General features: G+C 51.0%; 1 protein-coding gene across 5 annotated transcripts; it reads left to right on the top strand.

The window, feature by feature from the left end:
- Positions 1–58,624: 58,624 nt before the first annotated feature.
- PRDM11 (PR/SET domain 11) lies at positions 58,625–141,941 on the top strand. 5 transcript variants are annotated; one of them, XM_004264036.3, is made up of 8 exons: positions 58,625–59,298; positions 94,173–94,297; positions 94,652–94,755; positions 95,342–95,604; positions 118,912–118,979; positions 133,827–134,014; positions 137,976–138,602; positions 139,644–141,941. In XM_004264036.3, exons 2-8 carry the CDS (start codon positions 94,179–94,181, stop codon positions 141,806–141,808), a joined length of 3,534 nt encoding a protein of 1,177 aa, XP_004264084.2. In that variant the 5' UTR covers positions 58,625–59,298; positions 94,173–94,178; the 3' UTR covers positions 141,809–141,941. The 5 variants fall into 5 exon arrangements, with proteins under 5 accessions (XP_004264084.2, XP_049569146.1, XP_049569147.1 ...); XM_049713187.1 differs by lacking the exon at positions 58,625–59,298 and adding an exon at positions 93,040–93,576; XM_049713189.1 differs by lacking the exon at positions 137,976–138,602 and having other exon boundaries at positions 58,629–59,298.
- The last annotated feature ends 870 nt before the right edge of the window (positions 141,942–142,811 follow it).

The following is a 142,811-nucleotide window of genomic DNA, read 5'->3' as shown; positions in this document are numbered from 1 at the left end:
GACCCGGTTCTCCTCTTCCCTGGGGCACCTCTTGCTTCGGGGACCCCTTCTTGGGCACCAGCCCTTTTGTAGACAGCTCAGCAGGATGGCTCAAGCCAAGGGCCCACCCCACACACCTACATCCACGCTACACCAAGTGATGGGCACGCATGCAGCCCCCGCCCCCAGGCCTAACACTTCTCTCCCTCTGCTTTCTCTCTAGCTCTTGGCTTCTCGCCTTGCCCAGAACAGACTAGGCACCACACATGCCCAGAGGGGGCCAAGATGCTAAGGGCCTCTTCCAGGCACCCCTGTGTTCTATGATGTCCTCTAGGACCTGCCTCACTAGGTTTGGTGGAAGGACCACCAGTGGGAAGGGACGGGCACAGCCGTATCATGCCCTCCATTGGCTGGTGATTTGCTTCTCAGAATTCCCCCTGAATCCCAAGGCTTGGTGGTGTCTGTATATATGTGTGGGCACATTAGGGGGGCTGTTTAGCCTCCTCTCAATAAGTCCGCAGCTCGCTCTTCTGATTGTGGGGCCACTCAGCACCCATCGTTTTCGTCCCTTGAGTGGCAATTCCGAGGCAACAGAAAAGCCTCAATCAACAGCCTGTTACCCATCACGGTATCCTCAGCTCACAGGCCCCCAAGGAGCAGACCGAGCTCTTCTCTTCTCACAGTGCAGGTGCTAAACACGGCTGATGATTGCATCTTTCCTTGGAAGAGGCTTGGTCTTGCTGTGCAAGGAGCTACTTGCACGCAAGACTGCAGCACCCTGCTGCTGGCCCGAAACCAGCCACTTCCAAAATAAATCCACCTGTGGCCCCTGCTGAGGGCAGAGCTGGGAAGTCGAGTGGAGCGGGGGAGCTGGGCTGGCTGCTTTGATCCACCAGGCTGGTGGGTAGGAGGAGTCTGGTATTGTTCCTGGGCAGCCCCCAGCCCTGCCATGGACCTCTGACCGTGTGTGGTTTTTTTGGTGTTTTTTTTTTTTTTTTTTTTTTTAATTAATTTTTTTTGGCTGTGTTGGGTCTTCGTTTCTGTGCGAGGGCTTTCTCTAGTTGTGGCAAGTGGGGGTCACTCTTCATTGTGGTGCGTGGGCCTCTCACTGTCGCGGCCTCTCTTGCTGCGGAGCACAGGCTCCAGACGCGCAGGCTCAGTAGTTGTGGCTCATGGGCCTAGTTGCTCCGTGGCATGTGGGATCCTCCCAGACCAGGGCTCGAACACGTGTCCCCTGTATCGGCAGGTGGACTCTCAACCACTGCGCCACCAGGGAAGCCCCTGACAGTGTGTTTTTTTCAGCCACCATTTATTTCCCTCTTACAAGGCTCTGGGCTGTACCAGCTACTCTGGTATGAACTGTCTTTTTGAGTCTCATTGACAGCTCTGTGAAGCTCACTTCTCCCTTTTATAGAAAAGGAGGCAGAAGTTCAGAGTAACTTTTCCAAAGTCAGACAGAGCAGGTAGTAATGATGAAGCTAGGCTCTGAAACAGGCCGATTCTACAGTCTGCACCCACGAACACTCCGCTACGCGACTCCTTCCAGGGAGAGCACAGCGGTGGAGACCTTGGTCTGGAGTTGAAGGTTTTAATCCCAACTTGGTCACAACCTCACTGTTTTGACACTGGACTTATATTACACAATTTCTCTGAGCTGCCTCTTTTTCCTCATCTGTAAAATAGTCCAATAACACTGCCCTCATAGGGGTATTGTGAGGAACAAAGGAGACAAAGTGGGCAAAGAGCTTATAAGACCGCCATGTACGAGCGTTCAAGCTGGGCACGGCACTACTGCAGGGGACTGAGCAGAGCACAGCTGCAGGTGTGCTTGACAGCCCTGCTCAGCACAGTGCCTGGGAAAAGATCACCGCGCAGTAAAAGTGAGCTCTCAGCTCCTGGGAAGCACCCACAACAGGCAGAGAAGGAGGTGATAGAAAATATCCTCTGGTCCTTCTTTTCCCTGGGCCCCCAGGCAGCCCAGAGGCCGGCTCCCTAGTAGTGTTCACTCCTGCAGCTCCCTGGGGCAGCACTGCCCTGGGAGTCTCCAGGGCAAAGCTGTGCAGAGAGGAAACAGAAGGGGACAATGAGGCCGTGGACGATGCTCAAAGTGTGCACAGGTCGCCCAGGTCGGCAGCAGAGGCGGTGGGTTCAAAGGTCTCCAGGCTCTGTCCTGTAGTCCTCAGCCCTCTCAGAGGGGTTGGGGAGGGGCTGATGGGTGCCCCGAGACCTTGGAAGAGGGAATGGCAGTCAGATGTTTCCTCTGGAGCCAGGAGCTCTCTTTGGCACAGTGGCCAGAAGCTGAGGTGTAGTCACCTGCTTGGGGATCCATGGGGGTAGCCTGAGACCGAGCAGGTGCTGAGCGCTTTGCATCTCTGAAAGGGCGGGAAGGCTTAGATGGTTCTCTGTGTGAGTTAGTGGGGGGCAAAGTTTAACTCACTGTAAGAAATACTTTCTAAGAGACAAGAGTTTTCCAGGTGATACACTGCCCTTAAAGGTGGTGAGTTCCCCATCCCTGCAGGTCTGCTAGCAGAGATGCTGCAGAGGGGATTGAAGCAACAGGTGGGCAGTTGGTCTAGGTGGTTTTCCAGACCTGAGGTACGATTATCATTCTGAACTCTCCAGTCTCCGAAGCTACCAATCAGCGGATACTCTGAGCAATGCCTGGGCAGCACCGGTCTAGGGCAAGTGACAGGTGTCTTGATTTCAGAAGCTGCATGGGGGAGGCCACAGAAGACTGCTTAGCAGGTGGGAGGAAGGGCAGGGAGGCAGGGGTGGCACTGGGCCCGGATGCACCCGGGCACGGGCAGTGCCAGCTCCCTCCCCAGGCACCCGGAACCTTCCTGGGCTCGTGGCTTTACAAGCTTTGGCTCTAGCTGAGAAAGCACCAGCTTTGGCCAGAGGAGCAAGGTTTAAAAGGATCTGTTGCCATCCCCCAACTCCAGCACACAGGCCAGTGCAATCAGCTGCGCTGTCTCGTTCATGCATGCGTGCAGCCCCACAGCGGCTCCCAGCATTAAAAATAACACCAGATCCTTGGTTGGCCTCCCAGACCCCTCATGACTTTATCTCAGACACCTCTCTGACCATCTCGTCTCCACTCTCTCCCCTCTTCCTTCACAGCACGCACATTCCCACCTCAGGATCTTCGCCGTGCTGTTCCCTCTGCCTGGAACATACTTTCCCAAGACAGCCACAGGCTGGTCTCCCTCACTTTATTCAGGTCTCTGCTCAAGTGTCAGCAACTCAGAGAGGCCTTTCCTGACCATCCTGTCCCAAAGAACCCTTCCCCAGCTCTCTTGCCCCTTACCCAGCTCTACTTTTCCTCCTAGCACCTTTCACCACCAGACATGACTTGTTAATTCGCTCATTGTCTGGCCTCTACGAGGATGTACCCTTCAAGATGCCAGGAACCCACATTTCTTCTCTGATGTTTCCCCAGCACCTGAAATAGGGCCTCTACTACACCTAATGGGTCTCATAAGTACTTGTTGAGGAAGGAAGGAAGGGAGGGAGGGAGGGAGGGAGGAAGGAAAGAAATATTTATTGAGTACCTTTCATATGGCCTGGTGGTTAAGAACACAGGTTCTGGAACTAGGCTGCCTGGGTTCAAATTCCTGTTCCGATTATTTCCTCATCTGTAGAGTAATGATTATAGTGTTCTTCTCAAAGAGTTGTTTCTTAGATTAAATGAGTTAATTTATCTACAGTACTTTGAACAGTACTTGGCATATGGTAAGGGCTCAGTAAATGTCAGCTCTAGGGCTTCTTGCGGTGTTTAAAACAGATGCAGGTCCTGCAAGCTTGCAGTCTAGCAGGGGAGGTAGACAGGTAGCAAATAAAAGCCCAGGTATACAAACTGAATTATAGTAGGTGCTGTAAACAGTAGGGGTTTGGGGGTGTTCCTATAAACAATAGAGCTTGGGATGTTCCTGTAAACGACAGGAGTTTGCGGCGTTCTAAGAAGCAGACCTGATCTGCTTCATGGAGTCAGCAGTCTTCCCTAAAGAAGTGACATTTTATCCGATGAACCGGAGAAAACTAGGCAGAGATGAAGGAAGAGTGTCCTCACAGAGAGCATGGCATGAGCAAAGGCACTGAGGTGGTGGGAGCATAGTCCATTCTTATAGGGACTGAATAAGGCCAGTGGGCCTAGAGCCCTGGGAAGGGAGAGGGGACAAGACAAGAAGAGACTGAAGACAGAGGCCAAGACTTACAGAGATTCTGTTGCCCCCTTGGGGGGAGCCATTGATGTGTAGATGGCCCAAGAGATTCATGGGACCATGGATGCTACAATCTGAACCCTCACGTCAGTCTCTGCATTGAGAGATGGATTAGGCAGGGGAGGGATGGGGAAGTCATCCCCCCATCCCAGTACACAGTGAGGATCAAAAAATGATTACGGAAATGAGAGGGAAGGAAGAAAGGGAGGGAGGGAGGGGAGAAGGAAAGAAAGAATTTGCTTCCTCTTTTTGCCAAATGTCTACTCATTCCTCAAAATCTCAGTTAAGTGCCACCTCCTTCAGGAAGTCTTCTTTGACTGCACTGGTAGACTTGCTCCTCTCCTGTGTTTCCCAAAACTCAGTGCAAGAAACCCTATTAAATCACTCACTGTCAACAATGATAAGAGCAGCTGCTATTTATGGAGCAGGTACTACGTGCTGCACTGTCCTCCGTACTTCACCTTTGCCAGCTTGACCTCCTCCACCAGCTTCCACAGGCCCATCTCACCTGGTCTTCCTCTTACCCTCCTTCTGCTCTTTCTCAGCCTTCTCTGCTGCACACGCCTTCTCATCCCCACCTGAAGGTGGGCTGTGGGAAGTTCCAGCGTCCTGTGTCCGGCCCTCTACGCTCACTGCCGTGGTGATCTCAACCTGTCTGCATCTTTACGTGTCACCTATGCAGGCAACTCAGCACGTGCATCCCTGTCCCTGATTTCTCCCTGCTGCCCCTGATCTGAGGCCTCAGCTGCCTATCTGGCATCTCCACTTCGATGTCTAATGGGCATCTCATTCTCGGTTCTCTCAAAATCCTCTACTAGCCCCCAGGCCTCCCCATCTACCTAGAAGGTGGCTCCGTCCACCCAGTTCTCAGGTTAAAACAGAAACTCTCACTTTCCTCCACGTCAGTATTCAGTCACAAGGCTAGTCCTGCTGGCTGAGTAAATCTCGAAGCCTACCTTTCCTTGCTGGCTCCACTGCACATCACGGCTCAAGCTCCCGCCCTCCTGGGCCTGCATTGTTGAAGCAACCTCCCAGCTGGCCTCGTTGTCTCCACCCAGGCCCCCTGGAATTCATCCCCAAAACACCACCAAAGCACTGCTTCTGAAGCTGAAAACTGACCTGACCACGCCTGCTGAAAGGCCTCCAGACGCTCGGCCGCGCTGCGATCAGAATGAAATCCACATGTCCCATCGTGGTCAACAAGGTCCCATTCGACAGCCCCTGCCCCCTCTGCCAGGATGCTGCGAGCCCAGGGGCCCTCCTGACCTCAGACGAGCCAAGCTTGCTCACCTCCCAGGGCTCTGTCTGTGCCGCCGTCCCCCTTCCCCATTGCCTGGCTGGACCCTGCTCGTCCTTTAGGTCCCATCAAAGGCTGCTGCCTCTGAGAACACCTCCCTGCCACGGCTGCTAGGGCAGCACCTCCCTCTCACATCCGCCGCGTCACCTGCTGGACCCTATGGTAGCGATTCGTACCTGAAACTGCATCCTTAACAGGCAAATCTATTCTGTCCGCCCAGGATGTGAGCGTTCAGAGCCTGAGGTCTCCTTGCTGCTCACCTGTGCCTGCAGGTACACACCTGGCACGTCAAAGGTGCTCAGTGAAGATGTTGTGACTAGCTGAACAACTGACCTGTTACCTACATGAGGTAGGTACCCCCACTGGACAGGTGAGAAAAGCCCAGGAGGGCTTCCTAACTTACCCTAACGGCTCAAAAGTGGCAGAGCTGGTGTGGCATCCCGGGCCGGTCTAACTTCAGTCTGTACCCTACACCACCAGGTCATGACGCCCCTGCTGGATCTTATTTTTCATAAGCCCTCATCCCTCACTAGCTGGAGAGGAAGGAACCTGGTGCCCACTGCTCAGAAACGGAGCAATTCAGTAGAGTCTGCTTCCTGGCGTCAGGCTGGCACGAGTACAGCAAAGTGCAGGAAGGAGTTTGCTGTGCAGGCCTCCGAGCAAGGAGCTCTTGTCTGATGGCTTCTGGGAGGGCCCTCCGGAAGCGCTGGGGCAGCGGAGGAGCGGAGAGTGTAGGATCAGCATTCCCAGGCACGAAGAGGCTAATCACAGACGATCATGGTCCCAAAGGTGGTTACAGCCCAATTATGGGCCAGAACAACTAATGACAGCTGGCTTAGAAGGGTGGCAGCCTCGACTGCAATGCTCACCCCACCCCAAGGCTCCCTGGGTTGGGCTGCTCCCCACAGTGGGGTGGAGACTTGGAAACCTCTTTGCACTCTGGGACTAGGGCCTCTCCAGCTGCAGAACACAGCCTGAAGCGTGGCTGGCAGAGTCCAAGCAGCCCATGCCCCAGAGCCAGCCAGCCAGGCAGACTCACCATGCAGCCCTGTGGGCCTCTCTCCCCTCTACACCCAGGCAGGGGAGCGGGAGGAAGAAACCAGCGCTTCCTGAGCACTCAGGATGTGCCAAGAAACTCATCAGGTCCACAAGGATGCTAACCCCCAGGACAGTTCAACAAATCTCCACATTTCAGATGAGGAAACAGAGGCTCAGAGAGGCTACGTGACTTGCCCAAAGTCACACAGCTAGAGAGTTCATGGGATCTGATTCAAACCCAGGTCTTTCTGACACCAAAGCCGTGTTCTTTTCAGGATCCTGGATTCTGCAGCAGCCTGAAGGATTAAGGAATGCTTATAGTACCTGATATGAACAAAGATGTCAAAGTGCAGAGTCTGAGCCCTATCCAGATGGGTTAAAATGGCTCAATTCCTCATCAGACTCCAGAGGGTGTGGATGTTGTGGACAAAGTGACTTCTACTGTTGGGAAGTAACTGTCAGGATGGGCCATCACTACACTGGGTGAACTGCATGCACGAGAGACTGGAGGCAGGGGTCGCCCACCGTCAGTTCCCAGAGGCAGAGCCAGGTTCTGAGACAGAGGAGAGCATAGGTGGGAGAAAAGATGGGAGACAGACAGGGTGAGGGGGGAACCTGCTGTTTCTGCTGGAGGGGCATTGAGCACAAATAAACGGTCTGTTAACCCCCTTCCCTACAGCTCTCAGATAACGAGTTGCTGACAGAGTCATCTGACACCACTTCCCTCTGTGTTTTCCCACAAGGATCCTAACAACGAGCATATTTCATATTACCTTTAAAAATTGTTCCCAAAATATCGCCCACTTCAGGCTCTCCTTCTCCCTCCCCACCCTTCCCAATATCTTGTAAGCTGTTTTCCTCCACGTAACCATGGCTAGTGCCATGACCTTGATTGGCCAGCTGGGAAGAAAAGTAGAGCAGCAGATGGATGTGAAGACAATACCGCCTCCCTGCTCAGCTAGGGGGAAGGATGCCATTAGGACACCTGTGGTGTCAGAGTGGAGGGAATCCTTGGGGGGCAGGTGCGGAGGGCTTCTCCAGGAAAGGCTGGTCCTGCTGCAGAGTCCGGAGTGTTCTGGAAGCTCCTGGGGCCCTGCGTGACCAGAGGTTTTGGTGGAGTGCGGGGAAGAGGGAACTTTACTGTTGGTATGGTCAGGGGGCTGCTGGAGTGACCTTGAGGGTTTAAACCAAAAAGGGACCTCTTCTCCAGGGCCCCAGTTTGAGCTTCTTTGCTGCTGTGAGAAGCTGAAAGTGGAAAAAAAGTCAGTGTCCTTTAAGGCTGAGCATGGGTCCCAGAGAGCTGAGTTATGATATGTATTTGATTGGCTTGTACTCAGTCTGGACCGAGAGAGCGCCACACTCAGGATGATTGAAAGGAAGGCAGGGAGGGAGAAGAAAGGAAGGAAGAAAGGAAGTGGAGTGGGGCAGGGAGGTATCTGCTAAATACCTTCTGTCTCCTTGTCAAAAGAGTCGTTTCCAAACGGACCTCCAAGGAGCACTTCCAAGAGAAGTCACTGACCCTTCAAGGCAACCTGGAGGCTGTCCCTGAAATGCACACCTATAGGTAGCAGGCTGTAGGATGTTGTCAGAGAGGCACTTTGACATCAAGTATCGGAGAGGACAGAAGCATCCCACGGGAGCCCGCGGCTGTATTCTGAGTAGACCCACCTCACGCCCAAACTTCCAGGTCCTGGTGTAGGATTGGCCAGGGGTGAGGTCAAGACTTCCTGGGCAGGTTTTCACAGAGTCTGAGGGAGCTGAGCCCCAAACACCCCAATCCAGAGCTGGAGCAGATGACAGCCAGGGAGTGGGAGGACCAGGAACATCCTCACCCAAAGATATGTCTCCCAACTTGCTCCACGGCCTCCCGCCCCGACCCATCCACCTATGGCTCACTGCGGGGCTTCTCTACTAAACCAGCTGGGTCATTCACAAATATTGGACTCACTGCAGTAAACATCAATAACCTTTGTCAGGTAGAGGGAGGACAGGGCTCACATTCTTCTCCTCCACAACCTGGCTACCAGGAGGTAAGTTACAATGAAAGCAAGTCTCACACCGAATTTGGCCACACACACACACACACACACACACACACACACACACACATTTATTAGCAAGCACACATCATATATCACCAAGTGGGCCACAAAACTTCTGCTCTGGAACTCCATAAAGCCCCAGGTCTCGTCCTGTTAGATGTTTCTTGTATGAACGATTTACCCAAGGCAGATGCAACAGTATTAGTGCAGAGTTCAGCTGAGATTCTAGAGGTAGGTCATGCACAAGAGCAGATGGACATTCTGAACCCTTAGGACCGGCTGGATTCTAAGACCTTGTTCTACAAGAGCGCCAGTGCCTGGATTGTATCCCCAGCCAATCAACACATTGCTGACACACGCATTCACCAATGAAAAGTCACTCTACACCCATTATGCAAATGAACAACACCTCCGGTGCTGATTGGAGATAAAGACAACTGAAATGCTTGTAGTTGATCCTATGAATTGTGGACTTCTGGTTGATCTTTCAAATACTAGCCACTCATGCTGGGAGTATGTACTCCTATTTGCGTTAGCTGACTATCCTTGAGTCTAGATTAAAAGTAACATAAAAGATATGTCACATTGTCTATCTGAAGCATTTTGAAGTAAATCATAGGCTAATGCCATTTAAAGAAGAGTGAGAGCTACAAAGACGTGGCTATGGAGGCAAGCCTCCAGAACTGGGGATGTGCTTTTCCCCTAAGGAAAGTACAGAGGCATGATGTGTAATTTAAAGAAGATTCCTTCAACACTTTGGACTATGACTCTGAACCAGACTTGACACATGTTCATTTACTTTTTGTGGTGATTTCACAAGTGGTGATTGTGCCCAAAAAAGACTACTGAGAAGTTTACTTTGAGTTTAAATAACTACAGTTCCATTTATTAAACTGCCAAGGGACTTCTCTGGTGGTGCAGTGGTTAGGAATCTGCCTGCCAATGCAGGGGACACGGGTTCGAGCCCTGGTCCGGGAAGATCCCACATGCTGTGGAGCAACTAAGCCCGTGCGCCACAGCTACTGAGCCTGCGCTCTAGACCCCGCAAGCCACAACTGCTGAGCCTGAGTGCCACAACTACTGAAGCCCGTGCGCCTAGAGCCTGTGCTCCGCAACAAGAGAAGCCACCGCAATGAGAAGCCCACGCACTGCAACAAAGAGTAGCCCCTGTTTGCCACAACTAGAGAAAGCCCGCATGCAGCAACGAAGACCCAAGGCAGCCAATACATAAATAAATAATTAAAAATGTAAACTGCCAAGTTCTTAACCCTAGCTCTCTCTTAAGCTTTCAAATCTGCTTACAAATCTTTCTCTGTTTATACTGAGATTTCAGCAACCGCTTCTAAGAAGCCTTTGAAGGATACTTGGTCCTGTTTATAACTGTAAGTAATTAATTAGACACGCCTCAAACAATTCATATCGTATTTATAAATGTTTTGAGTGAGTGGTTTCCCTTGGAGGGGGAGTGACTGGAGGAGACGTGGGATTGTGGGGAGAGGGGTGCTTCTGGGGTTCCAGCAATGTTAGATTTCTTGACCTGGTTCAGGCTCACCTTGTGATCTGGGGACTTTTCTGAGTGTATGGTCTATCTCAAAAGAATTCTTAGAGTCATCTGTTAGATTTCTTTTTTAATTCATTTGCCTGTTTTTAACAAAATCTCCCTGGGTACTCAACTAATTCTTTTACATCTAGTCAATTAAATGTGTATGTGTGGTGAACCTAAAATTCTCTTAAATACTCTATTTCTGAGCATAAGCTTCGTAAGATTTTAACTTAAACTCACACATTGAAGTTAACTACTCAATTATATTTTTAAATTACGATGATTAGAATCTTGCTTTAATAGGCCAAATTATCTTAGCATTACAAGTAAGCATATAACACAAAAATAAAATACTATGGTTCTGATTCCCATAAGCCCGTCTAAATGTAACCTCATATCCTTCTGGAGTTCAAAGATGTGCAGCCACGAAAGAAAACCATTATCCCAGTTAACTGGGGCTGCCTTCCCCAAAGGGGGAAGTCATGAGCTGGCTAATTGAGGTTGCTTAGGGTAGGAAATTTCTCCTGGGATACTGGTTAAGTTCTTGCTGTTGCCCTAGAGGCCTCCCTGAACCCTGTTTCCAGGTTCTCCGTCGTGGGCTTAAAAAAAAAACAAAAACCAAGGGCTCGTCTCCCCACTCCCTGGCCCAAGCTCTGGATTCTGGTAATATACACACTCCTTAATTCATCTGTGTACACCTACAGGAGGTTGATTACATGCTTACATTTGATTATGTCTTCATGTGTTTACACTTTTAAATCAAGATTTTTGAAGTGGATGGAATCTTCTTTCTTTTGCACTCTTAGGATGTCACAACTCTTAAAGATATTTACGTAAAATACTATTGGATTGAATTTTCTCTTCTGCTTGATCATGATAAAATCATTTTTCTGAGAGGGGTGGGGAGAGGAGAGGGAAGGGGGAGGAGGGGGAAGAATTTTAACACTCCACAGCTCAGATCAGTTTCCTCCAGCCATCAGACAGCTTCTGCTCTTCCTCTCTCCTGGCTAGAGTCCAACTCGAGCTGCTATTCCTTGCTCAAGCCCTGTTCCTTTGAAGGAAACTTCTCGGTGGAACCCAGCCCCCAACAGGCTCACCAGACATGCCCCTGCAGCCCCAGGTCCTTATACACCGAAAACTGCTCAGCAAGCGTCAGCAGCTCATTCCATGGCAACTTGCAGGCCCACAACAGCTGAAGACATCCAGACAGGCTCTCCCTGGATGCCTCACCTCCTGCCTTTCCAGGGAAACTTCTATTTGACCACGTGCTCACATGGAGTCATCTCCTTACTCACTCCTCCAATTTCCAGCACGACTGGCAGGGAGACAGCTCCGTTAAAGTTAAGGAAACAGAAGGCATCCAATAGCCTGTGAGGCTCCAACCTGAAGAACAGCCAACATGTTGATCGAGCATTTAGTAAGCGCTGTTCTACATGTACTTGCTCATTTCATCTTTACAAGAGCGCTGTGGTGTCATTTCATTAGTCCTTTTGATGGAGGAGGAAGCTGAAGCACAGAGATGCTAGGTAATTTGGCCCAGATCACACAGCCAGTGAATAGCAAACCAGAATTGGAACATGGGTCTCCACTTACAAACACTGCACACATAACTCCTAAGCTACATGCTACTCAATTAGGGGAGGGACCAGGCTTAGACCAGGACCAAATTGCTGAGGCGAGAGGCTCAGCTAGTTACTGGACAGAATGGAGGGCCCCGACTGTCTTCAGGGAGCAGATATGGCCGAGAAGGGGAAAGGTGAGAAAAGAGTCAGTGGAAGATGTTAAGGAGAGGAACTGGGGAAAAGCCACGTCTTCTAAAAGCCACAGGAGCTTCCCACCTTCCGGGCGCTGCACTGGGCCCTTTCATTCTGAGATTCCTTAACCCCATACTTCACGCAGTCTTTCATAGCAGTAAGTCTCTCTCTGCCCTTGTACTCTTTGGAACCCCCCAAAAAGTAAATACTGTGATTAACAATAATGAATAAAAGCAAAGGAGAAAGCCAGTGCTTAGTTTATGAACTACACATCCCCTGCCCCATTCTTGAGTGCCCATCCGGGCAACCCCTCCCCTGGCCAGGATTATCTCATTCAATCCTCCTACCAGTGGTGCCTAAGATCTGCCCATTCTATAGATAGGGACATTGACATGGAAGTGATGCAACTGGCTTTCCATGGAAGTCTATGAACCCAAATCACACGATCCCTAACAATTATCCCATATTACCTGTTGGGATGGTGTCAGACCTCCAGCTGACAGTCTACGCAGGTGACCAAGGAGCCACGTCCCTTGCCCAGGGTCACGCAAATTTGGTTTAAGTCTGCCATTTTCCAGGTAGTATCTATGGGGGAGAGCCCATATGGGGGAGGGGAGGAGGACTGACTTGAGAGGGAAATCGACTTATCCAAGGCCACACAGCAAGTCCATGGTGGCCTCAGGTCTAGAACTCAAGTCCTGGTTGTCGCTGTCTCTCTCCTGCCGCCCTCCACCCCAGCGCACACGCCACACTCCTGAGACAGTTAGCCTGGGGCCGGCTGAGCAACCGTGTGCAGATTGGATTTAGATGAGCACGTCTCACTCTGCCTGGCGTGCTGCTTAGCGATTGTTCTAAACCCGTGTGTGGGCTTCTGCACTCCCCCAGTCTTCTATTTCTTTCTACGCCCCCAAATGATCTCCCTTCCCCCACTCACATCCCTCTAGCACCCAGCACAGCAAGCTACACTCAGCAGGTGTTCGAGGAACGCTTGCCGAGTGGATGAGGCATCAGACCATCTGCAGGGGCCGGAGTGGGTGTCAGGTTCCCCACCCCCATCCAGCGCCAGCTCCAGGGCCCAGCCTGGCCGTCCCTCCACAGGTGAGCCTCATGGGTCCCAGGCTGCCAAGGGGGTGGATGGAAAAGTCTGGGACTTCTAGAAGGAAGGAGCAAGGAGGCCTAGCTGTGTCCAGAAAGTCAGAGGATGCTCTAGGCCAGGAAACGCCCCACACCCATCTCTGACCTCCAGCAGGGCCCTTGGGTGCCATCCTTGTCCCCTGCCTGAAAGCCCCAGAAGAATGGGAGCACAGACCCCTCCCCAGCGGGCAGACTCCTGAGGCACGCTGCCCAGGGGAAGGGAGTTGATACACAGCTAAAACTGCCCCATTTTGAATTTAGAAACTGCGGGGAATGTGTGAGCAGTGTGGGCAGCTGGGGAAAAAAGGAGAGAAGGCTCAGGCTCAGGCTTGCTCATCAGGACAAACGGACTCCCTGGTGTCCCTCAGGTCACATAGCGACCGGGCGCGGATGGTACTAAGGATTCCCAGCACTACGGGTTCCCCACCTCTGCTGTCCCTTGAGCCCGCGGTTCTCCCACCTTGGTGTGCAGGATCACGTGGGGACCTGGCTCGCAGGCAGTTTCCTGGGCTCCAGCCCCCAGAGTCTCATCTAGTAGGTCTTGGGTAAGGCCCAGGGATTTGCATCGTCAATGAGGCTCCTTTACCCCCATCAGGCGGGTCATTCTGGTGCCTGGTCTTTGAACCCCACCCTGGAAGCGCTTCCTTGGGTTTTGTCCCGAAAGGGTGGAAGCCCCGTGCTTATCTAGAAGAAGTTCTGCTTGCAAAGCTTGGAGGCCCCGTCCTCGTGCCTGCGGCCACTCACACTCAGGTCACCTGGTCCCAGAGTGTCTCTGAAGGCTGCTGCTGGCCGCTGGCGTGAGCCCATCCAGGGCCTGAGCAGGGTGCCTGGCCCCTCCCCTCAAGGGCCGGCTAAGGGGACACACACTCTTCCCTGAGAGGCCCCAGACCCCAGGCTGGGGCTGCAGATGGAGATTCCTAGAAGGGACCAAAGAAAAGGGCCAGGAGAGCAAGCAGAGATCTGAGCTGCCCTCAGATGGGCAGGGGCGACCATGCAGGAGAGGAGGGGGAACCGGCCGTCCCTCACCCCCAGGGCTGCTCCTCTGGGCCAGCCCTGCAGGTGATGGTCACAGCCGGCAGAGCTGGGAGGGCCTGGAGATCAGCTAGCTGCTTCCTAGACGGGAGACTAAGGTTCCAGAAGTGTTCATCTTGAGCACTTATGGGATTTTTGTCTGTAAACACATCCCCATAACTCACGGCAATGCAACAAGCTCTGGTCTCGGGTTCGGGAAACCGTGAACTCCAGCTTTAATCACAGAGACCCCGGGCAGGGACTTCTCCTCACCTGGACTCACTTTTCCCATCAACAGTGAAGAGACTGATTGGGTCAAATCAGGTAAAGCCACAACTGATGGACAGTGGCCGCCTTGCGCACAGTCTGCAGGAACACAGGGGTGTGTGCGGGCTGAGAGGAGACAATCACAGCCTTGTGCAGTGTGTGCCTGGCACTGTCCTCAGCATTTGACATCTATTAGCTCGCTCAGTCCCCCACAGCACCAATGTGAAGTAGGTTTCCTTACTATCCCCACTTTACAGATGAGGAAATGGAGGCACAGAAAGGTTAGGGACCTTGCCCCGGGATTCAGTGAGTGTGTGTAGCAGAGCTGGGATTGAATCCTATGTAGTCTGGTCCTGGAGCCCGCGCCCTTACCCACCACACTGTGCTTCCTCAAACTCGACGCACGTAAGCAATCTGCCCTTGGGCACGGCAAGGATGTCAGAGCCCGCACTCATAGTCTTTGCAACCACATTTCCTGTCTGCGGTCTGTCACCCATAAAAGCTCGTACAGACAGGAGGTGAACGGAACAAGGCCACACAGCACGTCATGGAGGACTGGAGCCCGGGACTGGCACTAGGGCCTCACATTTGAGTTCACTGCACCATTCCATGCCTCCCTGGATTCACCAGCATTTGAGTTCAAAGTCAAAGGGTGCTGCTGACTATTTTTTAAAAAATACCTGCCATTCCCACCTCTGGGCCTTTGCACAGGCTGATCTCTTCCTTGAAAACATCTTTCCTTCTTCAGAGCGCATCTCAAATATCACCTCCTCCATGAAGCTCTTCCAGATTCTCCTCCAACCGAACAGAAGCTGCCCTTGCTCTGCAGCCCCAGGCGGGGGCCTGAGTCACATCCTAGTCCCGTAACTTGCCCTGGGCCACAGGCTCTGCGTGTGCGGCATGGATCCTGGTGCATAACAGGGGCTCAGTAAGAGACGGAGGCACTAAACGGAACTGCAGCCTTCAGAATTCTGGCCTGTTTGCCATCTCATTCTCTCAAGCTTTTTTCTTAAATGGAAAAGTAAAAATGAATTCTAGGCCTGCCTATGAATAAGGATTTAAAATCACCTTAGTCACAAGAAGCTGATCTTTTCTCTCCCAGAGTCTGGTCTGCTGACCAGCTTCCTTTGTCAACCAGTTTGGGGATTTTTTCCACACTTGGCTGTAGAATTTGCAGGTCAGTCTAACCACAGAGGCCTGAACTTCCTGTCACCCCGGGCCTGTGCGTGGGGTGAGGAGGAGACTATGAAAAATGTCCCTCTGCCCTCCAGGAAGCGCCAGGCTGACAGATAGTCTGGGCACGTTCAAGTCCATGTCCACTGGTGCTCAGAGGCCGAGGGGCATGTGGCCAGGGCCCCTGTGGAAGGAAGTACCCGGAGCCTTCTCCATTTTCTCATCGCTGGTTTTCTTCTCACTCTTCCCTAGTTAGAATAGTCCTCTTCTCTGCAGGGCCTTGCTGGGAGGGTGGACAGAGGGAGGGCGGCAGGGAGGCAGCAAAGACGGGGATTCCAGCAAACCAGGCTGAGCTGGCATCTGGAGGAGAGGAGGGGTCCTCCAGGCACGCAGCCCCAGGCAGAGGTCCACAGCTGACTTTGGCTGCCCAGGAAAGCCATCCCAGGCAAGACGATTGTCCCGGGGCTCAGTGGGATGGCGCCTCCTTTGGGAAGCCTGCTCTGACCCCCCAACTGCATTAGGGCTCCTCCCTGGCGCTCCCACATCCCCTGTGTCCCTCTGTCGCGGTGCTGACTGCCCACTTCTGTGACTGTTTATTGCATACCTTTCCCCAGGAAACTGGGCGCTCCTAGAGGGAGACTTGTCAGATCCTGAGCAACCAGCAGAGGGCCCAGCAGAGTCAGCATCAGCGAGTGAAGGAATGAACGAACGAACGGTGTAGACCCTGGGGAGGGGCCTTACAGGGCATGTGGGTCTCTGCTGGGAAGAGCCATGTGTTCTTGCTCTTTGTACTTGGCGTGTGACAATCACAAGTTGTGTCTATTCTTCTCCCTCCTACTTCATCTTCCAAACTCTGATGCAACACCACATCTACATACACACATACAAAGCACACACTTCCACACAAACTACAGACACATATACAGTTATACACACACAGACTTACCCATAGCCTCTAGACAAAGAACACTTACACACAGTAATACAATAATACCCATACACCACACAAACAAGAATACACACGCACACACAGCAAACAACACCTACATCCTTACATACTTGCACACATAATCCCACAAATAATCCCCACACACACATAGGCAGACATATACTCATGAACGTGCAGACACGCCACCCCCTCGAGGACACACACTCTGAATGATGTGCTTATATTACTTCTCTTTCATCCAAGGATTTGTTTCTTTGTCTTTCTTTTCCCGTAGATCTTGCTTTTCACCTGCCAACCCTTATTGAGAACCTGCTCTGTGCCAGGTACTACATATGAAGACGAATAGGGCTCAGACCTGCCTCCAGGAGCCTCCCAGTCTAGTGGAAGAAGCAGACACAAAAGGTGACAAACGTAAGCTGGTGTGATCATTCGATTCAGGAACTATTAGTCGAGTACTCACTGTGTGCTAGACTTGTTCTGGGCTTTGGGAGTCCAGAGGTAAGTAAGGTCTTACCTTATCTTTGAGTCTTACTTACCTTTGAGTCTTACCTTACTTACCTTACTTACCTTTGAGTCTTCCTCGCTTCAAAGAAGTTCCAGGCTGGAGGAGAAAGAGATGGACAAAGATATAAGTATAATATCTCACTATAATGTACACAGAACAGTGGGACCTCAGAGAGAGTGAATAACTCTGTTGAAAGAGAATCAGGGAGGGCTTCACAGAGAAGGTGGCACTGGACTTTGTAGGATGAAGAGGAGTTCACTGTGATGACCTGATTCTGGAGCAGGTTGGCATTTGATGCAGAACAAAGGCAGAGACCTCAGAGGAGTCGATCAACAGTTCTGTGGGTCTGGATTGTAATGAGGAGTGTGTGTGTTTGGGGATGGAGTGAGAGCGATTGGGGAGGTCTGAGGTTAAAGCTGAGGCTGAAAAGGTAAACAGAGGCAGAGGCAGAGACCAACATCTCCATCTTACAGTTGAGGAAACCTGAGCCTTGAGGAGGGAAAACTGGCCTCTGTTGGACTCTTTCCTGCTCTTAGGGCCTGCAGCAAAGCCCTCTGCCCATTCTCTCCCAATGAGACGAGGCTGCTTGCTCGTAGCTGAACAAGTTAAAAGCTCAGGGCAGGCAGGGGGCATTATTATTGGTTGTGATGATTATTTTCTAAAGTCCAGCTTGGCAGGGTTTCTGCCTCGAATAATTAGCAGCCCAGCAGGCCCGAGGCTGGGGTGATTTGGGCCTTTGAGGCTGAGCTGCCCCCAGCCCTGGCCCGGGCCCCCTGCCCCGCCGCTGATTGGTGGCTGTAGGCGTCAGTCGGTCAGCTGCGTCTAGCAGCTGGAACCCCTCCCCTTGGGGATCCTCATTCTCTCCCCCCGACCCCACTGTCACTTCCTACGGTTCTTACCATGATGTGTCCACCACTGCCGCCCTCTCGTTAGCTGACCTCCCCCCTTCCACCACCAATTCTTTATCCTCAGGCGATTAGCAGTTAGCTCCCTGCGCCTCTGAGGTTTCTCCTTCCCTCAGTCTGTGCTGGCAGAAGGGGCTGAGTCATTTTCCTGAAATGAACGTTGCCTGAGGATGTGGCCAGCCCCCTCTGCCCTCCCCCTCCCCCAGAGCTGGGTGATCTCAGGTAAGCCACTTCACCTCTCTGAGACTCAGTTTCCTCCCCTGTAAATGGGGGTGTTCATCCAGCTGGACGGTGAGTGCAAGGAGCTCACACTTGGACAAGTCTCTCGCCCACTCTGGGCCTCAGTTTCCCCCTTTGTGAAACGTCGGGGAAGGGTGAAGTCAGAGGTCGAAAATTAGGGGTGCCTGAGCGACAAGTTCAACCAGCCATTTCTTCCGGCCAACATCTTGTTTTCCAAAAATTGCAACTCCAACGCGTACCCCAGTGTGGCCCAGCCGCGCCATCTCCTTCTGTCTCACTCCAGCTACCTTCCACGGCCTCTGAAGTCACCTGAGTTTGAGAGTCATGGATTAGCCGGTCTCAAAGCTGCCACGAAGCCCCGCTCTAGGTTTCTGTGGCCCTGGGGTCATGGGACAGGCCAGGGAGAGACAGCTGTGCTGGCACAAGAAGCCAAATACCGTCAGCCAGCTGCCCAGCGCAGAACTGCTCATCCATGGCCCTCCTTCCCCATCCAGACCCTCCTTCTCTCCCCGGGACCTTTGCCCCAGCCGCCTCACCCCCTTCCAGCCCAAGACCCCCCTGTTCCTATCCCAGCTTGTGTCAGTGGGATTTCTCTGAAAAGACCAGGATTTGACCATGCAGTCCTTTTGCTGGACCTCACCACCCATTTGCCCCCAAGTCCTTGCCTGGCATTCGATGCCCCCACGATCCAGCCCCACCTACCTTCCCAGACTCATCACCCTGACCTGCACCCTCACACTCCATTGCCTGGGTGCCCTCCTCCCCTTACATCCACATCTCTGCGCTTTGCATAGGCTGATCCCTCTATCTGGAACTCCTTCCCTGCCCTCGTCACTTGGGAAAGGCTTCAAAGCCTTCTCCGAGGTTGCCTTTTCTAGGAAGCTGTCCCTGCCTGCACCCAGGGGGAGGAAGGGAGTGCCCCCTCTGGACACCCCTCGGCTACAGCAAGTACCAGGAGGTAGTGAAGCCGTCAGTGTCAGCCCCTCCTTATTACAATGTTTTCAACAAACTTTATAAACATCCACTCATCACCTAACGTAGCCCCACCTCGAGCAGGACAGCAGACCTGCCCCGCCCCAGTCACCTTGTACCTTCGGAGCCCAGAAAGGAGGCTGGAAACTGGCCGTAGATGATCAGCTAATGTTTGCTATAGGAACAAACAACAAATCAGTGTGGCCAGCACTGCCTGCCCGACCCTAACTCACATGAAATGCGAGAGGCACGAAGATGGACACTTGTAAAGCCCCCGCCTCAGAGTAACGATCCCCTCCCTCTCCCCATTTGTAAGGACCTTACCATTTACAAAACACTTTGACTTCCTTGCCAAGCGTCCCCTGCAGATAGCACAAATCTGTCATCCATCATCCCTGTGTCGCAATTAGGCCCAGAGAAGCAGGACGCTGCTGGAGCCCTCCGTGCCCCGCCCCACCTCGCCCAGCTGCCACCCTCCTCCTCAACGTAGCTGGCCATCTCTGTCTTGTTCTTGTTGCTTAGTATGAATATAAATCCGTTTCTGTATGTCTCTTTGTCTTTCTGTGTTTCTCTCTGCCTTGCCTCAATGTTTTACGTCTATCTTTATTTCTCCAGGCTCCCACCCACTCTTCTGTATTGCTGATGCCCCCCACTGCCCCGGTCTCTCTCAGTCTCTGTCTCTGGTTCTGTCCCTTTTCCTGAGCTGTCTGTCTCTGTCTGCCTTTCTCTCCATAATTAGCCTCATTCCTAGCTTTTACTCTCAGGCCCCATGGGGGGATGGGGGCGGGCAGCAGGACCATGGGGGAACCGTCTTTCCAGCACGCAAAAAATGGGCCAATTAAAGCCACAAGGCTGCTCAGGCAGCCGACAAGGAAGCAAAAATAGCCCCAGGCGGGTCTAGCTGGAAAGATAAACAGAGAAAAAGGGAAAAAGGGCAAAATGAAGGCTGAGTCCGAAGGTCCTTCTTGGCCAGACCTCGAGGGAGGCCAGACCCGGGGGATGGGGGGGTGGGGGTGGGGATGGGGGGGTGGGGTGAGGGGTGGGGGGCTTGGATTCACGCTGCTGCTGGGCATCGCTGCCTCATCCTCCAGCCCCGCAGGAGCCTTCCTCCCACCTGGAGGCAGCCTTGGAGCTGCCAGACCTCCCAGGGCCTCCTCCCAAGTGCAACTGTCCCACTTCACACCTTCTGGAGGTGGTGGCAGCTGCCCCTCCAGCCTGTGGGGATGCAGGGAGCTGGGAGCGGGGAGGCGGAGGCCCATCTAAGGCCTTCTCACTCCTGCCCTTCCATCCCCAGGAAACCAGCGCCTGCTCCACCCAAGGCACTTCTGAGCTGGGGTTGGAATGGTGATAGAATGAGCACCACAGGGGCTCCCCTGGCGGTCCAGTGGTTGAGACTCCTTGCTTCCACTGCAGGGGGCTCGGGTTCCATCCCTGGTCAGGGAACTAAGATCCTTCATGCCCCCTGGCGCGGCCAGAAAAAAAGCACCACAAATAGTCTCTCTTCCAAGGAGCTCACAGGTCAGTGGGGGAGCTGGATAAACAAACAGGCAGCAACATGTGTGGTCAGGCAGGGAGGGGCCCTTGACTCAGCCTGGGAAGTGGGGCAAGGGTCCCCAAGGAATTCATATCTGCCCCCAGTGGTCAGTAGGGGCTGGCGACTGTCTCAAACGGAGGAAAACACAGGGACATTCAAGGAAGTATACAAAACCCCATGAGGCCTGGGAGGAGTGAGGAGATGTCTGGGGGGGGGGGTGCTTGTAGTCCAGGACAAGAAGCTTAGAATTTGTGCTCAGGGCACTAGGGAGCCATGATGGGCTATAGGCAGGGGAAGGGCACCATGACATGCTCCTTTACAGAGATTCTGCTGCCTGCAGGGGAGGGGAGGATGGACAAGGCCAGGCCAGGTCCACCAGGGAAGAGGCTCCAGGCCCTAAAGTGGCAATGTAAATGCTAAAATAAACATAAAACAAACAAACTTGTTAGATGAATGAGTTCCTCAATCTGTCATTCCTCAGCTGGCCTCCGAGGCTGGGGCTGTGGTCCTAAGCGCCCTCCCTAACCTTCTCCCTGCTTCTCCTCTTCCCACTGCCTTCCCACCAACCTGCTAGATTCCCTAGACCTGCCCAGATTTATCCCACCTTTGTGTCTCTGCTCATCTGATGGCTTCCTTCTAGAATGCTCTTCCTTCGCTCTCACCTATCCAAATCCTACCCCTCCATCAAGATCCAGTTTAAATGACCCCTCCTCCACGCAGCCTTCCCTCCTCAGGAAACATTATCTGGGCCTCTCTCAGGGCACAGGCCAGTTTGTAATTCTGTATCATTTTTTGCAGCCTGCACTGGGAAGTCAGAGCATCACCAAGGCTGAAATCTGGGTCTGATTCAACAGTCCTCAGGACTGGGCCTGGCCCAGAGAGAGGTCTCCGTGAAAGTTTAATGAAGGAAGGAAGGAGGGAAGGAGGGAGGGAGGGAAGAAGGGAGGGGAGGAGAGAGTCAACATTTATTGGGTCACCATATGTGTGTGAGGCTTGAATTGCTTAGCTTCTTCGGGGTGATCCATTTCTCTGCTGTGTCTTTCACTCCCTGCTTAGTTTCTGACTTGCTGAGTCTGACCTATATTCTGATGTTACCATCAGAGATCCTGATTTTTTTCCCTCCCTAAAATTTACTACAATTTCAACCTCATAGTTTCCGCCTAGCTACAGAAATAGATGGATGGATGGATGGATGGATGGATGGACGGATGGACGGATGGATGGATGGATGGTTGGATATATAGATAATTGAGTGGATGGAGTGAATGATCAAATTAGTGACTAAGAGGAAACCATTTAAGAACAATTAATTTTAAACTATAAGTGACGTGATACCAGCATTTGGTGGACATCCATCAAATTCTGGCCATGTAGTCATTTATTCACCTGACACTAAGCACCTCCTACATGTCAAACGTCAACGGCAGACCCTAGGCATCCAGTAGTGAACAAATAAACGTGGTGCCTGCCGTCACAGAGCTTAGAGTCTAGCGAAGGAGGCAGACAGAGAAATTGCCAAGGTGACACAGCAGGATAAGCATTGTGATGGAGAACACGTGGGAAGCTATCCAAGCAAAGAGAAGGGGCATGCATCCCTCACGCATTCAGGAGTATCAGGGAAGGCTTCCAGGACGAAGTGACATCCAAGCTGTGCAAGGGAAGACTGATGAGTAGAGGGTAGGAAGGGTAAATGAGCCTGGCAGAGGGAACGGCGTGTCTAAGGGGCCAGGAGGAAGAGAGTGCAGGGCAGATTTTGTTTGGGAAACTAGAGAAGGCCAATCAGACTGAAGCATAGAGCACTGGGGTGGCAGATGAGCAAAGAAGAAAGACAAGAGCCAGGTCTCTTCGGGCTGTGGGTTCTGGAGGAGTTTGGTCTCTGTCCTAAGAACAGGGGATCCCCCCCCAAAAGTTCCAAGCAGGGAGACACCTGACCGGGGATTCACAAAGACTATTAACTGAATAACCTCTCTCGAAATTCCTTCTGTTGATGCAAAGAGATTATTTTCTTCTGATGTTTTCCTGTAAATAACGTTGTGCTATAAATCATCTGGGAAATTAAAAAGCAGGAAATCTTGTACTGTTTTTCTTGGCAATGAAAATTCAAGAAAACGAAAACAGAATTCACCTCCTACCCCCAAATTTGAAGTTTCTCATTGACCAAGCTGAAACTGCTCTATTTCCATTTTATCTAAAAATGACTTCATTTCATATTTCTAGCCCCAAAGTTTAAAAGTTCAGTAATTAAAGCTTATGCTTGTTAAAATAATATCAAGCTTCACTGAAGAAAAATAACCGGAATGCCAGCGTGTGTTCTTCTGGTTAAATAATACATTTTCTGGCTTGGATCCCTTTCAGGAACCGTTCATTCTCAAAGTGCTCACAATAGCTCTGATTAACCTACCGAGAGGAGTATAGTTCACATGCTACGTAAACGACTGCTTCAAATAGCTCAGGTAAATATAATCGTAAAAGTACCAATGGATTTTCAGCTGTAGCTGCAAAAGTCAACAGAAAACAGGAAAGAAATCGCTGTGTAAAAACACAGCAGATGCCTGTCAAAAGGAGACCTATGCCCATGTAGCCTGCAGTCAGCACCCTCCACTCACTCAGGGTAGTGTGGTAACCCAGGACCAGGTGTGTGCGATAGGTGGTACCTCCTACAGACGGCCATGGGTAGGGGAAGCTGTGTTCAGAAGGTCATTTTTAGACCTGAAGAAGGAAAAGGTGCTTGCCGTTAGAAGCTCCAAAGAAAGGATGGTCCAGGCAGGAGGAACAACAGGTACCAAGGCCCAGGGGCAGGAAAAGATTTAATGGAGATCAAAGCAGACGCTCTGGAATCCCCGTGATGTCACTGCCTTGCTGGGGGAATGCCGGATCCTCACGCGCGCCCCACGTGCTCCTCCCATCCCTTCTGTGCCTTGTCTCTTCCTTCCTAAGTAGGAGAAGGGGGGATCCCAAGGATGTTCAGGAGCTGCCTCCTCCTGTGCTGGCCCTGCCATCCTCCCCCCACCTCCTCTCCATCTTGCCCTCTGGCTGAAGAAAGGAAGGAAGGAAGGAAAGAAAAGAAAGAGGGGGGGGGAGAGAGAGAGAGAGAGAGAGAGAGAAAGAAAGAAAGAAAGAAAGAAAGAAGAAAGAAAGAAAGAAAGGAGAAAGAAAGAAAGAAAGAAAGAAAGAAGAAAGAAAGAAAGAAAGGAGAAAGAAAGAAAGAAAGAAAGAAAGAAAGAAGGAAGGAAGGAAGGTAGGAAGGAAGGAAGGAAGGAAGGAAGGAAGGAAGACAGGAAAAAACCCCAGCAGTTTAAGGACATCAGGTCTCTAAACAAACACTCAAACATTTCTTCTCCCCAAGGGAGGTAGCACCAGGGGGGGGTCAGGGATGCGAGTGGGTGGGCAGGGTCCTGAATGGGGAGGGGGCAGTTCGCTTGCCCAGACTCCCTCCGTCCAGGGGGGTCTTGCCCCCAGGCCCTAAGAGCCAGCCTTGAGGATGTTCTGCTGGTCTCAAGCCAAGTGGTACCTTGAATAAGTCTATTTATTCCCTGGGCCTTCAGCAGGGATATGACTTCTGTTTTCTTGTTATATTAACTTTTTTATTTGTACTTTTTATTGTGAAACATTATATACATGTAAGATAATTTATATAACACATGCATTTTTTAAAAGAATATTATGTTCCCACCGCCTCTGCGGCACCCATCCCCACTACTCTCCGCTCCACTCGGGTCCTTGTGCTCTGGTGCCCGCGTCACCCTCAGCGCCTGCGGATGGGAGGGGAGCCCAGGGTGCACTCCAGGGCGGTGGGCAGGCGCGTGCTAGGGCTAACATATTGCATGTTTTAAACAATAATATGGGGCTTCCCTGGTGGCGCAGTGGTTGAGAGTCCTCCCGCCGATGCAGGGGACACGGGTTCGTGCCGCGGAGCTGTTGGGCCCGTGAGCCATGGCAGCTGGGCCTGCGTGTCCGGAGCCTGTGCTCAGCAACGGGAGAGGCCACAGCAGCGAGAGGCCCGCGTACCGCAAAAAAAAAAAAAAAAAAAAGAATAATATGTTTACTTATAAAATAATAAACAAACAAATGGAGTCCTAATATTCACCACTAACCTAAGAAACACTGCCAGTGCCTTCTGAGCTCCCCGCGTGCCCTGCCCCTCTGCTCACCGCACCCCCCGACCCCGTTTGCCCCAGTTACCACTGGGCTGAATGCTGTGCTCTTGAAGCCAACCAGCCAGACTCAGGAACACACTTGTGGTAGGAAAATGTTAGGTTTCTTAAGCCCGTAGCTGCAAGGGAACACAGCCCAGGGAGAGCCCTGGGGTTTCTTGGTGAGGGGGGTTTGGAAAAGCCCCTTCGTGGTCTGGCTCGCATTGGATGATCCCAAAGGAGGGCTGCGGAAGCAGGTCCAGTCTGGACTCAGTACTCTCCAAAACTCGGCACCTCATCACCTTGATCTAGGAGGCCGGAGGGTGAAAGCAGGGCTGGGGTTGTCCTGGTGAGGGCGCTGCACTGGCTCCGAAAGGCCATGTAGAGGAGGGTGCCATGTCACTTGTGGGCTTGCAGAGTGGCCCGGTCATGCCTTATGCTCAGCACAGCTTACGGTTCTTTGGAAATGTCATCCATTTGTCAGCACAGTTTCTCATTAATTAGTGTTAATCATATCCTTGCTTTTCTTTGTAGTATGTAGGTATATGTATATTATATATTTATGTATGGCTAAACAAGATGTTTATCACCATCGCGATCACAAGAACCACCATCACCAACACCACCATCATCACCACCATCATCACCACCTCCATCACCACCACCATCACCACCATCATCACCACTATCATAACCACCTCCATCTACACCATCACCACCTCCATCACCACCATCACCACCTCCATCACCACCTCCATCACCATCATCACCACTATCATCACCACCTCCATCACCACCGTCACCACCTCCATCACCACCGTCACCACCTCCATCACCACTATCATCACCACCTCCATCACCACCTCCATCACCATCATCACCACCTCCATCACCATCTCCATCACCACCATCACCTCCATCACCACCATCATCACCACCTCCATCACCACCATCACCACTATCATCACCACCTCCATCACCACCACCATCACCACCTCCATCACCACTATCATCACCACCTCCAACACCACCTCCATCACCACCACCATCACCACCTCCATCACCACTATCATCACCACCTCCAACACCACCATCACCACCTCCATCACCACTATCATCACCACCTCCATCACCACCACCATCACCACTATCATCACCATTTCCGTCACCACCACCATCACCACCTCTGTCACCACCACCATCACCACCACCACCACCATCACCACCTCCATCACTATCACTACCAATATGTAAAAGCCCTCCAACCTACACAGGCAGCCTGAGTGGGAGGTCATATTTGTTCTGGATGTTTCATGTGTGTGGGTGTGGTTCTGTGTATATGCTGGGATGATTGTTGGGGGTGAGATGGGGGAGGCTATTTAAAGAGTTTGAGGCTGAGCAGCCCTGACAGCCAAGAGGCTGGCTACAAAGACCTGGACCCTCCTCACTGAGCACCTACTGTGTTCCTCTCCTTGTCTTTCAACCTCTATGACGGCTGAGGGACTGGGCTGCCAAACAGGTGTGGGGACTGAGAGTTGGACCAGGGCTGGGACTGGCAGGGGACCAACAGCAAGGCTCTGATCCACCATATTCTGGCTCCCAGAAGTTTACTGTCTGGCTTCTAACAACTCTGCCTTGGTGAGCCTCAGTTTTCTCATCTATAAAATGGGAATAACAGTAACCAGTCTGAATGGACTGTAGTGAGGATAAAGTGCTGTGCAAGTGGCTAGCATGTAGTTGGAGCTCAGTGAACTTGAGTCCCTTGTTCCCATCTGTGGAAGGTCACCACTCTCTCTCCTGACCCCTGATGCTGGACAGGAAACTGGAGGCTCCCGGAGAGCCCAGAGCGGATGTGACCTTCCACCCAGGCTGCTCTTCAGTGTCCTCTGATCCTGTCCTGTGCCCAGTGGCAAGGAGAACCCTCGGAGAGCAGGGTGTGGGCAGTGCGAAGGTGGGGGAGGCCAGGAGGCCAGGAGAAGGGAGGAGTCCTGACGAGGAAGAAAGAAAAAAGGCAGGAAGAAAGAAAATGTGGGAGGAAGGGAGGGAGAGAGGAATGAAGGGGAGGAAGAAAAGACGCTGGGGAAGAGGAGTAAATAACAGAGAGAGGAGGGGGGCAGGGAGAGAGCAGGGAAGAAGGGGAGGGAGGAGGGGAGAGGGAGAGAGCAGGGAAGAAGGGGAGGGAGGAGGGGGGAGGGAGAGAGCAGGGAAGAAGGGGAGGGAGGAGGGGAGAGGGAGAGAGCAGGGAAGAAGGGGAGGGAGGAGGGGGGAGGGAGAGAGCAGGGAAGAAGGGGAGGGAGGAGGGGGGAGGGAGAGAGCAGGGAAGAAGGGGAGGGAGGAGGGGAGAGGGAGAGAGCAGGGAAGAAGGGGAGGGAGGAGGGGGAGGGAGAGAGCAGGGAAGAAGGGGGGAGGAGGGAGGAGGGAGAGAGCAGGGAAGAAGGGGGGAGGAGGGAGGAGGGAGAGAGCAGGGAAGAAGGGGGGAGGAGGGGGGAGGGAGGGAGGGGAGGAAACTGAGCAGAAGGCACTCGGTGCTCAGCGTCCCGAGAAGAGTCTCAGGCAAGGCCCCTAGGCCACCCAGTCCAGCCACCAACCCAGGCAAGGGGGAGGGCTGGGGGACCCTGGGTGTGGGGCTGGGCAGGCTGGCCTTACCAGCTGCCTAACGACCCCCTCCCCTCCACCTGCTGCCCCAGTGGGATCCTATCAACTTACCATGTCGTCCACTGGGAACAATGGGGAGCTGTCAGGAGCTGTGTCATCAGCCGCCTCCCCCAAAGGAGGTGATGGCAACGTCTCCCCATCCTGGGCCGCAGGGCCAGCTGCCAGCCCAGTGGGGGAGGGCCCAGCAGCTGGGCCTCCCTCTGTCATGGCTCCTCCCTCTTGGCGCCCCTCCCCTCCCCTCTACATCCTCCAGGTCCCTCTCCCCAGGGGGTCCCCTACATTGGGCTGCTATTTGCTCATAATGGGGGTGGCAGGCAGGGGAGGAGTAGTGCAGAGAGCGTCAGGACATGTGTGTTTCAGTCTTTGTCATTGTGGCAGAGATGACCAGCTGTCCCTCATTATCTGTTCTCCCCTTCGTCCTGATGAATTACCACCCCTAATTTCGGGCTGGGCACATGGCTGTCCTGAGTAAAGACCACAGTTCTCAGGCTGCTTTGCAGTTAGCTTTGGCCACATGACTAAGTTCTGGCCATAATATAAGTGCAACACCTGGGCCACATCCTTTTTGGGAAAGGCATGTTCTTTTTCAACCCTCTGCTTTTCTGCTCTGGAATGCAGACATTATGACTGTAGATGGGGCAGCCATTTTGGGTCATGAGGTGAAAGTTGTATGTTGAAGACGGCAGAGCAAATTAGCAGGTACCTGGGTCCCCGATGATCGTGGAGCTGCTGTACCATGCCAACCCTGTATGCTTACCTCTCTTAGTTTACTGGACAGAGAGATAAACTTATTTAAGCCATTGATTTGGGGGCCTTTCTGTCACTTACAGATATACATAATCCTAATTGATAGAGTCTCTTAACTTGTGATACGACCTTGGGCAAGTCACTTTCTGCCTCTGGGTCTCAGTTGATCTCTTTGAACAATGACAGTTTTGGACTTATAGAGCATCTTCAAGGACCCATCCTGTCCTGACATTTTGAGGTTCACTGCTGGGGTTAAAGGCCCTGCCTAGTGAACTGACTTTACAGAGTAATAGGAGACTCTGGAAAATAGAAAAGTCACCAAGAGCTGAAGGGGTCCATCAAGACTGGAGAAGGTAAAACAAGTAAGTGCTTCCCCAGAGCTCACGAGCCTTACCTAATCAGGCCCTGCCCACCCCTCCCACCTCATCTCCTGTGACCCCCCTCTCTTACTGCCTACACCCCGGCCGCGCTGGCCTCCTTTCTAGGGCACCAAGCTTGCATCCACCTCAGGACCTTTGCACGTGCTGTTCCCTCTGTCTGGAATGCTCTTCCCTCCAGATCTTTATTCAAGCCCCTGCTCATTGTCATCTCCTCAGAAAGGTCCAGCCCAATTCCCCTACCTTATATTGCCACCCTTCACTCCCTAGCACAACAAAGTTTAAAGATTTTATAGCACTTACTGACATCTAAAATTTTCTTGTTCATTATTTGCTTCTTTTTTCTGACTTTCTCCAGCAAAATATAAACTCATGAGAGAAAGTACCTGCCATGTTAACTGCTGTATCACCAGGACTTGGAATAGGACCTGGCATACAGTAAGTGCTCAATAAGTACTCAAAGAATAAATACAGGTAATGCTGGAAGGACAAGAAGGGAATTGGCATTGACTGAGAACCTACGATGTGCTGCACGCTTCATGTGAGTCATCTCATTCACTTGTCTTAACACTCTCAGTAGGACTTGTTATTCCCATTTTTCAAACCTGGAAACTGAGGTCCTCAGATGATGGTGACTCAATCTCAGGTCCCAGATCTCTAAGCACTAGGGCTGGGATTTAAGCCCAGGTTCCCTGGATGGAGCCCAGTGGGTTTTCATGATTCTGGCCAGGCCTGGCCACATGCTCTGGGACCAATTGGCATCCTCAGATGTCCCTAATGCCTCCCACGTGCCCCATCCTCTCACCCCGCTTGCTAAGCAGCTCCCTATCACCTCCCAGGCAGCCACTTCACTGGCTTTGATTTTCAGCATCTTTTCCGTCATTTTCCAAGGAGACTGTGCTCTAAGCCTGCAGCATCACAGAGGCACTGGATTCCAGAGATGCTTCTTCCCACTCTGAAATGTGAGGACTGGTTCCTTCAGGAGGGAAAAAAGCACATCCTCTGCCAGTCCGCTTCAGGAACTCCTGTCTGATCTTCATGGCCAACACTGGCAGGGAAGCAGCTCTGTGGCCTTGCTCTGGTCTCCTCTGCCCTCCAAGCCTCAGTTTTCTCATCTGGAAAGTGGGGATAACGATGATACAAATCTGGCAGTGTGCTTGAGGGGTAAATGGGATGAAGGTGGGGCAAGGGGATTTGGTTTTAAGGTTTAAATCAAGGAGATTTCCTGCATCTAAATAAAAACACCTGACCTCCAGCCTGTGGGCAACCCCCATACCTCTGATTATGGCATCCTGGTGTTATAACACATCAACAGCTCACCAATTTAAAGACCACCCTCTATCCTGAGTCCTCTCCCTTCCCAACTATGTGGTCTTAAACAACTCCCTTCACCTAGCTCAGCCTCAGTTTCCTTATATGTAAACTGAATAGGTTGGACTAGAATCCACTCCAGCTCTGAAATTCTAAAGCTTCTTTATCAAAGGAAAGTCTGAGAGATAATAGCTATTACTTAATGAGCATTTATTATGTGCCAGGGACAACTGTCAGCCCTTTTACCTATATTGTCTCATTTTGTCCTCACAATAACCCTTGAGGAAGGTATTATTATTCCCATTTAACAGCTGAGGAAACTGAGGCTCACGGACGAGAGAAATCACACAAGGTCCCACAAGGGTGGTGGGATTCTCACTCGGGCGTCTGTCCAAAAGTTTGTAATATTTTACTCCACTGTGTGCACGAGATTTGAATTTATTTTCACCCCCATTTTTTGACCAGTGTTTACCTGCTTTGTCTGCTGCTGAGGACAGGACTGTCAGGAGGTTGCCAGGGCTTGGGACCACCTGTAGATGAGACAAGCAGTTTGCAGAAAGTATGGAGCTGGCTGGCTGGCAAGTGGGGCCACAGCTTGTGTTCCAGTCTCTTTATTAGTCCAGGTATCTGGGTGATACATCCAATTTTGGAGGTGCCTGCAGTGGTGGCAGGGGATGGGGAAGGGGTGGATATGACAGTTCTCCAAGGAATCCTGAAAGCAGGGGAAAGAGCTACATAGGCAACATCACGTCATTTGCAAAGGTGCCAGGGAAATGTCAGAGTAAAATGTGCTGGCTGAGATCTGGGAATGAAAAATCCATTCCTGGCTTCCCTGAAGCAAATCCCTGCACTTCTCAACATCCACCTCAGACAGAGGAATTAGTCACTTGGCAGTTCTCTTCAGCACCATGGACAGTACCCCAGATCTGCCTTCCGGGTACCCACCCAGGCCTCAGTGTGCCAGGCACAATGACTGGCACCATGGCCAGTGGAAGGGACACTTTTGCTCCCACATCCCTGGGAGCCTACCATCTGGTTCCAGGGAGAAGACTTACATCGGGGAAAACCCATTCACACAGTGCTGGGCATTCACTTGTGCTGCAAAAGGACCCTCCCAGCCAGTGTTGCACTTGACTTCCATTCATGCATTTGGCTGTTACTGAGCAGCTGCTGTGTGCCTGGTTCTGCACCAGATACCGAGGAGGAAGACTGCAGATGAATAAAGATGGTACTTGCCCTTGAAAAGCTTGGGGCTAGAGGGGGAGACTGGAAACCAGCGATTACAGGACAGATAAACAAAATGCTTGCAAACAGCTGCACTAATGATGTGCCAGGCGTGGCCCTGTGACACATGATGATGTAAATGAGCTGACTACTGTTCTTAGTTCCATTGTACAGGTGGAGAAACCAGGTCAGGGGACTTGCCCAAGGTCACATGGCGATGAAGAGGCAGAGCTGGGATTTGCACCCAGGTGGTCAGGCTTTAGAATCTGCGACTTAAACCACTACCACAGTCTGTAAGGTAGTAGCGGGGAAGCATTTGGATGAGCCTAGAAGGAGGCGGTGGAGAATTCCTGGAGGAGGTGACAGCTGGGCTGAATTTTCCTAGTTGAGGGGAAGTGAGGAAGCAGAAGAGAGAATAGCCCATGTGAAGCCACAGAAACATAGCATCCCATATTGGTTCCTGTGGCTACAGCAAAGAGGGTGGGAGCAGGGAGGTGTTGGAAGAAGAGGTTAGAGGGGTCCCCAAAGGCGGGACCCTGGGGAGCATTGTACTAAACTAGGGAGTTGGGCTTTATTCCGAAACTCTGTGGAGACAGCAAAAGGTTTCAAGTATTGAAGGCAGATGATCAGATTTGTCCTCTGGAAAATGGCTGGCAGTGCACGCGGGGGTGGGCGGGGGGGTGGACCGGACGGGGACCACTGGAAGGTGGGATGTCCAGCCAGGGAGCTGCTGTAGAACACCAGTTGATCTGCAAGGGGGGACTGCGGTGGGGCAATGGAGTGGATGGTATGACCACAAGAGCCCTTGAGGAGGACGATTCATGATTAAGACCACAGGCTCTGGCCCCACATCTCCTGGTTCATAACCAAGACCAGGAGTGAGGAAGCAGCTGCTGAAGACAGCTCACCTTCAAGCTCATGCGCTTTGCTCACAAGTCCTTCTTGCTCAGGGCCCACTTACTCTTACTTTACATACAATTCCAACAGAGTTAAGGCTCTGATTCCCAAATCCACAGCACATTAGAAGGAGAAAGTTCTCCAGGATGGGAGAAGAACTGTTAAGAGGCAGGTACACTGAGAGCAGGGAAGAATGATAGCCAACATTAAGAGACCAAAACTTTTTCTAAAAAGCACAATAAAGTGGCATCATTTGGTAGATTTCAAAAGCAACAATACAACTTACATTAAAGGATACTCTATTTAATAACGTAAGGAAATAGATTATATATGTAAAAACATTTTCATCCAAAGGCGAAAATGAAATTTGAAAGTTTGAGTGATTAAAGGAGCAAACCCTTAGCTGTGCAGATTGGCCACTTGCTCCTAGGATCCAGGGGACTGAGTTTTGTGCCTTGCATGTTCAGGGTACCTTTCAGAACCCTATCCTATCCATGAGCTTACCTGGTCCTCACACCCATTCCATGAGGGAAATAGGCAGAGAGGCCACGCCCATGTCACAGAGGAAGAAACTCGTGCCTGTCTTTTCACAGTCTGTCCAAACAGCTCTTCATCTTTGCGCTCCGGCTTGGAGCGCAGGTCTCCAGACTGGTAGCCCAGAGCTCTCAATCAGTGCCCGCCCCCACCCCTGTCTGCCTCCCCTTTTCTCCCTCCCCTTCCAAGACAGACCACACCCCCAACCCCCAACTCCCCGCCCCCGCCCCCCGCACCGCAGGTGCTCAACACATGCTGCTGCCGATTGGCTGGTGAGATGGCCCTGAGCAGCAGCCCTCTCCTCCATAGGTCTGTGTGTGGTGACGTCATATTCATTTGCATACCCATCAGCCAATCAGCATCCACCCTCCAGCAGGCAGTCCCTCTCTGTACGGACCACGCCCTCTCACTGAGACTGAGTCCCCCCCCCCCCCCCCCCCCCCCCCCCCCCGCAACTTACAACCGTGACAGAACCACCTTTAATCCAATACTCACAGTGCCAGGCCTGCACTGTGAGTTTTGCGCGTGTTCCCTCACTGAATGTGCACACCTGCGTGAGGTAGGAACTGTTCGTATTCCCATTTCTCAGATTAAGATACTTCCGAAGTTTAAGAATTTGGCCAAGGTCATGCACATGATAAATGATAGAGAAGGACTTTGAACCCGAGACGGTCTGACTCCAAATGCTGGGTTCTCAACAGCTCTAGTGTCTTCCAGCAGGGGTACAAGCGGGCATTCGCTAGGGCTTGGGTGGGGGCCCCACATGACTTCAGCCTGGGAAGGCAGCCCTCCAGATCCCTTTCTCCACTGCCCCACAGATTCTTGCTGGGGGAGAGAAGTCCCTACTGAGTCTGCTCCATCCGAGGAAGGAACTGGAGAGGAACTTCCAGGTAGGGGAGGAGCGGGTAGTGAAGCCGGGTTTTTAGATCTGGGAGGATCCTGTAAGGCCTTCTGGGGAGCCCTAGCTGGGGGCTCAAGGCAGGGCAGAGCCAAGGTCTTGTTGCCAAGGTGCTGGGTGACCTGGGCCATTGTGTGAGTAATGAGCCCTGAGGGCTCTTCCTCACCTGCCTTCTGCGAGGTTGACTTTCCAGGGACAGGAGATGGCAGATGCTAGCAGGACACAGATGAGGGAAGACACAAGCTCAGCCTCTCAGCATTCCCCCTTGTCTGGCACAGGCAAAGCACCCCAGCAGGGACCCAGGCACATCACCTGCCCTCCACGATCCAGCCACTCCCAGGAAGAGGGATAGAAGACCACCAAGAGCTTTGCGGTAAGTCTCCCTGTCACTGAGCCATTGCACAGGGGACAGCCAAGATAACCAATTCAGTGACGACGCAGTCAGGGAAGCCTTCCTGGGGGTAGCAGTAATTCAGCTAGACTTCTTAGGCCGGCTGATTGGATGGGCAGAATGTGGAGGGGAGAGCATGCCAGGTGCAGGGAATAACAAATACAAAAAAACAAGAGTTTACCTTGTAGAAGGAAAAGACCACCCCCTGAGGTCAAGGCAGGCAGGTGACTCAGACAGTGTATGACAGGGGTAACACTACAACCTTGGTTTCTTCACTCCCAGCCCAGCATTCATCTCTGTCTGAGCCCCAGCCTGCATTTCTATCCTCTTGTCTGTCTGGGTGTCAATGGACTGGGGCCTGGGTTAGGGTCATCTCCGCTATGTCTGCTGGGCAGGGCCCTGCTCCCCACCCCTGCCCCAAAACCCTGACTGGCCAGGCCCAACGCCTCCAGGCCCTTAGAGGCCAGCCTTGATTCTGCAGTTGGTCCTTTGGCTCCATCTGGTGGTAAAGCTGTGAAATGACAACAGGTGGCCCTTAAGAAGAGGCTGTGGGGGGAAGTGGTGGAAGAGGAGACGTTTGAGTCAGAGGAAGAGAAAACGGAGAGAAGGGGTGAGAAAAGAAAGAAGTAGTAACTGCTTTGTAGCCCATATGGATCCATGCACGTTGGTGACAGGCTGACTGATCTTGGTCCCAACCCATAGCAGCTATACACAGACCCTCCCTGTTTACTCATCTATAAAATGGGTATAAAACCCCCCAACTTTATAGTGTTACCTTTGGTGATGCATTGACTGAGGGGCTTGAAGGGGCCTTCAAGGGTGCTAGAAATGATCTCTATAATGGTGGTTGTTACACAGTTGTAAAAAGTCATAGAGCTGGACACGCAAGGCTGTGCCCTTTATATAAGTTGTATTTAAATAAAAATACGATATAAACAATAATATCAATCTCACAGGATTTTGGTGAGGACTAGGTGAGATCATGTAGGAAAGGGGCTTAGCTTGGAGTCGGGCACACAGTAAGGATGCAGTGAGAGTTACTGCTGTTGTCACCAAGCGCTTTCAAATATAGCTATCCTTCCAGTTTCACAACAATCCTGTAAGTTGACTTACATCCTATAGCTGAAAAATGGAGGCTTGGTGAAAAAGTGCTCCAGATTGTCTAATTCCATTTCCTAGACTTTTTCTACTGGGCCCTCAAGCCAGCTTGGGCTGCACAGGACCCGGGTCATCATAGTTTTCTGGGCAGGCCCAAGGGCCACTATGCCCAGCAAAGCACCAGGTTGAGGTGTTGACTGCAGGTTCCCAGAAGACCTGGATCTTCTGGGTCACAGGGCACCAGAGATGTCCCTCTCAACAGAGCAGAAGAGAAAGGACCAAGCAGCCCACTGAAGGGACGGGGGAGGAGGGCGGCATGGGAGTGTGGGGTAGGGGAGAGGTCCAGGGCAGATCTGGGCCGAAACCCAGGCTCTGCCGAGCGATGGGAGGTGAGTTGCTTCTCATCCATGGGGATCAGTTTCCTCCTCTGTAAAATGGGGATGAGAGTATGGGCCGTTCCTGCAGCTTGGGGTTACCGTGAGAGCTGAGTGACACTGTGCAGGTGAAGACACTCCGGTCCTCCCACTGACCTTGCAGGTGGGCAAGAGCCTCCCCATTTTACAAATGAAGAAACTTTGAGGCTTAGATGCTACAGACCCTACCCAGCTCCCACCTTAGACCTCAGCCCCAAGATAAGCCATGGCATTAAAGCAGCCCAGGAAAGTGGAGTGAAGGCCTGGGAGTGTGGAGTCCTAAGGCCAGTCCAGAAACCTCAGTGCTGCAGATTAAATGGGATGATGTATGCGGCCGAAAGGATGGGTGGCGGCGGCACCCTGGAACACGGGATAGCCCTTTGGTTAATTCACATCAGGGTAACAGCCTTGGCCTCCACAGCTGCAGTTGACCCTGCTGCCCCTCCTCCCAGCCATGGTGACACCAGAGCCCCTGGAGGAAACTGGGCTTCCCAGTCCCGGGTCACCCCTAGGATGGCCAGTCCCAGCAGTCCCTTGTGGCCCTGGCCTGCCATCTGGTGGCCATGGTAAGAACTGCCAGGACAAGACGTCAGTCTCTGGTCCCGCCTCCCTCTCCCTCAGTGCTGTGCCAGCCTCTGCGTGAAGGGAGCCTGGGGGAGCTGGTGGCTCTCCTCAGTAGCCCTCCGCTCCGGCTTCCATGGTGGCGCGGTGGTTAAGAATCCACCTGTCAATGCAGCGGACACGGGTTCAAGCCCTGGTCCGGGAAGATCTCACATGCCACGGAGCCACTAAGCCTGTGCGCCACAACTACTGAGCCTGCGCTCCAGACCCCGCGAGCCACAACTACTGAGTTCACGCGCCACATCTACTGAAGCCCCCGTACTCTAGAGCCTGTGCTCTGCAACAAAAGAAGCCATGGCAATGAGAAGCCCGCGCACCGCAACGAAGAGCAGCCCCCACTCGCTGCAACTAGAGAAAGCCCGCACGAAGCAACGCAACTAGAGAAAAGACTCAATGCAGCCAAAAATAATAAATAAATAAAAATAAATAAATTTTAAAAAGCCCTCCGCTCTGGTGGGCAGCATCTCTGAGTGCCTGTCACTAAGCCCCAAGGCTACAGAGTAAACAGGACAAAGGTCTCTTTTGGGGTCAGGGTCAAGCATCACAGACCATGAGGTCAGGTTGGTTTGGGGCAGAACATTCTAACATAATTTCCTTTGGACAAAACAGAGCCCATGGCCCTGGGCAGGCTTTTACTACGCAAACTCAGGTGTGGAAGAAATCACCCATTTCAAGTTTCCTTCCAAAGTTTCTTCTGAATTCCTCCTCCTCCTGGGCTTACCCATGATTGAATGTTCCCCACCTTGGATCACAAAGAACAGAGGTTTCTGCAGCCCCCCAAATGGGGACAGGGCCTCTGGGGGTTATCACAGGCCCAAGTGCACCTGGTCCATGGAGGGAGGAGGTCCCATGCTCCTGTGCTACCCAGGCTCAGGAGTTCCTACCCAGGTTGGCAGCCCCAGCTTGGGGTCCATCCTCTCTCAGTCTACCATGAAGTCATTCCCCTTGGAGGCCTTGGCATCCCTTGGGGTGCCCCAGGGTGCAGGGATTGGCTTCCAGCTCCTCTGTCCTGCCTCCTCTTACCCCTTCGCAGCCTGGGGCAAATTAATTCTTTTCTTTGTTGCTTCTTTCGCTATCCACCTGATTTAGTTAGTATTGCTATGTTACAGACCAGCCCCAAACTGGGTGCATCAGACAGCCCTCTAAGTATGATCATGAATTCTGCAGGTTAGACATTTGGACGGGGCACAGCGGAGACAGTGGTCTCTGCTCTATGATGCCTGAGGCCGCGGCTGGAAGACTTGAAGGCCGAGGTGGGAATCATCAGAGGCGTCTTCACTCACAGATTTGGTGGCCAACACTGGCTGTTGGCTAGAACTTTGAGGTCTTTCTGCATGTGTTAGATTGGGCTTCCCCACAACACGGTAGCTGGATTCCAAGAATAAGTATCCCGAGAGATGGAGGCAGAAGTGCACGGCATCATTCAGATCTAGCCCTGGAAGTCACACAGCATCTTCTCCCATCTTCTACTAGTTGAAGCAGCCACCAAGGTCTGCCCTTGTCATAGGCCTCACCACTTGATGGCAGTGGTGTCAGGGTCACACTAAGAACACGTGGATGGGAGATATTGCTGTGGCCGTACTTAGGAAGTCCATCTGCCACGCCACCTCAACCAAAGCCAGCGCTTTTAGAGAAGAACCGCCGGCTTGTTCTTTCCAATACGCAACACTGAACTGCCAGAAACAAGGCAGCTCAGCGCTGGGCTGCCTGCTGATCCTGCGGAGGAGAACGTGAGAGGGAACTCTGAGTGGATGACTGCAAACAGGGAAGCCTGTCCAGAACAGAGTGCGTACTCTGGGAATGAGGTTCCAGGAGGAGAAATGGTTCAGGTCAGTTAAAAGCAAAAGCCAGAACAGTCTCTGTCTCAAAGCAGGAAAGCAGAGTCGCTGAGTGTGGCTGAGTGGCAGCTATACCTGGGCTTGTCGTTTAGGTAAGTGCAGCTGGCAGAACGTAGTCTGCCATGGGCACCCACCTGGGGTTAGGGGGCCTGGGAACCTCAGCTGAGCAGTGATACGTACGCACAAGCACCAGGTTAGAGATGCAGTGCTCTAGCGGGTCTGCGCCGGGGCCGCCAGGTTTGTCTGAATATCTCAGCAAATGATGGAACTCAAAGACCAGGCAATACTGAGATGGCTAGGCACAAGGTCATGGGGTCAGACACCCCTGGCTTGACACTGGTCTCCATCATCTGTGTCACCTTGGATGGATGACATCTCCAAGCTTCACTTTCTCATCTGCAAAATGGGGATAATTCTAGTCATAGAGCCATAGGCAATTTTAGGGCAAAGTTCTAAATTGGTAAGGCAAAAGTCGAGTACAGACAAAACCACCCTTGAAAGCCCCTTAATTTCCCCCCCAACATGTATACACATGGTTTTGCAGGTACAACCGTGTGGAGTGATTCTAAAGAAAACTGAATTTGGAGAACTGATGAGCCAGAACAGAGAAGGGCAAAGGAGAAGCCAGGAACAGATGGCTTGGCTGTCACGCCATCTGCCTTTGAGAAAATATCCAGCCCCTTGCTGAGTGGGGGACCTGGAGGGGTGAGGATGGGATTCTACCTGTCAGGTTCCCTGACTGACTTCTCTTCTGTTTTCATATTAATCCTCTATAATCTTAATATGTGTTGTGGATTTGTGTGCTCTCGTCAACATGAAACTAGGTAATACACACGAAGGCTCCCAGCACAGTCTGTGGCACATAACAGATGCTCAGTAAACATGGGCTGGATTTGAGTCTTAATCTTGCTGGACCAGACAAGGCTCGTTTGCAGCCAGGACAGCTGTCCAGGTTGTTAGGACATCAAAACATGTCCCTACCAGTTGATATAGAGCTGCTGTCCCAGTGCCCCCTGAGGGCTCCCCACTGCCCCAGTTGCCCTGGCTTCTTACCTGGGATCCCCAAATCCCCCCATGATCCAGCACCTTGAGGGGTGACCCTGGCCCAGGACCCTGCTCAGGCATAAGGCTGGAGTCTGTTCTGATTGGTTGATCCCTTGAGCTTCTAGGGTTAAATGTTTCAGGGGTCACCCTGCCCATGTTCCCAAGCCCCATGCAAAGCTGTCGGGAGGAGTCGGTACTGTTTCTTGCACTTCTCCACTGGCACGTCCTGCTGGGGCCCCGAGGATCCCTCATTCTGCCTGGGCTTTGGCTCCCGCACATCCAGGGGGCTGAGCAGGTGCGGGGCAGGAGCGTGGGGTAGTGCACAGCCAGGGCCCACCAGGGCGGCTGTCTGTGAAGTCCTTGAGCCCATCTCCTCTCAGGCTAGCCCTGCAGCTGTGTGGCGACCCAGGGCCAGTGCCTCTGAGACTGTGCGTCCTAGGACCTCTCCTCCAGCACTTTCTCAACTCCCCCTAGCATGCCTGATCATGCAAGAATGAACAAGTTGACCTGGTAGCCCAGGCGGCCAGCCCAAAGCAGCTGACACAAGTGTGAAATTTCTTCAAAGTCTTGGGTTTTGTTTCAAAATTACAGATTGTGCATTCTGCTCCACGATGTTTCCGTTTTTGTGTACATCTAAAAATAGTGCTTTAAATTACCTCCACTGAAGAAAATTGACTCTCCAGGAAGATGGCAGGCTCATCCTCTGACCTCATAGATACCCGGGTTCACTGCCATGGACCTCTGGGCGCTCAAGGCTGGAAATCTGGAAAGGTTGGCCTCCACCCCTCAGGTAGACTAGATCTCTAACTTTCCGCCTCTGACCTGTGCACAGACACACTTTTTGAGCCACCTCTAATTTCGGTCTCTCTGAAACCGTAGTTAACCCTGACCACTGCCCTATGGCCCTATCAGGAGAGACTGTCTCTTTCTGCTTCGGGTAGGACAGAGTCTGGGCAGTGCCAGGGACCTGGTTCCCACCCTGCCTGGGAGTAAAAGCAGTATGGCCGGGAAAGGGGAAGCCCAGAGACAGAGCGTTCGCCCTCCTGGACCCAGCGGCATCTTGGCCATCCCAGGTGGTGCCCATAAATTCCTCTTGTTTTACCTAAGCTAGTATGAGCTGAGCCTCATCACTTGCTGCCGAAAGAGTCCTAATTAGTCAACATTCTGAGAGAGGAGACCACTCTGGGAGGACCTTCTCCGTCTCCTCAAATACTTGGAGACCTTCATGGAGAGGAGGGAACATGGGCCAGAACCAAGACCGAGACATGGGAGATGGAGTGAGGCAGATGAAGGATGGGAGAAGGCAGTACTTTCTGAGTCAGATCCTTCCAGAGACAGCAGGGCCTGCTTCAACGGAGAGTGAGCTAAAGACCCCCTGGTAGGGAAGAGTAGGGGGATCCAGGCACTAGATGGGGCCGGGTGGGCTACTGGTCTCATAAAGTTGCTTCCCTTTCTGAGTCTCTGTTTCCACGCTACTCTCTAAGCCCTGTCCAAGGATGGCATGTCCCTGCTCCAGTGACCAGGCCTGCCTGAAGTCACCTCTCAGCTGCAAGCACTGGGGGGTGGGCAGGTGAGCCTGTTCTCAGCCCAGGTGTGGTAATTGGCTGTCCGCGTGTCAGGATTCTAGAATAGGAAAACTCAGTGACCCGAAGTGTCCCTTGTCTGAACCTCTCCATGACTGCTCTGGTTTATGCCCTTTGCCTGCAAACATCCCTGGAGGGCAGGGCATACAATCTTGGCAAGGCTGAGGTTTGCATGAAAACTTTCCTGTCCCCCTTTCTAGGGGCAGCTTCTCCTGCAGGAAAGATGAGCACCTCTGAGACCAGAGCCAAGAAGTGGAGGCTAAGCATTGGAGCTAGAAAAGCACAGGCCTGAGTAAGATGTAGGTACTGGTGTCCCCTGCTCACAGTCCATCCCGGATTGGAATCACCGGGAAAACGTGCAATTGTGTGTGTGGCGGGGGGGGGGGGGGGGGGGGGGGGGGGGGCGGGGGCGAGGGTTACAGGAGGATTCGAACAAGGAAAAGAGGTGCACACTCTGGATTTTGAGGAATTTCTACACATTGTAGATGAGGCCAATTTGGAAAAAGCCCCCAGGCTCGAGGTGCCACCCGACCCCAAACATCTGGCGGGCTGATACTGCCAAGGGGCTCTTCCCTGAACTGTGGGTGACAGCACCCAGACGGAGGACATGCCACGCTGCTCTGGCCGCCCAGGCACAACGATCTCACCGGCTTGTAGACAAAGGCCCGGTCAAAGTGTCCCAGATGGGCGGTGTGCACGATAGCACTTCCTAACCAGCGCACCGCATAACCCAGCGGGCACCTTCACGTCCGAGTCGCTGGCTGGTTTGCAGAGGTATTACTTCAGTTTTCCAGCAGAGGGCAAGGTGCTCCAAGGAAGAGGCGCCGTTTTCTGATTAGCATGGAAACCATTATGCTCTTCGGGCAGCAGGAATCTTGGAAGTGACAACCCTCCAGACTCAAACCTGAGTCCGATCCCTTTCTCTATTTACATAACTCTAATTTTAATCAAAGTAGTACCTCACCTTTTAAAAATGTCAAATGGTTCTCTGACTCAACAAAACCCAGCGGTCTCCTCTCGTCTCATCCACTCCCCAGGTGCAGCCACTTCAAATGCTTTTGGTGTTTCTTCTGCTAATCTACAGATTTCTAAATAACCTGCTTATCGTTCTAGTTCCTGATTTCCTAATTTTAGACATCATCTTTGACTTACTATGATGGAAGATGAAGATTTATCTTTCTTATAATCTACCCCAAGTTCTCCCCTCTCTCAAACACACACACACACACACACACACACGCACGCACGCACGCACACGTACTTTCTGTTGCCCGGCGTAATTATCTGACTGCTTTTGTTAAGTCAATATTCCGGATATTTACTTGCCTACAATATTTCTGCCATCTCTGGACAGACGGAATGCCTATTTGCCGTCATGATTTTCCACCCAACATTGCTTCTAAGATACATGCAAAAGAGCGACAATGGACTTGGGCCCCGGGAAGTCACTAGTCTCACCATATACTCCATCATCCGAAAGCTGGGAGCCTAAGTGGAGAGTGGAAGGGCCTTCAGAAGACTCGGTTAGTGCTACTTGAGAGAGAGTATCCTAAATGCTTGAGGATCTGATGTGCTTTCACTCAGCAGTCAGTATGAGGTATTTCCCCACCCCTGTCCACGGTAACTGGGCCAGGAAACACGGAGGGGAAGTGGCTTTTCTCACTATTATACCTAATAACCACTTGCAGAATTTCTGCTTCTTGTCCCCACGACTTTGAACACTGCTGATTTGGAAATCTTTGTTCGCAAGGGAGAAACAAAGGGGGAAGAAACCCGCTTCCTTAGGGAATAGAGACCTAGCTGTATGAGGTGCCGTCAGCAGCCAGCCAGCACCTTCTCCCCAGAAGTCTCAGTGCCAGCTGTGCAGAGACCCTCCTTGGAGCTCTGGAAATGCCAGCACTGGCCGGGCAGCATCCCCTCCAAAGAGGTCTGAGTCCCAGTCCTGTGAGACACCTCCTCCAAAAAATCTCTTCCCCTCCTCCCCTCCCCCGAGGCAGGTAGATGTTTCCCCAAGTTACCAGCTCTGTATTTTCTCAGAGTTTCTGCTCTGTCTTCCAGGACCTGATTAACCAATTCTCTCTGTATTTCTCATTGTCACAAACTAGCATGGTTTCTGTTTTCATGGCTGGATCCCAACTCATGCAGCCATGAGCAAGTAAATATGGTAAATCCAACTTATAGTGCTTGTAAAAAAAAGAAAACAAAGATTATGTGCCAATTCTTATAAAAACGTTTCTTTTGATTGCCAAATATCGATACTTAAATACTTTGTGATGAATTTTACAAAATGTGGGTAGGATCTAGATGAAGAAAACTACAAAATGTAGTTTTGTAGTGAGCAACAGAAAGTATGACTTGAACCAGTGGAGGCACATATCATTACAGGAAGAAAGTATCAATATTATAGATACCAATAATCACCCGTATAAATCTATAAACATAATGAAATTCCAGTCAACATCCCGTGGGGCTTTTTTTTTTTTTTGAAGTACAACGAAGTAAGTCTAAAGTTTACCTGGAGGAATAAATCATCAGCGCTTAATAAAATATCGAAACAAAGGGAAACCTGCATGACGGTTATTAAAATGCATTACAAAAATTCAGCAGTTAAAATAGTGTGGTTTGGCTCTATATCCAGTAACGGTGAAATGGTTTTCCTTGAATTAAACCTTCCTTCAGGTAATAATTATATATTCTGAACAAAGTATTTTAAAAAAAAAAACTATTTTAAAAATGATTTCACTAAAGAGTGAAAAAATAATGAATCCAGAATTGTATATCCAGAAAAAAGTATCCTTTAAATGCGGGAAATAGATATTTCAAATCACTAAAAACTGGGAGAATTCACTGCCAGCAGAGCTTCTTGCTCTACTAGAAATACGAAAAGAAGTTCTTCAGGCTGAAGGGAAATTACACCTGAAGGAAACTTAGATTTACAGGAAGGAACGAACTCCCCAAATGGTAAACATGTAAGTATTTATTAAAGAAAAGACATATTTTATTCTCTTAATTTATTTAAAAGGCATAAAATTGAGGCAAAAGTCATAACACTGTATTATGGAGTTTGTAATACATAGTTGTAATATATGTGATAAAAGCAACACAACCAGGAAATTGTTACAAAGTTCTTACCTTGATGTGTTACAATACTGCTGATAACCTAAGGCTGCATGTTGAAATCCCTAGAGCACATACTACAAAATAATGCAAAGATGCTTAGCTAAAAGGTCAATAGAGAAATTAAAAGGTTATTATTTTTTAATTTTTATACAATGATTTGGAATACTGTGCATTTTAAATTTACTTATTTATTTTTGGCTGTGTTGGGTCTTCGTTTCTGTGTGAGGGCTTTCTCTAGTTGCGGCTAGCGGGGGCCACTCTTCATCGCGGTGCGCGGGCCTCTCACTATCGCGGCCTCTCTTGTTGCGGAGCACAGGCTCCAGACGCACAGGCTCAGTAGTTGTGGCTCACGGGCCTAGTTGCTCCGCGGCATGTGGGATCCTCCCAGACCAGGACTCAAATCCGTGTCCCCTGCATTAGCAGGCAGATTCTCAACCACTGCGCCACCAGGGAAGTCCCAAAAGATTATTTTTTAAATATTTAACTCAAAAGAAGACAGGAAAGGAGAAACAGGAGCAAAAGATGCGTGGGACAAATGGGAAATAAATAGCAAAATGGATAAACCTCCATTCAACTATATCAATAATTATGTTAAATGCGGATGGATTAAATACTCCAGTTAAAAAGCAGAGCTTATCAGACTGGCTAAAAGAGCGGAAGCAACTATATGCTACATATAAGAGGCAATTTTTCAATATAGAGATACAATTAGGTTGAAAGTAAAAGGGTGGGAAAAGATAAACCATGCAAGCATTGGAAAGCTGGAAGCAGTAATGTTAAATCAGGTCAAATATATTTTAAAACAAGCAATATCAGCTGAGATAAAGAACATATCAGTGCTTTTGTTAAAAGCACTGAATTATAGACATGTATATTCCTAGTTACACAGCTTCAATTAAAAAAAAAAAAAAAGGCTGACAAGACTAAAGGGAGAAATAGCAAAACCTGTGATCAGGTTTGAAGATGCTACACTCCTTTCTCAGAAATCAAACAAACCAAAACTCAGTTAAGATATAAAAAATATGAATAAGATTATAAAGTACTTTGATCTAATTGTCATTTATAGAATACTACACCAAACAACTACAAAAAAAAAAATACATGTTCTTTGCAAGGGCATTTAGAACACACACTAAGAGAGACCATATAGTAGACCGTTAAAAAAAACCTCAAAAAATTTCAAAAGATTGAAATCTTACAAAGTGTGTTCTCTGTCAACAATGGAATTAAATTGGATATTAGCAACAATAAGATATCTTAAAAAATCCCCAAATAATTGGAAATTAAATAACACAATTTTAAATAATTCATTGGTCAAAGAAGAAATTATAGAAAAAAATAGAAAATATCTTAGACTGAATAATAAAAATACATCTCAAAATGTGTGGGATATAGCTAAAGCAGTGCTTAGAAAGAAATTTATGCCATTAACTGTTTATATTAGAAAAGAAGAACAATTCAATTTCAATGGCTTAAATTTCCACCTGATGAAACTAGGAAAAGATGACCAACTAAACTCTGAGTAACTATAGACTTTAGTGAGAAATAAACTGTTAACACTGGCTCACTAACCGTAACAAATTTATCACAGTAACATAAGATGCTAATAAATAATATGGGAAATTGGGTGAGGCATACACAAGAACACTGTGTACTGTCTTCTCAATTTTTCTGTAAGTCTAAACCTCAAAATATAAAATCTATTGAAAAGTAAAAATATAGCAGATGTAATTCAGCAACATATAAAAATGATGATACATCATGAGCAATTGAGGTTCTTCTCAGTAATGTGAGTTTGTTTTAACATTTCAGAAGCAATCAGTGTAACTCACCTGTTAATTGTTTATTCTGTTAACAGAATTTGGTAGAATTCAACACCCATTCATGGTAAAAAAAATTTCATCAAATTAGCAATAGGTGGGCACTTACTCCATCTGGTAAAGGAGATCTAGGTCCAGGTAGATAGAGATAGATGATATTTAGATAGACAAATAGATACATAGATAGATACATAGATAGATGGAAACCTTTAGCTAATTTCATACTAATGAACAACTAGAGGTTTTTCCTCCAAAATCAGCAGTAAAACAAGAACAACTCCTGACACTTCTGTTCTACATTGTACTGATAGTTCTAGCTAGTGCAAGAAGGAAAACATTACTTACCATACAAGAAAAAGAAAAAATATTGTAGTCTGATATTCATGTTTTTAAAATGGAATTTTTAATTAAAAATCTTTCTGGAAAGAAACCTCTGGGACCAGATATCTTCCCTGGTGAATTCTTCCAAATATTTAAGGGAGAAACAATGCCAATATTATATAAATTCTTTCAGAAAATTGAGAAAGAGAAAACACTTCCAAGCTTGTTTTTTAAAGCTGACATAACTGTGATAACGAAGACTAACATTTTATTATATATAGAGTCCCTGACTGACGATGGTTCGCCTTATGATTTGTTTTTTACTTTATGATGGTGCAAAAGCAATACGAATTCATAGAAACTGTATTTTGAATTTTGATCTTTGCCTGGGCTAGTGAAACATGGTACTATGCCCTCTTGTAATGCTGGGCAGTGGCAGCCACAGCTCCCAGTCAGCCACGTGATAACGAGGGTAAACAACTGATGTACATAAAACCACTCTGTACCAGACACCCATTCTGTTTTTCACGTTCAGTACAGTATTCAATAAATTACATGAGATATTCAACACTTTATTCTAAAATAGGCTTTGTATTAGATGATTTTGCCCAACCATAAGCTAATGTAAGTGGTCTGAGTACATTTAAAGCAGGCGAGGCTAAGCTACGCTGTTCAGTAGGTTAAGTGTATTAAATGCATTTTCAACTTACGATATTTTCAACTTATGGTGGCTTTATTGAGCTGTAACCCCATTGTAAGTTGGGGAAGATTTGTATATTACAAGAAAGAAAAAGAAAATCACAGGTCAATATCTCTCTTAAATATAAATGTAAAAACCCTAAGTAAAATATTTGCAAATTAAATCTAGTGACATATAAAAGGGAACTATATCATGACCGAGTGGTGTTTATTCCAAGAATGCAAAGTTACCTTAACATTCTTTCAGTGCAATTTACCACATTATCAGAGTTAAAAAGAAAAATTATGTAATCATCACAATAGATACAGAAATATTATTTGACAAAATTCAATACTTGTTCATAATAAGCTACCAGAAAAATAGAAATAGAAAGGAACTTCCTTACTCTAAAGGAACTTCCTTACTCTAAACTAGAAAAACACTCAGCTAACATCTTTTAATGGTGAAATGGTGAATGCTTTCCCCTGATATTAGGAACAAGACAAGAAAGACTACCATCACTACTTCTATTCAGCATTGTACTGAAGATCCTAGCCAGTGAAATAAGGTAAGAAAAAGAATTAAAAGGTATAAGATTGGAAAAGTAAAACTACCATTTTTCATATATGACATAGGATGGTGTATGTCAAAAATTCAAAAGGATCTGCGAACAACCTATTAGAATTAATAAGCAAATTTGGAAAAGTTGTTTAAACAAGGTGACTTTTCATAAATTAATTATATCTCTACATAATATTTTAAAAAATGGAAATAGAACTTCAAAACCCACCATTAACAAGTGGATTTTAAAAATCAAATGCTTGGGACTTGGCACAGTGGTTAAGAATCTGCCTGCCAGTGCAGGGGACACAGGTTCAAGCCCTGGTCCGGGAGGATCCTACATGCTACGGAGCAGCTGGGCCCGTGCACCACAGCTACTGAGCCTGCGCTCTAGAGCCCATGAGCCACAACTGCGGAGCCCATGTGTCACAACTACTGAAGCCCACATGCCTCCCACAACAAGGAAGCCCACCTCCATGAGAGGCCCATGCACTGCAATGAAGAGTGGCCCCCGTTCACTCCAACTAGAGAAAGCCTGTGCACAGCAATGAAGACCCAGTGCAGCCAAAAATGAATAAGTAAATAAATTTATTTTAGAAAATCAAATGCTTAAGAACAAAAACAATGAAAAATTGCAAGACATCTACACTGAAATCATTGTTGAGAGAAATTAAATAAGACATAAAAATGAATTGACATTCCATATTTATTGATTGGAAGACTCATACTGTTTCTCTCCAAATACCAATATCTCTCCTGATTTATAGATTCAGTGCCATTTCAATAAAAATCCCAGAAGGAAATTGAAAATTTCCTTCTAAAATATACATAGGAATGCAGAGAAACTAGAATAGCCAAAATGGTCTTGAAGAAGAACAAAATTGGAGGATTCACACCACTACATATTAATGCTTAAAATTTAAAGCTACAATGATTAAGAAGGTTATATGGTTTTGTTTGACACCATAAACAAATAGAAGAAGGAAGTAGGATAGAGTCAGCAATAGACCAACATTTATATGGTCAGTTGATATTTGACAATGGGTCACTGCATTTCAGGGGGTAAAGGATTCTTTTAAAATAAGTGTTGTAATGTTCTTACATCATTTGGCTATCCCTATGGGTAAAAATGAACCGTGATCCGTACCTCATACCATGCAAAATTAATTTGAAATGGATAATGGATCTAAATGTGGAAGACAGAACAATAAGGCTCTTAGATGAAAACATAGAGGAATATCTTTATGACCTTGGGGTAGGCAAACAAATTCTTAAACAGAACTCAGAAAACATGAACCATAAAATAGACTTCATTAAAATTAAGAACTTCTGTTCATAAAAAGACATCAGGAGAGTGAAAAAGCAAGTTACCACGTATTGGGAGAAGATATTCACAACACATATATCTGAAAAATAAATAAAACAAAGCCCAAAACCCCAGTTAAACATTGGGCACAAAACTTAAGGACTTCACAAGACAGAATATCCAAATGGCCAGTAAACACATGAAAAGGTGCTCAACATCATTATTCATCAGGAAAAAGCCAATTAAAACCACAATGAGACACTACTATACATCCTCTAAAATGAATAAAAATAAAGCTTGACAATAGTAAGTGTAGGCAGTTATGTGGAACAGCTGGGACTCTCTCATACAGTATATTGTTTGGGGGAAAGTAAATTGATATGATTACTTTGGAGAACTCTTTGAAAATTTTGTATAAAGTTAAACATACACCTACCCCATCATCAAGCAATTTGAATCCTAGGTAACTACCCAAGAGATATTAATATACACATGTCCATCAAAAAATGTACAAAAATGTTTATAGCAACTTTGCTCAAAATAGCCATGAATTGGACAAAAGTTAAATGTCCATCAGCAGTAAAATAGATCACTGGTATATTCCTACAAGGGAACACTACACAGCAATGAAAGTGGCAAACTTCTGTATTCTAACAATATGGGTGAATCTCAGATATGATGATCAAAAGGAGTAGACATCGGGCTTCCCTGGCGGCGCAGTGGTTGAGAGTCCGCCTGCTGATGCAGGGGACACAGAAATTAAAGGAAGCAGATAATACACAGAATAAGGGGGAAGAAGATATTCCTAGAGAAGTGAAAACATTGTATCCATTAAAAATAAAAGAAGCTATAAGAAAAACAGAGAACAAGAAATCTTGTTTGTTGATGGAAATTTAAACTATGAGAGCTGAAATTATTTTTTTTAATTAATTTATTTTTGACTGCATTGGGTCTCCGTTGCTGCGTGCGGGCTCTCTCCAGATGTGGTGAGCAGGGGCCACTCCTCGCTGTGGTGCTCAGGCCTCTCACTGTGTGGCCTCTCCCATTGTGGAGCACAGGCTCTAGGCACTCAGGCTTCAGTAGTTGTGGCACATGGGCTCAGTAGTTGTGTCTTGAGGGCTCTATTGCACAGGCTCAGTAGTTGTGGCGCACAGGCCCAGTTGCCCCGCGGCATGTGGGATCTTCCCAGACCAGGGCTCAAACCCATGTCCCCTGCATTGGCAGGCAGATTCCCAACCACTGAGCCACCAGCAAAGCCCTGAGAGCTGAAATTTTTTTAAGAAAAAAGTCTAAATATTGAAAGATAAGGTCATGGAAATCTCCCAGAAAGTACAATAAAAAATTGTGGTATATCAATGAAAGGAAATGCTACTCAATACTAAAAATGGACTAACTGCTGGTTTAAACAACAGCATGAATGAATCTCAAAACATGCTGAAAAAAGTGTTGTAGAAAAAACAAAACAAAAAAAACAAGAATATGTGACAGAGACTCCAGGGAGTTACAAAGCCTATAGCCTATCTGACTCTTTTCAGAAAGATTTCTGGTCCACTATACAAGAAAAAAAGTCTGTAGGGAAAAAATATTTCTGATAGATCATTTGAAAGTTCTGAGGATGTCAAAAATTGTAGTGAAAGGCATTCTATAGTGTTGGAGTAAAATCTTAGATGTTAAAAAAAACTTAGCAAATGAAAAAAGATGTCTATTATGAACCCTAGGAAAACCAAAAAGCTGTAATCAAGGTAATTTAATTACAGTGTGTCTTTGGCTTAGCAATTCGCAACATTCACACGGTCATTACAATGAACACACTGAGTAGGGACACACGCCAACACTGAGATGTGACCACGTTGAGCCCAAGGTGGTAGTGGTGTGTGGGGCATCAGGGAAGAGGGAGTGTAAGTGAATGGAAGACTCATCTTCCACGTCAGAAAAATCAATGCATAACGTCTAAAACTGATTAATCAGAAGCTAGCAATGTAAACATACAATTTGGAATATGAAGGCAAATACCATCTAAGAGTTAAAATTTCTGCCTCTAGGAATTAGAACAAGTTAATTAAATTAAAAAGATAAGGCAAAGTGGGGGCTGTGCCCTGTCTAACTTTAAAATATACTGTAAAGCTATAGTAACCTGAACAGTTTGGTACTGTGCAAATAGACAAATGATCAATGATACATAATAGAGAGACAAGAAGTAGGCATGTGTATGATATGGAAATTTAACACGGGATACAGATAGCACTGCAAAACAATGAGAAATGGGTGAATTATACAATAATTGGTGTTAGGACAACTAGCTATTCACTAAGGAAAAAAATAAAGTTAGATCCCTATGTTACACTCTGCACCAAAATAAATTCCAGGTGGATCAAATATTTTTTTCAAAATATTAAACAAAAAAAGAATCTAACAGCATGTTTTTATAATTATCTGAAGGAGAAGGTCTTTCTAACTCTGCCCACAAAACCATAAAGGAAAAACAAAACATTTAAATTTCCATATAGCAAAAAAAATCATAAATACATTTATGAAAAATTTATGAATTGAGAAAATAAATTGTGTTATAGATTTCAAAGACTTGTTAACCTTCATATGTAAACTACATTTATGAGTCAATAAAAAGATACAAGATCCCAAATTTAAAGTGGACAAAGGATGTGATAAGCAATTCACAAAAGAAGCACAAAGATTAATAAACACATGAAACTATGCTGATGTTGCTAACAATATCAGTTTAAATATTGGTCTGAAACAGCAATGAGATAGCTCACTTGCACATCAAATTACTGAAGATTAAGCAGATGGATGATGTTCAGCGTAAGGGTTTAGAGAAAAAAACAGGCTCACACAAAGCCAATGAGAACTGATATTGGTACAACCTTTCTGGAGGGCGATTTGGCAAAACATTTCAGGATGTGAAGCTGGGCATACATTTTGACCCTGAAACTTCTGGAACTTATTCCAATGGAATAATGAGAGAAGCACACAAAATATACATCTAAGGGTGTCTACTTCAGTATTTTTATGATAGAAAAATATGAACTACAGATGTCCATTTGTTTACATGTCTTTATGTTGGTCTCCCCAGGGACCCTCTTAGCTCCATGTGGGCAGTGGCTCTTTCTGGTATGTGAGAGGCCTTCAATAAATGTTTTAGGATTGGATGGACAGATGGGTGAGTTGATGAAAGAAGGGAGGGAAAGAGGGGGAAACAATGTTGGAGGTTGTTTGGAATCATCTAGTCTATTGATTCCCATATTTCTTAATTTCATGCACTAATATCCATTCCAAAATAATTGAGGGAACTATTATACATTTGTCAACTCTTTATTTTGCCCAGTAAGGTCACTGGGGGAAAAATCCCCCACAAAATTACCTCTAACTTGGGCTTCCCTGGTGGCGCAGTGGTTGGGAGTCCGCCTGCCGATGCAGGGGATGCAGGTTCGTGCCCTGGTCCGGGAAGATCCCACATGCCGCGGAGCGGCTGGGCCCGTGAGCCATGGCAGCTGAGCCTGCGCATCCGGAGCCTGTGCTCCGCAATGAGAGAGGCCACAACAGTGAGAGGCCCACGTACCGCAAAAAAAAAAAAGTTACCTCCAACTTTCATATATGCTATTAACATCCATTCATAAAAGAACATTTAAACACCAAAATAAGAGAGACCACATCAACACTCTGACTAAAAGATAATCCTTCAAGTTGAATGGATTTAGCTTTATAAAAACAATCTCTATTACTTTATGGTTTTCATCTTCTCGAGGACCAGGGAAAAGTTCTCTGACAGAGGTGGTTCCATGAACCAGCATGTGGAAATTGGTCCCTCATTTTACAGGTTGCGAGACTGAGGCTCTGAGCCGAGGTGGGACCTGACTGGAGTCCCCCAGAGACCAAATAGTAGGGGGAGCACCAGAACCCACATCTCTTGATTCCTGGCCCAGAGCTCCCTCTTCAAGACAGTGCCCACCACCTAACAACATGGCAACACCCTTCCTAGAATCAAGAATACTCCCCTGTGGTAGGGACTTCTGAGCTCACCAAAGCTAACATCTGATCTGGGCATAAATTATCTCGAAAACCCCCCTCCGCCCCACCCCCCTGGCTTACAGACCTCCACTAAAGCTAGCTCACCATTTGCAGCTACAGCCCCTTTTGTTGTCGGCTGGCGGGGGAGGGCTCCATTTCTTAGGCAGTTCTCTTTTTCCCTGGAGCTGAAATGTGTTTTAATGTGGTTCCACCCCACATCCCTGAACCTGCTCCCCTATCTGCATGAGGTCCTGCAGGTTTAGGAATGTGTGGCATTCAGGGGTCTTATCCTAGAGTTTCCTGGAAGTTGAAAACAGCCTCTGTAACGCCTCAATCTTCATCCCTCCCTCCTTTCCAATCACTAACGCACAAGAAGAAAAGAACAACGCGTTGAATGCTGATTGAATCCAACATTCCCAACCCAATTTACAGATAACGAGAATGAGACTTAGAGCAGAGATCTGGGGCTAACTGAGGTCCCCTGAAATGGAGGGAGTTGCCCAGACTCTCATGTTTGGAAGCAGAGCTCCAACAACTAGCACTCAGACCAATGTTTCCAACTTTGATTTTACCAGTCTACCAAGGAAGGCCCTGTCTAGGATGCAGAGAAGTTTGCAAGGCAAGCTCTGCAGCTGGCACTCACCTGAGAGCTGGGGGTGTCTTTGGTCTACTGTCCTGGCTATATATATGGTTAAGAATTGTGGAGAATAGCTTTGTGATTGTCTACAAGTTACATCATTTCTTAGGTCGTAATGTTGCAAAGCAATAGAAATTGCTCTGATGATTCTGGTCATTACCCTCCAAGGTGACCCCCAACAAGCCTTCCTCCCAGTATTCACACCCTTGTGTAGTCCCCCCAACACTGTACCAGGGTTGGTCTGTGTAGCCAATAGAATGTGGCAGAAGGGATAGTATGCCACTCTGAGGTTAGGTTATAAAAGACTATGGTTTTCTTCTCCTCTCTCTGTCTCTCTCTCTCTCTCTCTCTGATCATTCACTCCACGGGAGACCAGCTGCCATACCACAAACAGCCCTACTGACATGCCCACTGCAAGAATCTAAGCCCTCTTTCCAACAACCACAGGAATAGGGTGACCAACCCACCCTGGTTTGCCTGGAGCCAACCTGGCTTCAAAGCTGAAATTCCCATATCCTGGGAATCCCCCCTCAGTCCCAGGCAAATGGATCATTGGTTGTCCGACATGTGAGGGAGTTTGGAAGTGGATTCACCAGCCCCTGGCAAGCCTTCAGATGACTGTAGCCCCAGCTGACAGCTTGACTGTAACCTCATGAGAGATTCTGATCCAGAACCACCCAGGTAAGCTGCTCCCAGGATTCTTGATTCTCAGAAACTGGGAGAGAATAGATGTTTATTGTCTTTAGCTGCTAAGTTTTGGGGTCATTTGTTATGTAGCGATTGATAACTAGTACATTGATTTAAGCAGAAGAGGAACATATTGAAAGGAGTTCAGGTAGCTCATGACCCTCTGGAAGGTTGGAGAAGCAAGTGTGGGGTGCGCAGGAGCAGAGCCACGGCCAAGACCACACCACAGAACCAGTGCAGTGAGGACACTGCCTGCTACTGCCCAACAGGTACTATAGCTTGCACCACAAGCCCCGCAGCTCTGCTGGATCCAGCTACAGGCACTCCTGCCCCTGAGAACTGACTGTACTGCACCCCTACTCTCACCAGAAAGGACTGTCCATGGTTCATGCCTCTACGTGTCCCTAGCTTCCAATTCAAAGGTGGGGGAACTCATCCAATGGGCTGAGTCTCCATCATGTATCTGTGCCTTACCTTTGAGCTACTATATAACAGAGTACCACCGACTGGCAGCTTATAAAAAACAGAAAATTATGTCTCATGGTTCTGGAGGCTGGAAGTCCAAGATCAAGATGCCAGCAGATTGTGTCTGGAGGTAACCAATTTTCTGGTTCATGGACAGCTGTCTTCTCTCTGTGTCCTTCTATGGCAGGAGGGTTGAGTGAGCTCTCTGGAGTCTCTTTGGTAAGGGCACTAATCTCATTCATGAGGGCCCCACTTTCATGACCATTACACCTCCCAAAGTCCTCATCCGAATATTATCATGCTGGGGATTAGGTTTCAACACATGAATTTGGGGGGGGCGGTGCAGGGGCGGACACAAACATTCAGTCTATAGCACTGGGAAAGGGAATTTATGAGGTTTTCAGATTCTCTAGTGGGGATGGGGGAGGGCACACCCTGCTTCTCCCCAAGGCTTGGAAGGTGGGAATTTCTCCAGTCACTGGAAGGGAAGTCAGTTGCTGGGCAGCCAGAAAAAAGACAAGTCCACATCAACCTCATAATGGGGTGGGGGGTGGGGGGTGTGATAGTTAAATAAGATGGTCTGTGAACATACCTACCCACTTACCTGCCACTAGGTCAATGTTAGTAGCCACATGGCAGCCAAGGTGATTGTGTTAAAACATAAGTCAGGCCCTGAGTCTCCCCAGCTATAAATCATCAGTGGCTTCCACTGATGTTCAAATAAAACCAAACCAAGGAAAAACATGGCCAAGATTCAACCCCTTCTCCTTCTCCTTCTCGTCTCCTTCCCTGTCTCCCTTCCATACTATACTCTGCACACTGGCCATGGGCCACCCCATACAACAAGCCTGGCTAGCTCCTGCTTCAGGGCCTTTGCATGGGCTGTGTCCCCTGCTGAGGGGACTCGACTACTCCACTGTAGGAGAGGGTGACTCCTTTCCATTGATCAAGACTCCCATGAAATGCCATCTCCTCAGAGAGGCCTTCCCTGTCCTAGGTTCTGAAGTTGCTCCTTTACTCCCAACCTCCATCCTAATCACCTCACCTTGCTGGGCACGTGGTAAGCAGCCCATAAGTGGCAGTGGCTTCTTTAGAAAAGAGGAGGCTGTTCCCTGCCAAACCTCAACAGGAGGGACAAATGGGGGATATCTTGGGGGGGGGATGGGTAGGGGATAGTGGTCTATGCTTCCTGGGGAGTTGCCAGGAGAGAGGCACGCTATTTGTCAGTAGAACCAAAAAATAGCCATGATGATCTGATGCAGGGCATTTGATCTTAGCCGTCGTCAGCAGCTGAGTGAGGAATCCCTTGGTCTTAAGCCAGTCCCTCCTTCCTTCCAAGAGAGGAATCCCTCAGCTGTTGGGCGAGTGGACAAGACCAGAACAGAACGGTGCCTGGCTTAACACAAGGCCCATGGAATCCAGCTCCCTTCAGCAACTCTTCCAAATGTGGATTTATTTTAAATATTTATTTCTTGCCATTAAAAAGGGGGGGGCATCTTTAATAAATGGCAGAGAAAACAAAGCTGAGTCAGTAGGATTAGAAGTGGGAAAGGAGGAATGAGGAGGAAGCAACTGCCAAAGTTGTTGGGAATGGGGGTAGAATTTGGCTCTGAGCTTCCTGGCAGGCTGTGTAAAAAGGGAAACCTGATCAGTTACGGAGCTCTTCTTATTAGCAAGGGAGATGCTTGCCAGTTCCTTGGGGGAAATGCAGTTGGTTTTTAGTTTGTTTTTTCCAGGCACTAAATCCTGAATGAAATTTCTCCCTCAAGGCCATTGGAAGGGTCATTAATTGATGCAATAAACACTTGTCCTTGTTTTACAGCAAATGTGGAAGTGATCTGGGGGGCATTTAACTTGCAGCTCGTTGTATGTATGTTTTACCTGGGTGTCATTATTATTAGTAGGTGAGAAAGGCCTCAGATTGACTTTTCCTTCCAAAGAGCTGACCTTCATTCACCTAGAGCATCTAAATATCCTCACAGGGACCTGCAAGTGACTGGGATTGTTGACACATGTTGTGTAGGGCAGGTCATGAAGTACCTGACCTCCCATCACAAAGTTCTGGTCAGCTTCTATTGTGTGATATGCCCAAGGGAGAAACCAGGGAGATATATCTTACAAACCTTTAGGCTGAAAAGTTGCATTATGGAGAAGGACGATAAACCAGAAACAACCAAGAGTGGAAGGCATTGAACGATGGAGTCAGGCAGATGTAGATTTGAATCTTATCCTACCTCTAACTAGCTGTGTGGCCTCGGGCAAGTTTCTTAATCTCTCTGAGCATGGTTTCCCTGTCTGTAAAAATAATGATGATGAGGTCCGCCTTGGATTACTGAGAGAGTCAAATGGTAAGGTCCCTGAAAGTGTGTGTCATGTGCTCTATTCACTTCAATCCCCTTTGTACCACCCCTCCCCGCAACCAACTTGCTCTCAGAGAATTTGTGTGGAGCTCCCACTCCCATCCCTACTTCTGTGTTTCAGGCCCAACTCAGTCCACAAAGGGCAGCTGAGGCACAGCCTCACAAGACCTGCTTTGTCCAGACCACTTGTCTATGGTGATTACCTTCAGGCCCTGGGGCCAGTTGCTGCCCACTGACCCAGAGCACCTGTGCCAGCCCTTGGCTGCCTTGGGATCCCAGCAACCCTCCCAGCCTTGTTCCAGATTCCTTCCTGCGCTCTGGTCTTGATTATGTGGTTACAGGGCAGCTTCTTGAGGGCAGAATGTAGGACCCCTGCTCCAAACTCTTTGTGTCACACGGGAAGAGGCTGGAGCCCAGACAGGCAGAGTCACGTGCCCCAGGTTTCACGGCATGGAGTGGCAGGCTGGACCTCAGACCTGGCTCTCTGAACCATGCAGTGTCTCTGTGCTCCCCAAGCGTGACGCCAGAAGATTCCCGGCCTGCAATGCCTGAGGACCAGCCCCACTCCAGAGTTGCTGCCTGAAGGCCGATTGTCCCTGGCAAAGAGAAGCTAGACCAGGCCAAATGGATGGGGAGATTTAAATAGAAAACCAACACCACATGGAAAAATTCCCTCTTTGCCTCACTCACCACCTCCTACTCTTAAAGATCTTTTTGCATTTTGGAGGCTGTGACCATGTTCTCTCTTTATCCACTTGGCTTTCTGGCCTCACCTCTGGTTCCTCTGCCCCACCCACTCTCTATTCCATTCACACCTGGCCACATGTCACACACCCTGGCCACTTTGAGACCTCCATGTCTTTGCCAGTGCCGTTTGCCTTCCTGGAATGCCATCCTAGCACTGGTGGAAATTGCAAACCCCCTCTTAGGGCCCACCTCTGACATCATTTCCTTGGTGAATCCTACTCCTCAAAAGGAACAAATGGCTCCCTCCTCAGTGTCCTTTCCCCTCCCTGCCCAAGCACCTGGCCTCCAGTATAAAGCTTAGCACAGTCGGGTGTGCATTAATTATTGAATCAATTTGAGTTAGCCATGAGTTCCTTCATCTCCTGGCCAGAACAAGACCTCCTGGAAGGACCAGATCTAACTAATCTTGGTACTCCCCAGTACCCAATACTCTGCCTGGCATGGAACAGACAGACACTAGGAAACTTTGATAGTTATATTGAGTCATATAATTATGGTGTTAATTACCATTACTTGAGCATCTACTGTGAGCAATCTGGTGCTACGCTCCTGAAGTACTCTCATGGCTCCTCACACAGAGCCAGCAGCGTGGGTTACTGGTGTGCCCCACTTTGCAGATAAGGAAACTGAGACTCGGTTACTTACTCAAGATCACACAGCAAGTAAGAGATGGGGGATTCCAAGAAGCTGTGTTTGTGATGCCAAAGTCAAGGGAAACAAATGAAGTGGTGCATGAAGTGCTTCCCCCCACAAGCCCCAACATCCAAACTCCAGGAGCACGTCCTGGGGTCTGACCATGGACGCCATCTGGGGTCGAGGCGCCCTGCCAGCCAAGAAATTGACAGGGAACTCCATCCCCGAGAGGAGGTCATCACAGGGAGGTACCCACTGGAGGCCTCCTGTGCCAGGCCTTTCAGGGCTTCCACGGATGTCTGGGGGGCGCCCCACCGCGTTCCTGGGGATAATTTCTACTGGAGGTTACGCCCCGGTTTTAGAGCCAGAGCAGCGCAGCCTCCCCTGACAGGACACATCTCGCACTTCGGCCACTCGCAGACAACAACGCCAGAATAAAACGGTTATTTGGGGAATGGTTGTCTCGGTTACGCCATCCCGCGGTGTCCTCTGCTCCATCCTAACCCGTCGGTTTTCTAAGCGCAGGAGAAAGACTTTCAAGCCTTTAAACACTTTGTCTTTATGAAAATTCTGCCCCATCTTTTCCTTGCTACCTTGTTACTCTGTGATGTTAAATCCCATTTCACAGATGGAGAAACTGAGGAACCGAGCAGGCGAGCGCAGTTTAAACATCTTTTCCAAGGCAGCTGGGGACCAGCCCATCGGGTTCTCAGAATCTCAATTCCGGTGATAAATTTCGATTTGAAGAACACGCGCGGTTCGCGACTTTAAATCCGCAGCCCCATGTAAATAACATTTTAAACGAACTCCCCCCCCCACACACAAAGACCCTTTCCCTCAGCTTTCAGCGGGATGCCCCTGTTTTACAACTTTAGTTTGAATCTCCAAACAGCTGGGCATTCAAAGGGTTAAACTGGATCAGCAGGGGGCCAGCTGCGGGCGGCGAAGCCAAGAAAGGGTTAAAAATATCAACGCATTTATTCCCCAGACTGGTTCAAAAGGGGCAGCAATAGGATTGGGGAGCCAGGGAGCACCCCCCAAGGAATGACTTTTTAAAATTCTAGAACTTTTAATTCCGACCAAAAAAAAAAAAAAAGTGTCCCAGCTCGAAAGTTCTTTTAACCTTTTCTTTTTTCATTTATTATTTTTTTTTCTAGATTTCTCCGCGGGCTGGTTTATAAAAGTCGCCCTCTCCTTTTGGGTTCGAGAAGCCAGGTTCCCCCCTCCGGGCAGGGCGCGGGGCGGGGGCCGAGGGGGCCCCGGGAGTTTTCTCCGGGGCCGGGTTGGGACGCGGCTGGTGAGTCCCGGCTCCGGCCCCTGAATTGGGGGGTCCGCGTCTGCCCCAAACGCCGCTTTCTTCCGTTTTCCATGTCATTTCCTGTACTAATAAGATGGTGGTCAAAGTAGGGGAGGAGAGCAGCAGCGAGTCGCCGCCGCCGCCGCGCCGAGGCTGGCGCTGAAACTTTGCCTCGCCGGGGACCAGCGCGCCCGCAGCGCGGCCGCTCCCGCCGCGGGGGCCGCCAGCCCGGGCCGCGCCGCCTCCGCCGAGCCGCCCGCCGGGCCGCCCGCGCCGCCCGGGCCCCGCGGCTGCCGCAGCATTCCCGGGAAGGTGAGTCAGCCCCGGTAGCCAATGTGGCCATTGAAAATGGCTTCGGAAAGCGCTCGGCAGTTTGCCAACGCGCGCGGGGGCCGCCGGTGCAGGGGCTGCGAGCGGCCTCGGGGGTGGCGGGCGGCCGGGGGAGTCATCGCGAGCAGTGCGGGGGGCCCGGGCGGCGCGGGCGCGGACCGGGGGGGCGCCTCGCCCCGGCCCCGAGGTGGGTTAACCCTCGGCAGGTAGGTGCTGCCGCTGCCGCCGCCGCCGCCGCCGCCGCCGCCGCCGCCGCCGCCGCCGCCGCCGCCGCGGGATTCGGGGGCCGCCCCTCCGCCTCCTTCCTCCCCGCTAGCTCCTAGCTCGCTCGCCTTGTTACAATGTAGCCTTTTCTCTGCGCCGACGTGCCGCCCGCTGACGGACGTGGCCGCCGACCAATGGGAGCGGCCTCCCGGGCCGAGCTTTCGGAATGAGAACGCGGTGACACGGGCGGGGCGGGGCGCCGAAGGCTGGAGGGCTCGCCGCCGCTGCTGGCCTAGTTCTCGGGGGCACTTTGGGCTCGGCGCCCGGGGGCCGATTTGGGGGGCACGGGTCCTGCCGGGGTGCAGTGGGGCCTCTTCCCACGCGCCGCACGATTTCCCGCTAAACGTGGCCGCGCCGGGGGCTGTTTCTTTAATACATTTTCCATCTTAGTTGCGGTGTAGACTCTTAGGGAAATGTCCGGAGTGTAGCCTCCATCCCCCACTCGCAATCCCCAAGGTGCTCTGCTCTGCCGGCACTTAGCGGCCGATGACCTTTCTCCGGTCAAGGCCAGCACGCCCTAGGCAAGTGACTGCAAGGAGAACACAAATGTCTCGAGCGCTGAGCAGTGCTGGCGGAAAAGTTGCTTGTGTCTTGTATGGGGTTGGGCGATAGGGGCTTAAGATCCCAGGGGTGGGCTGGGACTTCGGGGAGAAGAATGTTAAACCTCTCTTCTTAGACGTTTGCTTCATGTGGAGAAAGGCTGTGGTATATAATTTAGAGTGGTTGAAGGAAACACACCCAGTTCTTTGTCCGTGGGGACAGGAGGCAATAATGAGAGATTGCTCTCCATGCCTGGAAACCCTATAAAATGGGGGTTTTATCTGTGCTGGAGCAAAAGAATTTTCCATGGAGCATGATGCCTCTGGCACCCAAGCTGGCTTTGCCCACATTTCCCCTTGAGAGGAAGGAAGGGGTTAGGGTTGTGAGGTCCATGGGGCAAAAGTAACAGGCTGTGTTTCCTTCCAGGGGGAGCGGGGCATGATTTTCACCCACCAACGCTCCGAGAGGTGGGCAAGCAGATTTCTGTGTGGGCACGTGTCTGGGAATAGAGCCCAGGGCTGTTGCTTTAGTTTAATGAAAAGGGGCTTCTCCATTGGAGTCCTTCTTCCCCTTCATACTAATATGCGACTTTGGACTTGGCACGGTTACTTTTGACCTCTCTGGGCCTTGCTTCTCCATCCCTAAAGTGGGGCTAACATAGCCTGCCTGGCCAGTCAGCTGTGAGATTATATGAGATAGCACAGAGAAAATGCCTAGCCCGGGGGCCACACATGATGTAAGAAGTGTTGTTCTCTCTGCCTGGGATTGTTGCAGAGCACTCTCTTGGGAATATCAGGATTGCCCAACAAGCCCCACCTCGGTCCATTCAGTCCCAAACTGACGGGGCCTCCAAGGAGCAGCTGGGGCAGGGTCTACTCTCCCTTCCCTAGTGACATATTCAAAGAGGAGGGGCTCCCCTCACTGGTCCCAGGAGCCCTGATCAGCCATCACAACCATCACTTATATACTACTCTGACCTGAGTTACAGTTCTGTCCTCCGGACCCTTTGGATTGATGTGTTTCATACATTTGTTCTCCTTGGTGTCAAGTTAAGACTACAATCATCTGAATCTTTCCTCTCCTGGACTTAAATTGGGTGGGGGAGGGGAGGCGAGGTTTCCCCGGTTCTAAGTTATTGGCAAGTATGAAGGAAGTAAAGACCACTGAACGAGGAGTCAGGAGTCATTCCTGTTTATTCAGCTGCCTCCTCGGTCTGTTCTCTTGACCATCTCACAGTTATGACCAACACACGGATTCCAAGGCTGTCCCATCATCTTCCTCCTTAAACCTCCTACAGGGCTCTCGTCTTGGCCACGGCTACCACCATTCTGCTAGTCCTTAAGGCAGAAACCTTTGTGTCTCTGTTCCCTCACCACAATCCACTATGTCTCCAGATCTAGGGAACTTTAACCTATAAATTGAATCCGTACACTCCTCTCCGTCTTCTCTTCCCCAGTGTCTTGGTCAAGCCACCACTGTCTATCCCCAGGACAACAGCACTAGCCTCCCAACGGTCCACCTGTGACCTCCCCTCCACGCCAGTCTCAGGATGGCAGTAAGAGTGATCTGTTCCAAAGAAGATCACAGCAAGCTCCCCATTTTTGTGTAAAGCACTGAGAAGTCTTCCCAGTGCTTTTGGGATAAAGAACCAAATTGTTACCATAACCTAGAAGCCTCTGAGTAATCTGGCCCCTACCCTTTCCTTGGCCTCATCTCCCACCTACTCTAGATCTCTCTGCACTCCGTATTCTCGCCTGCACATGCTGGTCCCTCCTTCTGGAATACTGAAACAGTTGTGATCTAATGAATGAGTTAAGGCTGGGGAAGGGCAAGATGGAGTGGGAGAGTGTCTGGTGGTCCTTAATACTACCCCCTAAATATTTCCAGTTCATCCAAGCACATGTAGGATTGGATCTAGGTCCCCTTGTGTTGGGTGGGGCTGTGTGACTGGCCAGTGAGTTGTGAACTATGGTGACACATGCGACTTCTGGGCCAAAGCATCTAGTTGCTGGTGTGAGACCCTCATGAGTGCTCTTTTCCTGTGGTGTGGAAACTGGCAGGAGGTGGGGTGGTGGCTGCTTCTGCTAGCCTGGGTCCCTGTGTTGCTCCCTGAGTGGAGTCCCTTAGTACCCCATGATGGACATGCAGCATGAGTGATAATTAAGCCTTTGTTGTTTTAAACCACTTAGATTTGGGGGTTGTTTGTTACTGCAGCATAACCTAGCCTGTCCTGACTGATACAGAGAGTAGGGGAACATTCCAGGCAGAGACAAGTATACACACGCAGGAAAAGCTCATCCTCAGCAGCCAGGGTGAGCTTTTCTGACAAATAAATCTGAGTCTATCAACCTCTTCCTGAAGAACCTTCAGGGACTCCCACTGTATTTAGGAGAAAGACAGAAATCCTTAAGTTGCCCTCTAGATGCTATGGGGACACCATCTTGCCTCCCCCTATTTACCATGTTTAGCCTAACATGGTGCTATCCTCATGTTGCCCCCTGTGCCCTGACCATGCATTCCACTCCTCTCGTAGGCCTCCTCCTCATCTTTTAGCTTTAGCATCACCTCTTCAGGGAAGCCCTCCCAGATTAGGTTGAACTCCCTATTACGGCCTTTCATGACCCCATGTACCTCGCATTTATAGCACTCGTCTTAGTAGCAGTTTTACATTTATTGTTGTAATGATTGCTTGCAGTCTCACTCTTTCATCAGACCGTAAGCTCTGCGAGGGCAGGGCCTGGGTTGGTGTGTGTGTGTCGCTGCACCTCCAGTGTCTGTGCATGAGAGCTGCTCACGGAATGCCTTCTGATAAATCCCCGAGCATTGACTGGGGGCTCACAATGTGCTGGGGGCTAAGGACAGGATTAATAAACGCTGCTTCCTTGGAGTATGGGCAGGTGGGTCCAGCTGCAAGGAGGTGTCAGGCGTGGGAGGAAGACTGGCCCGTAGAGTTCAGATCCTAAGCTCCCCATACTTACAGGTGTCCATGCCCTAGAAGGACCATGTTTCTAGAGTGTACGAGGGAAAATTCCAGAAAGGCCAAGAGGGTGAGATTTAACAGATCCTTGAGGTCTCAGATCTGTGGAGTATGTGATTCAGTGAAGGGACCACACAGTAGGAGATCCAGGGCTGATGAAGATGAAGAGAATGACGATGAAGGCGGCTAATATTTACTGAGGGCTTTTTTTTTTTTTTTTTTTTTTTGCGGTACGCGGGCCTCTCACTGCCGTGGGCGGAGCACAGGCTCCAGACGCGCAAGCCCGGTGGCCACGGCCCACGGGCCCAGCCGCCCCGCGGCATACGGGATCCCCCCAGACCGGGGCACGAACCCGCGCCCCCCCGCATCGGCAGGCGGACCCCCAACCACTGCGCCACCAGGGAAGCCCTACTGAGGGCTTCTTGTGTGCCAGGTGTGGTCCTAAGCATGTCACATACCCTACACAGAAAACAAGGTAGGTATTATTATTTCCATTTCACAGATGGGGAAACTGAGGCCCCAAGAGCTGATGGAAGGGAGCCATGGTTACACAGCAGTGTGGCCAGGATTGGAACGCTGGCAGTCTGATGCCATCTCCCTCGGGATGCCCTCTTAGAGTGAGGGCAGGGAACCCCAGACCCACCAAGGAGAAGCCCCTTTGGAAATGTCACATGGCATTATAAAGTTTCCAGGAGGTAACATCCACCTAACATTGAGGTTTGGGAAAAGGGGTTCCTGGCTCAGAGGTGCCTGGTGGCAGGTGCCAGGGCATCTGGTGCCTTTCCACCCCTGTTCTGGCCCGGGAGTCCTTAGAGGCCCCAGAGCTCCATGTTCTTAGAGTGGGGCCTGGGAGGGACTTCCCTGCAGCTGGCCCCGGGGCTGCGCCGGAAAAATAAGCCGTGCAGAAAGAAAAAAAAAACAATGAAGAAAAAAGAAAAATGTGCTGTTATTTTTAAAAAGCCTGTTTCCTACTGCAGATTTGTATCTGCGTTGGAAAGGCCAGTGTTCACAGGGGCAGTCACACGCGTGGTGGCGTCGCTGGGGCTAAGGCTCTTTAAGAGGGAAGGCCTGGGGCATCCTTCAGTTCTTCCTTCATTCATCAGGTGGTCAGTGCACACAGCGAGGCACTGTGCTGGGCTTAGGGGTGCAGTGTGGAACCCAGTCCTTGCCCCTCCAGAACTCACAGACCAGTGGGAGGAGGTGGGCAGTTAACCAGGCAGTCACAGTTTATAGCAGAAGGATGCAAGGGAGACAGCCATCGACTCTAAGTCAAGGAAAGCTTCCCTGAGGAAGAGGCCTTTTAGCTGGGTTTTGAAGGATTAGTAGGAGTTGGAAAGAAAGGGGAGAGGCGTTCCAGCGTGGGACGAGGTTTGTACAAAGGCATGAGCACACGGAATGGCTTGGAGAGGCTTGGGTGGTTCATTTGGCTGGAGAGTGTGGGTAAGGGAGGAGGTGGAGGGAGATGAGGCTAGAAAGAGAATAACAGTGATGATAATAGTAATATGACTAACACACCAGTCCTGATCCTGCCTCAGGGCCTTTGCACTGGTTGTTCCTGCTGCTAGAACACTCTTACCCATTATCTCCATGGCAGGCTCCCTCATCTCCATCAGGATTTGCTCAAATGTCGCCTTCTTGTGGGCACTTTCTTATTTAAAATGGCAACCCCTGCCCCCTTATCCTCCTCTGCTTGCCTGCTTTTTCTTCTCCTTAGTGCATAGCACATATAACATGCCCTGTGTTTTACTTATTTATCAATATGTTGTCTTTGGCTGCCTCCTTTAATTATGCTGTGAGTTCCCGGAGAGCGGGGAGTTTTGTCAGTTTTGTTCAGTGCTGCATGAACAGTGCAGAGCACATAGTAAGGCCTCATATTTGTGGAATGAATGAATGAATTGAGCACTTACTATGTGCAAAGTGCTTCAGAACACATTTTCTATTTCATCTTCCCAGCAGTACCCTGATATTGGTACTATTATTTCCCCATTCTTCTGACACTATTATTTCCCTTTGGGAAACCAAAGCTCAGAGGGGTGGAGTAACTTGCCCAGGTCTTCTGGCCCCTGAGCCCTCCCACCTAACCCCGATGCTCTATCCCAGCCAGACTGTGAAAGGTTATGACTGCTATGCTGAGGCGTTTTCACTCTGTCTGTGGGGCCTCTGGGAACCGCAGAGGGTTTTATGACGAGAAAGCTGACATGCAGAGCAGGTTCAGGTCCCAGAAATCAGCAGCAGCAGCAGTTTGGGTGTGAGGCTGGAGGCAGGGAGGCCAATTAGGAGGCTGTTACAGTAGTCAAGGTAGGAGAGGATGAGCATGGGCTTGGTGATGGCCATTCCAAAAGCAAAGGTGGAGGAAAGAGGTGAGGACTTGGTCCTCCACAGTGAGGCTCAGTGCAGATGGTTTGGGGCACAGTTCTGGGGGCTGCAGGCTTCCTAGAGTGCGTCTGGCTTCATTTCTGAGTAGCCATGGCACCCCCAGAGAAGACGCAGCAAAGTGCCTTAGGCTGGCCTCTAGGTGGGGGCCACTGAGAGGGAGCGTGTGGGCGGGAACAGCGCTCTGCCCTTGAGGCGGGTTCATTCCTGCCCCTGCGCCTGGCAGCTGGGAGATGTGGGTAAGAGGCTGCCTGTCTGGGGGTTGCCTGTCTCCGCGTCTGCACAGCAGGAGTGATAATGGTGCTGGCCTCGCAGAGGCTCCTGAGGAAGCAGCACCCGAGCACCAGTGTGGCGTGGGGACGGCTCTGGCGCCACCTCCTCGTGTGTGAGGTCGTGACCACAGGGGAGGCACGCCCTAGGGCACGGAAATAACCTTGTGCCCCTTTCTGGGGACAGCAGTGCCTGAATGTGAGAGAGTGGATGAGTCATGGGGGGTCTCTACTTGAAGGTGACTGGAACGCACCTTCAGACACTTACCCACCCCCACAGGCTTGTGTTCAAGGCCAACCGTGCTTGGGCCTCAGTCTCCCTTTCTGTACATGGAGACGGTAATGTCAGTCCTGCATTACCTTCTGTGGAAGAAAACTTTTTCCTCCCTGTTTTCAGGACCACGTGTTAAGAGGAACACGTATTGAGCGTCAGGGCACTCGACGTTGGCCCCGTGAGGTCTCTTCTACATGCATTTCTGGATGAGGAAACTTGGGTTCAGAGAGGATACGTGACGAGCTTCAGATCCCACAGTCATAATCTAAGCTTTCCAATCACCTGGAGAAGCCCACATCGACGAAGCAGGCTCTAGGGGTTGCCTCCTGGTGTTACGTAACAATTCCCAGCAGGGCCCCTGGGTGCTTTCAAACCAGGATTTGATTTATAAGCTCTTGGTTTACACAGCCGGCTTCAGGACCCTCTCCCCACCCAGGACCCTCTCCCCACCCAGGACCCTCTCCCCACCCAGGGCCCTCTCCCCACCCAGGACCCTCTCCCCACCCAGGGACCTCTCCCCACCCAGGGACCTCCCCACCCAGGGACCTCCCCACCCAGGGCCCTCTCCCCACCCAGGACCCTCTCCCCACCCAGGGACCTCCCCACCCAGGACCCTCTCCCCACCCAGGACCCTCTCCCCACCCAGGGACCTCCCCACCCAGGGACCTCTCCCCACCCAGGACCCTCTCCCCACCCAGGGACCTCTCCCCACCCAGGACCCTCTCCCCACCCAGGGACCTCTCCCCACCCAGGGCCCTCTCCCCACCCAGGGACCTCTCCCCACCCAGGACCCTCTCCCCACCCAGGACCCTCTCCCCACCCAGGACCCTCTCCCCACTCAGAACCCTCTCCCCACCCAGGGACCTCCCCACCCAGGGACCTCTCCCCACCCAGGGACCTCTCCCCACCCAGGACCCTCTCCCCACCCAGGACCCTCTCCCCACCCAGGGACCTCCCCACCCAGGACCCTCTCCCCACCCAGGGACCTCTCCCCACCCAGGGACCTCATGGACCAGGTCTTGCTGGCGCATCCGGACAAACTAAGAGCCTCCTGTGAACTGACTCTGGGCTGTGAGAGCAGAGGTGGGGAAGGACAGAGGGCTGCTGGCCACCCTGCACCCCAGCATCAGCCTCAGATCGGGGGTGGGTGCCGAGGGTGAGGACCCTGTTTGCAAAGTGAGGCGAACCTGGGCTTCTGGAGCCTTCAGTGCCTTCTAGGGCTTTCCCTTCCACCCCTGTTTCTTCCCCACCCCACCTGATCCATAAGGGCAACCCAGGACTCTCTTCTTGACTTCAAACTCCTCCCAAATCCTTTATCATTAGTCTCTGAGGCAGGCAGAACAGCTCTCATGACCCCCATTTTATAGCTGAAAAAACTGAGGTCAGAGATGGGAAGTGACTTGCTGGAGGTCATACAATTTAGGGAGTGACCGAGCTAAAATTCTAACCCCACATCTAGCACTTCTTCCTCCGCACCCCAGGCCTCCACTTCCTGGAATTAGAGCAGAATGGGGACCTCTGAGAGCGTTGGCCTAGTCTTCATGCCCAGCCCTCCAAAAGGACAGGCTGCCCGGCCACTGCGTGAATACCTGTAGCGGCAGGAGCTCACCCCGTCCTGAGGGGACAGAGGCAGCAACCCTGGGTGATGTGCAGGAAGGAGCTCGGGGTAGGAGGGGCTGGTGACCAGTGGGCTCCTTCTCCTGGGCAGGGCTGGGGGCGAGAGAGATCAGCAGGCAGGATATCAACTTGTCTTGGGCTGGGCTGCAGTGGACGTCACTGAGCAAGTAAATATGGAACCACGCCCACGATGTCAGCTTTCCCAGAGTGGCTTCTCCCACTATCTTGTACTTTCCCCAAGGAAAATTGCTGAGGACCAGGAAGGGATCCTGCTGCCCGATGCCCAGGGGTTGGAGATAGCCAGCTTGAGAGGCTCCAGGATGGCTGAGGGGCGTGGAGAGCAGCCCACCGGACCCTCAGCCCCAGCAGGGAGTGAGCCTCTTGTAGGGACAGCCGACCGGGACCCAGCCGGGGTGGACTCAGCCTTGTCGTGGCCCAAGGTACAGGGCAGGTGGGCTCTGGGTGGGTGAGGGTGGAGTTGCAGGCTGGGGCCCGACCCCACCTCACAGCCCGGCTCTTCACTGCTCTAACCCAACCCAACAGGGGGCATTTCCCGGGGTGGTGCAGGGCCCCTCCTCAGACCAGCTGTGTTCCAGAGGGGGCTGGTATTTGGAGAGGAGGTGAAGAGGATCAGAGGCTAAGGTGTCCCAGGGAGGGGGGCAGGGTGAGAAGGGAGAAGCCCCTTAGCCTGGGGTGGGGGGGGGGCAGGGCGGTGAGATCACCAAAGGAGATCAGCAAACTCAGCAGCCAGGAAGAATTTACTCCCAAGAGAAGATGTTGGGTCTTTCGGGGACGTGAGCAGAAAGGGAAGACCCAGGTCAAGAGTTCCAGACTGGGTAATCCCAGGTCTTTCATACACGTCAGTAACAGCCAGACCTGAACAGCGCTTATAGGTGTGTGTGGGCTCTGCCTGAAGCAGGGTGCTGCCTGACTCGTGCTATTAGCCTCAGTTTACAGAGGAAAGATGGAGGCCCAGAGAAGTGAAGTGACGTACCCAAGGCCACACAGCTATGAAAGGCTGAGCCAGGATGTGAACCCAGGTCTGGTCTGATTCCGGAGGCTGAGCTCTTCACCACTGCACGGGGCTACCTCACTGTTACTGCAGTGGGAAGTGCTGTCAGGAGCCTGTGCTGGGGGGGGGATGGTGGACTGGAGGGCGTGCAGGTTCCGAAAGTCTGCCCCTGTGACGCTGGGCAGTACAGAGAGGGTACAGTGTGGGCCAGCTTTATTCTGTTGCATGGCAGTGAATTCCACCATTCTGTCTTCCAGCTCCCTTATTGGTTCTTCGGCCTCAGTCATTCTGCTATTGATTCCTTCTCGTGTAGTTTTCATTTCATTTATTGTGTTGTTCATCTCTGTTTGTTCTTCAGTTCTTCTAGGTCTTTGTTAGACATTTCTTGTATCTTCTAGATCTGTCCCTCCATTTTTTTTCTGAGATCTTGGATCATCTTTACTGTCATTACTCTGAATTCTCTTTTTGGGTAGATCCAGTGTGGGTCAGCTGTGACATCAGGCCGGTCACCCTCTGTGTGTTTCTACATGCTCACCTGAGAAATGGGGATGCCTAGCACAGGTAATGCACCTGTTACAGGGTTGCTGGGACCTTGCCATGCAATATTTGAGACAGTAGATGTTCATGGAGCACCCCTTTGGGCTCTGGAGGTCTGAACATAGACATAATTTGATGGGCCCTGCACTGGGAGCCCAGAGCCCTGCCAGTGCCATGGAGAGGGTGGTCTGCAGACTACCGCCCATCCATGAGCTCTGTGTTACTGGTCTGCAGTGAGACAGGTACAGGCATTAGAGTAAGTGTTGAGAAACTCATATTGCAACTTGACACTGCCACGCCACTTTTTATTGTAATTTACAAAAGCATCAGTGGGCAGCAGATTGGAAAACTTAAAAAAAAAAAAGTTTCTTTACCATAAATAGTTTGAGCAGCTCTGGCCCAGATCCTAACTGTGATTGAAGGTAGGAAGTACCCTGCTGCTCAGAGACAGGGTGGGGAAGGGAGCAAGTATTCCGCCTTGGCAGTGGGGGAGGGAGAGCATGGGTAGGCTTCCCAGAAGTGATGTCAAGCTGGACCTTGAAGGAGGAGTAAGAGTTTGCCAGGTGGAGGAAGAGGGAAGGACACTGTCAGCACTGGGAACAGTATGTGCAAAGGCAGGCAACGTGAGGATCCCAGGGTTCAGGGAACGGCAGGTGAGCAGGGTGTTTGGACAAGAGGTGGCTGAATGGCGCTGGAGAGGCAGGTTAGGGCCAGCCCACGAAGGCCCTGAAGGCCAGGCTGAGGAGTTGAGACCTAAAGACTCAGGTGGGAGGTAAGATCCTGAGGTGGGAGGTAAGGTCACACTGAGTAGGTGCTTTAATGAACTGACGGGGCCATCAGGTGGAGTTTCCTTTTGGTCTTCACCCTTGAGGAAGGCTGCTTCTTGGTACCCAGTGGGGTAGGTTACTAGTAAGCAGACCCCATAGCTCTGCTGGTCCCTGGCTGCCCTGGGAGTCAGCTGTGGCTGGACAGGCAGGCTGTTCTCTGGCGTGAGCAGCGGGCCTTCCCAGGCTGTCCTGGCCAGTGGGGTGGCATCTGGTGGTTGGGTGGCCATGGCTGAACCCTCTTGTCCCCACTGCCCTAAGCTCCCAGCGCTGCGAGCTCACAGGGGCTGTGGCAGCCACCCCCTAGGAGTCAGTGTGGGCCGGAGGAGCGAGGCCTGAGGTCTGCAGCTGAGTTTGGGGGTTGGCCAGGCGCCAGGAGCCTGGTGTGTGATGGCTTGGGTCCGTTTAGGAGGTGAGCAGTGGATGGCAGCCTGAAGTGGCTTCCTGCATGAACACTCTGATGGGCCAGAGCTGAGCTGAGGCCTGCCTTTGAGACCTGAGGGGTGAACACTTGGTTGAGGTGACGAGGGAGAGTTGATGTCCCCACCTGGGCCAGCTGGCGGCGGCAGACGGCACAGTGTCGGGGCAGCGGAGTTGCTGCTATGGTCCTGAGCTCCGGCCCAGCCTCCTGTTCCGAGAGGAGGCCACCTGCCCTGTCCCGGGGCCCCTGGGAACAGACCAACATGCACCTGGGCCTGCGTGTGGCCACAGGTCCACGGAGAGCGTGGTGGCCTGCCTAGGAGGGAGCTGTGCGGAGCGCCCCTCCCACCAGCCCCACCCACGCCCTCCTCCCTGGGGCCCTGTTCAAGGTGGCCCAGCCTCTGGCTCCCTCCCTGCAGCTCCCCCGGGCTGGCTGCCGTTCAGCGGGGAGTCCAGCTGCCTGGGATCCTGCCCAACGGGGCTGGGGAGGCGTTCGCAGGAGTCATTGGGGTGCTTTGGGGTTTTTTTTGTAGATATTAATCCAACTATATATATATATATTTTTAACATGTTTATTAGAGTATAATTGCTTTACAATGCTGTGTCAGTTTCTGCTTTATAACAAAGTGAATCAGTTGTACATACACATATGTCCCCATATCCCCTCCCTCGTGTCTCCCTCCCTCCCACCCTCCCTATCCCGCCCCTCCAGGCGGTCACAGAGCACCGAGCTGATCTCCCTGTGCTATGCGGCTGCTTCCCACTAGCTCTCTCTTTTACGTTTGGTGCTTTGGTTTTGACAGTGGCCTTGGTCATGCTTGGAGGCTTCTGTCCTCAGACCTCCCTGGCCCTCTGTGCCGTGGGCCGGGCCCACACTGGACTCAGTATTGCCACAGCCCTGGGTCTCCCTGAGGCAGGAGGGGACAGCTCTTGGGCAGCTGGACCACCTCAGGCTTCGTCCTGCTGCCCCACCCTCCCCCAGAGCTGGTACTTTTCACTGTGAGTGCCAGGTGGCACCTTCTTGCCTCTCAGCAGCCCCTCTCCTCACAGGACCCCGAGCCAGTTCTGCGTGGCCCGTACTGCTTTGCCTCCCAGGTGGAATCCTCCAAGGCCGGCCCTTTGCTCGCCCCTTCTGGCAGTGACGGAGCTTTGCTCTTCCTGCCCTTGATTCCCATTGTGGGTCTGTCGCCCGCCCCTGCCCCGGCTCCCTGGGCTAGCGGTGAGGCGAGGACTCGCTGGCCTGGCTCCCAGGAGCCCCTTCCCCCAGTTTCAGGTAGAAACCAGACTCCTCCCTGGCACCTGTCGGTGGCTCCCTGCCCTCCCCGCAAGCACCCTGGCCCTCAGCCCAGGACGGTAGCCAAGAAAGGCTCCCCTGCCCTTTTGGACTCACTGCTGTCTTGCAGCAAGTGTGGCTGCCTTTGGCGATGAGGTGCTGCCACCTCCTTTTCTGTCCGCGGCACGGATGAGGCCGTGTGCTTTGTGGGGGTCCGTATGGTTCACAGAGGGGCTGCACGGATGATATTTCATCTGCACAGCAGGCTTGGGAGGTGGATACTGTGAGCCCATTTTGCGGATGAGGGAGTTGAGGCTCCACAGGTTCAGTGACTGTTAAGGTCTTGTAGGAAGTCAGGGGCCGAGCTGGGACTCAGAGCTGTATCGCCTGACTCTTTTCTTGACGCTGTAGCTGTCTTGAAGGTAAGAGCTTCACTGCTCCTGGCTTGTTATCGTGCCTGACTAGGGCTAGGGGTCTGGCTGGCGCTAGGGATCAGCCTGTTGGGGACTAGGGCTCCTCTTGTGACCTGGGCTGTTGCCTGGGCTCAGTGTCACAGTCAGGGGCGCTCAGCCCTGTAAGCATTTCACATCCACTTCCCCCTTCCTTCCTGAACTCTTGTCCCCAAATGTGAGGTCTTCCCAAAGACATGGCCCCCGCCCTGGGAGTCTGAGGCTGACGCCAGACATGCTGGCCAAGGGCTGGGGGCTGCTGGGACAGAGGGGCCAGGGCTGGGTGTTATTGGGAGAAGGGGAGGGGTGGAGCTGGACAGCTGGAGGTGGACTTGGTAGCTGGCCTGTGTGCCTCTGACTGTGTCGCAGTGAGCGTCCACAACTCCTGGCCTCTCCCTCCTCCAAGATCTGGTTCTCTGTGCTTCCTTAAAGCCACTCATGATGCGGGGACAGTAAGGGCTTTGCTCTACTCCCCTGATGAGGCTGTGAGGCCCAGAAGGACTGGACCCACCTATCCTTGTGGTAAATCCCTCCACCCCAATGCACAGGCTTGCTCGCTTCCAGGGACCAGTAGCTCACTGTTTCCAAGACAGCTCGTTGAGTCTTTTTTATGTTGTTTTACTACGTTTTCATTATATTAGGGATATACGGATACATTTTTGCTATAAAAAAATCAAATAATATTTAAAAAGTGAAATATAGTCTCCTTGATAACCGTAGCATTCCAGCCTCCTCTGCAAGGTTAATCATCACTGTTATTACTTTGCTATATATCCATCTAGATCTTTGTCTATGCACTGCACACAGAACCTATAGGAATATGTACCATTATAGCACGTGCATGTGTGTGTGCATGCATGTGTGTGTTTAAACAAATGGTTTCATTCCTCAAATTGCTTTTCTCACTTAACATTGGATCTAGGAAATCTAGTCATAGTTTTACACAGTGAACTTACCATATTGTTTTTCTTCTTTTTTTTTTAAACTAATATACAGTAGTATATCAATGGCGAGGATCGTCATTTATTTATCCATTCTCTTACTGCTGGACATTTAGGTTGATTCTGATTTTATTCTTGTGCCTCTTTGGTCATATCTGTAGCAGCTACTGCTGGGTTATGGGAGCCAGTTGCTTTTTTTTTTTTTTTTTTTGCTGTACGCGGGCCTCTCACCGTTGTGGCCTCTCCCGTTGCGGAGCACAGGCTCCGGACGCGCAGGCTCAGCGGCCATGGCTCACGGGCCCAGCTGCTCCGCGGCATGTGGGATCTTCCCAGACCGGGGCACGAACCCGCGTCCCCTGCATCGGCAGGCAGACTCTCAACCACTGTGCCACCAGGGAAGCCTGCCAGTTGCATTTTTAACAAATTATTGTGCAGTATCTAAAAATCTGTCCCCTGAGGCTTTGCACAGAACCAAATGTCTCCCTGTGGGTCTCCCACTATTCCTGAATCCCTTCTTTAGCCAGAGAGAAAATCTGCTCCCGTGCCCTCTGCCAGTCCCCAGAGAGCTGGAAACAATGGCTGTGGCCCCTGGAGTCTTTTCTCTTTCACACTTGGGTTTTTCTACCGTTACTCAAAAGGTGTGTTTTTGAATGACTCCTCTCTCAGGTGGCTGTTGTGATAAGTGAACTTTGGAATCCAGATGCCTTGGTTCAAATCCTGATGTTTCTGGGAAATTGACTTAACCTCTCGGTACCTAGTTTTGTCCTTTGTAAAATAGAGCTGACAGTAGCATGCATACCATGGTGCTTCTGTGAGGACCAAGTAAACTAACGTGTATAAGGTGCAAAATGCTCACAAAATCCTAATAACATTATTATCCTGGGGTCTCTTGTCTGCGTTAGGTCCAGGCCCACCTCGGTGGGCAGAGGGCCTGTGTTCCCGTGGGCAGCCTGGGATGGCTCCGGTCTTTGCGACAGCTTCATCCCACTGTCCACTGATTTCCCAGAGGAGGCTGCTGCCTGGGAATGCAGTGGGTGATCCGATTTCTGCCTGGCTTGGTCCTGTAGGTTCTGGATCAGGGCCTACTGGGAGGGAAGGAGGTCAGCCTGACCCTTTGCTTAGTGGTGGTGGCCAGGAACCTGGTAACATAACCCCACACCTCGGGCAGATTTACCGACTCTCAATGGGGCCTGTTGTGGCCGGGGATTTGATCTCCCTTGGCCTGCAGGGTGGGCAGGAGAAGAAAGCAGCTTGGGGCCAAGCTCTCCCCTGAGAGCCCCGGGGCCCCTCTGGGCCACACTGGCCGGTCCAGGCCTGGGTTTACCTTTCAGCCCATGGGGCAAATCTCCGCAGGTGACTGTATATTTAGTGCTGGAAAGGATGGCCCCTTTGCTTTTTTCTCACACCTCCATCCCCCCGACCCCCTTTCAGGTTCAAAACCACCTTTATGCCACCAACTAACCAGCTCTGCACAGCCACCCTCTGAACTAGGCAGCCTGGTCAAGGCCATTTCACACATGTGGAATCAGAGGCCCAGAGACGTCAAGTGACTTTCCCAAAGCCACACAGCCGCTGGCAGGGTTGGGAATGTACCCAGGCCGTCTGGCTCCTTGTTCGGTTCTTTTTCACGAGGCCACCCAACGTGAGATCTTGGCGGAAGGTGCCCAGCAGGGCAGCCCTTCTTGACCTCTTGCCCTCTGGCCTGTGGCATGTGTGGTCAATGAGCACAGAGGCTTGGGATTATTTCCCGAGAGGTGAGAAGCACCGTTGGTGGCCCGGGGCCCAGCCCTTCCCCGGCACCAGCCACAAACCCTCTCAGTAGCCAGAGGTGGCAGGGGACAGTGCGGCTGTTTCAGCTGAGGCCACGTGCCCTGCTGGGGAGAAGGCTCGCTCTCTGGGCCTGTCCTGTGGTGCGCAGCAGCAACCCTGGGGACTCTGGGTACTTCCCCAGGGAGGCAGGAGGGCAGCCATCATGGGGTACGTTTTATTCTTGGCCCCAAGCTGCTTTCTTCTCCTGCAGGCCAAGACTGGGGGAAGCAAGGCTCAGAAAGGCCCAGGGGCTGCTCTGAGCTGGTGGCTGGCAGAGGGGAAACTTGAACCCACCTTCTGATTCTTACTGTAGCCCCTCACCAGTCATGCTGCTGGGTCACACCTCGGACATTGAGCCGGCCTAGCCTTGAGTTAAGAGCATGGCTGCTGGTGTCAGAGGGAGGTGGGCTTGCGTCCTGGCTCAACAGTAACTGTTCATGTTTATTGAGTGCTTACTAAGTGCCGGGTGCTATTCTAGGTCTTGACCCATAATATTTCACTTAATCTTCAGAATAACCTCATGAGGTAGACACCATTCTTATCCTCCATTTACTGAGGAAGCTGAGGTGCAGAGAGGTGACTTCTCAAGGACATATGGGGGTGAAGCTGGGACTGGAATCCCAGCAGAGTGGCTCGAGGTTGCCCGTGAACACCACAAGGCCTCTCATGGCCAGGAGGGCTACACATGCCTGTCTCATCCTGGTGCCGTGCGTGGCGCACGGTGGGCTTCGGCGTACACCTGTCGAGTGAATAATTGCATGAACGGATGTGAGGCTTTGGACGAGCGGCTCAGCCTCTCTGAGTGTCAGTAAAGGGAGGACCCAGCCACCTTTTCTCCAGCGTTGATGGGAAGGGTCCAGTGCGGTGATGTTTGAAAGTGTTGTGCTCAGGGCCGGCCCACAGCAGCTGCGGTCACTCTGGGGAGACGGTGCCTCTGAGCTGCTCTGAACCGCCCTGGGAGTGGGGTGTGGCTCTGAGCTGTCTCACTGGCGTGCAGCTGCCCAGCCCCGGGAACAGAGGCAAGTTCCCTCTGCATGGGTGGCTGTGGGGTGTCACCCGTGGCTGGCCTTGGGCTTCCTCTGGGCAAAGCCGGGGGCCGGGGGGCAGAGGGTGAGCGCCGTGACGGTGCTCGTGCGGGACCCCTGCATTCCTGTGGGATGCTCACAGCCTGCTAGGTGGTTCACACACACATTTTTCTTGTCAGTTCCCCGTGCCCGTCTTTCATCCAGGCTCAGGGAGGCGAGGTGACTCACCCAGGTTCCCACAGGCGTGGAGTCTCACCTACCGCCTTCTGAGGGGCCCTCTCCGGTTCCTCACTGTGGATTCCAAAACTGGGGGCAGATGCCTGGGGAAGAACCAGATCAAGGGCCCCTGGAGGTCTCGGGTGACTCCCGCCTCAGCTGCCCCTGCATGCTGGGAACCCCATTCAGATTTGCTCACTTTGTGAACAGCTCTGACAGGAGGCTCTCTGCAGTGGGACACAGGAGATGCAGGTCCATCCCATCCTCTGCCATAGATCTCCTGTGTGGCCTTGAGTAAGTTCCTACCCCTCTCTGGGCCTTGGTGTCTGGCCCCATGAAGTGGGACCATGGGGCTCACCGATACCTGCTGTTCTGTCCTTCTCTTTTAGGGGTAGGGGTATGATTTATGGCTCAGGGCCCAGCCTGGCATTTTCTCAACCCCTTTTGAAGATACTAGGATACTGGGGACTCTCCACCTTGCCAGTTGGGACAACTGGGCTTGGAGTCAAGGACCAGGTCCTCGTCCTAAATAGTCCTGAGACTGAGAAGCACAGGGCAGGATGAGGTGGGGCTTGCCAGGGAACTCCACCAGGTCCATTCCCTCGCCCCACCCTGAGAAACTGGGGCTCGGCAGACAGCACCCCGCGTGGGGGGAAGCACTGATTCCGGGGTCCATGAGATCTGGGTTTGAATGTGAGCTTTGCCACACACCTTTGGCCACTCACCTGGCCTCTCTGAGCCTCAGTGTCCTCACCTGTGAGACAGGAGGTGAAATTTTCCCCCCAAGGCTGAGGTGAGGGTGAAACGCATGCGCGTCTCCGCAGCCGCCCGCTGACACTCAGCAGGTCCCTAATGTCACGAGCAGATCTGTTGAGGGGGTGGAAGGGATCGGAGAAAGCTCCGGAAGCCTCGCCAACAGCCCCGGAGGCTGAGTCCAGAAATAGAAGACCCCAGAGGCAGAGGCTCCTGATGGCCAGGCTGGCGTCCGCCAGCCCCCGGAGGCCACACTGAGCTGGCAGCGGGGCCCTTCCCTCCCTCCTGGGGCTGTTGGCTGCAGAAATTACTCGGCAGCCTCTGGGCTAATTTTACCTTCTTGGTTTTCATGAATCATTTCCCATCCGGGGGCGTGTGAGAGAAATGGAAACGGCTCTGCCAACTGGATGACCGGGCGCCAGCCACAGTGAAACGCCTGTGCCGAGAGCCCTGCTTGCGGGCTCAGAAGCAAGCACAGGACACCCTGGGGTCCCTGAAAGGGCCCCCGAGGGCCGGCTCCTTGCGGCTGTGTCCCTGTGCCTTTGGGTTATGATTTGGAATAAATGAGCCACAGCAGGTCCTGGGGCTGGAACTTGGCTAAGTCTAAATGAATTTGGAATCAAATGGTTATGCCGTGATACCATGATGGACATTCAGGTGTGTTCTGACCTCAGTGGGGGAGCGGTTTAGCAGAGAGACCCCTGGGACCCGCTAGGGTGCTTCTTTGTGGCCCAGCTCTGGGAGTTTGCAGGAATGCTGAATTTTCCTAGTCACGGAATACCAGAGCTGGTAAGTTCAAGCCGAAAATCAAATCTAACCGCCTCGGGTAAACTGAGGCTCAGAGAGGGGAAGGAATTTATCTCAGGTCAGCGAATCATGGGAGAAGTCAGTTACTTACTGACTGCTTACCATTTTGCTCACGACAACCCTCTGATTATTATCATCTCCATTTTATGGAGGGGTAACTGAAGGCCCAGAAGGTGAAGATAACTTCCGCAGATGACAGTTGTATGTGGTGGGATTTGTGCCCACTCCAGAGCCCACATTGTTCCTGACTTCTACACCAAGGTGCCTCTTGGAGTTGGTTTGTAAGGTCGCTGTGAGGTGGTCCTGGAAGCTCCCAGCTCACACTCTCATCTTCTTCCCTCCACCAAGTGTGCATTGAGCCCCTACCAGGGACCGTTCTGGGCCCTGGGGACTTGGGAGCAGCCAGAGCGGACAGAGGCGGGGGGCCCACCATGGTCCCTCCCCAGTGCCCTCCTCTCACCTGAGGCTGCGTTCTCAGAGGACAGCGTCTACACAGCACTCTGGTCTCTGCCATGCAGGCCACACACTCAGCAGCCCAGCCCAGGCAGGGGACGTCCCTGAATGACACGGGCTGGCCGGAGATCTGGAAAGTAAGTGCTTTGCCCATTTGGCCACCGTCACCCAACTCTGGCAAATTATTGCCACGTGAGGCCCCCTACCTAGCGTCGCTAGTACTTCCGGTTCTCCAGAAAAGCTGAACATCCATGTTTTTACACGAAATCTTATGTTTCTTTAAAGTTGGCAACTAAAGCCAAAATAAAAACTGGAAAAAAAACACCAGCCACTAGCTTGTAAGCTGTGGATCCTTTCCTCTGCTGCCTCTCTACAGACCTGTCTCTGATTAGAGCAAGTCTTGTTCTAATCATCCCCCAGGGGCCACCTCTCCTAGGAGGTCCCTTCACTCCCTGACATGGAAGACCCTACCTCACGCTCAACTGCAGCTTATCTCCCTCTACGCTGCCACCTTGGAGTAGTGGAAAGGGCATGGGCTTTGACTTGGAGAGTCTCCAGACAGTTACAGTGCATCCTTATCCAAGCCTCTTAACCTCTCTGAGCCTCCATTTTCTGTCTGAAAAACAAGTAAATAAAAGTGTACTCAGTAGATTGTTGAAAGGACTAAATACAATCAGACAGAATCTCAAGTCTAACAGGATTAGGCAAAAGTGGAATTTACGGGCTCCGCAAAGTGAGAAGTCCAGGAGCATCTACGGCTTCAGGCACAGTTGGATCCAGGGCTCACAGAGTGTCGCCGGGACTCGGCCTGTCTATCCTACTCTGCTTTATTCTGTACTGGCTCCACTCACAGGCAGGCTGCCGTGTGTGGTGGCACCGTGGCTGCCAGCCAGCAGATCCGTACTTACATTCTATTTTTTCAGAGTTCCTCTTCCCAGCAGATTCCTCCAAAACCCCCAAACTGCAGCTCTTGATTAACTGGGCCCTTTACCCTTCCCTACACCATTCACTAGGATGGGCAGATATAAGCCCTGGTGGGTTGGCCTTTGGGCCAACCAATCAGAGTGAAGCATTTTGAAAAGGGGTCTCCCCAAGGACACCAGGGGGCTTGGTGCCAGAATGGGTAATGGATGCTAGTGGGGAAACCTACAGACATTCTCCCCAGGCTGCAAGCCTCACGAGGTCAGGGACCTAGTTCACCCCAGGTTCCCAGCACCTAGGACAGTGCTTGGCACTCCATAGCATGGAAAAGTCAAGAGCGAATAAATGAGTATCCTCCACGGTACGTGTAGAACACCGGGCACAGAGCCTGGCATCAGCCACATCTGTGCCCCTTTTTCCTCCAGGACCAGGATGAAGGTCTTCTGTCCTTGGTCCTTACCAGGTTCAGCCCCCACCCGCCCCAGCACCCACCTACAGAGTGTCACGGTTCCACAGTGTCTCCTCTGGGCGGAGCTTGTCAGCCCAGCCGGAGAAGCCCCAGGACACTGTTCGGTCCAGCTTGACACACAATCATTATAATAATTAGTGATCACAGCGCCTCGCATTCACAGGTATCCTCCGAAATCATCTCATTCTTTGTTTACTTCTTTATTGCCTGTGTCCAGATAATTTATGCTTGTTACTGTTTCAGGATTGAGCCGCTGGTAGAGCTTCAGTTTCCTCAAATATAAAACGGGGATAGACTCCACCCTGCAGGTTTGCGAAGAGGAGTAAGTGAGATAATAAAAAAGTGGAGCACCTGGCCAAGACCTGGCGCAAAGCAGGTGCTCAAGAGGGGCCAGGTTCCCTTTGAATCCCCTCAAATCGAGGTCCTAGTATAAACCCCCCATGTGTGAGCCTTTCCATGGGTACGTGGGAAGATAATTAATTCTTCCTAAATGGCCACTCCTGGTACACACACACAGACAGACACACCTCCACACACACCCATAGTTAGGAAGGAACCCCAATCTCTTGGTGTGGATGCTACATGTGGCCAAGACTCCACGGATCAGCAGGACAGCTTCTTACCCCCAGCACAGGAGGGAGACAGCAGGATCAAGTGCACGGTAGCCCCGGTTACTGTGCCTCCAAGTCCCATCGGGTGACACGATGGACCCAGATGGTGACACGATGGACCCAGAGCTCTTACACTGCACTGGAAGAGCTCAGGGCAGAGGGCTCGGCACCTTTTGTAGCAAGCGGTAAAGAAGCTGGTTCCCCTTCCCCGGGGAGCGAGCAGTTGTATGGTAGTATTCATGCTGTGGTCACCGTGACCTACTTAGTTACCTATGTGACTAGCTACGGAAATGGCTCACAGTCAGAGGTCAGAGAATGGTGAGGGCTTGCAGTCCGATAAACTCAGCAGGGGACGCTCAGGACCCATGGCGGACCACCCCTTCCATCTCTCTCTCTCTCTCACACACACACACACTCACACACAAACCCCCCTTACTTGTCCGAAGATGGGATGGTGGCCTGGCCGCCTGGTTCCCTGTTGGAGGTGTTCAAGCGCGCTCAGTGATGATAGACACCGCGGCTTCCAGCCTCTTGCAGTTTAGACTAGCGCTTCTCAAACTCAACTCTGCATACAAATCACTGGGGGAATCTCCTGTTTTAAGGCACACTCTGATTCAGGGGGTCTGGGGTGGAGCTCGGGACTCTGCATTTCTAACAAGTGCCGTGTGATGGCCCTATTGCTGGTCTGTGGACCACGCCAGGAGAAGCAAAGATTTAGGTGACTTTTGAACTTTCTTTTCATTCTGAGATTCTGGGCAGGACTGGGCGAAAAAACAGCCAGTGAGAACGGCAGGGCCGGATGGAACAAGGAGGGGAGGGAGCTGAAGGAGACTGCAGGAGAGGTGAAGGCTGGCACCAGGCCCACGGGCCCCCCGAGGGCCCTGCAGCCCCTCCCTGCACGGGCCTTTCCCTCTGGGAGTCGTGGTGCGGACAGTAGGACCCCTTTCCTTGTGGCCAAAACACCGCGTGGTGTTTCACCAGGGTCCCACCTGGCTAAATAGAGGCTCCAGCTCCGTGGGTGGGTGGGTCGGAAGGACTGTAGAGGCGAGGACGCTAAGAGCGCTGTGGAGAGGGGCAGGGAGAGCAGGGCGGGAGAGGGGCTGCAAGCATAGGCTGGAGGGCGGTGGGTTTGTATCTCCCAGAGTCTTCCTCTGGGAGGCCTTGTGCAAGTCACTGCCTCTGGGCCTCCCGTTTCCTCGTCTAGAAAGGAGGGGCCTGGGAGCGTCCTTCAGCTCTAACAGCCTGTAGGAGGCAGTAAGATGCGAGAGCACACCTTCCCCAGCCCTGCCCCTTAAGAGGCAGATTGCTTAAAGTCACACACTTGCAGGTGTGACTTGGGGGCAGATTGCTTAAAGACTGCGTGCCCTCTGCCTTAGCATCACAGGGGTAAGGAGCGGGGGACACCAGAGGACAAGTCTGGTCTCCCAACAGACCAGACTGCCTGCAAGCAATCAATGCAGGCCGTCTCTGATTGTCCTTCAATGAATGTACACATCCAGGCCGTTTTCCATCAAGACCTTCCCTTCCTCCCGCTTTGGCGTCTGCTGCAGGCGTGGCCTCCCTGAGCCCCTGGTAGCTCAGCCCAGAGACCCTATGCCACTTGCAGCCTGACCCAGCGCTCCCAGCACAGCCCTTCTCCCCCAGCCTTGTGTGGATGACTTGGTGCTTGGAATCCTGGAGCCGGGTGGGACTCAGGGAATTTGTTTGGACTTCAGGGTCCCTCTCCGTGGGGACAGCAGGTGGCTGGAAGGAGCCCCGACCCCCACCCCTGCCCACCCTCCCTCCATCAGCAGATGCAGTCTTCCCTTCTGTTCCACTCGCTGGCATGCTGAGAGGGGAGGTGGCAGGGTAGCCTGGGACTTCTTTTTTAGACTATTAATACTGATACGTACTCTAAAACTTTTTTACTCTACAAAAAAGATAGAAGAGTATAATAAACTTCCAGGTACCTATCACCCAGCCTCAACAATTGACAACTCCTAGGCATTACTAATCTATTTTTTAAATTAGAAATGCATGGATCTGGTGTAAAATTCAGTGAGAACTTTCCTCCCTCAGCTGGCAATCCCAGGAACAGCAGCTGTCGTAGCCTAGAGCTATTCTGTGCACACATGAGCACATACGAATGTGTATGTCCTTCTAATTTTATTAAAACGGGGTATGTTTATTTTATGTAACACACATTTATATAGCCCACTCAGCTTGTGTCAGACACCATTCTAGGTAGATAACAAATACTAACTCATTTAATCCTCATAACAGCCTTACCACGTAGGTGCTATGAATATCTCCAGGTACAGAGAGGTTAAGGAACTCCCCCGACAGCACACAGTGGTTGACGCAGTTGGGGGTTGAACGTAGTCAGCCTGGTCTCAGACCGCCATTTTCTGCTGCCTCTCAAATTATACAAAGTCTTCTTTACCAAGATTTTGTTTTCACCACGAATTATGTAATCCATTCAACATGTGTGTATTGTGTGCTTCACTTTGCACCAGGCATTCTTCTAGTGGCAGAGGATACAGCAATGAACAAAACAGATAAATATCTCTGCCTTCCTGGACTTTACATTCTTGTCGGGGAGACAGCCAGCCAGGAATATAAATAAGTACTGCATGTATTTGACAGTGACTAGTGCTCTGGAGGAAAATGAAGCAAGGAAGGAGGGGTAGAAAGCGTAAGGGGGCTGCAATTTTATATAGGTGGCCAGAGAATGTGATATTCAGCAAAGGGCTGAAGGGCGTGAAGGAGTGAGCCCTGTGGGTCCCTGGGGGAAGAGCATTCCAGGCAGAGGGAACAGCCAGTGCAAAGGCTCAAGACGAAGCGTGTCTTGTTGCAGGCTGTGCAAGGCAGCCTCTGGGGCTGTGGTGGGCGTGAAAGGGGAGTAGGAGGAGATGAGTTCCAGAGGGCGTGAGGGCAGACTGGGTCCGGCTGGCACGCCGCCGAAGAGCTTTGCTCTTTGCTCTGCGTGAGGTGGGGCTCTGAGGAGAGTTTTGAGCTGGGGGCCATCTGATCTGACCTAGGTTGTAATGGGTTCACCCTGACTGTGGGGTGGAGAATGGACAGTAGGGGCAGAGTGGAAGCAGGGGATGGAGTTTGTTCCGTCAGTTCCTTCTTTGAAACAGCTGCCTGTTGTATGGTTATGCTATCAGTTATTTAACCAACCTCCAGATGGACACGCTGGTTGTTCCTTGCGCTTCCAGACAGTGCTGCAATGAATACCCTTACACATGTGTCTCGGAGAAACTCCTAGAAGTGGAATTGCAGGATCAAAGATTATGTGCATTTTTGAAGGGTTCCCAGTGCCAAACTGCTCTCCCTAGAGGTAGCAGTTTTACACTCCCACCAGCAGTGCATGAGAGAGCGAGCTCAGGTTATAGCTGCAGGTCAGATCTTGGGCTTAGGGGAGAGGGGTGGCTGGGGGTGTAATGCTGCAGCCCCTCCCTTTGCCCCTTTGTAGTCCAAGGCACCATCGGGGAGGATGCTTTACAGAGGCACAGCCCCAGTGGACCTGCGGGTAGGTGGAGCCTGCACCTTTGGCAGGGTAGGGTACCAGTGAGGATGGCTGGGGCTGCATGTAACAGAGACCCTGTCCTAGTCAGGCTTGAGTAAAAAGAAGTAACAGGAAGCGCAGAAGTAGGGCAGATATCAGGACCCGTTGATTTAATGCCTTAACCGTGTCATTTAAAGTCCCCGTCTCTGGTATGTTTTCCAGTACCGAACAAACCATGCTCTGATACTTCGACACCAACTGAAACTAACTATCCAGAATGAGCACAGATCCCGCAGGTTGGCAGCCCACTCCCTCAAGATGGTTCCCACTTCAAACACCACTTGCAAGTCCTGGGCCACCCATACTTCTGACCAACATAAATCAGGGGTTTCCATGTCCCCCTCCCCAGGTTCTATAACTCCCTAGAACAATTCACAGAACTCAGGAAAGTGCTTTACTTACTATTTTTGGTTTATTATAAAGGATACAACTCAGGAACAGCCAGATGGAAGAGATGCCTAGAGCAAGGTATGGGGAGAGGGGCGTGGAGCTTCCGTGCCCTTTCCAGGCGCACTACTCTCCCAGCACCCGGACGTGTTCACCAACCACGAAGCTCTCTGAATCTTAAGAATTTTTATAGAGTTCAGTCTTTACCCCCACCCCCAAGTCAGTGGATGGGACTGAAAGTTCTAACTCTAATCTCTTGGTCTTTCTGGTGATCAGCCCCATCTTAAGTCTATCAAGGGGCCCCATCCTAAGTCACTTCATTAGCATCAACTCAGGTGTGACAGCAAGGGGCTCCTTGTGAATAACAAAAGACACTCCTATTGGGAAATGCCAAGGGTTTTAGGAGCTCTGTTCCAGGAGCTGGGGACAAAGACCAGATATATTTATTACTATACCACACCTTTCCGCTGCTCTGCCGTGCTAGGTCATCCTAAGGGTGATTCCTGCTGGGGTCTTCCACAGGACGTGGCGGCCATTTGCAACAAAGGCTGTGTGCTTCCCCCCCCCCGAGGGTAGGGCAGTAGGTCCAGTGAGGAAGGTGTAGCATCTGAACAGAGTCCAATTCCATTAGTGGGAGGAAAGGCGGAATGGGATCCCGGTAAGCCACTAGCAGCATCCGCTGTAAGAAGCAAACTCATGAAAGAAGGTGGCGTCCTTTGCCAGCTTCTCCATTTGACTCACGAACCTTTACACTGTTTCTCCCAACTCCTTATCCAAGTCTTACCATCATGGAGTAAACATATTACCTCTAAAAGGTTCTGCAGGAGGAACCACCTTGGGAGAATGTGTTCTGCAGGCCTCAGCCAGCTGTACCACCGATGCTCAGTGGAAACTGCCACGCAGGTAAAGGCCTGAAACCAGATCCGCCATGACTGGGGCAGGAGCCTCACCTGGCTGGACCGCAGTTCCCCCAGCTGCAAAATCAAGGGCTGGATGGGGTTGGAGGTCCCGCCACGGGAGTTCCTTGCCCTGAGGGCCCCTGCAGATTTTTTTCTTTGTTATTATTAACATACATATTAAAAATGCACATATTATAAGAGCATGGCTCAATATATTTTCACAAACTTAACACACCCAAGGGGCCAGTACCCACATCCAGAAATAGAGCATGGCCAGCACCCTAGAACCCCCTTTTCTGCCCATTTCTACAATAATTCTTTGCAAGGATAACCAGTAACACCTGTAACCACCACAGTTTTGCCTATTTTTAACTATATAAATTAAACCATACGGCATGTACTCTATGGGGTCTCGTTTCTTTTCTCGGTATTATGACTCATCTATACTATAGCATGCAGTTGTGGTCGTCTCAATTCTGCATAGTATTCTATCCACCGAGCTATGTTTTGAACAGAGAGAAGTGTAATGAAAATCGCACGGCTCCCTGTAACCAGCAGGACACGTGAATGAACGTGCCAGATTTCTTTGCTTTTGCTTAGAATGACAGCAGAGAACCCATGTGTTCACCCTAGTTATCACATAACCTGTGTGTATTAGAAAAACTAGGAAAATGAATGAATTATCATACAATACATGCAGTATGTCTTTCAAATGGGAATCATAAAAGATTAAAACAGAGTTGTTTCATGGCTGAAATATTGGGGCCCTTATTGCTCAGCTGGTCGATTGATGGATTCCTTCATCCATCCAATGTGCATCAAGGGACAATATGCCTGGTGTTCAGTCTTTGGATCCTCCTTCCTCCCAAATAATTGGTTCGATCTCAGTGTCTAATGACAGGTGGGTAAAGATGGAAGAACCTTAGTTATTATCTTCTCTGGCGATTTCTCAACTAAATGAGCATGAAGAGTTCCTTTAGAAATTTTTTAAGTGACTTATTTTTCTCTTTAGCAAAAAGAAAGCAGAAACTCTCTTTAACATAAGCCCCGCAACTGACCACTAGTGATATCCCAATACGTATCCTCCCAGATCTGTGTGTGCAAATCCATATAGCTAAATATACATTTTATATGGAATTATTTTGTATCTATCTTTGCAACTTTCATTTAAAACATAGACTTTATTATTATTTTTTTAAATAAATAAATTTATTTATTTGTTTTTTGGCTGCATTTGGTCTTCGTTGCCGCACGCAGGCTTTCTCTCTATTTGCAGCAAGCGGGGGCTCGCTTCATTGCGGTGTGCGGGCTTATTGCGGTGGCTTCTCTTCTTGCAGAGCACGGGCTCTAGGTGCACAGGCTTCAGTAGTTGTGGCACGCGGCCTCAGTAGTTGTGACTCGCAGGCTCTAGAGCTCAGGCTCAGTAGTTGTGGTGCACAGGCTTAGTTGTTCTGCGGCATGTGGGATCTTCCCGGACCAGGGCTCGAACCCGTGTCCCCTACATTGGCAGGCATTTTCCCAATCACTGCACCACCAGGGAAGTCCCTAGACTTTATTTTTTAGAGCAGTTTTACGTTCACAGGAAAATCGAGCAGAAACTAGAGGGTTTCCCTATGCTCCCTGGCCCCCACCTCCAGAACCTCCCCCACTATGGACAGCAGCATTAGTCTGAGGACTAGCCCAGACTCCAAGAGCTGGAGGTATGCTTGGACCCATCAGTCCTCAGCTATGTGGCCAGTCCGGTGGCCACCCCAGCAGGCATTCAGCTGTTGGTTATACAGTTAAAACCAGAGGCAGGTACATTTGTTCCAAATGCTGAACGTACACTGACATCATTATCATCCCAAGGCCACAGCTTACATTAAGGCTCACTGGTGTTTTACATTCTGAGGGTTTGGACAAATGTATAATGACGTGTATCCACCATTATGGTATCATACAGAGTAGTTTCACTGCCCTAAAAATCCTCTGTGCTCTGCCCATTCACCCTTCCCACCCTCTTACCCCTGGCAACTACTGATCTTCTTACTGTCTCCATAGTTTTGCCTTTTCCGGAATGTCACAGAGTTGGAATCGCACAGGATGTAGCCTTTTCCGATTGGCTTCTTTCACTCCATAACGTTCAGTTTTTCTGTAACAGTATGTTGAGCCTGTTTCCGTGTCAATAAATATTCTTCTAAAGCACTGTTAATTGCTGTGTAATATTTCATTGTGTGTTATGTATTACCTTCTCCCCTGTTTTCGAGGTTTAAGTTGTTTCCTGTTTTTTGCTACTAAAAATAGTGTTGCAGAGGAAAGCCTTGTGGGTAAATCTTTGCACACAACTTAATTATGTCCTTAGGATAAATTCCTAGATTTGGGGCTGCTCCTACAAAGCTTTTGCTCATTTCAAGACTTTTCATATGCATTGCCAAATTGCCCTGCAGAAAGATTACACCGATTTCTATTCTAACTAGTAGGGTATGTAGGGTATTTCCCCCACACACTTGCCAGCTCTGACTAGTATCAAGATTTTTAATCTTTGCCAGTTTAATAGAGGAGAAATGATATTTATTTGTTTTAACTTATATTTATTTGAGTATTAGCGTTTTGTGATTTTCCATAAAGCAGATTGGCCATTTGTCTCTTTTCTTTTGCAGATTGCTTTTTCACGTTCTTTTCCATTTTATTTTTCCATTGGGATAAGCATCTTTATAGTATAGATTTATTAAAAGTGTTTCTCTATTAAGGGTATTGACTACTCGTGAAGGCCCTCTTTTATTATTATTATTTTTCGTAAATTTATTTATTTATTTTGGGCTGTGTTGGGTCTTCGTTGCTGCGCGTGGGCTTTCGCTAGTTGTGGCGAGCGGGGGTTACTCCTCGTTGTGGTGCGCAGGCTTCTCACTGCGGTGGCTTCTCTTGTTGTGGACCACAGGCTCTAGGTGCGCGGGCTTCAGTAGTTGTGGCATGTGGGCTCAGTAGTTGTGGCAGGAGGGCTCTAGAGCGCAGGCTCAGTAGTTGTGGCACACGGGCTTAGTTGCTCCGTGGCATGTGGGATCTTCCCGGACCAGGGCTTGAACCCGTGTCTCCTGCATTGGCAGGTGGATTCTTAACCACTGCGCCACCAGGGAAGCCCAAGGCCCTCTTTTAATGTCAAAAAAATTTCACCAACAGGCTCACCTGATGTGTGCTACACGTTTAAAATAATAAATAAAATGGACGATAAGAAGAACTAATATCTATAGAGTACCTATTATATGCCAGGCACTGTGCTCTGTAAAGCAGCCCTAGGAGGTAGGATCTGATATCTGTCCCATTGGACAGATGAGGAAACCGAGGTGGAGCAGGTAGTGAATTTTCTCAAGGTTACACAGCTTGTTGAGTGGCTGTGCTGGTATCAGTTCGTTAACAAAACACATGGTGCCGTAGGGCTTCTATGAATCAATAACGCTGTTAAATAAATTTACCTTTAGTTCATCGCTGAAGTATCTACACACATTTGCAAATCTGTCTTATGCATAAGTTCAAGGCATATAATCTGTTCTTTCCATAGGCAGAGCTTGCTGGACATATAAATCCAACAACTCCCTGTAATAATTCCATGCTTTCCCCCAATTATCCCCATGGTTTACTGTTAAGAACCACGTTGGAACTTTCATTTTTCAGGAAGGGGAAACTGAGGCTCAGGGCCAGGCAGACACTTGCTCAGGATCACCTAAAAAGTTTATGGCACAGGGCCTTCCCTGGTGGCGCAGTGGTTAAGAATCTGCCTGCCAATGCAGGGGACACAGGTTCCAGCCCTGGTCCGGGAAGATCCCACGTGCGGCCGAACAACCAAGCCCGTGCGCCACAACTACTGAGCCTGCGCTCTAGAGCCCGGGAGCCACAGCTGCTGAAGCCCGTGTGCCTAGAACCCGTGATCCGCAACGGGGGAGAGGCCACCGCCATGAGAAGCCCGCACACTGCAAGGAAGAGTAGCGCCTGCTCGCTGCAACTAGAGAAAATCCTGTAGGCAGCAACGAAGACCCAACGCAGCCATGAATAAGTAAATAAATAAAAGTTTATGGCACAGTCAGGACTGAGAGCCAAGGCTTGGGATACCCAGCCCAGGTCACTGTGTAACTCGGGCCAGCCCCCTCACTGCGTGTCCCTTTGTCATCGGGGAGACAACACAGAATGCTGCGGGGGTACAAGAGCAGGCCTGCCAGGTTCTCCTGGCGCTAGCCTCTAGGGTACCCAAGTGGGTACAGGCCCCTGGTCCTCTGGCCACACTGGCTGCCGGGCATTCCAGGACCCTGGCAACCTGCCAAGAGTGAAAACAGAGCTGCAGGCTCCTGAGCCGCGTTCTGCCCCCTCCTCTTGGGTCTGCATCTCATTGCTGGGTTTGCAACATGCCTAATCTCTGCGGGTGCAGACTCAGAGGAGCCAGCTGAGAGGGAGCATTGCCAGCAGCTTGGAGTCCTCTACGAGGCCTGCTGACCCCCACCCCCACCCCGCCCTCCCCTAAGCCCCTCTCTGGGCAAGCAGGGCCAGAGCAGTCTGCGGAAACAGTTGCTGGAGCTTCACCTGGCTGGGGCCTTACAGTGCCCGCTGAGCTGGACCTAATGAAGGACACAAGCCCGTGTTCTCCCTCTCTTCCCAAATGGAAGTTCATTCAGTCCTGCCACATCCCATCTTCTCCCTCCCTGCCCCCATGGCCTTCACTACAGACACAGAAAGGAGTTGTAATACACACCAGTTATGTAAGTGAGAGTTGATTCTGGTTCTCCAGGCAGCTGGACCCCTCCAAGAATGAAAAGAACTTAATTGTGCAGCCAGTCAATCAATAGGTATCAAATAATGAGTACTTTGTAACCCATCGTGTTTCCCTTTTTGCCTTAGCTGCCAGGAGGCTCAGAACTGAATGGAAAGCTAGATCACTAAACATCTTACCACAGATTCTGTGTATAATTGGCATCACTCCTCTCCATGAGGTCTCTGGTTGTTCAACTGTCCTGCTGAGTATGAGTTTATGTTATAAATCGTCACAATTTTTTTAATGGGATGAAGGTGGGATGTAAATGAAAAATAAGACATGAAAGTACGTGGCCCACAGACATCTCTACTTTGAGATTCAAATGAATGCTTTTTTTTATAAGGGGATGTTTTCCCCAGGACCATTTAAGACTTAGAAAAATGTCTGTGTGCCTCTTCCCTCTGTCTCTCTGAGTCTCCCTCTCCCTTTCCACCTTTTTTCTCCGATTTCTTCTCCTCTCCCTCTTCCCCTCCAGCCTTTATTCCCTTACTATTGCCTACTTCTCCCTCCTTTCCTTCCCCCCGTCTCTCTTCCCTCCATCCCCCCTCTCCTTTATCTTCCTGCTCATCCCCTTGCCTCTGGCAGCCAGTTTAGAGCCAGTGAGGGATTAATACCCCTTACAAACCCTTAGCACTTGGCTCTTTCCAAGACCTTGACCCAGCCTTTGTCTCAGTGATTTCTCTGGGGCAATTTTGGTTATTTCCATTTTACCAAGGAAGACACTAAGGCCTAGAGAGTTGAAGTCATATGCCCATGGTTGCACAGCTTATACTTTACACTTATTATCAAATTCAGGCTCCAGGCCTCAGGAGTCTAATCCCATCACACTCTCACTGTCCCTCACTGCCTCTCGATGCCAGCCTCCCCCACCTTGCCTGGCAGAGGTCACGAGAAAGTACCCCATGAAGAGGGTTCAAAACAATAACCCACCCACCCTATCTCCCCCTCTGAGGTCTCTTACAGAGTTGAGATACTCAAAGGGGCCAGAAGAACATATTGGTGGGAGACAGTGAGTTATGACGGGTCATTGCGTCATGAATTAACTTGGCAAACATTTATTGAGAGTATGCTATGTGATAGGCAAGGCTGAGACCCGGGTAAGGCAAGCAAGGCACCTAGGGGTGCAAAATTGAAGGAGGTGCTCAGTCTCAGGTGCCAGCCCTGCAAGCACATGACCCTGAGAATGGGTGCCTCCTTAAAGTTCATGCCCTAGCATATGGCTTGTCTTTCACTTGTTCTGCCCTGACGTCAGGCACTCCCTGTTACAAGTGCTGGCCATTCAGTGGTGAGCAAAAAGGCCTGCCCTCTGCCCTTGGGGAGCTTCTAATCTATTATGGGAAACAGATCTTCATCAAATAATCATACTGACAGAAGACTGCTCTAAGAGTGACAAGTGTCATGAGGAAAGGGACATGGGGCTAGAGAGGGTATTATGGATGGGGGGACAGTGAGGGCTGAAGAATAGGTAGGAACTTTCCAGGTGTGTTCCAGGTGGACTACACAGCAAGTTCACAGGCCCCCCTGGCAGGGTGGAGCATGGCATACAGGTGAAGCCGGGGGAGGGCAGAGGGGCTAGAACAGGAGAGCTCAATGCAAAATGGTCCTAAGCGGTCAGTTCCTATGATAGTGGCAGAGTCTGCAAATGACTGACTTAAAATAAATCCAATCCAAAGGAGAGAATTCAAAGCCACTCCTTAATGATGTCACACATACCCATCTTCCTGATGAGCTTTACTCAGTGGATGTATAGAGACGGTGCCTAGCTCCCTAGCGCCCTCCAAACACGTCTCTGTCTGTTTAATACAGCAACATCTGTGATAGAATCTAATACTTGACACATTTTCCCGATGAAGAAATGGAAGCACAGAGAAGTTAGACAGCCTGGTGCCCAGGTCAGCTCGGGCTGTCATAACAAAATGCCATAAACTGGGTGGCTTACACACCAGACACTTATTTCTTACAGTTCAGGAGGCTGGGAAGTCCAAGATCAAGGTGCTGGCTAATTTGGTTCCTGGTGAAGGCTCTCTTCCTGGCTTGCAGACTGTTGCCTTCCTACCGTCCTCACCTGGTGGAGAGAGAGGGGGCGCTCTGGTGTCTCTTCCCCTTCTTTAAGGGCACCAGCCTTATTAGATTAGGGCCCCATCCTTGTGACCTCATTTAACCTTTATCACCCCCTAGCAGGCCCTGTCTCCAAATACAGGCACACTGCGGGTTAGGGCATCCAACATAGGGATTATGGATTTTTTTTTTTTTTTTCCTGAGGGGGCACATACAAACATTCAGTCCTTAACACCTGCCCAGGGTCACAGAGCCAATAGCTGGCATTTGAACACAAGCAGTGGGCTCTAGGAGCCCAGGCTCCTAAACTCTAGACCAGCTGCCTCAGGATGTGTTGCGTGGAAATGTTGTCCATGCGGTTGAGAAGTGCTCCTTAGGGCAGGGGTGTTGTGACTGTTTATAAATCCACTGGGTCCTGCCCCCACCTGGCAGCTGCACCTATGGGCTGAGTCCTGAACCCACCCCAGGGTGATTCGGGTGATACTTCTAGAAGAAGACTGGACTGAGGGTGTGGCGTGAAAGTGAACCAGTCCTGAAACAAAACGCTTACATTTCGGGGTCCTGCTGTTTCCCATTTACTCAGAGGAGGCCCTAGGCTCCAGTGCAGACTTCGCCAGGAATGGGCTGCGTGACCTTGGGCGAGTCACTGGACGTCTTCCAGCTCTAGGTTCCTGCCTCGCTGACTCCCAACCCCTGCCCACCTCACGGGTGGCTTGGGGGCCATTTCGTGGGCTATGAGGTCAGCCAAGCACCAACCTTGGGGCCCCTCGCAGACGCCGGTCCCCACCCTAGGCCGCGCAGGTGGGGAAGGGGCGGGCTTGCGGTGCGTGGCCGGCGACTTGGGTGTCGCTGGCGCTCTGGCCGCGCCGCAGGCCGCGCTGCCGCCGTGCCGAGTGGGCTGCGGAGGCTGGGAGGGCGCGCGGTGGGCCGCGGGGCCCAGCCTCCCCGGCGCTATCATCCTCACCAGACGCCCGCGAGGCGCCCCCCGGCCCGCGTGGGGGCCGAGGCCCGCGGGAGGGGCTGGAATTCCTCCCAGGCGGGGCCCCCTCCCGGGCGCCCGCTTCCTCTCGCTCCCCGCGCGCCCCCCTCCCGGCCGCCAGCCAACTGCGTGCCCCCGGGGCCGGCAAGAAGCCACATGCCCCCGCAAGGAATGCCGGGCCTGGCGGGCGGGGGGCGGGCGCTGGGCAGGGCCGGGCTGGGCAGGGAGCGCCCCGCCGGGAAGGTTGGTGAGAGGGAGAGAGCGAGCCCGCGCCCTCCCCGGCCCCCCGCGCCGCCCCTGCTCCCGGCCGGTGCGCAGTGCCGGCCGGATCTCGGGATCTCACACTTTCCCAGCCGGACACGCAGCCGGGATGACCCGCGGGCTTCAGGAGCTGGGGGGTCCCAGGGGGGGCGGTGGGGGGCTGGGGCGGGGCTTCTCGGCCCGGCCCGGGCCTCCCCCGCCCCCCTCCGCGCGCCCCCAGTCCCCGCCGGCTCGGAGAAGGGGGCAGGCCGTCACGTTTCCCCACACCCCTCCCGCTGCCGGCGGCTTTGGGGCCCCGGTGGGGAGCAGGGGGCTGATTAGCCGAGGAGCAGGGGTGTGGCCAGCGGGGCCCCGGGTAGTGAGTCACACACGCTGCTCGCCCAGTCCGGGGGCCGAGCGCGCTCCCAGCCCGAGCTGAGCGCTGTTCTGGCCAGAAGAGTGTCCCCGGGCTTGGCATGAGGACCCTGGGGTGCCAAGGGAGGGGCTGAAGCCCAGCGCGGTGGTGGAGGAGGGCGGTAAGCTGCGGGCTAGGGAGACTCCCCTAGAGAGAGCTGGGTGGGGCTTGGAGTCAGGGCCGGCCCACACGGGGACCCCCAGGCCCCGCCTGTACCTGCTCTGAGCTGGCGAAGCGAGCCTGGCTGCATTCCCTGGAAGCCCCTGGGTGAGGGGCTGTGCAGCCAGGCGCTCGGGGCCCATTTCATCTGCCTGCCCCCTTTGGCCCCAGCTGGACTTGAGTCGATCCCTCCCCTGCTCCCCATTGCAGGGTTTTGTGCAGAGGCTCCTGTGGGTCCCTCGTACCCTTTGCCCTTTGGTCTTGGGGTACAGGCTGTGCTTCTCAGCCCTGCCTCCTGGCCTGAGCTACTCCCGGCCCCTGACCCCATGGGGCTGGTGGCTCCAGTCGTCCCCAGGACCAGCCCGGGATAGAAATGGCATTTCCTCTTGGCTGGGCTACAGCTGTTTTTGTTGTCTGTGTTCTCAAGCGCTTCCTCTGGGGATGGCAGGGAGGGTAACCAGACTCCAGGAGACCCCCGCTTGCCCTCTCTGCCACTCACCCCTCTTCCCCTGTCTCTTTGATCCTCTTCCTGTGGTGGTCCCGCCTTCGCGTCCCCAGGACAGAATGACTGAGAACATGAAGGAGTGCTTGGCGCAGACCAAGGCAGCCGTGGGGGAGATGGTGACGGTGGTGAAGACAGAGGTCTGCTCACCGCTCCGCGACCAGGAGTATGGCCAACCCTGGTGAGGCCCCAATGTGGGGACAGGCGAGGGAGAAGGGGGGGAGCATTGCTGGGCTGGGTTGATGGGAGACCCTGGGAAGACATCCCATGCTTTACTCATCTTCCATACTCTGCTCTGGGCAACTCCTAGGACCAGGGGTGAGCACAGGCTCTAGAAAAACCCAAGTAGTGGCCCAAGAAAGCCTGAACCCAGGTCTCAGGACTCCTACCTTTCCACTACCCACTGCACTGAACAAGCAGGTGGGCTGGGGTTCCTCCACCTGCCTCACATCCGGTCACGTCCTCGGTTTCCCTGCCCAGCAGCCTCTCACTCTGATCGCTTTGTGCTTTCTCTACTGGCCCCTGTCCTGGCCAGCTCTAGGAGACCAGACCCCTCCGCCATGGAAGTGGAGCCCAGGAAACTGAAGGGGAAGCGTGACCTCATCATGCCCAAAAGCTTCCAGCAAGTGGACTTCTGGTGTAAGTGGAGCTTGGGGCTACTCTTGGCCACTCTGCGTGCCCTTCACCGCCCCCCCACCCCCCCTCCATCCCATCTCTGCTTAGGGAATTTGCAGTGAGAATACTGAAGATAGACACTCACCTATTATGTACCAGACACAGGTCCAGGCCTCAGTTAATCCTCACCGTTAGCCACTGAGGTGTCCATTATTTGGTCCCATTTTCCAGGGGAGGACACTGAGACTGGGTGAGGGTTCAGTACCACCTGCGTCAGGTCCCACAGCTCACAGATGCACAGCTGCAATTCAAACCCAGACCTATTTGACTCCAGTCATGATCTTTCTTCTATTTTTTCAAACTGGCTTCCTTGGTGTTGGTGGGTGTGTCCTTTGAGTCCCCAGGGAGGGCAGTGAGTTATCGCTACTGAAGACTCAGGGGCCTGTGACTGGCTGGGGTGGAGCCAGGGCTGGGACTCCCGAGTCCCAGGCTGTGTACTTTCCACTGGCTCACGCTGTCCTCAGGGTGGGCCTCCCATCAGCCCCTCAGCCACCTCCATGGGGGTCCTACCTCCCAACTGAGGCTCTCTTTCCTCTTTCCATCCCTCCAGTCTGCGAGTCCTGCCAGGAGTACTTTGTGGATGAGTGCCCGAACCATGGTCCCCCGGTGTTTGTGTCCGACACGCCGGTGCCTGTGGGCATCCCAGACCGGGCGGCCCTCACCATCCCCCAGGGCATGGAGGTGGTCAAGGAAGCCAGTGGGGAGAATGACGTGCGTTGCATAAATGAGGTCATCCCCAAGGGCCACATCTTCGGCCCCTATGAGGGGCAGATCTCCACCCAGGACAAATCAGCTGGCTTCTTCTCGTGGCTGGTGAGTGTCTCCTGGGCTGTGCCTCGGAAAAGGGTGCCACGAACATGGAAGGAAACCAGCAGGGGGAGCCATACGCTGGCCCAGCCTGGCCCAGAGCTTTTCTGCCATCACTCCTGGACACGTGGATGATGGATCTTGCTGTCCCCTTGCCCCTGTGACCCTTGGTAGCCAAGGGCCATGCGGAGGAGCCCCATCTGGCAGTAGTCAGCGGAATCAGTGGTGGGGCAATTTCTCCATGAATCCTCGTGCGTGTGTCTGGCGGGCCATTCTATGACATTTATGAAGGGTTTACCCCAGCCCTCCTCTGGAGTGGGTGACCTGGAGCATAGCATGACGTTCAGCTAAAAAAGCAGTGATATCCGATGCTAGAGGGAAAGCTTCCAACAAGACAGGCACGGCCCCTGCCCTCTGGGAGTGGACAGTCTGGTGGGGAGCACAGGCAGTGAACAAATACATGCGCATGTGACAAATTGCTACTGAAGGGGGAATACAGGATGCTCTGGGTACACAGGGAGATGGCAGCGTTCACAGAGCTCTGGGATTTGGGGCCTGGAGCCTGAGTTCATCATGTCAGCCAGGTTTGCTAATTACTATCTAATGTGACCTTGGATGAGTCATTGAACCTCTCTGTGCCAGGATAATCATAGCGGATGGTGAAGATGAAATGAGTTAATGCTGCAAAGTTCTTAGAATCGTGCTTGCCTTTAGTAAGCACGCAGTGACTGTCAGCTATTATTGTTGTTCTTGGCCTACTTGAGGGGTTTGGTCAAGACTTCCTCTGGTCTGAGACTTGAAGAATGAGTAGCAGTTAGTAGAAGGGGGATGGAAAAATGCTCCATGTAGGCAGAACAGCTGAGAGAGAGGAACCTAAGAAGTCCGGTGGGGCAGCAGCAGTGAGCCTGAGAGGCAGAGCGGCGAGAATTGGCAGGAGAGGGAGGTGGGAGCCAGATCATGCTGTGTTTCATAGGCCGTGACAAGTGCATCCTTCATCCTGTGGGTCAGGGGAAGCCATCGGAACGTTTCAAGCAGAGGTGTGACGTGGTAGGTTGCAGAATGGAGAATTGGGATTCTAGGTAAAAGGCTGGAGTGGGAGTTCGCATCTGGAAAGATGGTGGCTTAAACTCAAGTGCTAAAGGTGGGCACGTTTGAGAGATTTAGGGGGGAGAATCCCCAAGATTCGTTGATAGACAGGATGTGAAGGTGAGGAAGAGGGATTTTCAGATTCGAAAATTATCAGTGATGACTTTCAGGCACCAAACTTGACCACAGATAGGGGGACATGGGACAGTAGAGAGAGGCAGGCTGGGGGTAGGAAGATGATTCATTTATCTTTAAATAAACACCTCTTGAAGGTCTGCTTTGTGTCAAGCACTGGGCTGGCTCTGGGGACGCAATGGTGGACCAGATCAGACATCAGTCCTGCCCTCATAGAATTTACTGTGGGGAAGATGGAAGAAATTAAAGAATAAGATAAGCATCAATAAATGTAACATTATGGGGCTTCCCTGGTGGCGCAGTGGTTGAGAGTCCGCCTGCCGATGCAGGGGACATGGGTTCGTGCCCCGGTCCAGGAAGATCCCACATGCCGTGGAGCAGCTGGGCCCGTGAGCCATGGCCACTGAGCCTGCGCATCCGGAGCCTGTGCTCCGCAAAGGGAGAGGCCCCAACAGTGAGAGGCCCGCGTACCGCACAAATAAATAAATAAATAAATAAAAATAAATGTAACATTATGGCTCTGAAAGGTAATGGAGCGACAGTGGGGCTAGGAGAAAAGTGCTCAACGAAGGGATTTGATGGGGCCAGGAGTCGGGGAAGGCTTCCTAACAGTTGAGCTGTGATTGAAGGAGGAGAATTCCCACCGGGTGATGATTGGTGAGGGGCATCAAGATGGATGGAGCACCATGAGCAAAGGTCCTGTGGCAGAAGAGAGCACGTTTGAGCAACTGGGCGGTCAGTGTGCCTGGAGTGCAGCAAACATGGGCCTGGAAGAGACAGCGGCTGGGTCACGTAGGGCCCAGTGGGCCATACTGGGACTTCCGTTCTCCATTTTAAGAACAGCGAAAAGCTCTCATTTATGTTTTGAAAGGGTGACTTTGGCTGCAGGCTGGAGAACTGATGGGGTGGAGGCATTGGTCAAGAATGGACGTCTGCACCCCAGTCGGAGGACTGTGTTCGTTCTTGAAGTCGGTGACGGTGGAGGGTTGAGCTAGTGTGGGGCAGAGACATGGAGACAAGTGAACTGGTTCGTGAACTACTTCAGAGATGAAAGAGATTTGACTTGCGAAGAGACCTATTGGCCCAAGTAAGGGAGAGGGAAGTGTCATGAACAACTCCTGCAGCGTTCCTCTCCCTACAGGTCAGGAATGGTGAGTTTCTGTGAGAAATGGGGAACGCCAAAGGGGACTGGGTTGAGGGGAAGATCCTGATTTTGGTTTGGGGCTTGTTGAGTTTGGAGTGATGCCTTGGATATCTTGTTGAGTGATGCCAAGATATCCAAGTAGGGATATCAACTAGGCAGCTTTATATATATGGGTTCAGAGCTTGGAAAGGACGACTGGAGATGTTACTTCATGAGTCACCTGTGCATAGGTGATCCGTGGGGCCAGAGGGTTGGAGGGCAGCCCCCAGGGAGAACGGGCTGAGCGAGAGGTGCAGCAGCCTAAGGACTAAGCTTTGAGGAACTTCAACGGTGAGCGCTCCAGCAGGGGAGCTCGATCCTGCAGGGGAGCCAGAGCAAGAGTGGCCTGAGGTGGGAAGGCCAGAATGTCCAGCAATGTCCAGCTCTGCTGAGAAGCCAAGCAAGAGAAGGGCTCGAAAGCATTTACTGAATTTAGTGCCAGGGAAGTCATTGGTGACTTTAGCAAGAGCTGTTACTGTAAGCCAGTGGTTGTCAACCTGGGGCAATTTATACCCCCTGCTCCCTTTCTGGGGTAGTTGGAAATGTCTGGATGGTTTTTTTTTTTGCCATCACAACTTAAGATGGAGATATGCTACTGGCATCTAGAAGTAAGAGGCCAGGCATGCTGCTAAACCTTTTATAATACCTAGGACAACCTCCTACAACAAAGAATGATCTGGCCTCAGTTGTCAACAGTACCAGGGCTGAGAAATCCTGCAGAAGAGTAATGAGATGGGAACCTCATTAGAATGGAGGTGACCGGTGTAATCACTTCTCAGAAGTTTGATTAGAAATACGTGGAGGAGAGAGACAGGAAGGGTGATGGCTGAGGGAAGACTGGGGTCAAGGGAGTTTGTTAATGAGACATTAACTTCCTTAAAAAACCCAATGGAGGGAGTCCTGCTGAAGAAATGATTGAATATACAGTAGAGATAAGGCGTGATGGGTAAGCTTTTATATTACCTAAGAAGGTTCACATGGAGACACTGGCTGTAGAAAGGAGGTGGGCCAACATTTTGTCTGTCCCTGGAGGGATATCCTGGAGATTTGGAACAGGTGAAGGGAGGTGACTATAGTAGGCCAAACAATGGCTCTCCAAAGATGGCCATGTCCAGATCCCTGGAACTTGTGAATGTGTTATCTTACATGGTAAAAGGAACTTTGCACACGTGATCAAGTTAAGGACCTTGAGATGGAGAAATTATCTCGGCTTATCGGGGTGGGCCCACTGCAGTTACAAGCATCTTTATGAGAGGGAGGCAGGAGAGTTAGAGTCAGAGAGAAAAGATTGGAAGGCCCTATGCTGTTGGCCTTGAAGATGGAGAAGGAGCTAAGGCCTGCAGAGTCTACAAAAGGCCAGGAAACAGAGTCTTCCCTCAAGCCACCTGAAAAAAACTCAGGCCTGCCAACACCTTGATTTTAGGATTCCTTACTTCCAGAAAAGGAAGACAATAAGTTTGTGTTGTTTTCAGCCACCGTGTTTGTGGCCGTCTGTTACAGCAGTAGTAGGGCACTAATCCGGTGGGCTTGTGTTTGGGGGGACGTCTGCTAAAATGTGCAGAGAGGTGGTAGCCTGAGACTGAGGAGAAGGCGAGTTCAGGTTGGGATGGGTAGAGATGGAGATGCCCTCGAGATGCCCAGGTGGCGCTGTCCCGAGGCACGTTGGTGTGTGTGGGTCAGCAGCCGAGGGCAGATGCCTGGGTATGGAGGGAAAACCAAGCATGTAAATATATGCAGCAGAAGCCCTGGGAAGCGTTGAGCAGTGGGGTCAGTGCTGCAGAGGGCGAGAAGCTTGGGGATCGAGAGCCCATTGGCACACGGGTCTTGGTGTCCTTGACAGGGGCAGTTTCACGGGTGGAAGCCACATTGCCGTGGATCGAGATGTGAGTGGGAGGTGAGGAGGGGGAGCCAGCAAGGGTGATTGGCTTGTTTTCAAAGTCTGGCCGCTCATTGAGCAATTATTATATGCCAGGTGTATATCCCATTCTCCCTCAAAACAGTCCCACAGGTGGAGGTGGCTGCCCTTCTCGTTCAGATAAGGGAACCCGGGACTGAAGAGGTCAAGCCAGCAGCCCCAACTCCCGTAGCTGGTACCTGGCAGACCTTGGGTTCCTTCAAAGACAGCATCCCTCCGTGATGCCTGGGGCTTTAAGGAGTTCCATCATGGGGAGACATGCCTAAGGAGGGGGAGCAGTGAATGTGGTTATGTGTCCAAATTCAATCTGTCCTCACAGAGGCAGAGCAACTCCCATGCATTGGGCACTGAGCAGGAAGTTCTGGAGGTAACACAAATACAAGAAGTTTGCTCTCTGTTTTTTGGGGTTTTTTTTTTTTGCGGTACGCGGGCCTCTCACCGCCGTGGCCTCTCCCGTTGCGGAGCACAGGCTCTGGACACGCAGGCTCAGCGGCCATGGCTCACGGGCCCAGCATGTGGGATCCTCCCGGACCAGGGCACGAACCCTCGTCCCCTGCATTGGCAGGCGGACTCTCAACCACTGCGCCACCAGGGAAGCCCTGCTCTCTGTTTTTACAGAGCCTTTGGTTCAGCCACAGGGAGCGGGGACTGAGGTAGACGGGAAGGCAGGAGGCCTATTCCCGACCCAGAGTTTTACTGGTGATTGTGGTGCTGCAGTAGGCTGTAGGGGTAGGCAGAAGGGGAGTTGGTTTTGGCTGGGCAAATTGGGGATGGGTTTTGAAGGATGGCTAGGAGTTCAGCAGAGGAGGCTGATGCCTTCTCAGCCTGCAGGAAAATCTCAGGGGAGAAAAATCTAGCGTCATGCCCAGGGAAGGGCTAGTAGGGTCCCCTTCTTTCCCATCAGAGTCTACCCTTTGGGACAGCCCAGCCAGGAAAGGTTGGAGTCTCTAAAGCAGATAGCTTCCCCAGGTTCGTGGCCTGGCATGGGTCCGGGTCCAGAGAAAAGGGATAATAGGAAGCTCTGGAGTTTGCAGCGTGATCATAGACCAGCTCCATCTGTTCGTGGCCTGTCGTTCAGGGGCAGGGCCAGAGGCAGCAATGTTGCTTCCTTGGAGGTTCCTTCCACGGGCCTCTGAGCTGCGGCATACGCATGGGTGCAGGGACAATATGGCTGGAGGTCGCAGGACCACGTGGAGGCTTTGACCTTTGTGATGCAGAGAAGTGAGAGGCGTTGAAGCCTGTGTGTGTGTCTGTGTGTCTGTCCTCAGTTGCGGCCTCAGCTGGGGAAAAGCAGGAATGAGGAACAGCTCTGCCTGCTCAGACGATGGGTTGGCTGAATGGTGCGAGGGGGGGAAAGGTGGGCTAAACCACGGCCCTGACTTTGGACCAGGATCCGGAAACTCCACATCCTAAATAAACTGCATTCATCTGTCAAATCCTGTCCCAAAGCTATACTTGTCTGTTCTTGACCTTCTGCCTGCCTTCCAAAGCTCTGGCCTCCATCCAACACAACACATTTCCTTCCATAACTCAGTATATAGAGTCCCCTCCAGCAGAAACGATGGTGGTGCTGTAAGGATAAGCATAGCCGTTAATGTTTATTGAGCGCCTACTACGTGTCTGGGTCTGTACTCAGCACTTCACAGGATGGTCTCATTTGGTCCTAGCGATGCCCCTGTGAAGCAGGTATTGTTCTATCCATTGCACAGCTGAGAAAACTGAGGCCTGGAGAGGATGAGTCATTCTGCACAAAGCTAAACGGCTAGTGAGTAGCTGAGCTGGGGTTCAAACCTGGGCAGGGTGCCTCCAGAACCCACCTTCCCATTCGGCCTCCTGGTCCTCTCCACCTGCCTTACTTGTCGGGCCTATGCCTACATCCTGGCCTTGGTCGCCTCTGTTCCACTCATCCTTCCTGCCCAGTACAAGGTCCCTCTCCATCTCCCCTCAACCTGGAGGAAAGCTGGTCCCACTGCGTACAGTGTGCTGCAGGGACAGGGCCCGGGTTTAGATGAACCAAATGGCCATTTCCACTTTGCATCTCTCCTTCATGGCCTGGCCTCCTTGGAAGGAGTTTTGCTCTCACTTCTGACTGTTTAGAAAAGAAATTCCACTTCCTCTGCTTACTCATCTCACTGGAAATCACAGACTCCATAAGTCATTGCCAAGGTTGCCAGGCTGCCCTCAGGCACTGCAGGCCAGAGACGATGCTGCAGGCATGAGATGCTTGGGGAGCGCCAGGCAGCCATATGGTTTGGTAAGAGGCAGAGAAAGAGGAGGCCAGCACAGGGTTTCTGTTTCAGCTTTTCACTGAGACCCAGTCTGGTTCCAGAAGGGATTTAGGGCAGCCTAGCAGCATATATCAAATATAACATGATAGCATATTAAAACTGAGAGAGAGAGAAGAAAGAAAAACAAGGGTGGAGACCCTAAATGGAGCAAGGAATGAGGCTAAAAATGCATACCATAATGACCTGTGCGTGCACTTTCAGCTATAGAAGGTCCCAGTCCGGCAGCCACTGGGAAAAGGCAAGCCTGCTTAGCTACCAGTACTTTCTGGCCATAACTCGAGAAGTCCCAGGTAGCTCCCGAGGAGGTCTCCTTTTCTGGGTAGAGACTGGATGGGAGATTTCCCAGGCCTCCTTATGAAGAGGACACTGTGTGGTGGGATTGTTCCCCCGCAGTCAGCCAGCCTCTCTGCCTGCCAGGCTCCTACTGTTCTGGGGAGAAGCAGACGTGAAATGGGGTTTCAGTGTTTTCCATTTCAGCTTCCATCGTAAAAATGGAGATTTATTTTAAAACTTGAAATTGGATGTGCAAAAGCTCATGACGCCCTCCAGAACAGAGTCTGAGAAACCCCGAGTAGCTGGGATAGATGAAGTGTTGAGCAGACAGTTGCAACAGTGCAAGATGTCAGCGGGAGCGGGGGCTGGGGTGGGGCTCAGAGAAGGGAAGAACAAGGGGCTGGTCCAGGAAGCAAAGAAGGCCCATTTGAAACAGGTTGGGCTTCTGTGTGTGTGTGAGAGTCTGAGCAAGTGAGTTTCATGCTTATTTGTTAATTTCTATTAACTCTTTATTCTGAAAATTTCAAACTCTACAGAAGTATGAGAATAGTATGATCAACAGCCCCACACCCTGCATCTAGATTCGCCCGCTGCTAACATTTTATAACAATTGCTTCAGTCTCTCTCCATACATCTACCTACAGGCACGTGCACGCACGCGCGCGCGCACACACATTCTTTTTCGTTTGGTTTTTCTGAACTGTTTGAGACGTAGTTCCAGACATCAGGCTTCACGGGCTATGCAGTGTCTGTCACCGCTACCCAGCTCTGCCTTTGTACCATGAAAGCAGCCGTACACAGCACATGAATGAATGAGCGTTGCTGGGTTCCAATAAAACTTTATTTGTAAGCACTGACATGTGAATTTCATATAAGTTCAAATGAAATTTGAGTTTCACAAGTTTTGAAAATCAAACAAATGAAATTATACGCAAAAAAATTTTTTCAATTATTAAAAAAACAACAAGCAAAACCACACTTAGCTCACAGGCTGTATAAAAATAGATGAGGAGCTGGATTTGACCTGCCGGCAGTAGTCTGCTGACCCCTGTCCTGTATAATCACAATATAATTATTATATTCAGGAAATTTAACCATGGATACAGTACTGTCTCAACTACAATCCATATTCAGATCTTCCCAATTGCCTTGCGTAACGGCCTTGGTAGTTTTCCCTCCATTCAGGACCCGCTCAAGCATCACATATTGCATTTACTTGTCATGTCTCATTAGTCTCCTTTATTCTAGAACAGTTTCCCTGCATTGTGTTTTCTCTTTCACGATATCGCTGCTTTGGAAGAGTTCAGGACAGTTGTTTGTAGAACGTTCCACAGTTTAGATTTGTCTGATTGTTTCCTCATGATAGGTTCAGATTATAGATTTTTTGGCACAGAGGGTGTTTTGTCTTTCGCACTGCAGATAGCAGGAACACGTGACGTCCGTTTGTCTTCTCTTTAACCCAGTGCTTTTAGCAACTATTGATGATTCTTGCCTGTATCAATTATTTTTCATGGTTCAAAATGATTTGTAACCATTCCTTCTACACTTATGACTTGACATTCTTCTGTTAGGAAAAAAAGTGCTCAACTTTCTCCCCCACCCCATTCCTTAAAGTTATTTTTAGTATCAGTATGGACTCAAGGATTCTTTTTTTTCTTCAGTGTGTTCTAGTCCATTCCCGTCATTATTCATTTTGAGCTTTAAATTGCCCTAGATGTGGCCAACAGGAACCCGTTCAGACTGGCTTCTTGTCCTTCTTTTAGTATTTCCTTACTTCCTGTGCAAAGAAGTTCTTTTTTTTTTTTTTCCATGGCACGTGGCATGCAGGTTCTTTAGTTCCCTGACCAGAGATCAAACCCATGCCTCCTGCAGTGGAAGCTCAGAGTCTTAACCACTGGACTGCCAGGGAAGTCCCAAAGAAGATGTTCTAGCCATCTCTCTTAGGAGCTCTAATTTGCTTTAGTGAGAAATGGTATTTAGAATTCAAATCTCTGGGCACTAGGTGTGTGCATTGCTTCTGGGGTGTCCTTGCTTCTAAGCCTGAACTAGGTTTTGAGGGATGTGTTGAAGTGAGTGGCCAACAGAGTCAGGAAATGAGGGAACACGGAATCACAAGCAGTGGGCATAACATGTGCAAAGGCCCAGGGACACATGTGTAAGTTGAGGTGTGGAATGGTAATGGGGTATAGCAGAGGTACAGGATGTGCTTAGAAGGAAAAGTGGAAGATGATGCTAGAAAAAAGTTGCTTTTCTCATGTTCTAAGATGTTATGGATCTTAAAACACTATTGATTCAATATCAGCTTTTCCAGGAATAAAAATATGTACCTCAACCCTAAGATTCCTCTTAATATCAGAAGCATTAAATGGCTTGGCTTGTATAACTTTTATAAATGCTGGTAGTTTGGTTACTGAATCATGAACCAAACCAAAGATATCCCCCCCCCAACCCCAAATATAATATGCTAGTGAACTAGTTTTGGCTGGAACTGAGTCTTTAATTCTCAAACTCTATTATATGGAACAAAAATAAAGCATGAAAAACTATTCTGAACTCTTCTGAATTTTCACTATAAGCCGGCTTCTAACTTGACCTTCAACATTCCTTGTCTCCGCAGCACTTGCACTGCAGTTGTGTTTCGCACTTTTGTTATATTGAGGCCGCTTTTTAAAATATATGTATATATTTTACTATAGTTACCGTGCTGTACATCACATACCCAGGAGTAATTTATTTTGACCACCCTTCCTGCATTTTGACAACACCCCACCTCCCGCCTCTGGCAATCACCCGTTTTCTGTATCTATGAGTTCAGGGTTTGTTTGCTTGTTGTTTTAGATTCCACATATAAGTGCGATCATACGGCATTTGTCTTGATCTCACTTGTCTTAGCACAATGCCTTCAAGGCCCATCCATGCCATTGCACGTGGCAGGATTTCCTTCCTTTTTATGGCTGAAAAATATTCCCTTGTATATCTATCCACATATTCTTTATCCGTTCATCCGTTGATGGGCACTTAGGTTGTTTCCATTTCTTGGCTGTTATACATAATGCTGCAGTGAACATGGGGGTATAGATACCTTTTTGTGTTAAGTTTCCATCGGTTAAATACCCAGAAGTGGGATTAGTGGATCATATGGCAGTTCTATTTTTCATTTTTTAAGGAACCTCCATACTGGTTTCCATACTGGCTGCACCAATTTACATTCCCAAAACAGTGCTCAAGGGTTCCCTCTTCTCCACATCCTCGTCAACACTTGTTATCTCTTGTCTTTTTGGTGAAAGCCATTCTGAGAGGTGTGAACTGGTGTCTCGTTGTGGTTTTAACTGCATTTCCCTGATGACTGGTGATGTTGAGCATCTTTTCATGGGCACTTTGGTCAGGTGTCTGACTTTTATTCTTTATGGGGTCCCAGTGTTACATTAATTTTATTCTAAAGTTACTTTAAAAGGTTTAAACATAAAAAACTAGATAAACACATTTCTTATAGCTTTTAAACAACTATAAAACCGAGACAGACTTAAAAATATAAAATGAACAGAACTATACAAACCAACATAATTCAAATGAACAAAATCAATGTCCTGTGTTGGATAATGTGTTACTGAAACTAACGTGCTGTTTATAGGGTGAATACTACTTAGACACAGCTTCTTCCGCATTGGGCATGCCTGTGCTTTTGTGTGCCACGTGACACTTTTCTTTGTTTGTCTCTGTTTAAAACACTGGGAAATCTTTCATTAATGCAACTGCCACGATGTGTCTTAGTCTTTGCCAGAATGCATCATTTCCATATTAAACTTGGTATCTGTTCTTTTTTCATCGGCTCATGGCAAGTAGTCATGATTGGTGTTGTACAGTCAGCTGTTACGATGGGACAAGCAGTGGAATAGAATGGAGCTCTGTACACTTTTTGTGTTAAGGGGCCAGATAGTAAGTATTTTAGGCTTTGTGGCCCATACAGTGTCTGTCACACTACTCAATCCTGCCATTGCAGTGTGAGAGCCGCTGGAGGTGTGTGCGTTCTAGTAAGACTTTGTTTATGGAGACTGAAATGTGAATTCCGCGTAATTTTCACATGATGAAATAGTCTTCTTTTGATTTATTTTCAACCATTTAGAAATGTACAAACCATTCTTAGCTGGTGGGCTGTACAAAACAATTGGGGGGTGCTGGATTAAGCCTGCAGGCCCTGGTTTGCTGACCCCTGGCGTATAGAACAACAATCATTCAGCCCTGCTCGGGTATCTGCTGGCTGATTGCAGATCCTCATTGATTCTGGTGTGTCCACTGGTTCCCTGCGGTTGGGCTGATTTAGTTGGGCTTGGCTGCTCACCGAGGCCCAAGGCTGCTCCAAGTGTGTCTGTTCTGGGCCCAGACTGAAGAGGCGGAGGCTCCCTGGGGAAGCTCTTCTCATCCCGGAGGCAAGCCCACCCTCACAAGCACGTTTCAAGCCCGTGTCCGCATCATGCGTGTTCACACCCCATTGGCCAAATAAGTCACGTGGCTGAACCCAAGGTCAAGGAGTGAGGAAGTATGGGCCACCTGTAAGACAGAGTCTAGTGCGGAGTCACACGGCCAGGGTGATAGGGAGGGGCGAGAGCTGCGCCAAGAATTCAGCCTACCCCGGGTGCCAACTCAGTCACAAGCACAATACTCTTTTTTAATTTTTTTTTTTTGGCTGCGCGATAGGGCTTGCGGGATCTTCGTTCCCAGATCAGGGATCTAACCCAGGCCCCCTGCAGTGGAAGCATGGAGTTTTAACCGCTGGACCACCAGGGAATTTCCACAAGCACGATACTCTTGTGGGGCAGAAATCTCATGGGGATTCCCATGTACTGATTTTTCTTTTTTAAGGAAAACATTGAATTAAACATTCTTGGAACTTTTGGATCTTGAGAACATATCCAAAGACCCGACTTTGAGAAACACTCATCTCTAGTGAACTTTCTGGCTTTAACAATAGGGGTTTGGGGGTTTCCTGGTGTTTGAAAATTCCTCCAGGAGAAGTCTTGTCTGATTTATACCCTCAGAGCCAAATTCAGCACCACTTAAACCCCGGTGGGTCCTCAGCAAATGCTAGTTAGGGTTGGTGGGCAAGCATCATAATAATAGCAACAACAATTGCTGTTGTTCGTTGGGCACTGAAGGATTTGTGGGTCTTAATTCTTGTATCCTCACAACCATTCTATGGGATAGGTATTATCATCCCCCTTTTACAGATTGGGAAACTGGGGCTTAAAGGGCCAGGTTACTCATCTGAGGCCATGCAGTGTGGAAGCAGGTCTCCGAACCAAAGCTTGAGCTCCTAATCTCCAACCCCGAATGTGACTGTCTAGATGCCCACGTGACGTCTGTCGGTCTTCCCGCTGCCACCGACACACCCTTTTCTCTGGGGAAGGCTTTTCAAGCCAGTGACGTAAGGTCGTTTCCTTTTCCTTGTCTGATGGCTGATGAAGGTTTGGCAGGTATTTTAAACTGCTTTATTGAGATGGAAGTCATGTACCACACGATTCACCCATTTAAAGTATCGTTCAATGGTCTTCAGTGTATTCCCAGATATGTGCAGCATCACCACAGCCAGTTTCAGTACATTTTCATCACCTCAAGAAGTAACTCCATCCTTTAGTTGTTACCCGCCTCTTCCCTTCTTTGCCTTCCAGCCCTAGGCATCCACTACTCTACTCTTTGTCTCTATCAGTTTCCCTATTCTGGACTTTTCATGTGAACAGAATCAATCATATACTATGTGGTCTTCCGTGACCAGCTTCTTTAACGAGGCTTAACGTTTTCAAGGTGTGTGTCCGCGTTGTAACGGTATCATTCCTTTTTATGGCCGAATAATATTCTACTGTGTGGATATACCACGTTTTGTTTATCTGTGCATTCTTGCATGGACAGTTAGGTTGTCTCCACCTTTTGGCTATTATGAATAATGCTACTGTAAACACTTGTGTACAAGTTTCTGTGTAGACATATGTTTTCCCATCTCTTGTGTCTGTGCTTCAGAATGGAACTGTTGGGTCATATGGTAACTCTATGTTTAATTGTTTGAGGAGCTGCCAGACTGTTTCCGGAGTGACTGGACCGTTTTACATTCCCACCGACAGTATATGAGGGCTCTGATTTCTCTCTTCTGATTTCCAACATTTACTGTTACCTGCCTTTTTGATTCTAACCATCCTAGTAGGTGTGAAGCGATATCTCCTTGTGGGCCTTTGGGTTTTTTCTCTGCTTTTTTCTGTCTCTTGTCCATTTCACTGGTTATTAGGGAGAGTTGCCCATGATGGGTGTGCAGGTTGTGTTCTGAATAACCCCGCGGGGTGAGTTTCACACCTGTCCTGTCACCACCTCCCTCTGCCTCTGTCACCACCTCCCTCTGCCTTGTTAACCAGGAAGACCTTTCAGGTCTGCAGCATGATGTATAAAGTTTGTTGCTCGCTAATTTCTGTCTGACAGCATGCCCATTCTTATTTGCATTTTTGCTGCCTCCCAGATGGGCACATTCTCCTGGCTATCTCCCCCACCCTTGCCCCAAGACCCTCATGTCAGGCATAATGAAGAGACAGGATTCAGGCCAGTTTCCTGACCCCGCTCCTCAAGTCCTGGTCCAAGGGCTCATCTCATCAGTTTCACCAACAGCCAGATTTATTACCAAGGAGAGTGAGGCTGAGTGTGTTCAGGGTAGAGGGTGGTCGTTTCTGTGGGTGCCTTTTCCAGACAGAGCAGAGGGACTTGGGAAAGGAAGAGCTGTCTGCATTGGTGACGGGGCTCTGGACTCGCATTCCTCCCACTTGAAAGAAGCGTGTTTTGGGGCTGGTCACCATTTACTCTGAGCTCTAGTTCTCTTATCCATCAGATGGGGATGCACAATCTAATGGAACGTACCCCATGAGTTGCTATTATTCATGCTTGTCGCGTGCCTGGTGTGTAGTAGGTGATGGGCACGTTGCAGCTGTGTTATCTCCAGTCAGCTTCACGTGGGTTTCAGGACCGGCTGGGGGGGATGACTGAAATTACAGTTGTAAAACCTGGATGTGGAATTTGGGATTGTATGTAAACATGCCTCATTTACCAGGTCTCCAGGGCCTTTTTGAAATTTGATAAATAGAATAATGAAAGGAAGTACGTACAGTTGTTCCTCAGAATCGGCGGGGATTGGTTCCAGGGGCCTCCATGGATACCCAAATCCATGGGTGCGCAAGTCCCTTCTATAAAATGGTGCAGTGTTTGCATATGACCTACACATATCCTCCTGTGTATTTTAAATCATCTCTAGAATACTTATAATACCTAATACAATGTAAATGCTATGTAAATTATTGTAAATGCTATGTAAATAGTTTCTGGTGTGTGGCAAATTTAAATTTTGCTTTTTGGAACTTCTGGAAAAAAGTTTTAAAAATAGTTTTGATCCTTGGTTGGTTGACTCCGTGGGTGTGGAACCCGCAGATACATAGCGCTGACTGTACTAATTCCATCATCGGTTAAATGGTGGTGCGGGAGGTGCGGGGCTGGGTTAGATCATGGTTCTTGAGCCTTCTTGAGTCACCTAGGGGGTTATACTCATATGCTCATATACCCATATACCTAAGGGGTTATACTCATATGCTCATATACTCATATACCTAGGGGGTTATACTCATGTATATTCATAAAATGCTATGCACATTTTAAGGGACTGCCCCCCATTCTCCTGGCCAAAGTCCATCCATAGACACCAAGTGAGGAACCCAGGCCCTGAATAATCTCAGAGGCCCCCTTTCAATTTAAGCGTTCTTCATTCCGTGTTTCTGGGCATAGCAGGAGCCAGCGTTCAAGTTCAAGTTCAGGCCGGCCTCTTTATCTCTCTACATTTCAGCTAGCCAGCCTGGGAAGTGGCCGGGGATTGAGGTGATGCCGCCTGCCTCCTGGGCTTCTGGGAGGAGCATCTGAGACATGTGAAAGAGCTTTGTCAACTGTCAGTGGCTTCACAAATCGTTTTTGTAACCGCTTTGCTCTAAGAGGAGTTGCAGAGCTGAAAATCAGAACGTTTTATGGATTTGTTGGGTTCCTGGAAAGTGGCAGGCAAATCAGGTTTTTAAAAATCCAGTCTTGCCAGCACCTGGTTATTTAGAGGAGTCCAACAGTGAATCCTCGATTGTGGCAGACGTTCTGCCGCAAAGCAGAATGTTCCTCCCTGTTAAAATGCCGACCTTCGCATCAGTATGCGAAAGATAATGATTTGCTCAAACCAGCAGCAAAGCTGGAAGTCCACCGGAGAGGGCCCCAGGACACGATCCTGGTTGATTCTGATGAGGTCATTCGGGGGAGCCTGGGGTGACATCCATCACTCTGCAGAGCGCTTAAGAGCAAGGGCTGTACCTGCAGAGTCTAAACTCTAGCTGCCCCACACATTTCCTTTGTGGCCTCAGGCAAGTTGCCTACTGGGTCTGAACCTCAGTTTCCTAGTCTGTAAAATGGAGATAATAGTTGTAGCTACCTTCATAGAGTTGTGAGAATTCATGAGATCAGAATACTTGGCACAGTAAAATCGCTCCATCAATGGCAGCGGGTGACGTTTTATTATTGATGTCTCTGTTAATTATTACCATGGTCAGAAATAGTGTTCTAGTCCACATGGACCCATGCTTGACCCAGGGAGCCAAACCTTATGTTTTTTTATATTATTTTCTGAGGATCTGTCCACATAGCATCATAAAATTCTTAGACAGAATTTTATACGTCATTTAGGACAGACTTCCACTCAGTGGGGAAATTCTTTCTTCCACTTCCCTGACAACGAGTCATCCTGCTACTGCTTAAATACTTCCAGTAACAAGAAACTCACCACCTCACAAGGCTTCTTGTTCCATTGCAGGACGGTTTTGCATGTTAGAACGTGTATCTTAGGACCGTTCTGCATGCATATTCCTCGCGCCGAGTTCAGGCCTGTGTCCTCTAAGTGGTCCTGGTTTTGCCTGCCCTCCCCCACATTGTGGTCCTTCCCACATTTGATGACGGCTCTGCTTTCTCTAGCCTCTTCTTCTCCAGTCTAAGGGACCCTCTTACCATGCAGGTCGTCCTTCTCTGGTCAGGCCCAGGTTATCAAAGTCCTTCTCACATCACAGTGTTCAGAGTCTGGGCTGGTCCAGGAAGTGCTGGGTTCAGAAGGCCAAGGAATCGACCTTGAAGGATGAGGCAAAGGAGGATGCTGGGAAACCAGTGTTCTTGGGCTTGGTCCTGAGCATCTGGCCCTGACCGGGCCTTCGTGGACCGTCTCAGTCGCAGGACTTGAGGCCCACAGCCCGCTGTCTACTCGGATGGCAGGGCTAATCAGTAACATGTGATGTGCCCTAAATACCCTCCGTGATCCTGCGCGCCCCCGCTTCCTCCACCTAGAACCCCCTCGCCCTCTTCTTCTCCAAGACTGCAGCTTAGATTCCACACCCTCCGAGAAGTCCTCCACTGACCACCAGGTACAGGGCTCCAGCTCTGCGCTCCCGTGTTCCACAGAATTCCCCACCACACTGCTGACCACGGGACAGCACAGTGGCCTCTCTTCTGCATCCCCTGGACTGTGAGTTTTGTGAGAGCAAAGACATTGCCTTCCCAGATCACCATTTTATCCCCAGAGCCTGTCACTGTAGCTGCTCCCTTGGTGATACTTGCTGAATGAACGAATGCGCGATTGGAGAAAATCCTGACTGACAGGGACGATAAACCAAGAAACATCCCTCAGCAAACCTGGAGATCTTAGGGGGTCTGAAGCCAGCAACAGAGACCTCAGGCAGCTCCTGTGCCCCTCACGGCTCCCACTCAGGCCTCTCGGCCCAGCTGAAGCTGCAAAAAGTCTGATTACAACTACTGTTGACCCCTACCACCCAGAATTAACCAGAACGAACATTTGGTCCCTTTAATAATCACCATTACGATCACAGTGCTTATAGCGACCTCTTATGGAGTGCCTCCAAATCAGTCATTATGGCAGTGCCGCAAGGTTGGTTTTTACCCCTTTTTACAGGGGAGGAAACTGAAGCCTGACCAGGGAAGTCACTTGCCCAAGACCACTCAGCTCGTCAGTGGTGACGCTGAGACTCTAGCCGATTCCTCGGGCTCCGCGACTCTCACTACCCACTAGGTGCTCTTGCTACTGGCTGCGGGACCTACAGATGCTTCTCTTTTCCCCGCAGAGAGAAAGGAGCAATCTGAAAATGATAATGAAGGGTGGTTAGTATTATGATAAAGTACAGGGTTCCCTGAGATTCCAGGGGAAGGTCCCTGTAGACTGGGGTGTCATCTGGGGAGATTGCCAGGGGAGGGGAAGCCTGAGCTGCATGTTTTCTCTTTTTTGTCTGAGAGTTTTAAGCCACGGAGACAGTATAGTCTTGTAGCTAGACAAACAGAGCAAAAGCTTCATCCTCCTTCCCTCTGCCCTCCCCTCTAGAGGTAACCAGAGGTGAGAGTTTGAAACGCATCTCCCAGACTGTCTATGCACATACAAACATATGGTGTGATGTGCTAGCAAATATTTAGCAACCTGCTGCCTGCTGATGGTTGTACTGCAGGATACATGTGCCAGTTTTCTTGATGTCAAGGCTCCCAGCATGGCTGGTTTCAAGCTGCCAACATGAAGGCATGAAATGAGTAGCTGGGAAGAGATATATCATGACAGTTATTCTATAGTATCTCTACCATGTGGATACGGTAGATGCCAGTACCCTCGAGAACATTGATATCGTAAAATATAGTAAAATCATTAGGAAGCTTTGGGTATATATTACCTTTGTAAAAATAGAATGTATTGAATTGTAAGTTTATATAATTTAATTTTTAATGCTGGCTGTGTTTCACAACTGGTTCATGAGATTCTGGAAAATTTCGCAGTCAGCTCTCGTTAGCCAGTACGAGCCAGCTCCAGCACGCCACTCATTTCCTTTATACTCAAGTATTAACAGTATATACTTTGGCTTTTCATCCAATCCTTCATTCATTCAACCAGTATTCTACCGTGTGCCATGCCCCGTGTTAGGAACCGGGGCCAGGCCACTGTCATGAGCAGATAGCCATGCACTTGGCCGTCACCAGCTTACGGTCTAAAGAGAAGGCAGTCAGTTACCACATTGGCAAGTAGACAAACCCTGCAATTGGGTCTCTAAAAGGAAGCAACAGGACAGTGTTATAGAGATAATACTGAGAGAGGCATGTGGAGGTCAGGGTGTGGAAGGGGAGAACCTACCTGAGGCTCAGGTCAAGAAAACCTTCTTCTGAGGAAGTGACAGAAGCTGAGACCCAAAAGATAGGAAGGGACCAGCCGTGCGAAACTTAGAAAACGTTGCCAAAGTGATAATACCTTCACTTGGGTGCCATTTCTGTAAACTGTACAAACATGCAAAATGGTTCTGTACGTTGTTTTTAGAAGAAATCCTTGTATAGTAAAATTGAGAAGGTTCCCTTCCAGCTTCAGGACGGAGGGAGGGTGGGAAAGAGAATGAATTGGAGGCAGAGATGGTCTTCAACAGCATCTATGTATCTTCCTGAAGCAAGAGGAGACAGAGGTCCGGGACAGAAATGGCTGGTGGTCATTTTTTTTGGCTCTCATTGATGGGTACAAGGTGGTCAGTTACATTACTCTTTATAATTTCTGAATGCTTGAGATATTTCATGAATATCATTTTTTTTAAGAGTGGGGAAAAGAGGTGGCAGGCAGCGTGAAGTCTCACTCTTACAGCATTGTGGCTGCAGAAAAGTGAAGGGGGAGAGAGAGGCCTGAGAGAAGTTGGGAGGTAGGCAGGGACCAGGTCGTACAAGCCTTCAAGGCAGTGAACCTAAGTATGAATTTTATTATAAGTACTTCTTGAGCTGGTGGGTGACATGATCTAATTTACACTAATAGATTCCTCTGGCTGCTTTGAGGAGAATCAGTGGAGAGTTAAGAATGGCATCAGGGAGGTTAGTAGGGACCTCTTGTAGTTGTCTGGAGGAGAGCTGATGATGGCAGGAAGCAGTGGAGACAGGAGCAGTTTTGAAATTTGGTTTGGAGGACTTGCTGAGGGATTAGATATGTGGGGATCAAGATGGGGGGCACGACCCCTATGTTCATAGCAGCACTATTTGCAATAGCCAAGACATGGAAGCAACCTAAATGTTCATCGACAGATGAATGGAGAGAGAAGATGCGGTACATGTGCACAGTGGAACATTACTCAGCCATAAAAAAGAATGAGATAATGCTATTTGCAGCAAAATGGATGGAGATTATGATACTAAAGTAAGTCAGAAAGAGAAAGACAAATACCACATGGTATCACTTATATGTGGAATCTAAAAAAACGACACAAACAAACATACCTACAAAACAAAAACAGACTCACAGCTGTAGAGAACAGACTTGTGGTTGCCAAGGGGGAGGGGAAGTGGGGGAGGGAAGGATTGGGAGTTTGGGATTAGCAGATGCAGACTATTATATATAGGATGGATAAACAACAAGGTCCTACTGTATATTACAGGGAACTATATTCAGTCTCCTGTGATAAACCATAATGGAAAAGAATATGAAAAAGAATATATGTATGTATAACTGAATCACTTTGCTGTACAGCAGAAACTAACACAACATTGTAAATCAACTATACTTCAATAAAATTTAAAAAAGAGGGAGGCATGAAGGATGACTTTCCTTTTTTTTTTTTTAGCAGCTCTATGGAGCTATAATTCACATACTGTACAGTTCATTCATTTAAAGTGTTACAATTCACTGGGGTTTGGTAGGGATGACTTTCTTTCCGAAACCTGAGTGGATGGTGGTTTCAAATACTGTGATGGGGAAAATGAGAGGAACAGGCTTGGGGGTGGAGCCTGAGGTGAGTTTGAGCAGCCAGTGAGATATCCAAGGGGGCGTGTCACATGGGAAATCAGATATTCACACCTGGGGCTTGAGATGAAAATCTGTGAGTAATGAACAGATTGAGAGTGTGGAAATGGATGTGAATGTCCAGAGAAAGAGTATAGGTAAAGAAGATGTGTGTGGAGGGGGCACGAGGGCTTGCAATTCAGGTGGACTGAGGGTTCACACTTTGAGCCCCAGCCAAAAAAAAAAGGGAAGAAAAAGAAAAAAAATGACAGAGAGAGAGAAGGAGAGAAACATGAAGTGATCACAGAACTGAAGGCAAAGGCCCGTAGGGCTCTAGGCTAGTGCAATCAGTTCTAGCTCCTGTAGGGTACTATGAAATAGAAGTGCCCCAGGTGAGGTGGAGAGGGGAGCCAGGTTGACTGCTTCAAAGGAGAAAAAGCAAGAGGCAGGCAGACACACTCCTACTCAGGATGAGCCTCTGGACCGAACCTCCAGAACTAATGAAGAAAACTAATGTTACAAAGACAGCCTTCAAAAACAATGACAAATGAATTCACTCTAATTAAAATAAAAATAGTAGCATATTCTGAAAATGAATTTAAAATAACTAGGATCTGAATCAGGAGTAGGTTTGACTGTGAGTCACTGAGATTCAAAATAACAGTGGCTCGAGCAAAACAGGAATTAAGTTTTCTTCTATGACTACCTTCTGAGCCTGTATTAAGTCCTCAGGAACCAAGCTTGATCCAGCTAATCACTGTCTCAAGGCTTGGATTATAGCCTCATAGTCCAAGTTGATAGCTAGAGCTCCAGCCATTACATCTGCATTCCAGGCAGCAGGATAGTAGAAGTGCATATATCAGCTGTATTTTTTTTTTAAGGAATTTTGCCTTTTTTAAAAAATTTTATTTATTTATTTATTTATTTATGGCTGTGTTGGCTCTTCATTCCTGTGCGAGGGCTTGCTCTAGTTGCGGCAGGTGGGGGCCACTCTTCATCACGGTGCGCGGGCCTCTCACTATCGCGGCCTCTCTTGTTGCGGAGCACAGGCTCCAGACGCGCAGGCTCGGTAATTGTGGCTCACGGGGCTAGTCGCTCCGCGGCATGCGGGATCTTCCCAGACCAGGGCTCGAACCCGTGTCCCCTGCATTGGCAGGCAGACTCTCAACCACTGCGCCACCAGGGAAGCCCTATCAGCTGTATTTTAAAGAAGTTTTCAGGAAGATGACACATGACACTTCCACCTACATTCTATTGGCCAGAACTTAACCAGAGAAGAAGCCAAGAAATGTATTCTGTTATTACAGGTAGCCAGGTATTCGGTTATAATCCAGGGGTTCTGTTACTGTGGATGAAAGGGATAATAGATAATTAACACTCACAGCCTTAGGATCTTCAAAGAAATAAAGTAAGGATAACATCCATTAAGAAGAAAAAGACAGTGAGTTTTTATTTGTTTGTTTGAATTTAAAGCCTCTGCTCTTAGAAAGACACCACCAAAAGAGTGAATAAACAAGCCATAGACTAGGAGAAAATATTTGTAAGACATATGCCTGATAAAGGACTTGTATCCAAAATATATTTTTTAAAAACTCCCAAAACTCAACAATAAGAAAAAGCCCCACTATTTAAAAAATGGGCCAAAGATTTGAACAGACCCTTCACCAGAGAAGACAATGCAGCTGACAAATGAGTGCACAAAAAGATATTCAGTATCATTAGTCATCAGAGAAATGCACATTAAAACCACAATGAGATACTGCTTCATACCTATCAAAATGGCTAAAATGAAAAAGCCTGTTCATACCAAGTATTGGCAAGGATGTGAGTCAACTGGAAATCCCGCACACAGCTGGTGGGCATGTAAAATGGTGCAACCACTTTGGAAAACAGTTTAGCAGTTTCTTAAAAGTTAGACCTATTCTTACCATGTGTCCCAGCAATTCCACTACTAATTATTTGCCCAAGAGCAATTAAAGCATATGTGTCTATACAAAGATTTATTAGTGATGTCTCTTAGCAGCTTTATTTGTAATGGCCCAAAACTAGACACAACCCAAATGTCCATCAATAAGGAGATTAAAAAAAAAAAAAATAGTGGCACATCCAAACGGTGGAATACTACTCACCAATACAGAGAAATAAACTCTGATACACACATCAGTAGGAACAAATCTCAAAATAATTGTGCTGAGTGAAGGAAGGCAGACATGCCTTCCATTTGATTCTACTTGTGTAAAGTCTTGAAAACTGCAAAGTAATTTATGGTGACAGAAAGTAGCTTACTATTTGCCTGTGGACTGGGAAAGGGAGATGTGGAGAGAAGCAGGAGGGAAGGATTACAGGGGCCCTGAAGAAGTTCTTAGGGGTGATGGATATGTTTGTTATCTTGATTGTGATATATACATTTGTCAAAATTTATCAAATGGTATATTATATGTTAATTATACTTCAATAAAGCTGTTAGAAGAAGAAGGAACACAACATTATGAAACAAAAAAGAGGCAGAATAAGAAAAAATGGGTATGAAAAAGAACCGATTGAAAATCCTGGGAATGAAAAATATTCACTGCATTAAAAGTAGTCATTTAAAATGGAAGGAAAAAATAAAATAAAAAGGAAGGCCAGAAAGAAAGGAAAAACCTCAGCAGACAGATAAACTCTGGACCAGACAAAGTCAAAGAGAGAATGAGTGAATTGGAAGAGAGTTCTGAGAAATTTTCTGAGAGCATCACCCAGAAAGATAAAGAGGGAAAATTATGAAAGGGTAGTTGTAAGACATGGAGAATAGATTGGGCTCCTACCATATCTGTTTAATAGAAATTCTGCTGGAAGAGACTGGAGAAAATGACTGAGAAGCTGTACTCAAAAGCACAATAGCTCAGAATTTCCCAGAATTGAAATAAGTCCTTATCAAGTAATGTGCTTGACCAGTAATGAGGAGAATTTTAAAAAGTAAATCTCCATTTCAAAACCACATAGTGAAACTGCAGAAAATCAAGAATACAGGGGAAGTCTTAAAATTTACTATAGACAGATTATGCGTGAAAGAACAACACTAGACTGACAGTAGGTTGCTTAAGCGCCTATGGCAGCCTTTTTGGCAGTCTTTATTTGTTGGAAGAAAATAAAGTTCATCTGTCTAGAATTCCATATCCAGCTGAACTCTGATTCGAAAGTGATGATGAAATAAAGACAATTTTATAGAAGATGAAGGGGCCCATTGCAAACCCTGAGGCTCTTGAACATTTGGAGACTGGGGAGAGGAGAAGCCCTCCGAAATCACATATGCCCAGTCACTCAGTGCCAGCCTCTGTCTCCCACAGAAACCATAGAGAGAGGGGAAGGACTGAATTTAGCTGGTGGTGCAACGTGATGCTATTGGAAATGCCGCTTGTTGGCCATGTTGCTGGGTATTCCATCAAGATAGAGGAGGGAGATGGGATTCCTGCCCCAGCTCAGGGGTCAGTCCTGCAGCAGTGGGAGAGCTCGGGAAGGTTCTGTGTGGTGTCCTTGGGCCCTGGTCTGGAGAGGAGTCCAGAGACACGAGAGCACCCTCGAGGATGCCCATTCTAGACTCTCTCTCTCTGTCTTCCAGATTGTGGACAAGAACAACCGCTACAAGTCCATTGATGGGTCAGATGAGACTAAAGCCAACTGGATGAGGTGAGTCCTGCTGTCTGCTGATTTCCCGGGAGCCTTGCCCGAACTCTGCCAAGGGAGCATGTTGGGCCTTTAGGGTCTCCAGTGCTAGAGGTCCCTGAAGGCCCCGGGACTGCTCTTTGCAGGGACGTGTCTAGCTCTGGGGGACCAACCCTCCAGCTCCCACAGGCTTCCCTCAGGGGGCTCTGGAGGAGGCCTGTGGCCAGACCAGTCATTTACTGGGACACCCTTGTCAGTGTTTCTGGAAGCCCTAGGCCCCAGGCTCCTGACAGCATTCCCAAGTCGGGGGGGGGGGGGGGGGCGTGTCCTTGCCACAGGACTGTGACACCTCTCACAGGCAGAGTCCGGCTGGAGGGGTGCAGGAATCATCCCAGTGCAGCCCTCAGCCATTGTTTAAAAGCCCCCCAGAGAAAAGGGCACAGTCTCTAGCTCAGTTTTCGATTGCTAGACTGGTTTTGTCCATTGCTTGGGACAGAGGTTTGCGCCAGAAGGATCCTTCACGGCCAGCCAGAGAGAGCAGGGGACGGGTCCAGGGTCACCCAGAGGCGGCCGAGCTGAGCTCGGGACCGAGGGCACTCCTCTGGGTTCTGTGCTGCTGGCCTGTGTGGTGTGCTGGGGGGCCCTGCCTGGTGGGGTCAGCCAGCAGTGTGGGAGGCCGGGCTTGCCTCATCGTCTCCTTGGTGGCCTCTCTCTGGGATTCAGGAGCTGTGACGGGGGTTAGGAGCTGGGTTGGGAGGGAAGGGAGGCCTCAGAGGGCTGGACCCAGGGGCAGAACCGTGCCGTGGATCAGGCCCACTGTCGGTGTTTGTGCAGTTCTGTGCCCCGTGGGGCTGGGGGCTGGGGGCTGGGAGGTTGAGGAGAGATTGTGCTTGGAGGGAGGGCAGTTAGGGCCTCGCTAAGAGGGAGATTGCTGGATTTAAACCCTGAGACGTGCCAAGCAAATGAGGAGAAATGGGTTTGAGGTGGGGAGGCCGTGGTAAGCTCTCCAGCCCCCTTCCCCGGTGCCCCACTGCCCACATGGGCTCCCACCTGAGGCCCGCTGAGGTGTGGCCTGCAGTTTGCACTGTCCGGGGCACTTAAGGATTCACCCTCTTATTTGTCGGGGCCACTGTCCTCATCGTCATTTAACAGGTGCAGAAGCAGAGGCACCGAGGGACAGGCGGGCCCCAGCCTTGTGCTGTGGGGACAGGCACCCACTCCCCAGCCCCCTTTCACAGCATCAGGTCAGCCATGCCCTGAAAGTGGCTCCAAGAAGGTGGATGGGCACCTCTGCTCTCTTCTTCTCCGCGACCGCCGGGTGCAGGTCAGCTTAGCACATGCAACTCACCACCCATTCCTGAGCACCTGTGGCGAGTCAGAGCCTGTACTGGGCGCCCTAGATGGGTGGGCCCAGCCCTGCCCCCCTGGCCCTCCCAGGACTCACACCTTCCGCCGTGGAAATTGCTTTTTCTAATAAGGCTGTTTGATGGAGGCATGGACAATGCGCTGGGAGAGCTCAGATGAAAGCAGGGGTGGGGAGGGCCTTTGAGCTGGGCCTTCAAAGGGGCTGGGCTTTCATTTGAGGACATTGTGAGCAAAGACTCAGAAGTGGGAAGTGGGGGCCAGGTGTCGGGCAGGTCGTCAGATGGGCTGCATGGCCCAGACCCCTGGCCTGTAGCTCTGGTGTGGCTCTAGGCAAGCAAAGGAGAGTGTGTTTGAGTGAAGTCTGGGTCAGACCTTTCTGCACTGACGCTTTGGCCGGGACAAGGCTTTACGGTAACCGCAAAGAAGGGGATTCATCATCTGTACGAACTGAGTGGACATCTAGCACCCAGCGATTCTGACTTAATCAGGCTGGGGCTGAGCCCAGGACATTGGTCATTTTTAAAGCTCTCCAGAGTGATTACGATGCGCCGCTGGTGTTGAGAACCACTGCTCTGTTCTGATCTCCATGCTACAGTGCTAAACTGAGGCCCAGAGCAGGGCAGGGTCTTACTCAAGATCATGCAGTCAGTCAGTGGCAGAACATCTCTGAGCGTCTAGGCCGGTGTTGCTTCTGCTTGTACACAAGGGACCAGGCACAGCATGGCTTCCTGGGCCTTGTGTGGGGTGGCTTCAGCTACTGCTATCTTGCTGGCCTGGGATCTATCCTGTTCCTGCTCTAAGACCCATTCTGATCCAGGGTGGCGCCAGGGTTGTCGCAGATGGTGGGCCCTCGTCTCATTGGAGATTCAAGGAGTAGGTTGGGTTTGGGTGTATGGTTTGTTGCCAGGGAGATGGCCTTCTGGTGGTAGTTGGAGTGAGGGGGAAGCCAGTTCATCCTGGGAACCCTCCTTTCCCCTTCAGGTAAGGCTTCCATTTGTACAGCTCCTCCTAACTTTCAGACACTTTCACTAGCACTGTCACAGCGTAGGCTCTCGCAGATGATCGAATGGAGTTGGTTAACCTCCTCAAACCCGAAGCGGTAGGCCAGGCAGAGAACGGGCGCCCGCGTGATGAGCATGGGTGTTCTGCCTTCATGAAATCAGTGGCCAACAGCCACAGGCTCTCTTGTCCCCGGGAGGCATTGGCAGCGCCTTGAGACATTTTTGGTTGTCACACCTCTGCAGGTAGATGCTTCTGGTTTCTGTCGAGCAGAAGCCAAGGATGCTGATGAAGATCCTGCATTGTCCAGGATGCCCCCTCCCCCACCAACAAAGAATTTCCTGATCCCACATGGTGAGATTAGGAAGCCCTTCCTGGCAGGTCTTGGAGGTGGTACTGGGGGAAATGGGGTTTGCACAGGAGACTCAGCCTCTCATCCAAAGTCTGTCTGAGTGCAAGGCCCAGGCCCCAGCCCCGGGCCCTGCCACTGTCTTGGCCAGGTGACAGAGTCTCGGACTCCTTCTCCTGCCTCCTGGGCTGTGATATTCTGGGGGGGAGGTGAAGGCTGAAGGATCTCTGTGCCCTTGCGTCTTGCTGTGGCTTCGGCACCTGCCAGAGGAGTGAACCAGGCTCCCACCATAGCCTAGGTTCTTCTCTTGGATGGACCTTTGGGACCTTGGGCATGAGTTAAAGAGTGGACAGAACCACACTGTGGAGATACGGAGCTGCAGAGCCAACGTAGGTGCCAGGCCAGAGGGGTCAGGGCTGTGCTGTGCCCATGCCCGGGGCCCCTGGCTGCTCTGTGCAGATGGAAGCCGAGGTCATTCCTGGTCTCCATCAAAGTGGAACCTGTCTCCCGATGGGTGCTCATGGGGTCCTCACATTCTACCCATGAGCTGCCCAAAAGCACAGCAGCCCGCCCCCAGAGGAGCTGCTGCCAGCCAGCGCTCCAGTGGGAGGGGAGCCTGTACACACCCAGAGGTGGGGGCTGGGGAGCCTGGGAAGGGGAAGAGCCGCAGGACAGAACAGGCTTTCTGTGGCCACGCCCTAATCATGGGCATCACCAGCGAGGCCACACCCCATGGAAGCCCACTGTAAATAGTCTCACTGCGTAAAGGTCTTCCTCCAAGCCACCGGGGTCTATGGCCCTAGGTAAAGATCGCTTTGTAGAGGCAATGGCCTCACCCTAACCCCAATAAGGATCCTTTATTCCCGTTCAGGGCTTTAAAGCTCTTTCACATCGCTGTGCTTTTGCCTCCTTAGTAACAAGCCCCTAGGTTGGTGCAGTTGTTACTCGGGTTCCGGATGGAGTGAGTGGGACCAGGAGAGGCTGCTGAGCGGCCATGGCTCTCACAGCTAGTCAGAGGCGAGGCAGGGCCTGAAACTGAAGGCGTCCGGCTCCGTCCAGCACTCCCATCGAGTACGCCGCGTCTCCTCCTGCCCTCCAAGGAGCAGTGGAAGGGGCCTGTCGCTAGGAAGAGGGTGTGGTGGTGGTGAGCGGGCGAGGGCGCCCAGGTGCCTCCTGGCTCCCCGGCTGGGGGCCGGCAATTAGGAAGGAGGAGGCCTGCCGCGTTGACGGTCATTTACCCAATTGTGCTTTGTGGGATATTCAACCCAAGGAACGTGGTGCCCCTGGCTGAGCGTAAGAGGAAGCCCAAGTTCTCCAAGGAGGAGCTGGACATTCTGGTCACGGAGGTGACCCACCACGAAGCGGTTCTCTTTGGGAGGGAGACCATGCGGCTGTCCCATGCCGACAGGGACAAGATTTGGGAAGGCATAGCTCGGAAAATCACCTCCGTCAGCCAGGTCCCCCGCTCCGTCAAGGACATTAAGCACAGATGGGATGACATGAAACGGAGGACCAAGGACAAGCTGGCCTTCATGCAGAAGTCCCTGTCGGGCCCAGGGGCCGGGGGCCGGGCCCCCGCCATCGTGCTCACTGCCCACGAGAGGGCCATCGAGTCAGCGCTGCTCACAGCCCGGTCCGGGCGCGGCTTCCCCAGGGTGGAACTGGATGGTACCGACAGCCCTTCGACCAGCTGTGAGTACCGCCCGCCTCCCCTCCCCGGGCTGCCCCTGCCTGTTCCCCACCCACTCCTGGCGGAGTCCCCTGCACCCGCCTTCTTTCTCCTGTCCCTCTGCCTCGCCCAGTCTTTCCGTCCTTCCCTCCCTCCCCCACTTCTGTCCTCTCTACCTCTTTCCCTTCACTCATTCGAGAATATTTCCTGAACACCATGCCGGGAGTTGCGCTGGGAGCTGGGAAGACAGAGATGGGCATAAAACCTACCCTAGGGCTTCCCTGGTGGCGCAGTGGTTGAGAGTCTGCCTGCCGATGCAGGGGACACGGGTTCGTGCCCCGATCCGGGAAGATCCCACATGCCGCGGAGCGGCTGGGCCCGTGAGCCATGGCCGCTGGGCCTGCGTGTCCGGAGCCTGTGCTCCGCAACGGGAGAGACCACAGCAGTGAGAGGCCCGCGTACGGCAAAAAAAAAAATAAACAAACAAACCTACCCTGCCCCTGCTCTTGGGACGTTCCTTAAACTCGTGAGAATAAACACACTTTAATTAAATAATTGCGCAAGGAAATTTGAAAGAAGGCATGAAGGACAAATACAGGAGGTACTGAGAGCAGGGCTGACTACTTGGGTGTGCGACCCGTCGCTCTCAAGGCCGGAGCTGGGCTGACTGCTCCTCGGCTGCCTTCCTGAAACTCAGACTAGTTTTTGAACGAGGCGCCCGCATTTTCGTGTTGCATTCGACCCTGCAGATTATGTAGCGGCCCGTCTGAGCGCAGGAGCGGTGGACTGGCCATCCACCGAGGCTGGGGAAGGCTCCCGGGAATGACAGTTGAACTGAGACCAAGGGTGAGGAAGAGTTAAGCCTGCCGGTACGCGTGGGCCGTGGGGCGCAGCGCAGGGGAGGGGAGGGCCTCGCAGGCAGAACAGCATGTACGAGGCCCCGAGGCCCTGCATCAGGAAGGCGCTTGGCACGTTCCAGGAACAGAGAGGAGCCAGGGAAGCCCCGTGTAGCAGGCGAGGGGGAGGGGCGCGAGGGGAAGCCAGCCAAGTCCCAGGCCCCGAAAGCTCAGTCCTTTCTGTCTGTGTATTCCGAGTGTCTTTATTTCTGTGTTATTTCCACACTCCCCTCCGCGGTGCCACTCTGCCTTCTCTTCTCTCTGCGCTCTGCCTCTTTCTGCCCACCGCCCCCCCCCCACAAACCCCCGCCCCAGGGCTCTCACTAGGACCCCTCTCTCTGTGCTCTGGGTCCCCTCCGCATGGCCCCCTCCACCCCTGTGCTCCCCAGCACTCGTCTCCCTCTTTCCCCTCTGCTTCCTGTGTCTCAGGATGAACTTGGATGCCAGGGGTTGGGGGTGTGGAATCTCCTGGCCTACACGGGGCGTCCTTTGGGGCTGTAGTGCTTATCGGGGCTCACCAGAAGGGGGAGCACTCGAGGCCCTTCCCTGCTGGGGCTGCACCCCCTTCAGCTGTGCTTCTGCACAGACCTGCCCCCCACTCACAGCCCGCGGTCCCAGCTGGAGGCTGTCTGGCTTGTGAGAGACCAGTCGGGCAGCAGGGCTCCAGGAACACCAGCCCTCGGGAAGATGGTTCACAAAGACCCAGCCTCCCCTCCCCAGGCCCCTTGCCGCAGGGAGCTTGCTAATTTCCTGTCTGGCTGGGGCTCCTGACAGGTGGCCGTTCGGAGTCAGATATTGAGAACTAGGAAAGAAGGAGGAGATCATTCGGTCCCACTTCCATGTTGTCCAGATGAGGTAGTTAAACTCCAGACACAGAGGTGGTCTCGGAGCCTGATTCAGAATGAGGACTTGAACCTGGGTCTGCCAGCTGCCGCTGGATCAGTGTATCCGGGAGTTTCAGGATGATGCGACCTAATTATGAGAAAAGGGAGAAGGCTAGCATCTAGTGAAGTCTGTTCCTTAAATTCTGTCTTGCTCATCCTTCCGTCTCCCCGAGACCAAAGTTAATGAGGTTACCAAATGTGACCTGAACTGGGTAGGGGGCCCAGGACCCCTCCACCGCAGGCTGGTCCAGGCCTCCTTTTCCCAGCTGCTACGGCACTTGGCTAGGGGCTGGGTAGAATGAGGCCCTGAAAGGGAGGGAGCAGCATCACGGCAGCCCGTCCCACTTCTTTCAACCCTGCCCTTCCAGAATGGGTGTCTGCCAAGTGGGGGTCATGAGGCACTAGGCTCTCTTGCTGTGCTGGCCCAAGTGAGATGCCGGGACCCTTCGGAGGCATGCGGCTCAGGGCAACGGGAATCTGTCTGTCTTCCTGTCACCTCCCCTGGGGTGGTTCTGAATTCAGCCCCCCAGGTACAGGCAGGGAGGTGTGCCTGTCAGGAGGGTCAGCCTGTATACTTTTCGCTCTTGCTGTGGGAACCAGCTCAAGAGAGAGCCGCCGACACCCGCGTGTGCAGGGCTGGGCCCCTCCCTGTAGCAGTCTGTCTGATGGTCCCTGTGTGCTGTCAGGTTCTCCAGGTAGAAGGGGTGTGTCTGCTCGGGTAGCCTGCCTTGGGGCGCTGAGTGGACGGCAGGGCTGGTCGCCCAGGTAGATCTGCTCTGCATCATCTGGGCTTGTCTGTCCCAGAGCCATCCCTTCCCTTCCTTCTCCAGCCTGTCAGCTTCCCCCTCTATGACCTAAAGCTGCAGATTCCAGCAGGCCCACAAGGTGGCCCCAAGCAGCTCAGAAATGGCCGCATGGAGGCGGGAACTCAGGGCGGCCAAGAGCATCATAGTACCTTTTGGCAGGTGTCGCTCTTCGAGCTTCGCAGAGTGCCTTTCTGTCTGTCCTCCTGTGTAGTCTTAACAACCCTGCTAGGTGGGCAAGTGGTCGGGGAGGTAGGCAGAGCAGTTGTTACCTTTGCTTTGCAGAAACTGAGCCGCAGAGAGAGGAAGTGAGCCCTTGGGTCGACGTGCCATCCCTGGGGCTGGGGTCCCACTAGAAAGTTGCTGTTCCTGTACAAGGAAGGGGACCTGGGGACCTGGGCACTGTTCATGCTCACCTGTCTCCCCAGGCGTGCCTGGCCCAAGCACCTCAGGGATCTAGGGAGCAGGTGCTTCTCTACGGGTGGGGGCGGGGGCCAGGTGCCGAACGAGGCTGAGGGGTAGCAGGGTGGGGGGAGGCTAGGTAACTTTGGGGGGTGCGTCCGAGCCCAGGGCTGCCTTCTTTCTCGCAGTTGTAATCAATTGCCCTTCTTTGTTTTTTTGTCCCCCAAGATGATGAAGATGAGGAGACGCCCGGGCCCTCGAGGCAGCCCCTCCGGGGGCCCCTGCAGCCGTCGCCAGAGGAAGAGGCCTGCCTGGCCAGGCCCGCCCTGCTCCTCTCTTCTTCCTCCTCTGACCAGTCCGAGACAGTGGGCCGCAAGCCCGAGGCCCTGCCCCGGCCCTCGCCTCAGGCCCAGGCCACCTGCAGGGCCCCTCGGCCGCACCCCGGCCCACCCAGCACAGGCCTAGACTGGCAGCTGTTCCACACCCACACCCAGCAGACTGAGGTGTTTCGGCAGTTCTGCCAGGAGCTGGTGACCGTGCACCGGGACATGGCAAGCGGCATGCAGGCCATCGGCCAGGCCATGGCCGAGCTGACCAGCCGTGTCAGCCAGATGTGCCAGACGCTGACAGAGATCCGGGATGGGGTCCAGGCATCTCAGCGGGGGCCTGACGGGGCAGCGCCCGCAGGCTCCACCCCCCGGGCCGAGGCTCCCCCAGCGGAGCCCCCAGAGGCGCCCCCAGCGCCGGCGCACGCACGGACTACCAGGTCTCGGAAGAGAAAGCACAGTTTCTAAGCCGGCCAGTCTGCGCTGGGAGGAAGAGAGATGGAGGAGGGGTGTCTGGCCCTGAGACAGGGGCCAGCCTCTTGTGTCCAAGATCGAAGACCCTTGTAGGGTGTTGGGGGGACTGCCATCTCCTCACTGCGTACAGGTTGGCTGCCCTGGGCTCAGCCCTGCTCCCTCATCTTTGGCAGGTGCTCAAGATGCAGGAGAAGCTGCCTGCCTGATGCTTGCTTGCCTGGAGGGTCAGCCTCCTCTTGGTCTGCACCCCACAGCAGCAGGCCTTGCAGGGAAAGGGGGAGCGAGAGTGGGGGGCATCCGGATGGAATCCCGCTCTCCGTCCTCAGGGCTGCCGCATCAGCCTCCCCGGCCCTGAGGCTGCTGCTTTCGAGGAGGGTGAGGCCTGAGAATGGGCAAGCAGAGCTCAGCCCTTCCAGGAGGGGTCTGTCCTCCCCTCCCCCAGGGCTCTGAGCCCCGGTGGGTGGCGCCCCAGCCTTGGCCTTCCGCTTACCCTCGCTCGTGTGCTCAGCTGCCATGCTTGCCTTTTGTGGAGCCGGGAGAAGAGGGGGGTGACGTCGGAGGAAGGGGAAGACTACCTGGCATTCTTAGAGCACTTTATGTTTCTCCCTGCGCTCGCAGACGTGTGATCTCAGTGGGTCCTCAGGACAGTGGGAGAGGCAGCCACGTCGGGTACTGTGATCAACTTTATTACCATCGTCATCTGCATTTCATACAAATGAAACAGTAGTCGGTCGCGGGGCCAGGACTGGAAGCCAGGTCTGTGGATTTTTCCAGCTCCCCTGTCAGAGACCAGATGTGGGACTTGGGAGGGGGGTTGTTCCTGCCCCTGCCCAGCTTTTCGGGGTTTCAGTGGGAGGCCACAGCAGCGTTCAGGGCGCGAGTCCACCCCACCCCACCCCGGCACGAAGGCTGGCAGCCAGTGGCTGGGGAGAAGTAGGGCCTAGGTCTCGGGATCCAGAAGGCGACCCCTCCTCTGGCCCCGCCCAAGCCCAGCAGGGCTCCTGTCCCCTTCCAGGTCCCAGCATGCCTTGCCTCTGCTTGCTTGGGCTGCGTATGCATTAGCTACACACATCTCGAAGCTTCGTGTTTGGGTTTGGAGTGTGGGGAGAGAGCCCGGTTCTTAGAGTTAGGGCGGGAGGCGGGGAGTGGCGGATGCAAGCTCAGCTCTGACGTGGGTGCAGCTCAGCTGTGTGTCCTCTTTGCTCCCTGGCCTGAGGCTGACTCATATCCCAACCCTCCATCCTGCCACACCTGCCCCCTAGAGCCAGAGTTGGGTGGGGGCTGGGAGGACTGCTATGCCCAGGGCCTGCTGCCGCCATTCCTGGAGTCCTGCTTCTCACCCCAGCCCAAGCTTAGCCCCGTGGCGGGAGAATGGAGGGCAACTGCAACGTCCCTGTGTCCTGGGCTCCTTCTCCCAGCCTGTGGTTCTCTGGGGGTTCCTGCTCCCCCTGTCCGACAGCCCGATGGCTTGACTATTGCCTGGCATTGCCTTGCCCTCCGATGCTGGAATCAAAGATTGCCTTCCCAAGTATTTTTGTTAAGATGGCAATAAAAAGAAATTGATCTCACACTTGGAACACACCCGGTCTCCAGGATCTTTCTTTGGTGTATATTCTCTTTCTTCGCTTCCTGTGGAAACCTCAAGGCCCCCAAAGCAGGGGTTAGATGACCGAGGAGAAGTGTGTTGCTGAGGGAGACTCAAGTGCCCCTGGTGCTTCCCAGATCTCATCAGCTCTCAGACGCCCTGTGTTCAGCACCCTTAGAGGAAAGGAAAGGAAAGGAACTGATGGGCCCAGGTGGACAAAGCATCCACGTATGAAACCGTTTCACTATATTTAATTTCTCTGCAAATCGAAAGTGAGATGTTGCTCAATGAATTCTACCTTTTTTTCCCTAAAGGTATGTCAGGGGTCCTGGGGAGAAACCCCACCATTTCTGGCAGGAGACTGCAGAAGGGTCAGGGGCTGTCCACTTGCCAGGGTACTTCAGGGACCACCCTGAGGCACTCATTTTTTTTTGGTCACCTCCCCACTGATCTGGGTATCTGACTGTCACAGGTAAGGCCCTGCCCACCTAGAGTTGAGGCTTCTCAAAGTAATTGAAATGGCTTCCTCTGGCTCCCCTTGAGAGTCTCCTCAGCAGGAAAGGGACCCCCTGATCCGTGCATTGCCCTGGATTGCTTCCAGTCACAGGGAGAGGTTCTCCCAGGCAGGAAATACCCATGTCCTGACCAGGGATCCATCCGCTTTCTGGAAGATTCCAGCCTGCTTTAACCAGACCTGGGAATCCAGGTCATCCTCTGCCATTCTTGACCAAAAAGCATGGTCAAGGAAATCAAGATTTTCCGATCTCCAGGAGATACAGAGGTTCTGTGAAGCCGGGCCTAGGGTCTTTCCCACCAAGGTCAGGGTACTAAGCAGTGACTGGCTGGCCTCTCCCTCTGGTCCTGGGGAGGGAAAGGGGCCAAGTTGAAAGCAAAGGGGACAGAGAGATGAAGAGACTTGTCAACTTCAGATGGAAAAGATTTCAGTTTCTTTTTCTTGGCTTCAGTGGGGCTAGCACGTCAAACAGGAAGGTGAAACTGGAGCCGGTGGATGGAAATGCATGGGCAGCCAATTTCAGCTTAAGATGGGGACATCCGCCACTAAGAGTCTGAGGCCTCCAGCCATGCCAAGGACTGGCTGCGTGGTGTTCTGTTAGAGTCCGGGTGACCATCTAGTGGGTGGATGCATGACCCAAAGACCTTCCCAGCCCAGAGACCTCAATGCATGTGAAAATACAGAGCCCAGCCTCTTCTTGGTCAGTCTTTCCTCATCTCTGCCTCAGTGACTGGGGCAGTTTCCTTTCCATCGGAGGCATAGCCACTGAGTGAGGGTGTCTGAGCCCGGCCTTTGTCTATCCCTTCCAACAAAATGGAGGCCCCTTGGGTTATTTTCCTCTCTTGAGTTGGAACTGATAGCCATTTCCTGGCCCAGCTAGAAAATATGGTGCACTGGATAAGACACAGTGGATGAGGTCTGAAAAGTGGTGTCTTCGTGCTTATCTAGCCAATACCCAAAGTCAGCAAAGAGTTTGGAATAAAAATAATCCATTATCATCGTGAAAGTTTCAGTCCAGAACCACCCCTCCACCGCCACTCCCCGTGCACCCCCTCGATTGCTTCAAAGGGTCTGATTTGAAAAGCTATCAAATAAGCACCAGTGTTTACAGACCAGCCTGTGCTATGCATCTTCCATCCCCCTTCTGACATACTCTGTGCCTTCCCTCCAATGAAGTAGTGACCTGGAAACTACTTCAAATAGAAAGATTTTTCACTCCCTGGAAGCCTTCTGTTCCGGGAAGGGCTCTTGTTCACCCGCAGCCGTGTAATGGGACAGGCAGGCCTCCTCATACAGGGACTGTTGTGTGGGAACAGGATTCTTGGAGTGGATCAAGCCATTGGGTGTTACTGCAAAATACTTACAATGGGGAGACCTGACTAGAAGTAATTGGGGTTGGGACTTAGCTGGCTCCATTTAGCTTTACCTCAAAAATGATGTAGCGTAAACATCTTCTCAGGGAGAGTGGATTGTTACGATTCACTGAGAGTTGCCATATATATCTTATTGCAAATGCCAACTTTCAGAACAACCCAGTACAACTGGATGCTGAACCAATTTTGATCTTTGAAGATACTTCGTGATCCATACAAAGATTTGGAGCTCTCTTCCTAAATATTTTTAAAAATTTTATTGAAGTCTAGTTGATTTATAGTGTTGTGTTCATTTCTGCTGTACAGCAAAAGTGATTCAGTTATACATATATACATTCTTTTTCATATTCTTTTCCATTACCGTTTATCACAGGATATTGAATATAGTTCCCTGTGCTATACAGGAGGACCTCTATTCCTAAATATCGATTCTTGTTGGGTAGGAAAACACCAGAAGTTGGAAGGGGAGATTGACTTGAGTCTTTCTAAACCTTCTGACGTCCTCACCAAGTTGCTTTTTGGAATAAATCCCTGATAGTTACGTGTTTCTCATCTACCTTTTTTCTCTTTAAGTTGAGTGCCAGAGAAAACAATTCTAGCTTTAAGAGCCTGACAGCTGTTTAGAGACTGAAAAAAGAAAAGACTGTATTCTTCTTTCCTTGTGCTCTATGATTTAAGTGATTCTTGTTAGAAAAAACATGAGTGATGGTTTGCCTTCTGTGTCTGGGAATAGGAAGGTTTGGATCTAACTCAGTTCCATGCCGTGCTCACCACTAGGTCAATTCCCAGACTCTTGCTGAACTGGGGACTAGAAAATAGTGTGCACATTCAGAAGAAATCTCACGTATGAAGAAAAGGCAGACTTCCGCAGTTGGAGAGTTGAGATTGTATGTGAGGGGCACTATGCCTGGGGTACCACAAATGTAGATTCCCAATGCTGCTGGCCACCGTGACCGTCACCACTGCCACCCTGTACTGGAATTGGCGTTGGTGTATGTCTTTTCCTTTTTTAGGGGGTGGGGGAGAGGGAGTAACAGTAATAATTGCTTATTGAGGAAGACTTGGAAAGTACAGAAAATTACAAAGAAGTAGAACCATGTATAATGGATAATCACTGTTAAAACAGTGGTGTATTTCCTTCAAGCAGTTTACCCAGGCTTGTTTGTAAAGCATGGTTAGAACCGTAATATAAATAGCTTTGAGTCCTGTTGTTCCCACTCTGCCTTATATCAGGACCATTTTTCCATGTCATGAAAGATTCTTTGAAAACATTTTTCTGTAGATGAGTAACATTCCTTTGTACAAATATACCATGGTTTATTCAGTTGTTTCTCTAGTATCAGAAGTTTAGATGTTCTAGCTTTTGCTCCATTACAAACAGCGGAACAGTCAGCGTGGCGGTATGCATTTTGCATTCTTGTTCCACACCTTAACGTTCTGGTGTTCTTTTTTAAATTCTACAAATATTGTGGAAAGACCCAAATGAAATAAAATTTACCATTTTAACCATTTTTAAGTGTAAAGTTCAGTGGTATTAAGTATATTCACACTGTTGGGCAACCATCACCATTATCCCTCCCCATAACTCTTCCCATCTTCCCCAACTGAAGCTCTGTACCCATTCAACGCTAGCTCCCTATTCCCCCCTCCCCCATCCCCTGGCAACCGCCATCCTACTTTCTGTCTGTGAGTTTGACTACTCATATAAGTGGGATCCTGTAGTATTTGTTGTTTTATGACTGGCTTATTTCACTTGGTATGTGTCGTCAAGGATCATTCATGTTGTAGCGTGGGTCAGAGTTTCCTTCCTATTTATGGCTGACTAATATCCCATTGGGTGTATATTACCACATCTTATTTATCCATTCATCCATCAGTTGACACTTGGGTTGCTTCCACCTTTGACTATTGTGAATAATGCTGCTGTGAACGTGAATGAACAAATACTTGTTCGAGTCCCTGTTGCCAAGTCGTTTCCCAAAGTGTCGTGCCAGCTTATGCTCCACCATTAGTATGGGAGACCCTAGTCTTGCCACCTTTACCAATACAGAGCTTACAATGTAAAAAAGTTCTCTGTGCCAGCAAGACAATGTGCTGCTTTGTGCCTCTTTTCTTATTAGTGATGCTGAATCCTTTCATTTGTTCATTATCCATTTGGATTTATTTCTGTGAATTATTGTTTCCCTTGGACTGCTCCAAGTACAGTTCTTTGGGCTGTGCCAGTCGCACAGACTTTGATTTCTTCCCTGGCTTTTGAGACAAATCATAGCATAAGGAAAAGAAGTTTGTTTTTGACTACAAATTTCCTAGGCACTTGGATAACACAGAACCCTAAAACTCCAAATAATTTCCTCTTGCCTGTTTGATCTGTACATCTCCACCTCTCTACAGGTATTGCATCATCTCACCTTTTGGAGGCGAGTGAGGTGGCAGGTTGGATATTGGAAATGTCATTTCAGGGAGAATGGGTGAGGTCCATAGATTCTGAGGGTCTGACAGAACTTTAAAGGTTATCTGGGCATTGCTGAGTTGGTGCTTTACATGCCCACATAGGAGCCGTGAGTACTAGTGAGAAAAGCATGGACCTCAATGCTCAATCTCCCATTTATTAGCTGTGTGACCTTAGGCAAGTCACTTAGCCTCTCTGAGCCTCAGTTTCCTTACCTTCAAATGACTTGGATTGACCTGTGGTTGCTCACATTTCCTTGCCTTTCCCTACCTCCCCTGTCCCCACTGGACCCTCTATTTGTAAAGATTTTGGTCTTCAGCATTTATTAATTGATCTCGTGGGCACCCTTTTCACATAGGCTTTGTGACATTCTGAGAACAGTTCAAGGATCTCGCCCTTACCACCATCAGAGGCCTGCGGGTATCTGGGAATGCCTGCGGTTAAAAGGGAAGAATGGTTTTCCAATCACCTGTATATCTGGTATTGAACCTTGTATTTACCAGAACCTAGGAGGTAGGAAGGGCAGGTGTCATTTCCAGTCCCAGAAAACAGAGATTCTTAGAGGTTCAAAGGCTTGCTTGAAGTCCACAGAACAGTGAGACAAGGGACTGGCTCCAGCTGGAGTGCCTTTCCTCGGCAGGGAAGCCGCTCTGTAGACTTTTGCAGATACCCGCACGCTCATAGGCGGCTAGCCGCTGGCACCTGCCCGGCACCGCGCCTGGTACCGGCAGGCACTCGCCAAAGAGTGGCCCGCGCGTTCTTAACTGTCCCCCTCGCCCCCAGGTACGTGGTCATCTCCCGGGAGGAGAGGGAGCAGAACCTGCTGGCGTTCCAGCACAGCGAGTGCATCTACTTTCGGGCGTGCCGGGACATCCGGCCCGGGGAGCGGCTGCGGGTCTGGTACAGCGAAGACTACATGAAGCGCCTGCACAGCATGTCCCAAGAGACCATCCACCGCAACCTGGCCAGAGGTGAGTGCCCACACCCAAGGGAGGGCCACGCCCCCTGCCAAGCCCCAGGGGAGGCCAGAAATGCTTCTCTAGGAGCTTCCTAGGAAAACCGATGGGAAATACAGTACACCAGCAATGGGGAGACCCAGAGGGACTCAGGGGCACTGATGGGCTAGGTAGGAGCAGCCGCTCTGGCACCGGCCGTGGCCACCCGGTGTGTCCCCTCCCTCAGACATGGTCAGAAGCCCTATTATAGACGTTTCAGAGGATCAGGGAGAGAGACAAGTCTCCAATGCCAAGCATATAAGTTTAATCAAAATTGATTCTGTTTCCCCGACTCAAATTGATGGAAGGATGTTGTGAACTGCCACTGGCTCAATAATAGATGACATTTACTAAGTACTTAATACGTGCTAAGCAGGTTTTCTACGGTGTCCCCTGTAATTGTCCTAGGAGCACCTGCCCGATGAGTGCCCAGGAAGAGTTAGATGGTAATCTACGTAACACATTAGAACAACGTCTGTCGTGACCATCGTAAGCCCTCAGCTGTGAACTTTAATACTAATGATAGCATGTGGGTTATTGTCCCCACCTTACAAATGTAGAAACCGAGCATCAGATAAATACAGTGACTCCCCCAGAATCCCATGGCAAGCAGGGGCAGAGCTAGGTTCCTAACCCACATCTGTCTGGGTCCAGGGTCTAAGCTCTAACCTACAGTGTTATAAGGCCTCCCAGACAAAACTAGTTTCTTCCCTGCTTCCTCCTGGTCTCATTCCTGGCAGTCCTAATGATATGCTGTGAAAGAACAATCTCTGTTAGGAGAAGAAGATTGGAGGGAGGTGGGTGGTGGCCTGGTGGGTGGGTATACATCCAGGCTCCATTTAACTGAGTCATTTGAAAGTGGTTTAAAATACTCCCCAGCTCCTAGGCCTTTCTTACCTCTTTACTCCATCCTCAGCCATGCCAGGGCAAACGGGTGAGCCCAAGGTCCTTTTTCCAGCAGGACCTTCCTTACACTAAAACCACATATCCAAAGACCCAGAGTCCATCTGGTCCCGGGAACCAAGCCTATACCCAAGCCCCACCATATCATGTTTCTGACCAATCTACTTATTGGAAGTAAAGCTTCATTTAGAGCATGAGGGGAAGAGATGAAAAGGGGGTAAGAGTGACCCATTGGAAGTAAGCTGTCTTCAAAACCAAAACAGAGCAAAGCGAATTGTGGACATTGAGTGCACAACTGCTGCCTGACTTGGTAAAAGGTATCTGGTGATTGGATGAGCAGTGAAAGGAGACCCAATAGATACCCTCATCTCTTGTTTTCTTTGGAGCTGGGTGTTAGGCACGTACATGCCGATTATACTTGGGAAGGCATGTTTCTGTGACATGATTGCCGTGGTTTCCGCTTGACTTCTGGAGATGCCATGTAAAAAAGTGTCTGATGCATAGTACATCCTCCATAAATCTTGGTTGAATGGATAAAAGAAGAAATGAATGAAGACCACCGAGAAATCTCCAAAAGAATCATATCACCAGAAGAAGAGAAAACCAAGAGAAGTCATATCCGAGGACATGGGTCCCATCCCTTGGCCATGATCTTCTTGAATTCTTCTGGATTTGTAATGTCCTTTCTTCCCCGTGTCTACTCCAGAGCACCTCAAGCTGCTTCATCCTCAGAGAGCCCTGAGACCCAAGGGGAGCGCTCAGAGAAGGGCATCAGCTTTCAGGAGTGGTTCAAAGGAGCGTGGCAGACAGACTTGAAATGAGATAAACCAAGATGTGTGAAGATACAGGAGGAAGGAGTGTCTATTCCTGGCCAGGCTGAGAAGTAGGAAACACGAAGGAAACTGGAAGCCACCCATGGGGCAGGGCCAGAGCAGAGGGTGGACTTGGCCGTAAAGCCCTTGGGAAGCAGCCGTGGAGCTCAGTGGCCTTTAGACGTGTGTCCCTGTAGCCTGTAGCTTTGGCAGACTCTGACACGGTTAGTGGTGTCTTAGATCTGTGTGCCAGTTCTGCTCTGTAGGGGGCACTCCCCACGCTCAAACACTCAAGGTCTTACGCGGGAGGAGGCTTCTTTGGAATTGGAGGCTGGAGCCTTGGTGAAGTCCGGAGCATGACTTATGAGCTCTTATTAAGTAGAGACATTGGTTGGAGCCCAGAACTGCTTCCTGAAGAGTATAAATTATTCCTCTGTGGTTATCTTTTAAGGATAGGATGCATCTAATACATGTATTCAAAGAATTTATGGTTTTTGTCTACTTTGGGTCACTGATTTTCTTTGTGGTGTTTCCCTCATGTTTTATGGAGGCTTTAGCATCAATTTCATAATGCTTAAAGATTTTTTTTGACCCATAGATTTTTCCGGGAGCCTTGAGCCCAAAGAAATCGCCTGCTCATCCTAGGAAATTTGAATAACCTTGTCCTTGAGTACAGATGCATGAGGAATCCCCGGTGATGCGTATCCTGGACCTCCTGAGATCCTCAGCTATTTGCTGCCTGATTGGTCCATGAGAAAGCGAAAGGGTGGCCTTTGACTTTCAGAGATTCTGATGGGCAAGTGTCTGATCTGTAAGGCGAACGAGTTGCATTTTTGAAAAGTTCTCTTCACCTCCACCCTCAGATGTTATAGAAACAAGGCTGCGGGGAGCCGCCTGAGCTCAGGAGCCTTGGAGCCTCCAGGAGATAAGGTCGTTCCTTAGGTGTTCGTGTGAGGACAGAAAAGGATCATCCTGAATAGGCTGCTCCCTTCTGTGCTGTGACCTGTGGGAAACCTGGAGTCACACACGGGCCAGGGTCCATCACCCCATGCCAGCTGTGGGATGCCAAGGCTTGGTCACAGCACGGAACATCTGGATTGCACATGGAGAGCCCTTGGCCTTCACTCGGAGGCCTTGAGCAAACGCAGCTCTCAGAAGCCTAATGACAACATATATTCAGGTCAAGACGTTGGTCAGAGTCACATCTCCCAGGGCCCCGCCCCTGATCTAGGAAGCCTTTGAGAGTTCTAGCTCCATAGACGGCTGTCAGGACCTTCTGAGGGTCCCTCTTAGCATCTGTCGCCCCAGGCAGCATCTATACATCTATAGCAATTTATGCAACTGTGTTGGCCATTTTGAAAAATCAGGCTAACATTTGCTGGGGTGTTCACCAAGGTCTTTGACGTCATTTACATGATAGAAATAGAAAAGGAAATGTCCTTAGAATTGTCAGGTAAGGACACACAGCTACTGTAGTTTGAGCGTGTGTTGGGTCCGCGTGGGCGTGTCGTGCTTTATCGTGCTGGGGGGCTGCCATCTTGGAGCTCACAGCCGCTGTTGGTATGCCCGACTTCCCTTTTCTTCCTGCCTCGGTCATCCGTGAGAGCCACAGAGGTTCAGGCCGTGCTTCCTCACATAATCCAAGGCTTCCGGTTCCTGGGAGAATTAGAAAGGACGGTTGCTATAAGGCAGACTTTGCCCTAACAGGGCTGTCTCCCAGGAGTCAGGGAGGAGGGAGGAGTGGGCCTCAGTGTTTCGTGTGTACCTTTTACCAAGTCGAAGCAGCCACCTTCCGATTGCTGGGACTGGAGGAGCAGCCTGGAGGGGTGGGGACTCCACATGCACTTAGCTGAGCTATGGTACCACCCACCTGGCTAATCACGTGGGATACCATCTTCTAGGACGACAGGATGGCAAGTTCCTTAACTTCCAACTCCCTGCCCCTATAGCGTTTGCTCAACTTATAAACATAGAGCTTCTACACATAAAGCTCTGTGGAAACAGTCTCTTTAAAAAGAGTTCTTCCCACTTTTTCGGGTCCTTTGACTCTAGACCCCGCGGTCCATTGAGTAACCCACCTCCCTTTTTGCCACACCTGCTCCATTAGGCCAGACCCAGAGGGATGTGTCAAGCGACTTCCTGAGAGGAGCGCTTCGTTTTCTGTTGGTTTCTCCTCTTTGGGGCTTTTCCCCACTTCCTCACACCCTGGTTTTCCTTCCTAGGAGAGAAGAAGTTGCAGAGGGAGAAGTCTGAGCAGGCTCTGGATAACCCAGAAGACCTGAGGGGTCCCCTGCAGCTCCCCGTGTTGAGACAGGGCAAAAGTCCCTACAAGCGTGGCTTTGATGAGGGGGACGTGCACCCCCAGGCCAAGAAGAAGAAAATCGACCTCATTTTCAAGGATGTGTTGGAGGCCTCACTGGAATCTGCAAAGGTAGAAGCCCACCAGCTGGCACTGAGCACCTCGCTGGTCATCAGGAAGGTCCCCAAGTACCAGAACGACGCCTACAGTCAGTGTGCAATGACTGTGTCACATGGCGTGCAGAATGTCACCCGGACCCAGGGAGAAGGAGACTGGAAGATCCCCCAAGGGGTTTCCAAGGAGGCAGGCCCACTGGAGGATGAAGAGGAGGAGCCTTCGTCGTTCAAGGCCGACAGTCCCGCCGAGGCCTCCCTTGCATCCGACCCTCACGAGCTGCCCACCACCTCCTTTTGCCCTAACTGTATTCGCCTAAAGAAGAAGGTCCGGGAACTCCAGGCCGAACTAGACATGCTTAAGTCTGGCACGCTTCCTGAGCCCCCCACCTTGCCAGCACAGGTACTGGAGCTCCCCGAATTCTCAGACCCCGCAGGTAAGTTGGTGTGGATGAGACTGTTGTCAGAGGGAAGAGCACGTGGTGGGCAGTGTGGAGGGGGGGCTGGCGCTCCCCAGGGGAGCCACCTTTGGGGAGACCTGGGGCGTGGAGCTCGGAGATGGGTACCGGCCGCAGCGCACGCCCTCGGGTGCCTCCGACAGGCCGCCTTACAGCTCGGGTGGGGCTTTGGGTCTTGCCCTTGTATCCTCCTCGTCAATAAAGGAAGTTCTGCTGCAGGAGGGGTGTGTGCTGTGTTCTTGACCCCTTGCCTTTCTCCAGTGTCTTACCCCAAAGCCCAACTTCCAAACCCAATCTTCCTCTCTCCCAGTCTCAGGCAGGCTGTCCCGTGGGGGAGAGCCCCCGGCCTTACCGACGGGGATACAGGGCATTTAGTTGCCTTCGCTGCTTTCTGTTGGCTGCCTGCATCTTTTAGGGATGCTCAACCACAAGGAGGTTTTCTCAGTACGCACCTGCAGCTGAGTTAGAGAGTTACATAGCACTTCCTATTTTAACCGCACCCCTTAGCTCAGAATGAGGTGTTTCAGATGTTCAAAGCACGCATCTTAACTACACTGCATTCTGATCCCGAAATCACTTGGGGCCCGAGCTCCCTTCATTTGAGGGCAGCGCACCTTCCCCTGACCGCCTTGGTGGTGGGGCGCGTCCCACGTCCTGTCCTTGCTGTGTACCTCTATGGAACCTCTGACGTGCTCTGTTGCTCCAGCAGCTCTGCCCTCCTAGTTGTGCTGTTCGGTTGATACAGAACATTTAAGTTCCTTGAGCACCTACTCGTGGAAGGTGAGGGCAGGCAGCCTGGAGCGCGGTGGCCCCCGGGGCTAATGCACAGAGAGGGTGAGACATGCGTGGACGACAGGAGTGCTTCTAAATGAATTCCAGGCTGGGATTCAGTCTGTCATAGGGATCGGCTCCTGTTTCACAGAATGCGACACCTGCCTTTTGGGCCCTATCTCCTTCATTTTGGAAATGTCCGTGTTCTTTCCAGCAGGTGTAACTGTTTCTTTCCCATTTGTCTTCCAGCCTCAGAGAGCATGGTCTCCGGCCCTGCCATCATGGAGGACGACGACCAGGAGGTCGATTCGGCAGACGAATCCGTCTCCAACGATATGATGACGGCCACCGATGAGCCCTCCAAGATGTCGTCGGCCACCGGGCGCCGAATCCGGCGCTTCAAGCAGGAGTGGCTGAAGAAATTCTGGTTCCTGCGGTACTCCCCGACCCTCAACGAGATGTGGTGTCACGTCTGCCGCCAGTACACGGTGCAGTCCTCCCGCACCTCGGCCTTCATCATCGGCTCCAAGCAGTTCAAGATTCACACCATCAAGCTGCACAGCCAAAGCAACCTGCACAAGAAGTGTCTGCAGCTCTACAAGCTCCGCATGCACCCCGAGAAGACGGAGGAGATGTGTCGCAACATGACCCTGCTCTTCAACACCGCCTACCACCTGGCCCTGGAGGGCAGGCCCTACCTGGACTTCCGGCCCCTGGCCGAGCTGCTGCGGAAGTGCGAGCTCAAGGTGGTGGACCAGTACATGAATGAGGGAGACTGTCAGATCCTCATCCACCACATCGCCCGGGCGCTGCGCGAAGACCTGGTGGAGCGCATCCGCCAGTCACCCTGCCTCAGCATCATCCTGGACGGACAGAGCGACGACCTGCTGGCTGACACGGTGGCGGTCTACGTCCAATACACCAGCAGCGACGGGCCCCCGGCCACGGAGTTCCTGTCCCTGCAGGAGCTGGGGTTCTCCAGCACAGAGAGCTATCTGCAGGCGCTTGACCGGGCCTTTTCCACCTTGGGCATTCGGCTGCAGGATGAGAAGCCCACCGTGGGCTTGGGCATAGACGGGGCCAACGTCACGGCCAGCCTGCGGGCCAGCATGTTCATGACGATACGCAAGACGCTGCCCTGGCTGCTGTGCCTGCCCTTCATGGTGCACCGGCCCCACCTGGAGATCCTGGATGCCATCAGTGGGAAGGAGCTCCCCTGCCTGGAGGAGCTGGAGAACAACCTGAAGCAGCTGCTGAGCTTCTACCGTTACTCGCCACGCCTCCTGTGCGAGCTGCGGTCCACGGCGTCCACCCTCTGCGAGGAGACGGAGTTCCTGGGGGACATCCGGGCTGTGAGGTGGATCATCGGAGAGCAGAACGTCCTCAATGCCCTCATCAAGGACTACCTGGAGGTGGTGGCCCACCTCAAGGATGTCAGCAGCCAGACCCAGAGGGCAGACGCCTCGGCCATCGCACTGGCCCTGCTGCAGTTCCTCATGGACTACCAGTCCATCAAGCTCGTCTACTTCCTCCTGGACGTGATCGCCGTGCTGTCGCGCCTGGCCTACATCTTCCAGGGCGAGTACCTCCTGGTGTCCCAGGTGGACGACAAGCTCGAGGAGGCCATCCAGGAGATCAGCCGGCTGGCCGACTCTCCAGGGGAGTACCTGCAGGAGTTCGAGGAGAACTTCCGGGAGAGCTTCAACGGGATCTCCGTGAAGAACCTCAGGGTGGCCGAAGCCAAGTTCCAGTCCATCCGGGAGAAGATCTGCCAGAAGACCCAAGTGATCCTGGCTCAGCGGTTCGATTCCCGCAGCCGGATCTTCGTGAAGGCCTGCCAGGTGTTTGACCTGGCCGCCTGGCCCAGGAACAGCGAGGAGCTCATGAGCTACGGCAAGGAGGACATGGTGCAGATCTTTGATCACCTGGAGGCCATCCCCACCTTTTCCCGGGATGTCTGCAGGGAAGGGCTGGACCCCCGGGGGAGTCTGCTGATGGAGTGGCGGGAACTCAAGGCTGATTACTACACCAAAAACGGCTTCAAGGACCTGATCGGCCACATCTGCAAATACAAGCAGAGGTTTCCACTATTGAACAAGATCATCCAGGTCATCAAAGTCCTCCCCACCTCCACCGCTTGCTGCGAGAAAGGCCGAAACGCCCTGCAGCGAGTCCGCAAAAACCACCGCTCCCGCCTGACCCTGGAGCAGCTCAGCGACCTGTTGACCATCGCTGTCAACGGCCCCCCGATCGCCAACTTTGATGCCAAGCGAGCCCTGGACAGCTGGTTCGAGGAGAAGTCTGGCAACAGTTACACACTGTCGGCCGAGGTCCTCAGCAGGATGTCTGCGCTGGAACAGAAGCCAGTGCTTCAGACCGTGGACCACGGGTCAGAGTTTTACCCGGATATTTAGGGAGCCGGATCGCAGAGTTCACTAAGCTGTTGAATATTTTTTTAACCTATACTCATAAGCTTTGATACATTATATAAATATATATTATATTATATATATATATACATATATATATATATATATAAACCCACACTGAAAAAATGTTAAAAACCAAGGTGATACGTCCACCAGAAGCTACTGGGAAAGGAATAATGTCAGAAACTGACTCTCGTCTACAAAATTTGGCAGCTGCAACACACGTGGAAACTCATTTTCACTCACAGAAGCATGTGCTGGGGCCACACGTGCTCCCACCTCACAGTCAACCAACCGCATAAGCTAAAATGACGGGTCTGTCATCACCTTAGGTAGCTCATTTTGTTTCTGTTCTCGTTCGGGGGTTGAGGGGTTTGGGTTTGGGTGTATGTTCTTGCCTTTTTTTTTTTCTTGTTTGGTTTCATGAGGGGGGTTTCTTGGCCTCTTCATTGACCGGCTGGTCCAGCTGAATCCGATCTCTCATTTGGGAGAGGGTGGGCTGTGTATCTGGATCGGGGTATTTGACTTTTCCCTCTCCCATCCAACTTCAGCTTGAGAGATTTTCATTCATTTCCTGACCAGCGTTCCTTCACTGTCTCGAAACAAAAGCGTCGGTCAGACTGTGACACCCACCACTCCCTACCCGTGTCGCTTGTCCTGTCCCTTGTCTGTTGAATCCCTCCTTCCAGACCCCTGGATCCTAAACATTTTCCCTGTTATACTGAAGGCAAAATCGCCTTACACCGAGCTTGAAATCCCGGGGACGGGGTGGGGGTGGGGCGTGAGCGCCTTGCCTTCCTGTCTGACCTGGTGTGGGATAACATAATATAATTCCATTCAGATCCAGGGAATATGGGGGGAATGAAGAGCCAAAAAGTCTATACCCCAGTAGGGCAGCAATTTTTGGCTAAAAACAAGTAAAATGAAAAGTATGTAATCAATTTACATGAATTATTTATACTCTGTCTTTATAATCATATAATGTGTT

The sequence above is a fragment of the Orcinus orca genome, chromosome 8 (assembly GCF_937001465.1).
Source record: "Orcinus orca chromosome 8, mOrcOrc1.1, whole genome shotgun sequence".
Lineage (NCBI taxonomy): Eukaryota > Metazoa > Chordata > Mammalia > Artiodactyla > Delphinidae > Orcinus > Orcinus orca.
This window is presented reverse-complemented; position numbering and strand designations above follow the sequence as displayed.

Coding starts and splice junctions, on each gene's coding strand:
- PRDM11 (XM_004264036.3), top strand. CDS start 94,179: ATGACTGAGAACATGAAGGAGTGCTTGGCGCAGACCAAGGCAGCCGTG. Junction 94,756..95,341: donor CCAGCAAGTGGACTTCTGGT/GTAAGTGGAGCT, acceptor CCATCCCTCCAG/TCTGCGAGTCCTGCCAGGAG. Junction 134,015..137,975: donor CCACCGCAACCTGGCCAGAG/GTGAGTGCCCAC, acceptor TTTCCTTCCTAG/GAGAGAAGAAGTTGCAGAGG.